The 142,622-nt window shown below is 48.1% G+C and overlaps 4 protein-coding genes and 1 long non-coding RNA gene across 6 annotated transcripts in view; 2 read left to right on the plus strand and 3 right to left on the minus strand.

The window, feature by feature from the left end:
- Nucleotides 1–622: 622 nt before the first annotated feature.
- Nucleotides 623–9,289, minus strand: LOC311619812. The gene is made up of 3 exons (XR_014794582.1): nt 7,895–9,289; nt 2,636–6,623; nt 623–946 (listed from the first exon to the last, which is right to left on the minus strand). It is a non-coding gene; the product is annotated as an uncharacterized lncRNA (long non-coding RNA).
- A 1,198-nt stretch (nt 9,290–10,487) lies between these two features.
- Nucleotides 10,488–82,890, plus strand: WDR17 (WD repeat domain 17). 2 transcript variants are annotated; one of them, XM_084878328.1, is made up of 30 exons: nt 10,529–10,569; nt 20,507–20,627; nt 26,972–27,100; nt 28,975–29,158; nt 34,396–34,626; nt 39,060–39,311; nt 40,053–40,175; nt 43,611–43,780; nt 47,308–47,476; nt 48,110–48,201; nt 50,446–50,528; nt 52,816–52,902; nt 55,240–55,404; nt 56,486–56,688; nt 57,622–57,771; nt 58,105–58,235; nt 58,514–58,639; nt 59,919–60,074; nt 65,420–65,484; nt 66,939–67,071; nt 67,929–68,020; nt 69,022–69,121; nt 70,337–70,476; nt 75,126–75,237; nt 75,587–75,728; nt 76,012–76,114; nt 77,479–77,580; nt 78,152–78,250; nt 78,578–78,761; nt 80,234–82,890. In XM_084878328.1, the coding sequence occupies exons 2-30, from the start codon at nt 20,562–20,564 to the stop codon at nt 80,351–80,353; spliced, it is 3,909 nt and encodes a 1,302-aa protein (XP_084734454.1). In that variant the 5' UTR covers nt 10,529–10,569; nt 20,507–20,561; the 3' UTR covers nt 80,354–82,890. The 2 variants fall into 2 exon arrangements, with proteins under 2 accessions (XP_084734455.1, XP_084734454.1); XM_084878329.1 differs by lacking the exon at nt 20,507–20,627 and having other exon boundaries at nt 10,488–10,569.
- A 1,879-nt stretch (nt 82,891–84,769) lies between these two features.
- Nucleotides 84,770–89,499, minus strand: SPATA4 (spermatogenesis associated 4). The gene is made up of 6 exons (XM_084879714.1): nt 88,959–89,499; nt 88,428–88,557; nt 87,578–87,696; nt 87,235–87,455; nt 85,713–85,829; nt 84,770–84,983 (listed from the first exon to the last, which is right to left on the minus strand). Exons 1-6 carry the CDS (start codon nt 89,138–89,140, stop codon nt 84,958–84,960), a joined length of 795 nt encoding a protein of 264 aa, XP_084735840.1. The 5' UTR covers nt 89,141–89,499; the 3' UTR covers nt 84,770–84,957.
- A 1,798-nt stretch (nt 89,500–91,297) lies between these two features.
- ASB5 (ankyrin repeat and SOCS box containing 5) lies at nt 91,298–130,375 on the minus strand. Its single transcript, XM_084878361.1, has 7 exons — nt 129,865–130,375; nt 99,401–99,480; nt 98,415–98,522; nt 97,319–97,469; nt 97,038–97,172; nt 93,082–93,273; nt 91,298–92,091 (listed from the first exon to the last, which is right to left on the minus strand). Exons 1-7 carry the CDS (start codon nt 130,058–130,060, stop codon nt 91,964–91,966), a joined length of 990 nt encoding a protein of 329 aa, XP_084734487.1. The 5' UTR covers nt 130,061–130,375; the 3' UTR covers nt 91,298–91,963.
- A 10,908-nt stretch (nt 130,376–141,283) lies between these two features.
- Nucleotides 141,284–142,622, plus strand: part of SPCS3 (signal peptidase complex subunit 3) — a 7,805-nt gene continuing 6,466 nt past the window's right edge. The window contains exon 1 of the mRNA XM_084877006.1: nt 141,284–141,602. Coding sequence (XP_084733132.1) covers nt 141,460–141,602 — 143 coding nt within the window. The 5' untranslated portion in view covers nt 141,284–141,459. The remainder of the gene's footprint in view (nt 141,603–142,622) is intronic.

The raw sequence follows: 142,622 nt of genomic DNA on the forward strand, positions 1-142,622 counted from the left end.
CTTTCACCCAAGTTGGTTGCTGGGCATGCACTTTGCTGTCCCAGTTCGCTGAGGAGAACTGCACAACAGGAGGCCACCTTCCTTCCATTTTGATTCTTTCAAAATGGTTTACATTCAACTGTGAGAAATATGAGTCGGCATTTAACATCTAGAGCCGAATGGAGTACCATACTAGTAGAAGATGAAGAGTCTGAGCAGCCAGTTGGACCCGTGGTTGACCAGCGGCCAGCACAGTGATGAAAAACCTAAACAAGAGGGGTCACCCACTGAGAGTCAGGATGTTACACCTGAGGAAGAGAAAGCAGATGCAGGAGCACCTGAGGTTCAAGGAACTGACCTGGAAACTGATAACCAAGAACTGGTGAAACCAGTGACTAGGGGCGGATGTGGGAATAATCCCGAAGGCATCGGGTAAGCTGTGCAGATCCAGAGCCCACTGGAATGCCAGAAGCAGGAGAAGAGAAACCACCCGTTTAAAGGAAGATGATCTGAAGACACACAAATTATCCTTATGTTGGATACTACACTGTTAAAGTTCTCACAATAAAGTTTTGCAGCATTATCTAAGAAAAAAAAAAAAAAAAAAAAGCACACACACACACACACACACACACAACACACACACAAAAAAAAAACACAAACAAAAAACAAAAAACAAACAAACAAAATAAAAACAACACCCATGTTCCCCCAAATACCAGCAGGTCCACATTAGGGGTGGGTAACATGGCTTTGGGAAATTGGATTGTAAAGTGGCTAGCCTCACTCGATATTTGGATAAGCACGTTTGAGAGCTGGATCCAATGAGTTGGGACTGAACACATAGCTGCTGCGTTTCAGGCTGAAACGGCGGGAGCAGAGGAGAGTGGCTCCAGCGGAAACTGTCCCTGTGCCCTGGGAGCCTGGACAGGGCCAGGTCCACCTCTTGGAAGCTAGTTGCTTGTTGCTACTGTATCAGACAATGTAGGTCTACAGTTAACAAAACCATGGATCCTGCCCCCATCTGTAGCATCTGCTGATCTCTAGGGTGCAAATATACTCTCTGTGGGCAATTTCAAGCCACCAACGTGATACCACTCAATGACACGTTGGGAAGAAATACACGCTATTACGTAGTATTTCCACCACACAGACACAGATGTAAGTAGACATAAGAAACATCAATAACTCCAACAGCAAAGACAACATTTGAATCCTAAGGAACAATTAGTTTTGAGTTTTGAGCATTTATTACGCTGTTTTTAATTAAATCGATTTACTTTTAAGCTCATATCATTTCACAGTAGCTGTATTCTCAGGCTACAAAAAATCCTGAAAAATACATCATCTCTTTCAAGCCAGCACGTTGGCCTCAGTGGTTTTCCGAGTGATCACACCATGTTGTTACCACGTGGGAAATAAACTGAACGGAAAAGGGATGTTGAGGGGCTAGGGGAGGGAGAGAACATAGAAGGTGCATCAGTCTGAGGTTCCATTTGTGAAAGGGGACATGCTGCCAGAGGCCAGGCATTCCTCCTGGAGCAGAGAGAACTGTCACAGACACACGGGACACAGGTGGGCTTGTCACAACCAAACCGTCGGAGGGCCCTTGATGTGGTTTGAGAAGAAGAGCCCTCCAAATTCATATGTCAATTTCATGTGAACACACCAAAAGCATGTGCCCACACATAGTTCAGTCTGCTCATTTCCAGACAAGGCCACTTCTGCGCCTGTGCCTTTCACCCAAGTTGGTTGCTGGGCATGCACTTTGCTGTCCCAGTTCGCTGAGGAGAACTGCACAACAGGAGGCCACCTTCCTTCCATTTTGATTCTTTCAAAATGGTTTACATTCAACTGTGAGAAATATGAGTCGGCATTTAACATCTAGAGCCGAATGGAGTACCATACTAGTAGAAGATGAAGAGTCTGAGCAGCCAGTTGGACCCGTGGTTGACCAGCGGCCAGCACAGTGATGAAAAACCTAAACAAGAGGGGTCACCCACTGAGAGTCAGGATGTTACACCTGAGGAAGAGAAAGCAGATGCAGGAGCACCTGAGGTTCAAGGAACTGACCTGGAAACTGATAACCAAGAACTGGTGAAACCAGTGACTAGGGGCGGATGTGGGGATCATCCCAAAGGCATCGGGTAAGCTGTGCAGATCCAGAGCCAACTGGAATGCTGGAAGCAAGAGAAGAGAAACCACCCGTTTAAAGGAAGATGATCTGAAGACACACAGATTATCCTTATGTTGGATACTACACTGTTAAAGTTCTCTCAATAAAGTTTTGCAGCATTATCCAAGAAAAAAAAACCAGAACAAAAAAAAGCACGCGCGCGCGCGCGCGCACACACACACACACACACACACACACACACACACCACTCATGTTCCCCCAAATACCAGTAGGTCTAAATTATGGGGTGGATAACATGGCTTTGGGAAATTGGATTGTAAAGTGGCTAGCATCACTCGATATTTGGATAAGCACGTTTGAGAGCTGGATCCAATGAGTTGGGACTGAACACATAGCTGCTGCGTTTCAGGCTGAAACGGCCAGAGCAGAGGAGAGTGGCTCCAGCAGAAATCCTCCCTGAGCCCTGAGAGCCTGGACAGGGCCAGGTCCACCTCTTGGACGCTAGTTGTTAGTTGCTACTGTATCAGACAATGTAGGTCTACAGTTAACAAAACCATGGATCATGCCCCGATCTGTAGCATCTGCTGATTTTGAGGGTGCAAATATACCCTCTGTGGGCAATTTCAAGCCACCAACGTGATACCACTCAATGACACGTTGGGAAGAAATACACGCTATTACGTAGTATTTCCACCACACAGACATAGATGTAAGTAGACATAAGAAGCATCAATAACCCCAACAGCATAGACAACATTTAAATCCTAAGAAACAATTAGTTTTGAGTTTTGAGCATTTATTACTCTGTTTTTATTGAAATCGATTTAATTTTAAGCTCATATCATTTCACAGTAGCTGTATTTTCAGGCTGAATTCATATGTCAATTCAATGTGAACACGCCAAAAGCATGTTCCCACACACAGTTCAGTCTGCTCATTTCCAGACAAGGCCACTTCCGCGCCTGTGCCTTTCACCCAAGTTGGTTGCTGGGCATGCACTTTGCTGTCCCAGTTCGCTGAGGAGAACTGCACAACAGGAGGCCAAGTTCCTTCCATTTTGATTCTTTCAAAAATGGTTTACATTCAACTGTGTGAAATATGAGTCGGCATTTAACATCTAGAGCCGAATGGAGTACCATATTAGTAGAAGATGAAGAGTCTGAGCAGCCAGTTGGACCCGTGGTTGACCAGCAGCCAGCACAGTGATGAAAAACCTAAACAAGAGGGGTCACCCACTGAGAGTCAGGATGTTACACCTGAGGAAGAGAAAGCAGATGCAGGAGCACCTGTGGTTCAAGGAACTGACCTGGAAACTGATAACCAAGAACTGGTGAAACCAGTGACTAGGTGGTGATGTGGGGATAATCCCGAAGGCATGAGGTAAGCTGTGCAGATCCAGAGCCCACTGGAATGCAGGAAGCAGAAGAGAAACCACCCGTTTAAAGGAAGATGATCTGAAGACACACAGATTATTCTTATGTTGGATACTACACTGTTAAAGTTCTCTCAATAAAGTTTTGCAGCATTATCCATGGGGGAAAAAAAAAAAACAACAAAAAAAGCACACACACAAACACACACACACACAGAAAAAAAAGACATGTTCCCCCAAATACCAGCAGGTCCACTGTATGGGGTGGGTAACAAGGCTTTGGGAAGTTGGACTGTAAAGTGGCTAGCCTCACTCGATATTTGGATAAGCACGTTTGAGAGCTGGATCCAATGAGTTGGGACTGAACACATAGCTGCTGCGTTTCAGGCTGAAACGGCGGGAGCAGAGGAGAGTGGCTCCAGCGGAAACTGTCCCTGTGCCCTGGGAGCCTGGACAGGGTCAGGTCCACCTCTTGGAAGCTAGTTGCTTGTTGCTACTGTATCAGACAATGTAGGTCTACAGTTAACAAAACCATAGATCATGCCCCGATCTGTAGCATCTGCTGATTTCGAGGGTGTAAATATACCCTCTGTGGGCAATTTCAAGCCACCAACGTGATACCACTCAATGACACGTTGGGAAGAAATACACGCTATTACGTAGTATTTCCACCACACAGACACAGATGTAAGTAGACATAAGAAAACTCAATAACGCCAATGGCATAGACAACATTTAAATCCTAAGAAATAATTAGTTTTGAGTTTTGAGCATTTATTACTCTGTTTTTAATTAAATTGATTTAACTTTAAGCTCATATCATTTCACAGTAGCTGTATTTTCAGGCTGCAAAAAATCCTGAAAAATACATCATCTCTTTCAAGCCAGCACAAGTTGGCCTCAGTGGTTTTCCGAGTGATCACACCATGTTGTTACCACGTGGGAAATAAACTGAACGGAAAAGAGATGTTGAGGGGCTAGGGGAGGGAGAGAACATAGAAGGTGCATCAGTCTGAGGTTCCATTTGTGAAAGGGGACGTGCTGCCAGAGGCCAGGCATTCCTCCTGGAGCAGAGAGAACTGTCACAGACACACGGGATGCAGGTGGGCTTGTCACCAAACCGTCGGAGGGCCCTTGATGTGGTTTGAGAAGAAGAGCCCTCCGAATTCATATGTCAATTTCATGTGAACACACCAAAAGCATGTTCCCACACATAGTTCAGTCTGCTCATTTCCAGACAAGGCCACTTCCGCGCCTGTGCCTTTCACCCAAGTTGGTTGCTGGGCATGCACTTTGCTGTCCCAGTTTGTTGAGGAGAACTGCACAACAGGAGGCCACCTTCCTTCCATTTGGATTCTTTCAAAAATGGTTTACATTCAACTGTGAGAAATATGAGTCGGCATTTAACATCTAGAGCCGAATGGAGTACCATACTAGTAGAAGATGAAGAGTCTGAGCAGCCAGTTGGACCCGTGGTTGACCAGCAGCCAGCACAGTGATGAAAAACCTAAACAAGAGGGGTCACCCACTGAGAGTCAGGATGTTACACCTGAGGAAGAGAAAGCAGATGCAGGAGCACCTGAGGTTCAAGGAACCGACCTGGAAACTGATAACCAAGAACTGGTGAAACCAGTGACTAGGTGGTGATGTGGAGATAATCTGGAAGCCATCGGGTAAGCTCGTGCAAATCCAGAGCCAACTGGAATGCCAGAAGCAGGAGAAGAGAAACCACCCGTTTAAAGGAAGATGATCTGAAGACACACAGATTATTCTTATGTTGGATACTACACTGTTAAAGTTCTCTCAATAAAGTTTTGCAGCATTGTCCAAGAAAAACACACACACACACTCACAAACAAACAAACAAACAAAAAAACTCATGTTCCCCCTAATACCAGTAGGTCCACATTAGGGGGTGGATAACATGGCTTTGGGAAATTGGATTGTAAAGTGGTTAGCCTCACTCGATATTTGGATAAGCACGTTTGAGAGCTGGACCAATGAGTTGGGACTGAACGCATAGCTGCTGCGTTTCATGCCAAAACGGGCTGGAGCAGAAAAGAGTGGCTCCAGCGGAAACCCTCCCTGAGTCCTGGGAGCCTGGACAGGGTCAGGTCCACCTCTTAGAAGCGACTTGAAGGAAATCATTCCTAAACTGAAATCCAGGACTGAGTGTTACATCCCGAGTTCAGACAGAGGGACAAGGCAGTTAAAACACTGACAGGAAAGTGATGAAAACGCAAGAGGTGGATTTCCCAGCTCAAATGCAGGTTCCCTTGAAGCTGTGGAAGTTAAAAACCGAACAGACACTCAAAGGAATAATGATTGAGAATCTTTCAGAACTGGAGCTTCAGAGAAGTGCTAGCAATGGGTATGGCCAACAAAGATGAACACGCTGAGTATTTAGGAGCAATAAATCTATAAGGAAAAGTGAAACACAGAAAAATACGCAAAGGAATTGAACTGTCTGTTCATTTAGAAACACAAAGAATGTTCCATTTCAACATATGCAGGAAATATATCTTTAAGTGATAAGAAGATGTTGTTTCACTCGTCTGTTGGAAAAAGTGAGAAAATATGATGTCAGTGAGGATATGGGGCAGCGAGACACTTATAGGCTGCTGGCTAGAGGGCAAATAGAGAGGAACTGGGCAATATGTGTTATATCTGAACATGCACCTACAGGTTATACCTGAACATACACATACATTTATACCTGAACACGCACGTGCATGATATACATAAATGTGTGTACATGTTATACAGGAACACGTGTGTACACATTATACTGAAACATACACACATGCCACACATGAACATGCACATGTGTGTTATACCCAGATGTGCACATGCATGTTGTATCTGAATGTGCACGGTATACAGGAACATGTGTACACTATATACATGAACACACGTGTACATTTACACGTGAAGATATATGTATACATTATACATGAACATACACATGCATGCTATGCATGAACCTGCATGTATATTTTATACGTGAACATGCACACACGTGATCATGACCCAGCGACCTCACCTTGTGGTCTGAGAAACCCACAGACAAGTGCACAGACAAGGAGATTGAGTGCATTTCACAGGAGGCAAAGGTTTGCACAACTTAAGCATCACCTACAGGTAAATGAACAAACTGTGGTCATCTGTTTGCTTCTACAGCGAGACCCATATCAATCAAAGTAAAATGCCTGCACACACCAATATGTATGAAATGTTTAAATAGTGACAGAGAATAAGCACATTTAAAATATATAGGTTTATCTATTAGATCAGTTACATTTCAGTGAAATGAGGTCATGACAAGAGAAAAAAAGGACTATTTTACTTTATCTACAAAGTGTTATTTTTTTTAAAAGATACAAATATGGCAGAAGGTAAATGTATTAAACATATATATTTATTGTGCTAGTCTCTGTATTTTCCTGTTTAAATACTTTATAACTCAAAATGTTTTAAAGAATTCAATCAATATTATCCTGGCAATAAAAATCTCAAATTTTATGCAATTATTAACTGATTTTAAGCCCCTTTGGTACACCAAGAAGTCCAAAGAGTAATGTTAGATAAGTAATCTATTTCATAACAACCAAAATGTTAACATTATTTTTTCAATGCATGCAGATATATATATATATATATATATATATATATATATATATATATATATACACACACTAGTAAAAGAGAAAAATGCTAATTGACTGTACCTTCGCTATACCCACAGCCAATCAGAGTGAGTATGCAAATCAAACCAACAACATGAAGGTTAATTTGCATATGCAGGCAGAGTAGTGTGAAGCCTGCTGTGAGGGGAAAGGGGTGGCGGAGGGAACTACTGTAGTGGTGCTCCAGATGGAAGTGAGGGCTTGCTAGAGCAGAATGTGCTGACTCTCTGGCGGCTGGTAGTGAAGCCAGGGGCCTATTTTTGCACGAATATCATGCAACGGGCCTCTAGTATATATATATAGTGTGTATATATATATATATATATATATATATATATTATTGTAAAGGTAGATTATATTTTTAAAACTATTCCAAGTTTTAAAAGTTCTTTCACATACAGAAAGTCTTAAAATATTTAGTTCTCTATGTATTTACTGCGCCTCAGTGTGTCCAGGTTTTTGGGGAGTTTTTTTGACATGCTTGTTTTGTTCTCTTTCCATTTTTACATTAAAATAGTGTGAGGGGGCCCTAGCTGGTCTGGTGCATGGACAGAGCCTCCACCAATCAATGGAAAAATATCCTCGGGTGAGGATTAACAAGAACAAAAAGAGAGTGTGAGAGGGCTTTTCATTTAGGTGAATCGAAAACCCCTTTAGCTAAATTTTTCTAAAATGTAGGGAGTTCTTCTTTTATAGAATAGTCACTGAAAAGGAACTCACCACATGAATAGCAACGAACACCTTTTCCAAGCCACTGCTCTCAGAGATCTCGCCTGGCCTGGAAGGACTAGAGTCACTTCATCCCCCTCCCCTCTCTGCTTTTCAGTCTCATCATAAAGAACTCGCTGTACTGTGTGAGGACGAATGATTGCCCGAAACTCTTAGCCTGAGTGACGGACCATTTTTTTCGTTGTAAGATGAGAGTACACACTCCATGTTCCTTGAATGTAAGAATAAGAATTAGAGATCTTTTTCTCTGAAATTAGGTTAGAGCGTTTCTCTCTGGGGTTCAAATCTAACTACTTCTGCTATTGTTTGACTCTCCCTTTCAAAACCAATGAGGGCAATCGGAGTCAAGGGGGAGGGTGCTGATTGGGCGTCTGGGATGACTGTGTCAGCTCTGCGTGACCTGACAAATGTATAACACTCCAGGCTCAGACCTCCATCTTCAGCTGCTGAATGCATACACAGGTAATTCTAATGTTCCCCTTGATGTATGATTCCTAACTGAAGAGCTAGAGCCATTATGAACCAAGTGGACATACAAGACTTTTCTATCCAATCGATGGGCCGAGCTAGGCTGGTCTTTGCCCAGTGTTTTCTTTTCACGTCCTAGTATCTTATCAACTGTCAGCATGGTGCCCAACAGAATCAGTCAGAGAAGGAAAGGAGAGTCTATTTTCCCAGAAACACTTGTTGTGATCTTCCCTCTTCATCATGCCCCCTTTCACTGTCTGCATCAGCATCTTTTCCACAAACGACTGCACTTTTCTCCTCATCAACCGTGCTTCTTTCCTGCTCTGCAGCCTGATGTCCTCTAACATCTCCAAGGCCTCTCTCCTCAAGAAAAAGCCCTGGGTTCAGAGGTCAGAGTATAATCTGAATAGAGAGTCAGTGTCCTTCGCAGTCTGGTTTTCGTTGGCTATTGCAATATATATTTTTTTAAATTCTTCTCTCCTCCTCACATCTTTAGGTCCCCATCCTCACCTCCTCAGAGAAAGCAAACGAGTCAAAATCAGGCAGATCTAGCAAGCACTTCCCCGCGCGGTGCTCTTGGCCACGCTGGTCCTGCTGCAGAGGAAGTCCTGTTTCCTTTTCCAGCAGGTAAAATCTGTTTTTTTTTGTGTGTGTGTGTGTGTGTATGTGTGTGTGTGTTTTAGTTCCTGTTCAAATAGCACTCATATTGAACGTTTCTCTGAATACACTGGAAGAAAAAAACTCTCCCTCCTTCACATGAAATCATCTCACAGAAGGTTTATATAACCTGCTGTAGAACTGAGCACATTGAATTATACTAAGTTGTTGCCTTTTGTATCTTTTCTAGAGTCTGGCGTCTAGGGGATGGGCTACTTTATTGCTTTATCCACCCATCCATTCGTCCATCCATACGTCCACCTTCTTGGAAGACTGCCCCTCACCGGGCACCTGGTCAGACGTAGGCGGCGGCTGTAGGAGCTGGCGGGCTGTGCGGAGAGGCAAAGCTCCCGTCAGGTTTGGTTCGCAGAATGAAGTAAGCGCCGGGGAGGAAACAGCCCGCGGGGAACGCGTTAGGCAGGACCCCACGGCTGAGGCGGGCAGGAGCTCGGTCCAGGGGGTTTCCCTGGTCAGGACAGGCCAGTCAGGGTCTGGAACCTAAGGCGACCGGCCAGGTGTCCCGCTTTTGAACCATTTGTCCCGCGCCCCGCGGCGTTTTGGGAAACCGGGACTGTGTTCAGCTTTACGCCGGATAAACGGAATGAAATACACTCTGCGCCAGTCCACGAAGGCTTGGTCTCTCCCGTGCGTGTGCCACGGGCCCCGGGAAGCGAAGGCGTTTCGGAGGCCGGAAGACGAAGACAGAAATGTCAGCGCCGAGTGTTTCCCTTCAGCCAGGGCCCCGGGCACAGGGCAGCGCCGCAGGCCCGGGGGCCGAGGACTAACGAACTCCCACGGCTCCCGCGACAGACAAAGCAGTCACCCGGCGGCGTCTCCCTGGGCGCGGCCTGAGCCCTGAGGCCACAGGGAGTGCAGGCCGGGCCTGAGGCCGGGCGGCGGCTTCTGAGGGAGGCGGCCTCCCTCCGCGGCCCCCCGGAGGGCCCGCCGACCGCGGCCCGCGGACTCCACCCGCTCACACGGCCCGCGGGACGCGCTCGGGCGGCTCCCTGATTCCCGCGGTCACCTCACCACCAACGGCCGACGCCTCGCGGAGCCCGGTCCCTCGTCTTCCCGCGCGCGCGGACTGCCCGTTGCTAGGTAACCACCTCCAGAGCCTTTGGTATCACAGAGCCACTTCCGCCTATCCACCAATCAGAGGCCAGGAAAGCCGTCACGTGGTCCTCGGGCGGGACCAGGAGCGCTTCAGGGCCGCGGTTGGCTGGTGGAGCCCGCCCTCCTGCCCCTGGAACCCTCCGAGCGCTGGCGGAGAGGGCGGGGCGCAGGAGGGTGGGCGGGGCCTGGCAATGTGGGGCGGGGCCTAGTCCGGTTGGGCGCGGGCGGGGAGGGGCGGGGCGCAGGAGGCATGGGCGGGGCCTGGCGAGGTGGGGCGGGGCCTAGTCAGGCGGGGCGCGGGCGGGAGGGCGGGGCCTGGCGGGCGGGGCGGGGCCCGGCGGGCGGGGCGGGGCCGGGCTCCGGGAGCTGGCCGGCTGCGCCCACTCTGGCCGGGGCTGAGTGTGCGGCGGCGGCGCTTCCTCCCGCAGGTAAGGAGCCGCGGGCCGGGCGCCGGGCGGGGATGGCCATCCCGGACCCTGTGGCGTCGCGCAGGCGATGGGTCCTGCGGGCCCTCCAGGGCGCAGACCGGGCTCCGCGCGCTCCCGGGCTGCGCACACCGCGGCGTCCGCATCCCAGCCTCGCACCCACCTGGTCAGCGCCCGCGCCGCCGGAGCCCCGCATTCCGGATCTCAGCCCTCAGAGGCGGGGATGCCGTGCTTTCTGGGTGTGGGTGGGGTCCGGGGGGAGGCCCCGATGACCTCCCCTCCGATGAGGCTGGATCTTCAGGTGGTACCCAGACAGCGTCAGGGAAAGAGGAGACATCCGGGAAGACTGAGAAATGTGAGGGCATCGGATACCTTGAATTTCATGACAGTACAACAGGTCCTGCCCCTGAAAAGAATCAGACTTTTGCATGCAAATACTGAGCAAAATTGAAGCCGACTTTCCCCCCCCCCCCCCATAGCAATTAAAAGCAATAGATTGGAATGACCTTTAATGATTACTTTGGTCATGTGTCAAAAATAAAGCACCCTTGTTTTTATAACTCCCATATAGATAGATTTACTCATGGGAGTCTTGAACAAGGGTTTAAGAGAAACACTACATTTCTGAATCTCATTTCTCTGCCCATCTCCGTCGCCCAGGTTACGGGTCCTTGTTGAATATTTTAAAGTAAAAGGTTTCCCTGAGGCTTTGTCTCTCCACAGAGTAAATTCTTTGGGGGTTTCTGCAGCTCTCTGCAGGCCTCCCTGGCTCATTATTCCTGCTTGTAAATCTCCAGGGGAAAGTCTGCCCACGGGGAGTGATGATGATGGCCCTGGGCCTGTCCCAGACCCCAGCCGGGCCTCGAGGTTGGCTGGAGGGGCTGCACTGAGGGTGGGGCTGGAGGTTGGCTGGAGGGGCGGGCACTGGTGCTGGGGCTGGAGGGGAGGGCACTGGTGCTGGGGCTGGGGCTCACAGCCCTGGGAAAGCTTCCTCTCCTGCTTAGTTCCCGCCCCTGGGTCTGGGGGCAGGAGAGTGGCTTGGCTGTCTCTGCCCTGAGGGAGTCCAGTGGTCTGCCAGTCTTGCTGGCTCTGTGATCTGAAGTTAAATGCGGTCATTGGGTGACTGTGGACTCCACAGCATTCTGGGGACCATGCTTTGGTGAATTGCTTGGAGACTGCTGTTACGATGCTACTTTACTGTCCTTGCGTTACTAGTTCCTGGGAGATTTTTCTAAACTGGAATAAACCAATACCGATTTCCAAAAGCACACATGGAGGGAAAAGAAAATAATGTATTTAATTACTCTGTATAAAACAGGCAGCTGAGTATGGTTATTTAAAGAGATCTCATGTCCCCCTGTACGGATACCAATAGAAATACTTAAAGAACTGTGAATATCTCTGGGGGGGGGGGGGGGAGTATTTATTTAAAAAATTTAAAATTCTTTATTCTTTTTGTTTTTAATAATTAAAGTCTGCTATACCAATTTGGTGACACATTAGTAACATAATAACTCCACTGATTAGAAAGCCACAGGTTTAATTTATCAATAGCTTAGAGAAGAGTGTTTTTGAGTTCCTCTGCTCCGAATAGAGAGATTACCACAGGGAGAAGGTTTTGGTGGTGGTTTTCCATAGTCTCCATCTGGTGGCCCTTGGCCTGGGCATAGGGAGGTCAGCGGCAGTTCTTTAGTGACTTAGAGAAGAGTAGGAATCGTTTTGCTTTTGCTTGCCTCACCTTCATAGATCCCAGATGTCAAACATGGGTGATTAGGTTGTCACTCGATAAAGTGTGCACCAACTCTCCAAAGTACATAGTTGTATTTGCTTCAGCTCTGTAAAGAAGGCTAATGTGAAATTCAGACAGTTTGAAGGCTTTTTCTTCCTTCATCCCAGTATTTATTTGAAATCGGATGGATGCGAGGAAGGTAACAGTCGACCAGATTACCCAATAACCAGTTTACCCAGCCAGTCATGATAATGATGTATAGGCAAGCGTTACTACTACTTTCTGCAATTGCCAAGCTCTCATTCTATATTTTGTTTATCTATTCCATTGCGCAGGCTGAGATATTAAAGTGGAGTTCTGTAGCTTCCAGTGTGTCTTTGAGACAGGGACTTGAGAGTATTGTAATCCACAGGAATTGTATTAGGAGATTGGGAGGGATTTCTTATTTACCCGACTCCTTCTTTTCTTTTGTATCAGAAACATGGGTTCAACCAAGAGTTGGTTGGCTCTTTCAGGCTCCGAGGCCAGCCGTGGTCCATGATGACCACATGGGCATTGCTCTCTTCCCGCTGATGAGACTGCTCACCTTGCTGTGAGCAAGAAGTTAGACAGGGATGGCTGCCGAGAACGAGAAACCCCACACCGAATTACTCTGCAGAGAAACAAAGCCTGAAGGAGAACGTTTCTCTTTCCTGAGGTTATTTAAACTGTTTAAGAAGGACTTGTAACCTTGGTTTTAAAATATGGTGGGGAAATGCTATAAAAAGATCAGCTTTGGCCTACACCTTTCTATATATTGAAGGTGAAAATCCAATCATTCATGAAGATTGCAACAATTTTCATGGTAAAGCATAGGCTGTCCCATTAGGAGACTGTTGAGGTTGTTTTCTCTTGATTTCAGAGACTAGACAAATAGAACTGGAGAGAAAAAACTAGAAAGGCCAGACTTTCTAGAAAAGACAACCTAAAACGGTAGGCCCAGGCTCCCTTGTCAAAGGGATGTCACATTAGCAGCTACTTGAGTGATACTTTTTTTTTAAACCATAAGGATAACAGTCATAACTTGTTATTATTTTACATTCACTTACAAAGTATAATTTAGTGGCCTAATTACCTCCCCAAACTCTGCAATTCTATTATATTCTAATGTAAGAAATCCATAAACTAGTATAATGGAAACAGATAGTAATATAAATCTTATGCAACAAGATTATACAAGAGAGAATTTGTCAGTGTTATTTGCCATTATTGGGATAGTTGATCATTGTAATGTTTGAGAAAAGTATCAAAAGATGTAAGAAATACTTTTCCATGGAGCATCATTGAATTCTTGGTTCATAGATTTGAATGCTCAGTCATGGACAACTAGAGGCAATTAAATTATTTTTCTTACGTGTAGGTTTGTTGTTTTCTTCCAGATTGTCAGCATTTTAAGCTGTAAGCATGTACCAGCATCCCTGTAGGCTCACTTTCAATTACGTATAATAAATTCCATTTCATACTAAACACACAAAAATCTTCCTTTCCAATTGGACAGTAGAAAATAAGTCTCATTACAAGGAGCACTCATGTTTTAGATGCTGTAGGAAAACCTTCATTCCCAATAAAAGCAGCTTCACCAGGAGGGTTGAAGTCTTGGTTAATAAGAAATAGGTAATATTTTATTTAGTTTGGTCCTTTAAGACAGAACATTATGAATAAGTCATAATGAAAAGTTATGCCACATTTTATTTATTTAATCCAGGATATTTTTCCATTGATTTTTAGAGGGAGTGGAAAGGAGGGAGGGAGGGAGCATCTATTATTTCAATAATAGCTATCATTAATTATATCAGTTCATCTTTAGGGGGGATTTTATGTTGGCGAAGGTCATTCTTTCCGACAGGCGGTCTATCAGAGTAGAGTAGCATCTGATCCGATCTAGGCATTGGCCCTGCCTTTGCTGATACAGCCTTTTACTTCCCAAAGCTGAGGATTCATTCCAGGCCATTCATCATGGTAGGGGTGCACATATTAAAGACATGTTTGGATAGACTGACTTTATGTGGGCTGCTTCTTTTCATTTTAAAGCTTCCAAGATTTGTATTCCTTTGATTTCCTTTGCTGTTTTTTTTTTTCCCAACTGACTTGCCAACATAATTTTTAACATCCTTTGCCCAGAATATGAAAATGCCAGTTTTAGTGACTGTCAAATGGAAACCCGGATTGTCACAGATAGATAAGCATAAAGGTACACAGCCCACTTAAAAATCTCACCAATACAATCCAACTTCCGAAGCAGAGAGTTAGAAGGTGCGGATGCTCAGGTCTTCCTTCCTGAGGACCGGTCCCATGGACAGAGACTGCTTCTTCCTGCCACACTTTATTACAGAAATAATCCGATATCTTATGGCAAGTATTTCCATGTTTGCATGATGATGTCTCTCCTAATGGAATATTTACGTCTAACTTCTTAGTTAGATGAGTGAACATACGTGATTTTACCCCTTTCTGGTATTTTTGGCTGACGTTCAGAATGTCACACTGAAGGTATGTGAGTAACCCTGCTGTTCAAGAAAAGTGGATTCGTTCTTCTGCCAAATTAAAACGCATTTCCACATTCCAACCAAGGAGATCCTGTAAGCCTCCGAGCACCCAGAGAAATCCAGTTCTTTCGTTCAATTCCATAGAATTTTCAGTCCGGTGGTTACCATGTGGGGAGGTATGACAGTGACTGTGCAGCTGGACGGCGGCATGCATTCGCTTTGCCACCTCTTTAAGCCAGTTTCGTGGTCCCGCATATGATGCCCGCATTTGTAGATCAGATTGGGATTCACACTGGGAGACGTGGTTTATTGTATGGCCCAGACTCCAACTAGTGCAACTACTGACCTTCTCCTCTTCTACTTGCTCCCTAATCCAGGGTTTTAATGTAGCTTAATACTGTGCTTTCCGTGACCTATTTTATAATCCAAGCTCTAAAGACATGGGGACCTGACATATGTTGGGAATGCCTCGATAGAGTGCCCTGCCAGACGCATGGGAGGGACGCTTCAGACTTCAGAGTGATGGAAATTGAAGCGCTGACTCTCAGCTGGGAGAAATTACCCTTTGCAGAAATCCTCGATTACTTTCCTGTTTCTGGATGAAGTACGTGGCTCTCCGCTTCCCTGTGCACATGAATCCTCTGGGAATGATGCTGCAAAGCAGGTTGACAGGCCCTGCAATGCTGACCCGCTGGCTTAGTGTTTGATCCAGGAATCTGCGCCCTGGGCCCGTTCCTCTGTGAATTCTGACACGAGACAGAGCGCCCCACCTGGAGATGCGCCGATGTAAAGCCTCAGGCATCCCTGATTACGGTGGTTTTACTTTCTCTGGGAGAAAGTGGTCCTTTAGGGTCGTGGACACCAGACAGAGGAAAAAGACCCCAAGCCAGTTAACTAAAGACGAATGAAAATAAAGTCTTCTCGTTTTCTGCAGTTTCCAGAGTTTTCTAATGAGCACATATTGGTTATGCAATTACAAAAATATATTGGCAGAGCCGTGAGCCTATAGTGCGTTCACATTTTAAACACTGATTTTCAACAAGATGTGGTTAGGGTTTTGATTTTTATTAATACAGGCAACAAATTTCTACTAAGAAAATGTACACTGCCTGAAGAGGATAAAGGTTCAACAGATCTATGTGGCATCTCTGTATCATGATGCCTGTGAGCTTTGAGGACACATTCTGTATGTGCTGACTGATTTTTCTTTCTATTTCTCAGACCTGCCAGCGAGCTTCAGGCCAGGCCTCTGCTTCTGCTGCTCCCTCTGCTCAGCTCTCTGGCGAGATAGCTTTGTGTTTTGCCTCCCCATCTCCAAATATTTGCTCAGAATCAACAATTTAAAAATTATAGTGTTGGCCCTAGCCAGTGTGGCTCAGTGGATAGAGCATCAGCCTGCAGACTGAAGGGTCCCCGGTTTGATTCCGGCCAAGGGCACATACCCGAGTTGTGGGCTCGATCCCCAGTAGAGAGCATGCAGGAGGCAGCCAATCAATGATTCTCTCTCATCATTGATCTCTCTCTCTCTCTCTCTCTCTCTCTCTCTCTCTCTCTCTCTCTCCTTTCCTCTCTGAAATCAATAACAATATATACTTGGTATTAAAAAAAAATTATGATAGTGTCGGCTCTATTTCTATGATTGCTTACCCTTTTCCCTGGAAAACTATGGAAGGGCAGGCTTTTATCTGCTTGCACAGTGCTTTATCTTCAGTGCCTGACTGGCACATAATTGGTGCTCAATAAGTATTTGTTGAATAAATGAACTGAGGAGTGATTATTATAATTTTAGAAAATATAAATACCTAACAAATTCTCAACTATTAATTAGCTAGCTATTCACCTTGTAGTCTGTATTCTTTTAAGTTTCTTTTTTTTTGTTTTTTAATTGTTTCCTTATTGATTAACTTATTACATCTGTGTCCTTATAACCCTGTTGGCCCCCCTGCCACCTCCCCACTCATGCCCTCCCCCCTCCCCTGGTGTCCGAGTCCATGCAGGCTCATATGCATGCATACAAGTTCTTTGGTTGATCTCTCCCTCTTACCCCCTCCCCTCCCCTGCCTTCCCTCTGAGGTTTGAGCATCTGATCGATGCTTCTCTGTCTCTGGATCTGTTTTGTTCATCAGTATATGTTGTTCCTTATATTCCACACATGAGTGGGATCATGTGATACTTATATTTCTCTGACGGGCTTATTTTGCTTAGCATAATGCTCTCCAGTTTCATCCATGCCGTTGCCAATGGTAAGAATTCCTTCTTTTTTTTTTTTTTTTTTTTTTTACTACAGCATAGTATTCCATTGTGTAGATGCACCACAGCTTTTTAATCCATTCACCTGCTGATGGGCACATAGGCTGTTTCCAAACCTTAGCTATGGTGAATCGTGCTGCTGGTTTTCAATGTTGATGTGTGTGTCTGTGTGTATAAGATTATGTGTGGTGCCTCTTTGCATTATGTAAGAGTGGGATTAAGATGTTTTACTTATTTTTCCAGAAGGGTATTCCGTTGACCCACAAGCAGTTATTGAAAAGTCTCTTCTTTCCCCAGCTGACGTAATATATCAGTGAACACTATGCAGGGATCTCCTCTGGAATCAAATTCTGTGCTGGTGATCAGCTGTGCAGCCTTGTATCCCCGCCACAGTCTGAGCTGCTACAGCTCTGTGGTCAGTATGGTGAGCGAGAACACACATTTTCAGCTTTGCTCCTCTTCTGCAAGACTGCCTCGCCTATTCCTGGCCACTTCATCTCCTTATGAAGCTTAGAATCCGCTTATCTGCTCACCCACGCCACAATGACCATTCTGGGATTTGATGTGACAGCACTGACTCTGTAGACTAACGTCTCAGAGGATCTGTTTGGTGTGTGGCATTAACAGGCACCCACTGTGGCTGACCATGGCCATCCTTAAATTGCACAGTGTTGTATTTTGGATCCCAGGTGCATATTCTTTTTTATTTTTTTGTTAATCCTCACTGAAGGATATTTTTTTATTGATCTTTAGAGAGAGTGGAAGAGAAAGGGAAGAGAGAGAAACATCGATATGAGAGAAGCACATCGATTGGTTGCTTCTTGCATGCACCCTGACCAGGGCCCAGGCTGGGGAGGAGCTTGCATCTATAGACACTTATGGCGTGCAGATGGTTAAGACGTAGGCTCAGATGGTTCTTGCTGAAAGGACACCATTATTAGGTCATTTTCCCCTCCAGCCCCATGACATTACCAGAAGCTCTCCATAGCTTACTCGGTATTTTATTTAGGCAAATGCTGTTGGAGAAAATGTAGCATCCACCGCACCCCCACCCCTAACCCATCATCAATGAAAAGGTGCTTGGTTAGGCTCTTTGGACTTCTTTTGAGAATTTTCATAATTTTATCCATCTTTTCTAGTTGCTCTCAGTGGATGAACTAGAATATATATGCTTGTCCACCATAGCTGGGGACAAATATATTTATAACTAAAAATATATATATTTATTTAATTTGTCTTTATTGTTGAAAATATTACAGATGTCCATGTTTCCCCCCATTGTCTTCCCTCTCCCTCTCCCACCCCCTTCCCAGGCCTTCACCCCACTGTTGTCTGTCCATGGCTTGTGCATATAAGTTCTTTGGTTGGTCTCTTCCCTCCCTGCCCCCACCTTCTCCCTGAGAATCCTCATTCTGTTGCATGCTTCCATGTCTCCGCATCACTTTTGTTCACAAGATCTCACTGCTATGTGGAATCTAAGGAATAAAAGAAACTGACAAACGAAATGACAATCTTTCAAAAATGAGAAATCATTCTGACTACTATTCCAAGCATGCTTTTTAAACCATGTCCCTGCTCTCTAGCTCTTCCTTCTGACACTTTAATGGAGGTTTTGATGTAGGTGGGGTAGGTGAATTGCCTGAATTGCAATGACATACATAGTGCTTTTGACAGCTGCCTTCCACGAATTGTAGTTCCTCCAGAGGAGAGTTATTTCTGATGAGAGGAGGCAGGCAGGCGATCCCGGGTCTGCGGCACCCTGTGCACCACCTTCAGGAGGGAGGGGTACGCTCCCTGTGCCTCTCTTCCAGTCCCATCGTCCCCTCTGACTGTCCCACCAGGGCTCTAGGCCAGTCAGAGGCGATCAGAGGCAGGGATGGGGAAGAGTGATTCTGGGCCAAGGGGGAAACCTTAAGCAGGCGGTGGTACCCATCCTGGAATGTCCTCTGTGAGGCTTCAAGCAGGTGGGATTGACAACATTTCTAGAGAGCAAGGAGAGGACTTCTGCAGAGAGGGCCGTGGCCCAGTGATAAACTTGCAGCCATAGGCTGTTCTCACTTACCTCCAGTGACATTCACATGCCACACACGTCTGTCTGTCTGTCTGTCTGTCTGTCTGTCTCTCTCTCTCTCTCTCTCTCTCTCTCTCTCTCCTCTCTCTCCTCTCTCTGTCAGAACAGCTAGTTTGCTTTGGGGTATGAGAAATGGAACACTCACATTATTCAGATGGTTTTCTTTTTCCTTTCCACCACCACCCCTCTCCCTTCTCCGTTCCTCTCCCCTTTCCTCTCCCCAGGTGTGAGGTTAGCAGTCAGCTGAGCTGGAAGCAAATAGATCTAAAGGACTGACCTTGTTCTCGTACAGCTGTTAACCTGGAAACTTTCTTCCAGCTGTCTTTTTAACTAGCTGTCTTGTTCCTTCCCTGAGGTGCGAGGGTTTGATGAGTTCGGCCAGGACAAGATTACACAAAACCTGCTCCACAGCAGTGGGTGATGCCTCTAAGCTTTAGGGGGGCTATTTTCTTTTTAAATATATTTTATTAATTTTTTTACAGAGAGGAAGAGAGAGGGTTAGAGAGCTAGAAACATCGAAGAGAGAGAATCATCGATCAGCTGCCTCTTGCACACCCTCTACTGGGGATGTGCCCGCAACCAAGATATATGCCCTTGACCGGAATCAAACCCGGGACCTTTCGGTCCGCAAGCTGCCGCTCCATCCACTGAGCCAAACCGGTTTCGGCTAGGGGGGCTATTTTCAAGTTCAGCTATCCTCCCAGGACTCCCAAGAAATCTCTTCTTTAGCATGGCTAGTAGATAACTTCTTCTGGAAGTGAATAAAACTAAAATGAAGTCAAGTGGGTGTGGTTTTGATTCTCTGCTGAACATCTTAGCACTCCATTCAGTCCTGTGCTGTCTGTAAACCATTTCAGGTGTGAGGTTAGCAGTCAGCTGAGCTGGAAGCAAATATATCTATAGGACTGACCTTGTTCTCGTACAGCTGTTAACCTAGAAACTTTCTTCCAGCTGTCTTTCCAACTAGCTGACTGTCCAACTCCTAAGGGTGACAATGAAACTAATTTTTTGCTTCCTAGTTTGTGTGTTTTTGTGCTAACTCAGTAACTTCTAGTAGAAACTCCCCTGTTTCTTGCAAAAGTTAAAACTAAGATTTTTAGGATAAAAACTGTAAGCCAAATAAACTATTTGATACAGCATTTTCTCAGCTACTGTGCAATAACATTATTGATTTATGTATTTTTTCCTGGTTGCATGTTGGCGTCCATTTTCTGGTTTAGCATGATTTGTACAGACACTGTTCCTTGGAAATAGTTAACTCTGCTGTGACTGAACTGTGTGTGCACGCTCTCCTCTTGTCCTGAGCAGCCTTCCTCGAGGCAGAGCTGTGAGCTGCATGGCTGAACCTCATTGTTGTCGCTTTAGGTGCTGCCTTGTGATGCCGAGGGTCCGTTTGCCTTGATTGAGGTAGAAACAGCCTATGGCTTGGATGACTTACATTTCCAGTTGGTTTGAGCAAGATGATTGGTATGAAGGACTGCAAAGAGTAAGCCATATTTATGTTGTAGTTATGATTTTATGCTTTTTTTTCTTCTTTTTTTTAAATTAAAATTTCTTTGTTGATTAAGGTACCACATATTTGTCCTCAACCCCCCATTCCAATCCCCCATCCCCACCCCCACTCATGACCCCACCCCTCTATTGTCCTTGACCACTGGTTAGGCTCATATGTATGCACATAAGTCCTTTGGTTGATCTCTCCCTTTTATCCCCACCCTCCCTCTGAGGTCCAACAGTCTGACCCATGGCTCCTTATCTCTGGGTCTGTTCTTGTCCATCAGTCTATCTTGTTCACCATTTCCCCTAGATGAGTGAGATCATGTCCTACTGGAAATATACTTGTAAGAATTGAAAATGAGACAAGCAATAATCGTTATGCTGAAAGGCATATGAATCAGTCTGTAGTGAGCTTCTTTCTGGACCACCAGTTCTTTTAAGACCAAATTTCAATGTCAAACAGTTCCTTATGTGTACATGCCAGCAATGATATTTCAGTTCTGGATGGTGGGCAAATGGTGGTAATGCAGGTCCAACCCTCTCTGGTTTGGTCCTGGGCAACCGGCAGTGATACACAGCTGCTGACTGCTATTATGGTAAGGTGTCATCAGCGACTTATTTCTCATGTAATTGTTTCGTGTTACCACATCATTTATATTATGGACAATTTTGCATTGCCAAATTTTGAGTGCAAGTAAGGTGTTTATTTGATAGGTTTAAAAGCAGAGGTAAGAAGAAGATATGTGCCAATAGTCCTAATTGCACATTGAGGAAAAGGCATTTTTCTATCCTGGTTTAAGATGAATTCCTAGCGTTTTCAGATTGTCTTTAGGCTTAAATATAAAGTGGGGCAAAATAGCTTTACAGTTGTTTGTATGGAAAATAAAACAATAGTAAATAATAATACAAGAATTCTGTGTTTCGCACACTCACAACTGTAACCCTACTTTTGACCTACCCTGGAAAAACTAGAATTCTTTTTAATGAGGTTAATATATAAAAATAGCAATAATTTCAATGAAATAATTTTTCATAGAGAAATGCATTCAATGAATAGATGCATATAATAATATCTATAATAATAATAATACTATCTATATATATAAAAGCTTAAGCGACCAATCGTTTGACCGATAACCATGACATGCACTGACCACCAAGGGGCAGACACACAGGCATGGGAACATGGAACTGACTGATGAAGGGAGGAGCAGAGAGGGAAAAAAGAGCTTAACCAAAGATCTTATATGCATACTAGAGGTCTGGTGCATGGATTCATGCATCCGTGGAGTCCCTTGGTGTAGCCTGTGGGGATCAGGCCAAAGCCATCAATCCAACGCCTCCTGCCATTCTGCCTGCTCTTCCTGTCACCCCGGGCCCCATTGTGCCTGCTGCCACCACCGTTCAGTAGGCTTGCTGCTGCCCTGCTGTGGTCTCCAGGCTGCAGCGGCCATCCGGGCGCCCTGAGTCTGGCGCCGTTGGTCAGCTGAGTGGCGCTCCCACTGTGAGAGTGCACTGACCATCAGGGGGCAGCTTCTGCGTTGAGTGTATGCCCCTTAGTGGTCAGGGCACATCATAGTGACCAGTCGACCAATCCTTTCGTCACTTAGGCTTTTATATATATAGACTCGAGGCCCAGGGTCCCTCGGCCTGGCCTGCAGGGATTGGGTCAAAACTGGCTCTGTGCACAGATTCATGCACTAGTGGGGTCTTTCGGCCTGGCCTGTGGGGGTCAGGCTGAAACCGGCAGTCTGACATCCCCCAAGGGTTTGTGAGAGGCTGCAGGCCAGGCCGAGGGGATTTATGCACCAGGCCTCTAGTAATATTATAAAAGGAAATGTCAAAAATTCTCTGAGGAAGAGGGCTATGTTACATTTGATAAATTTTTAGGCAATTAGTTAAGTTTCAAAAGGATTTGCATTGTTACTATGGCAACTTTGGCATAGTATGTTGAAAATAACTATCCAGATGTATTATTGCAATAGTACAGAACTGCTCTTTAAAAATGCACCTTATTAAAATGGATTTGTTTAGAATAACATGATTTCTCTTAGACTTTTTACCCTTTTAATGAATGAATTATAAATTATTCAAATTAAGGCAATTAATGGATACATTTTTTCATTAATGAGTGGAACATTTTCCTGTAGTTTCCCCAGGGAGTGTTTAGGGGGTGATCAGGCTGGCAGGCAGAAGCGGTTAGGGGCAATCAGGAAGGCAGGCAGGCAAGCAGTTGGGAGCCAGCAGTCCTGGATTGTGAGAGGGATGTCCGACTGCCCATTTAGATCCAATCCTGGGCAGTTGAACATCCCTCGAAGGGTCCCAGATTGGAGATCCCCCACCCTTTCACAAATTTTGTGCACTGGGCCTCTAGTAAGGATATAAGTTCTTTGGTTTATTTCTTCTCGTTTTGCTTAATTATCTCTTTCACTGTAAATCTTCAGCCATTTAAAAGCCTCTTGCCTACTTTTTAGAATTATTTTTCTTCAGCTGTGAACCAAATTGGTAAACAGCTCTGGAGCCAGTTAATATGTAACTCTGGAGAAAACCCCCCAGACTGTGAAAGCTGAGCATTCTGCAGGTTTGAGATTGAGAATTCCAGTCCTACTGCAAATCATAAAATGTTTCCGTTTATGAGTTTAACACATACTCCAATCCCCCTGGACACACACACACACACACTCTGCAATGCCAGCATCCTTTGTATTATGTCCATGCATTTTAAATGTCATAGTGCATTTCTGATGTTGGAACAGGAGGTTTAGTTTCCAGCACCGTCCATATTTCCTCATTGGGAAGGGACATGAATGGTCATCTAATTTGGGGAAAAGAGTGTCAGAGACCAAGAAAAAAAAATGCTTTTTATGAAAACATGTTTCCCCTTATGGTGTCTCTGGGGCAGCTCATGGAGAGTGTGAGGATTCAAGCCCCTCCTCCCACCCCCAGCTCAGGGCTGCCCTTTGCTGACACCCCGGCCTTTACAGATGAGTTTCTGGTTCTGAGCTGTTCCAGGGTAGTAGCTGTTGCAGGCACGGTGTGACCCTAAAATTACCACATTGTCTTCATGAGCGTGAGCTTCTCCCGGCTCAGGTCTCCATCAGCTCTTATCCAGACCTACACGAGAAAGAAAGATTCTACCCTAAATAATGAAAACGTGCACTTGAATAGTGACTTTTATTTTCTCCCAAAACCCAGCTGTTACTTTTCAGGTGAGGTGTATGTGGATTTACACCCTGTATAATCAGCGTGCAGCGTGGCAAACCTGTCAGTAGGTTGTGTTTTAAATATTCACAAGATGTATTTTTGAGTTAAAAATTGTAATGGAGATTTGTGGTGTTTGAAAACTCGCATACAGGCGTGAGTTTGATCTTTAGAGCACCACATTGGCCTTTCCCTGATACACATTGATGGGATTCTTGCTTATGGCATATGTACATCTACAGTCTCACAGACACATACGCAAACTTGATTTTAACTTAGTTGTAACGTTTTATTTTTTTGTCAGGGTTATAACTAAATAGCTGTGTTTTAAATGTTATTGTGATCATTTTATTTCATAATACTCTTGCATTTTCTAAAGTGAGCTCTCATAGCGTGAAATTAATGAAAGTACACTCGTCACTTTGCGTTTCATATACTTACTGTGCAAAGCATCTTCACTGCAATTACAGTGTGAGTGTGAGTGAGAGACTGTGTGTGACTTCGTGAAAGTGTCTGTGAGTGTTGTTTGTGAGTATGGGTATGTGTGTAAATATGTGTCTGAGTGTCTTGAGTGTGTATGTGAATGTATGTGTGTGTGAAGGTGTCTGTGAGTAGTTGTGAGTGTGTATGTGTGTGTGAGTGTGTGCAAAGGTGAGTGGATGTGTGTGTGAAGTTGTGAGTGTGTGTGAGTGTGTGCAAAGGTGTGTGTGAATGTATGTGAGTATGTGTGTGAGTGTATGTGAGTGTATGTGTATGGGTGTGATAGTGTATGTGAGTGTCTGTGTGTGTGAGTGTGTGTGTATGAGTGTGTGAGTGTATGTGAGTGTGTGAGAATGTATGTGAGTGTGTGTGTGAGTATATGTGAGTGTGTGTGTGTGTGTGAGTGTATGTGTATGGGTGTGATAGTGTATGTGAGTGTGTGTGTGAGTGTGTGTGTATGAGTGTGTGAGTGTATGTGAGTGTGTGTGTGAGTGTGTGTGTATGAGTGTGTGAGTGTATGTGAGTGTGTGTGTATGAGTGTGTGAGTGTATGTGAGTGTGTGAGCATGTATGTGAGTGTGTGTGTGTTTGATTTAACATTGTCCTCAGGCTGGAGAAATACACGCCATCCCTCCGCAGGGCTGTGGTTGCTGGCTCCTGACACCAGCATTTGGCAGCTCGGGCGTTCCTCCTCCCAAAGCCTTTCTCCCTCTGCTTCGCCATGAGCTGCCCACCCGGCGCCCCAGCTCCCAGGGCATGCGTTGTATCGGCCACAAAGACATAGTTCTGAGCAACACGTCCCTAGAGCAGACGTGCAGTTCCGTAAGTGGTTCAAATAGAAATGAAAGGTATTGTAGCATAGAGAGAGACAAGGCTACACTGTTTTTCTGAAGCACATGATTACCTGGCACCTAATGTGAAGTCTATCTTCGGGCCGTGGGACATTCTACGGGATTCCTATTTAATAGGCAGGTGCATGTTTCAGATGGACCACGGCTGAGCAGATCTGCTTCCAGGAGTGCTGGTCCATTCCCCTGGCCGATTCATGCCAACCACAGAGATGACAGAAACTGTATCTCCTCAGAGACTCTAGGCATCACTTCATAAAGGCTACACAGTGCTATGTGCCAAATATATCTTATAATAATACTGTCGGGAAATAACCTGGAAATTTCAAATACTTCCAGGTTAAATATATAACTCAGATTTAAAAGTCATAGTATTCATATTTAATAATTCATTTTAAATATTTCACTGAAAAGGTTAGATTTTTTAAATAAAATACTTTTTTCATTTTTTTGTCCTATGCAGTATTTCCATGGCTGCTGTGGATGATCATTCAGCTGTGAGTTTAGGAAGGACCTAAGTTGGTGAACCCTGAGATTGAAAGGGCATACACATTACATGACAAAACAAAATGTTTCCATTCTCTATGAAAATTAAGAAGTAGTAAATTAGGATACACTGATAGTTAAAGTAAAAATATATGAGCATGGATTTCAGAGTAATTTATTTGATTTTAACCCATAAAAATGGAGCTGAGGGGCTTCTAGTTTCTAGTCAGGCATGTAAGCAGTCAGAAGTCCTCACTTGGGCCTAAAGCAGTAAAACCCGAAGGAACAGAAAGTGGACAACTCTTCTCATTCACAAGAGAAGCGAGGTCACAGGACACTGTGGCCCCACACCTGCAGCCACGGACAGACCGACAGACAGACAGACGCAGAGATCCCCACACTCACACACGGTATGTGATCTGCGTCTCGGCTCCCTCCGGCCCCTGTTCCCAGCTCCAGCTCTCCCTGTGCAGTGCAGGCGTTTGTGTAGGAACATAGTGTCCGGGTGAAGATGCTGGAGTTCTGTGACAAACACCACCTTCCTCCCGATGCTGGCTCAGAGTTTTACATTTGAATTTGATGCCTTGAATGAATTGCCCCTTTTTAAAAATTGGTACATTTTACATAAAAATGTATGTTTGTTTTACTTAAAAATCTGTATATTTCTGCCCAGCCGATGTGGCTCAGTAGTTGAGGGCCAACCTAGGAACCAGGGGGTCAGGGTTGGATTCCTGGTCAGGGCACAGGCCCGGGTTGCAGGCTCCATCCCCAGTGTGGGCCGTGCAGGAGGCAGGCGATCCGTGATTCTCTCTCACCATGGATGTTTCTCTCTTTCTCTCTCTCTCTCTCTCTCTCTCTCTCTCTCTCTCTCTCTCTCTCTCTCTCCCTCCCTCCCTCCCTCCCTCCCTTCCTCTCTGACATCAATAAAAATGTATAAAAGTATCTGTATGTTTCTGCTTGGGAAGCTCCCTGCGCCTGGCACCACCAGGGCCTCCCCAGAGGTATCGGAGGGGGGATGTGCACCCTCCGTTCCACAGAAGGCCCCTCACTCCCCGTGCTCCCCAGCCCCTGGCCCATGTCCCTGTCCCGTAGCCTGTGACAGCCTCCTGCTGCCCTGACGGAAGCGGCCTGCCTTGGTGTGCGTAGACACGTGCGGATTTAAACTCTGTTCTCTGCACGTGCCCATCGAGATGGGTGGCAATAGCAGAACACTGCTTCAGGGCCGAGAGGTGAGGATGGAGGGAGACGGCGACATACGATGGAGAGGAAGGTCATTTCGGGATGACAGTAACGGACCCTCCCCCCCGTTCTGTCCCCAGGCCAGCATGTCCCGGGTGCGGCAGGTGGGGCTGCTGGCCGCCGGGTGCCAGCCCTGGAACAAGGACGTGTGCGCGGCCAGTGGGGACAGGTTTGCCTACTGCGCCACCCTGGCCATCTACGTGTACCAGGTAGGTGCCCGCCTCCACCCGGCGTCTCTCTCATCGGGGCGGGGACCAGGTAAGTCAGGAGCATCTTCCCCATCGTCCGGTTCTCACGTTACCACGCACTCCTGCATCCGGCAGAGTCTCACTCAGTGTTTCCTAAGTGATTTCTTTAAATCCCGAAACACCAACTCATTTCAGTTAAAAGTGGGGGGGAAATGTTGCTTTATTTTCAAGTAAATTTCCTTGCAATTGCTAATAATGTCATCTATTGAAATTTTGGAAATAACGGTGTTAATTAATCTAGACACTGATGAGTTTCCCGCAGTGCAGATAGGGGTTTGTGGGGCGCATTTCTCGAACGTATGGCAATGTCAGCCCGGGTCCATCAGCTCGGCTGGTTGCAGCTTCGTCTCAAGTGCCAAGGTTGAGGGCTCAGTCCCTAGTCAGGGCACATACGTGAACCAACCAGTGAGCGCATGACTGAGGGGAACAACAGATCAGTGGAAAGTGCAGCTCCCATAGAACTCACAGTTTCCCACCCACCATCCCCCACATGGAAGACGGCAGCAAGCTCAATATATACAGATATCAGATCATAATGAAGCAAATATAACATTCAATGTGCGTTATAGATCCATTTTAAAGGTTATAGAAAGACATGGGCCCATTTCTGGGAAGGGGCATGAGGGTTTTTTTTTTTGTGTGTGTGTGTGTGTGTGTGTGTGTTTTTAATATATTTTACTGATTTTCTACAGAGAGAAAGGGAGAGAAATAGAGAGTTAGAAACACCGATGAGAGAGAAGCACCCATCAGCTGCCTCCTGCACACTCCCTGCTGGGGATGTGCCTGCAACCAAAGTACATGCCGTTGGCCGGAATCGAACCTGGGACCCTTCAGTCCACAGGCTGACACTCTATCCACTGAGCCACGCCTTGGTCAGAAAACAGGTCTCTGAAGAGGTGTTTTTGAACTGGGACTTGGGCAGGGGAAGGGACACCTGTGGGCAAGTAGGGGAGGAGGGCATCATGGCCCAGGGGCTGCATGCAGAGGCCCTCCAGCAGAAATGGTTTGGCCATGGTGGAGAGACAAGGGCAGAGTGGACCAGGAAGAAAATGCAGCCAAATGATACTGGCCAATCTGGGTCCCGAGGTAGGGTGTTCAATATCACATTAGCAGTCAGGATTTTCCTGTGACTGCATCGTTAAACAAAGATTGGGATAATAAGTAACTAACGTAATAATGACCAGTAAAACCCCCAATAACAATGTGAAAAGTTCATTGTATGTTAAAGGAGAAATAATAAAATGACACAATATAATCCCAAATATGTCAACAATGATAAAAGATCGATTGGCTCACTAATGAATGGCACATTTATTAAGGGAATAGGAAAATTAGGCAATTCCTTTTGTCCATATAAGAACACAGTATATGCCCCATCCAAAAACAATGATCTAAAATAGGTTCATTGCTTCAAAGACTTTGCACATCTTACTAATGTAATAATGAGAGTCGGTTTATTTACCTGTTTTTATTTAAATATAAGTGAAACATTGCATTAAAAATACTTTGAGATGAAGAGTGTGTTCCTCATAAATAGATATAGCTATAAAATATGATAAAAATTCAGTTATGCATATTTCAATGTACATCATTTATTTTTACTTGCTTTTAAAATTGATACATTTCATTTCAATTCTCTCATATTTTTTTTCAAAGTAGTTTCTGTCAGCTGATCGAATATACCCGAAAGTAGACCAAGGTTTGAAAAATGTGTTCATATTTTGTTATGAGAGATCTGCTCATTTTCATCGAGGTAGCTTGTGAAAATGTGGTTGATGGAAAGTGTACGATCTGAAAAGAAGCACTGAAATGTTTTATTTATGTATTTCTTTTAGTTGGATCACCGTTATAATGAATTTAAACTCCACGCAATTATGTCCGAACACAAAAAAACTATCACAGCTCTCTCTTGGTGTCCACATAACCCCGATCTCTTTGCGAGTGGCAGTTCCGATAACTTAGTGATCATTTGGAATGTGGCAGAACAAAAAGTCATTGCTAAGCTCAACCACACAAAAGGTATCTTTGGAGCGGGGATGTGTCATGGAATGGGACGTGTGTATTTCAGCGGGCAGAGGGTTTTATTTTGGGGAGCTCAGGCTCTGAAGGAGCCCAGCTCTCTCCTGGGCAGCTGCACAAGGGCTACCGCTCACGCCCTGGCTCCTTGCTGTGTGTGTGCGTGTGCACTCAACGGACACGGAATCCCATGAGAAATGACACTCAGTCCACCGGACCATTAGCACCAGTACATACCACGTCACTTTGTTTAAATAAAACACGAACGTCTCCAAAACACAGGGTGTGGGAAAGGTAGTTTACAGATGCTGGTACCTAAACTACCGTGTTTCCCCGAAAATAAGACATCCTCCGAAATTAAGACCTAGCGCATGGAAAGATAAGACATCCCCTGAAAATAAGACCTAGCGTAACTTTGGGAGAAAAAATTAATATAAGACACTGTCTTATTTTCGGGGAAACAGGACATTACACTAGGTAATGACTAATAATATAAGAGTAACTCTGTTTTGCATACTCACAATGTTAGCCTGCTTTTGCCGGACCCGGTAAATATAAAAATAATTAGATAAGATTTTCTTAAAGGGACAATTGGCCTTGCCTAAGCATTGCTCCGTTCCAATCCGAATGCCCTGCTGGACGGGTTTCTGTCCTCCAGGTCAAGGTGGCAGGCCCTGGTTCACACCGGGGGGGCTCAGTGAAGCGAACAGTATCACTACACCGCTCCTCCCACTACAATCAGACCCTGCCATCATGGTGAGGTTAGGGCACCCTGCCTCCCCATTAAATGTCACAATAAGGCAGCCTCTTGCTGAGCACCATGTGTGGCTCAGTTAGTGATTATGAATCTGGAAGCTACTGCTGGATACATTTTCCACATTTGACTTCTCCCCTGAAACATTCTGATGACGACTGTGGGGGAGATCACGGAGAAGTGACAGTGTCACTAACTTTGTCTTGCTTAAGGGTTCTTTATGGCATTCTTTCCCGTGTGCAGTGACAATGCTGAGACCCCATAGGCCATGATAGGTCAGTCTTGCTTCCAAAATAATAGTTATGCCCGTTGGAGTCTTCGGATACGTTCAACATATTTCGCTTATTGCTTTTTCCTTGTCTTTCAAATGTAGGCCATTAGGAATGTTGAAAATACTGGTAAAATATACCAGTTTCATTATGTAAATTTTATTTTTAAAATATTTGCTGAGCCCCAACTGGTTTGGCTCAGTGGATAGTGTCAACCTGTGGACTGAAAGGTCCCAAGTTCAATTCCAGTCAAGGGCATGTACCTTGGTTGTGGGCACCTCTCCAATAGGAGGTGTGCAGCAGGCAGCTGATCGATGTTTCTCTCCCATTGATGTTTCTAACTCTCTATCCCTCTCCCTTCCTTTCTGTAAAAAAATCAATAAAATATATTCAAATTTTTTAAAATATTTGCCAAACAAGGTTGATTTTTCAACTAGAAAAGTGCAAATTTTATTTCCAGTTTCATACTCCCTACTTACTATTTTTACTTACCACAGCCAGTGAACTTCAGTATTAGTAATTTGCTGTAATCTGTGAATATTTAAAGGTATCTGAATTTTCAGTGAGCTTCCATTGATGCAAGTAAAACTTGCCCTTAAGGCTTTCCATACATGAATCCGGAAAGCCAACTTCCTTTTGGTGCAAGCTTTGTGATGTATAAAAGCATGGAGCCCACCGGTGGCTCAGCTGGTGGCATGGCCCCCCATGCACCAAGAGGAAGCAGCCTGGATTCCCGGTTTGGGCACATCCTTCAGTTGCAGGTTCAACCCCATGGAGCAACCAGTTGATGTTTCTCTCTTTCTCTCTCTCTCTCTCTCTCTCTCTCTCTCTCTCTCTCTCTCTCTCTCTCTCTTTCTCTCTCTCCCCTTTCCTCTCTAAAAATCAATAAAAACATATGCTCAGGTGGGAAATTTAAAAAATTATAAAAGCCATCGATTGCCTCAATCAAGATTTTTCATGTTTTTCGAGTCCTGTGTGTTTCTCCAACAACCACAGACCCGCCCAGATTTCCCAGTATTGTTTATTTTTAAAAAATATATTTTATTGATTTTTACAGAGAGGAAGGGAGAGGGATAGAGAGTTAGAAACATCGATGAGAGAGAAACATCGGCCAGCTGCCTCCTGTACCCGCCCCCCCCCCCCCCCCCCACTGAGGATGTGCCCGCAACCAAGGTACATGCCCTTGACCGGAATCGAACCTGGGACCTTTCAATCCATAGGCCGATGTATATCCACTGAGCCAAAACAGTATTGTTTATAATAATAAACCATGTGTTTCCCTGGTACTTTAAATCTAGCTTTGTGTGAAGTTAATTTTAAATATCACAATAAGTACACCTAAAATTCTGTCCGTGTTTTATGTGACATAAACCAAACATATCACACAGTGTCATTGTTCTCATGAAGTAGTCACACACAGTCTACAGGAGACCATGCTATCGAAATGTTCCGCTCACGTACAGATGAGACCGTGTGTTGTATGAACAGCCAGTTTACCCCCTGCTCTGCCATCCGCCACCGGCTGCATCGCCCCCACTCCTGGAGGGAGAGTTTTTCACTCACCAGCTGCGTGTGCCATAGCTTCCTTTGCCACTGAGTACCGTATTTTCCGGCATATAAGACTATCCCCTAATTTTACAGTTAAAACATAGGTTTAGGCCTATATTCGCTGTATAAGACTACCCCCCACTTCCGAGGCAACACCAGTTCTTTTTTAAATTAAATTTTTAATGAATGACCCCCGATTTTCGGTTGACTTTTTTTCGTTTCAAAAGTCGTCTTATATGCCGGAAAATACGGTATACAAATAAAACTCTTCACTCACATTGGCAGAATGATTAACTAATTTTGGTAACAATTTAAATCAAGTGTGCATACCTTTTCCTCTGAAATTTTCAAAGACATAGCAATAAGTTCCTCATGCTATTTCTAAGTATCTTCTTAATTTGAAGATCAAAAACTTTGATATTTTATTTTCAAAGTGTTATTGTGAATATTTTTGGTGACTTTCATTTTAAATAGTTCCCTTGAAAGGGCTTAGACTTTGTTTTTCTCTTTCTTTCCAGAATCCAGGGTAAGCAAAGTAGAAGTTTGTGTGTCAGTTTTTTAATCAATATTAGAACTTCCCCATCCAGCAGTTGAACTCAAACCTGCAGCTGTAGTTTATACTTCATCATTACTTTTTCCCAATAATAAAAAAAATTAATTTGAAGGAAAAATGTATTAATTGGTTTAATTTTAAAATGTTAAAATTGTCACCAACTTGAGAAATGTCACAAATATGCTGTCAGAAAACAGAACCTTTAATGGTGGATAATTATGTGTCCTACTCATCTCCGAGTCTTGTTGGGAGAACCCAGTGAGTGAGCACGGATAGAGCTCCGAAAAGCACTTTTATACAGCAGGCCCCTGCGGTAGAGTTTTCTGTTGTAAGGAGAGGGCCTTGGTTCCTGCCCCTTCTCTCCCTCGCTGCTCTTCTGGAAATGTCCATCCAGGAAGCCAGCATTCTCATGGTTTCTCATGTTCTGTGGTGGTTTGGTCATACAGAGTGTCTCATCCCTTACTGGGGAAATTCTGTATCTGTTAATGTACCCTACAACCACATCGTCTTTTTAATTGGCCTCATTTATATATTCACGTGTTCATTCATTTAATATACCTGGTGGAGTTCCCCTTACATGTCCAGCCCTGAACGAGGCATAAGATTTCCAGTTTCTGCCCTTTGGCTCATTATAGACACAGATTGATTTTACGGTCAGCAAACAATGACATAAAATTGTTCATGTCATTTTCTCTTCCTGGGAAATAATGTTCATCTCATATATTTAAACTCCATGGCGCCTTTAAGATATAGTCTAAATCCCGTTTACTTTCCAGAACAGTAGCCCAGTGGTTCACAAACCCTGTGAAAGTCAGTCCCCAGACCCTAATTCCACTTCGTCCGATGCCCAGCTTCAGTCTGGTGATTCTGATGCGATTGGTCAGTGTCCCTGCTGGAGGAGTTACCATCCCTGTCTTGAGTCATAAATCCACCGTAACCCTTATTTCACTTGGGATCCATTTGGTTGCAGTAACAGTGAGGAGATTTACAATGAGATGTTCCATTCTGTCTTACAGTGTAAAGGGGGCGTTTACGTACATTATTATATTTTCTTTTTCTCTTCGGTGCAGTAAGTGGTCAGATGATAGTAGTTGTATCCAGCGTATGGATGAGGAGACGAGTTCAGACAGAAAGTGACTTGTTCTATTCACCTGAGGGAGAGCTGAGGTTTGATTCTAAACTCCCGATAAGACAGATTGTAGCATGAACTCCATTGTTATGAAATCCTTATAGTAACGTCTAACTTCCTGCATGTCATCCTTGTCTTCCCAGTTTTCACTGAAGATCCTTTAAAGCAGGAATTGTTACTACGCTAATTTGAATAGGGAATGCCTAGAGCAGGTCTCACACCCAACAAATTAGTCACAATTAATTGCTCTGTTAAGCACATAGTTTTCTAAAAGAAAGAACTCTATATCCTTCTTGTAATCATACCGTGTTTCCCCGAAAATAAGACATCCTCCGAAAATAAGACCTACTTACAGGTTTCCTTCTGAGTGAAATATAAGGCATCCCCCCGAAAATAAGGCCCCCCTAGGCTAAACATGAGAGATTTGGTCCACTGATTCTGAAAGAAATGGAGTCATAAGAAATTCACCAGGAAATTCAGGAATTGGATTGTGATGATGATGTTCCAGAAGATGATGACATGATTGTCATTGAATAAATGAGTAAATTCTTGATACTGTAGGATTCTTGATGTGTTGACAACTACCGTACTACCGTACCGTATACAGGTAATAAATTTCCTTTATTTTCATTTAACAATAAAATGTGTACCGTATTCTTCTTCATGGAAAAATAAGACATCCCCTGAAAATAAGACCTAGCGCATCTTTGGGAGCAAAAATTAATATAAGACACTGTCTTATTTTCGGGGAAACAGGGTAGTAGTTGTTTAAACCTAACTAGATGCTGTCCTTTCACCGACCAAGTATCCTCCATACGTCCCCAGCGGCCTCAGGGATCAGTTTAAAAACCCCGTTCCCAAGCCAGGAGGCCAGATGCTTATAAACCACGAGCATGCCCTCCCACGTTGCTGCGGAACTCGCACAGCAGATGCGGCAGTGGCAGTGCTGGCCGGAGCCTCCGCTGTGACGCGTTTCCTCTGTTGCAGGGACGCCCGCCTCCCTGAGCTGGTGCTGCCACGCGGGCGAGGCCGTGGCCTTCGCCCCCCGCAGGGGCCCGCTGCTCGTCTGGACCATCGCGGGGCCGGACAGCGGGGTGACCGTGCACCGGGACGCCCACAGCTTCCTGTCCGACATCTGCACCTTCCGGTGGCACCCGCAGCGGAAGGGCAAGGTCGTGTTCGGCCACATGGATGGGAGCCTGTCGCTCTTCCAGCCAGGTGAGGAGGCTCCGCTCCCAGTGCTCTTCCCAGGCGCAGGTCCCCTCTCAGGGACACGGCGGAGAGACAGCCGGAGCAGGATTCTGATTTTAAAGTAACAGCTGTGCAAACAGTACCCAGCATCTCACTGACTCTACGGGATCCTGGGAAGCTAATTTACGTCTCAGGCCTGGCCAGGCATTGAGCTCAGCTGGGCAGATTCTACTCTGATGCATCCCGAGTCAGGCATGCGCCCCGTAGTTTTGCTTTTTAAGTCAATTCCTTGCTTCTGCACACTCACTCAGAAAACGGCCTAGTGGAAGAGGACATGGAGCTGGAATCCTTGATGGGCTCACCAGTCAGAACTATTCTCCCACTGCGTGCAGAGTACCATGCGGACGCCCCAGATTCCCCGCCAGGCCTGTGGTCCTGGGTGAAAAAGAAAGACAACTTTCTAGACCCCGTTAGTCCATAACACTGGTTGAAGGAAAGGGTCTGGACGTGTAGTTTATTTTTTAAATTTGAACGATAACAAAATGTACATAGGAAACTCCCCTGAAGGGGTCCCCACTCACCACAGAGGCCTGCTGGCACCCACGTGGCCGGGGCTCCTGCTCGCACACCAGGTCACATTCTCAGCAACGCCACGGAGACCCCACGCCCTCTGAAGGGACACGGTCCCATCGCTAAGAACCCAGCTAGACTTCCTGCTCGCACGCACACCCAGGGCTTTAAGAATCCATGCACGTGTGGTGGAGCGAACGCGAGTAAAGACCCCTGGTTTCCAGACCAAACTAAAATTCCGGGAGCCATTATTGCCGGCCGGTGGCTGTGCTGCCTTCCAGACGGGGGTCAGAGAGCAGCCCGGCCCTTTCTTTGTGCAAGACCCCTTTTAAGCACAGTAACCACTTCCTGTTTGTGTAGAGTAAGCAAACCAAGACAAAACACTTTTTCCCAAATAATGGCAGGGCCATGCTATTGGCCACCATGTTGTTCACAGGGTCATCCTGTTCTTCAGAAAGCTCACAGGGTTCTATCTTGCAAGTCTATTTTGTGAGGTGCAAGGGGAAGGGGCCATGAGACCGTATCTCAAGGCCTGGCCTGCTGTCAGCACTGACAACCCTATCTGGGGCACTGTCCACGGCCTCTCCGGAAGCACGCTCAGAAATCCCCGCTCTCCAACACACACACGGTTAGGGAGGGTGGCATCTGGCCATGCCTCTCCCTTTGGCGTAGACAGGAGCGAATGGGTCCTGGAAGAAAATGCTGCTTTTGGATTCGGACAAGACACTGGGCTGTGAGTTTGAAGCGTCGGGGCTGCAGCCTGACTACTTAGCACTCAGCTTCCTGTCCCCGAGGAGCCCTCCCCCGCCCCTTGTGAGTGACCTCGTGGCCCCCAGGGGTTCGGTCTCTGCCTAACCCACATGTGTCAAACACAAGGCCCACGGGCCAAATCCAGCCCGCCAGGCCTTGCAATGTGGCCCGCACCGCGCTGTCATCACTGCACTCCGCTGTCAGTTTATGACATTGTCAGTTTATGACTGTTCAGTAAACCATTCGGCCCGCGATTTAGGCTGGATTTTAGATTTTGGCCCCTTCTCTGATTGAGTTCGACACCCCTAGCCTAACCAGACCGAAAGTCTGTCCTCCGGCTCCCGCAGGTGCCACTGCCCAGCTTTCTCTGTTTTGGAAGAAGCAGGAAAGGGCACTCTTCATGGAGGACTGCCCACAATAAGGCAGTTCACCCATTATTTTAAACCCGTGGTGTTAAAATGGTGATTAGTAGTGTGTTTCATGTTTGTGTGTGTGTGTTGGGTGGAGGGGAGAAGGGGGTGGGTAGGTGATCCAGGTGGCTCAACCAGTCTAAGAGCACCAGCACCTAGTTCCGTATTACCTGTATTTTCATGTAAAAATCCTCACCTGAATAGAGGGTTCCAGGACCCAAAATGTGGGGAAACCACTGCTGTACCCATTTCCAGGTATATTCTTGGACAGAGCCAGCTCATCCGAGAACGGTCTCACCTTCGTAACAGAGCTGTTTTAATTGGCTTGACTCTGCTATGGCCCCGAGGAGGGCAGTGATCAAGTGGGCGTTGTTTTATCTGAGAAATGTTGTTGGTGACATTGTCCTCACACAGCACTGTGTCCCCGCTGGAAACGTACGGGGGAGAGGCGCCTATTTCCGGTGTCAGTTCCAGGAAACCTCGTGCTTCTCGGAACATTGTCCTGTTTGTCATTTTGTTTTATTTTTATCCTGTTGTGCCACCTTTCATGGTTTTTGTCCTCTTGGCTTCAGCCACCAGATCTCGGAGTTAAAATTTCAGCAGCTCGTTGGTTTATGCATCATCCTCATTATGTTATTTTTCAACCGTAATTCTCCCTTGCCCCAGTTTTTGTCTCTCATACAGAAGTTGTCAACCTCATCTTATCAATTTATCGCATGCATTTGTCCTTATCTGACAACTCAAGGGGCCGGATATTTGTGTAAAAAATTAGGACACAAGTAATAGTAAAATAAATAATAATGTAAACTCAAATATTATCAGCGGTTATTCTAACTACTGGCTTTACATTTATAGATTAATTTTTCTATCTTTTATAATAAAAATGTTGATATCTGATAGAACGGAAAACAGTGACTATAACCCTTTATCATTTTGACTGTAAGATCAAAGGGCTTTGAAGCAACATGATCTAGATGTTATAACATTTGCATTGTAAATTTTACCATGTTCTTTGTTGCTTTTTTTTTCATATCCTCCTGAAATATCTTTATTAAGTCATAGATGCTTTACTAATTTTTATTAGTAAAGTTGTACTTTACTAGTAAAATTAGTAAAGTACAACTTAGCTTCATAAATCACTTTTCTGCCTCTTTTGGCCTTGTAATGACCCACTATGTTAATATTCATTATTGTTACATAAAATAGCAGTTTGGATGATGTTTATTTGGGGGAAGAAGAAGCAAACAAACTTTCCTTGATGGTTATTGTGAAAATTTGACAAATCCAGATAAAAGAAATCTCTCCCTTTCTATGACTATATGTGCACTAGATTCTGACTAAAACAATACCTATTTAAGACCCACCTTGCATTTACATAATATATTATTCTGATGAAGTTAATGTCAAGGCAGAAGCTGTAAGGTTTTCAATTCATTTCATAACATCCGACAGAACCAAAGGACTCGCTTTTCTCTGCTTTTATAGCCTGAAAGGTTGGAGAACTGTGTGCGCTGATGACAGAGCTATGGAATCTCTCGGTTGTGTTATTTTTTAAGTAAAATAGGATTTTAAGGTGGAGGGCACGCAGGGATAACTGGGCTCTCCTTGAGGGTGTGGTCTCTCCGTGAGAGTGTGGTTTCACGGCCGTGCTTTGGAGCATGAGGGCGTCCGCAGAGTGGATCCCGGGGGGTGCACTGCAGAGGCGGATTCCCCCCATGGCCAGTTGTGTAAGTGATTGGAATGAAAGGAGGATTGTTTGATGGGCCTTGGCTTCATTTACTTTGTTTTTGTGGGGTTGTGTTGTTTGGTTAATCCTCACCCAAGGATATATTTCCATTGACGTTTAGAGAGTGGAAGGAAGGGGAGAGTCCGAGAGAGAAACATCGACATGAGAGAGACACATCGATTGGTTGCCTCCCACATGACCCACAGCCTGGGCCAGGAATGGAGCCTGCAACCAAGGTACATGCCCTTTGACCAGAATCAAACCTGGGACCCTTCAGGCCGAGGGCCAATGCTCTAGCCACTGAGCCAGACCAGTGAGGACGGTCCCTGGCTTCATTGAATTCCCCTTGGTCTGCCCCCTGTGTGTCCAGCTGCCCGGGTTGTAGTGGAGTCAGGAGGGAGTGATGGGTATGACAGAGGTGGGACAAAGAGTGACAATAAATAGAGATGTGCTGCTCATGCTATCCCCGCTGTTCAAAGCACTTTCAGCAACTCATCCACGTAATCTTAAAAAAGACAAAACTCTACAAGGCAGGTGTCGTTATGTTCCCTAAAAACAAACCCTAAGCACACGGAGATGACATGTCTTGTCCAAAAACACGGAGCCCCTAAGTGGTGGGACTAGGTCGGGCTGGACCCAGAGTCTGTGCTTTTCATCACAGCAGGACGTGCTTCCTTCGGGTGAACCCTGTCCTGTCTGTGCTGTGTCACTTGGTGGAATGGTACTTGATGACAATATCTTGTGTATTCTTGTCTTTTCCTTACAGTGTTTCAGTAACACATAGGGCCAACCTCCCAGGTACTAGAGATCGCCAACGCAGAGCAGCCCCGTCTGACCTGCGTCACTGGGACAAACCCTAGCTCCGTGCCGTCACATGTCATCAGCAGCTTCTTATTCCCGTGCTGCGGGGGTCCGTGGTGTGAGCGGAGAAAATCAGCACCCTCTCAGTTACTGGTCTTTCTCTGAGGATGCCGTTTAAAGTCACTTTCTTCGTGTCTTAACAGGTAATAAAAGCCAGAGACACGTTCTGAGGCCCGACGCTCTGGAAGGGACGGACGAAGAGGACCTGGTCACGGCCCTGGAGTGGGACCCGCTGTCCGCGGACTACCTCCTGGTGGCCAGCCTGCACCACGGGATCCGGCTGGTGGACACCGAGTCGCTCTGCTGCATCACCGCCTTCAGCCTGCCCAGCGCCGCGGCCTGTGTGCAGTGCCTGGCCTGGGTGCCCAGCGCCCCGGGGATGTTTGTCACCGGAGGTGAGAGCACCCACCCACCCCCGTGTTAAATGGGCGTGTGTTCTTTAATTCGGTCAGGCAGATAATACTCCTTCATTGGTTACTTCTGTGCAAGACTTGTTAATATTGCATATGTTATTATTTATTATAGTAAACTAGAGGTCCGGTGCATGAAATTTGTGCATGGGGGTGTGGGGTGGTCCCCTCAGCCCAGCCTGCGCCCTCTTGCAGTCCCGGACCCCTCGGGGGATGTCCACCTGCCGGTTTAGGCTTCTCCCCGAGGGATCAGGCCTAAGCTGGCAGTCAGATATCCCTCTGGCAGCCCAGGAGCCCTTGGGGGATGTCCAGCTGATGGCTTAGCTGCAGTTGGACATCCTTAGTGCTGCCGAGGAGGCAGGAGAGGCTCCTGCCACGGCCACTGCACTCACAGCCGTCAGCCCAGCTTGTGGCTGGACGGAGTTCCCCCTGTGGGAATGCAGTGACCACCAGGGGGCAGTTCCTGCATTGAGCGTCTGCCCCCTGGGGATCAGTGTGCGTCATAGCAACTGGTCATTCCAGGAGTCAATTTGCATATTACCCTTTTGTTATATAGGAATGTACAGTCTTATTATTTGAAGAAGGCCCATTAGTAGTGCTAAAAATCTTGCAAGTTGAAGATTCTCTTATTACTCTTATGTCTCTTATTCTCTTATTCTCTTATTACTCTTATTACTCTTATGTCTCAAGTAAAACTTGTTCACATGATGCTTTTTTCCTGCCTAGATTCTCAAGTAGGCGTTCTACGCATTTGGAATGTTTCGAGAACAACGCCGATTGATAATTTCAAACTGAAGAAAACAGGATTTCACTGCCTACATGTACTGAATTCTCCACCAAGGAGGAAATGTGAGTAAGAGTATCATCAGAGTCTAATATCTTAAAATATTGTACCTGCTGCTTCCAAATGAAATGGCTGCTGTGGTGATAGAGGCATAGCAGATATGTGCTAACTGAAAAGCCAATTTAAAAATCAGCCTTTGACAACGTCTGTGCTGATGGAATCATGAAAGACACACAAGTTAAGCTTTTCTGTCAGGCCTTACTACCTCTAAATCCTGAGAACCGGGGTCTGGGGATGCTGAGACCAGAGAAGTAACATTCTGGAGGCTGAGACGGTGTATATCCTGCAATTCTGTGTGTGTGTGGTTATTTGTTTCTTGGTTTAGATCAGGGCTGAGGAACCTTTTTTCCACCAAGGACCATTGGATATTTATAACATCAGTCATGGGCTATACACAATTATCCACTTAAAAGTTAGCCAGCCTGCGGTATTTGGTCAAATGTTTCGTTAACTCACCCCTAATGCCTAGGCAGGGCCAGATCACATGACTTTTCAGGCCTTATGTGACCCGCGGGCCCTAAGTTCCCCACCACTGGTTTAGCTGCTGTGACGTGCATAACACAGGATGACTGAACTGTCACCGATTCGCTTCTCTCACGTTTGTTTTTGTATTACTAAAGCGGTGCATGTGTATTAGAGGAAAATCACCAAACATGAAGAAGCGCATACCAATCTTGTCATTTGTGAGTAATTCCTTTTAGGGAATCTATTGCTAGACGTCTAGTCTTTTACCCCGTTTTTAAGAATCCAACCAAGTATGGAATAAGAAAAATTATGTGAAAATGAAGAGTTTAAAATACAGGCATACCAAATTCTAAAAAAAAAAAAAAAAGAAAAAAAAATGACTTACAGATAGATAAGTACATAAAGGGTATCAAAACCACCCATAATGTCAGTAAATTAAAATGTTATAGCAGTGAGTCATGGACTATATTAGTTTTTACCAAATGGTCAATAAAGCTTCATGGAATCAAATGCCTCTTTTATCAGTAGAAGTTCATTCTAGCCTGGACTTCCTGCCATTTGAATTGATTCTGAGAAATAGCATTATCCAAATGAATGCAATACGGAAGGCGATTATATTTGAATGAAAAAGGGAGCATACTAAAAAGGAGAGAATATCTGGGAAATATTTATCTATATTCCAGTATGTAATTAACATAGGTTGGTCTGATAATTTACAGTGGTAGTGTTATTTTGAATTATGTTTGCAAATTCTTGTTCTAAGGAAAAACTTCTTGAAAAGAAGACACAGTAGGAGATACAGACTAGGCAGAAAATAACTAAACGTGGGGACACATGCAATTGAAAGTTGGAGAAACGGAAGCATATGAACAATAAAAGTAAACCTGAGGAGGAAGAGAGAAAATCTAAGATGAAAAATGTACCGCCTGCATGGTTCAGTGGTTGAACAATGACCTAGGAACCAAGAAGTCACAGTTCAATTCCAGGTCAGGGAACATGCCTGGGTTGCAGGCTGGATCCCCAGTTGGGGGTGTTTAGGAGGCAGCCGATCTATGATATTTCTCTTTCATCAATGTTTCTGTCTCTCTGTCCTTCTCCCTTCTCTCTAAAAGTTTATAAGAGCATATTAAAAAAGTAAGTTGTAAAAAAATGTATGTCAGATCATTATGGTTCTTAATTTGGGTGCTAAATTAAAGTGAATTATATAATCTCAAAGATAATTACTTTCATTAGCATAGCAATTACTAGAGAGTTGTGAGCTTTAAAAGAAAAAGCTCACATGCATGTGTGTCTGTGTGTGTATGGAAGGGGGAGTAAGCTAATATATCAAGATTTTGAAAGAAAATTCTAATTAAAAAATAAGCTTCTGCCCTAAACAGTTTGGCTCAGTGGATAGATCCTTGGCCTGCAGACTGAAAGGTCCCAGATTCTATTCCAGTCAAGGACATGTACCTTGGTTGTGGGCACATCCCCAGTAGGAGGTGTGCAGGAAGCAGCTGATCAATGTTTCTCTCCCATCGAAGTTTCTAACTCTCTATCCTCTCTCTTCCTCTCTATAAAAAATCAATAATATATATATATATATGTAAAATAAGTATTCTATGCTTTATTCTATGGGGAGATAATAAACCAGATATTCACAGCATATTGTGATTCTTCACACACAAATTTTTATCCAGGTTGCTCACCCTTCATTTTATACACCTCTTTTTAAAATAATATCCAATTTTCTATATTAGAGGGTGGGATAATATCTGTGCTAAAGGAGTCAGTAGGTTTATAGTTGTGAGTTCTCAAAGCCCAGAGTTTATTCTTATACTAGAGGCCCGGTGCACAAAATTCGTGCATGGTGGTGGGGGGTGTCCCTCAGTCCAGCCTTCACCATCTCCAATCTGGAACCCCTTGAGGGATGTCCAACTGCCCGACTGCTCTCTCACAATCCAGGAATGCTGGCTCCCAACTGCTTGCCTGCTTGCCATCATGATTGCCCCTAACTGCTTCTTCCTGCCAGCCTGATCACCACCTAACCACCCCCCTGCCAGCCTGATTGATGCCTAACTGTTCTCCTGCCAGCCTGCTTTCCCCTAACTGCCCTTTCCTGCAGGCCCAGTCACCCCGTTTTAAACTTCTCTCCTCTGCTGGCCTGGTCACCCCAAATTGCCCTCCCCTACAGGCTTGATTGCCTCCAACTGCTCTCCCTTGCAGGTCTGGTGCCTCCCAACTACCCTCCCCTGCTGGCCATCTTGTGGTGGCCATCTTTGTCCAAATGGAGGCAGCCATCTTGTGTGTTGGAGTGATGGTCAATTTGCATACTACTCTTTTATTAGATAGGATAGAGGCCTGGTGCATGGGTTGGGGCCAGCTGGTTTGCCCTGAAGGGTGTTCCGGATCAGGGTGGGGGTATCCTTGGGGTGTGGAGTGGCCTGGGCGAGGGCCCTGTGGTGGTTTTCAGGCTGGCCATGCCCCCTGGCGACCCAAGTGGAGTCCCTGGTATCTGGAATTTATTTATCTTCTATAATTGAAACTTTGTAGCCTTGAATGGAGGCCCAGCAGATGGGAAGCTTGGCTTTCTCCATCACCGGGGGCAACCTAAGCTTCCTGCTTGGTCCAGCTCTGTGGCTGCTGCCATATTTGTTGGGTGAATTTGCATACCTGCTCCTGATTAGCTGGTGGGCATGGCTTGTGGGTGCAGTGGAGGTACAGTCAATTTGCATATGTCTCTTTTATTATATAGGATTATGACTGATTAATTACTGTAGTAGTTATAAACCTCCTTTGCCTCCCTCCCCTCCCCCAGCCCTTCTCACCCCTGAATTTTGGAAAAACTGTAAAAGTACTCCTGAGGCAGAAATGTGATTGTTGCCTACAGTTCACAGATCCCAGTTCTGGCCAGAGGAAATCAATCCCTGAGGTGTCATCCACACACAGGAAGCTGCTTCCATAAATGTTTACCTGCTGATCTTTCTCTTTTTCAGTTTCAGTCCAGCCTTCCACCCCAAATCACTACACGTCCTCCACGAGCGAGGCCCTGCCCCCCGGCCAGGCGTCCTCCCTGCCCCCCGGGCACGCCCTGTGCTGCTTCCTGGACGGCGGCGTGGGCCTGTATGACCTGGGAGCCAGGAAGTGGGACTTCCTGAGGGACATGGTATGTCTGCGGCTGTCCCTTCGCTCACAAGGGCACTTACTGTGTGACGCTCATGGTGTTTACTTTTACTTGTATATTAATACTGTTAACATTTATTTTTGTAAAGAATCATCCTAGCTGGTGTGACTCCGTGGTTGAACAGCGTTGACCCATGTATCAAGAGGTCACAGGTTCGATTCCCTGTCAGGGCACATGCCCAGGTTGCTGGCTCAATCCCCAGTAGCCTGCCTGCAGGAGGCAGCCGATCAGTGATTCTCTCTCATTATGGATGTTTCTATCTCTATCCCTCTACCTTCCTCTCTCTTTAGAAATGTATATATTTTTTAAATAAATCATATCATTAGGACTTTGCCCCCCGGGGTGGCTGAAACATTTTTGGAATGATGTACAAAATGAGGACAAAACTATGAAGAATCTTTAAGCTTTAAACATGAGAGTCCAGGGAACATCCCTGCCTGCGTATCCTGGTTGCCCGCATGGCTGGCAGTGTTCCTTTGCTGTGTGGACCACGCCAGCCCCCGTCCAGCGCTGGGAATTGCATTGCTGCGCCACGTTTTGGAAGCAGAGAGGGAAAGAGAACAACCCTTTCCTAGTCTGTCTCTGCCAGCTACTCCAGCTTTGGTGTTCCCGTCTGGGAGTGAGCAGGCGGATGGATGAAGCATTTCTAAGATTTATTTTCTATTATTCAATCATTATGATTCTGTCATATTCTTTTCTTTTTTAAAAATGTTTTTATTGATTTTGCAGGGAGAGGAAGGAAGAAGGAGAGAGAGAAACACTGACGATCGGCTGCCTCCTGAGCACCTCCCAGGCCTCTGCCCTGATTGGAATTGAACCGGTGACCTTTGGCTGCAGGGACAATGCTCAAGACCAACTGAGCAGACTGGCCAGGGCTCTTCTGTGCTCTGTCCACTCAGCCTCCACACACGATAAAATACCGTCTCAAGGAGGACTCGCGTTTTTGCTTGGTTTTAATCTATGCTTTATCTCCACCACCTAACACAGGGCCTGGCACATAGCAAGTCTTTATTAAGTTTTGTCGCATGAATGACTCCATGCATAATGAATGAGCGAGCGAGTGACTGTAATCATGCATATTGTGTTGTAATTATTATTTGTCAAGAATCATCCTTCTTAATTTTCTCTTGTTTATTAAATGCCCATTTCCCCCCTACAGGTTTGAATTATACCAATCTAGACATTTAAGACTTTTAAATGTTAATTGTTTTTCCCTGGAAAAACTTAGAAAGGACTCTACAGCTATACTTGCCCTTTTTTTTTTTTTTTTTTTTTTTTTTTTTTTTTTTTTAAAAAAAAAGAGGGAAATAATCAATAATACTGTTATTTGAAGGCCACTTTAATTTTATTCTCAAATAAAAATATGGAACATTAGCAAAAATATTGTTTAACAATGTGTAGCTTAGTTATATAGAAACATTCCTTTTATAGATATTATTTTGATTGGTATTATTTGATTGATATTTTGTAGATATTATTTTGATTGAATTTTCGTTCCCTGTAAGCCTTTCCTTCCATGCAAATGCTTCCCCAGTGTGGGAAATTTCTTCCATATTTCCAATTACCGCCTACTTTTAAAAGAATTATGAAAAGGAAGAGAGAAAAATATAACAAGTGTTTTAAAATTCACATTAATAAGGAAGTTACACAATCTAAGTTCAAAAGACTTTCTATTGAGTGCAAATCCTCGTATTAAAACATGTTTTATTTTAAAACACTATGCTAAATTTATAATTCCATCAAAACTAAAACATTTATTTTTTATTTATACTTAACCTTTTTTTAAATTTCTTTATTGATTAAGGAATCACATAATTATCCTCATCCCCCCATTCCCATCCCAAACCCCTCCCCACACATGCCCCCACCGCCATGTTGTCCATGACCACTGGTTAGGATTATATGCATGCACACAAGTCCTTTGGTTGATCTCTCCCCCTTATCCCCACCCTCCCCTGCCTTCCCTCTGAGTTTGACTGTCAAAACTAAAACATTCCTTGATCATAAATTATTTCACTGGCTCTTCCCACCTTCAAAGTGCCTGCCAGTCAGCGAAGACTTAGTTTTATCCTCATAAAGTCGCATTGCTAACGCAGACTCAGATGGGGCTGCAGGACAGTCACCAGCACAGACATCCCATGTGATGCTCTGTGCACCAGGCACCTCCAAGCTTTCACGTTACGTGGCATCAAAGCCCCCTTCAGAGGCTTGTGAACAGGCATCTTTCCACGTGGATATTGGCTTGACTGAAATGAAGGGAAATGCTTCCATTTCTTCCTTTCACCCCTGCAGTCCTGCTGCTAAGAAGACAAGAAACAGTCACCGCTCAGTCTTGCTATATGATGTTTCCAATGAGATCTGAAAGCTTAGCCCTGAATTAACATTGAAGAAGGCACCTGCAGGCAGTCCCTGTGACATGAGGACATGAGGACAGGAGTAGCCCCGCCCCTGCCCCTGCCCAGCCCCTGGGGCTGCACCAGGGGCAGGGCTGCACCCACCTACCCTCCCTCTCCCCTCCCCTCCTCTCCCTCTCCCAAGGAGAGGCACTTTGGCCTTGAGGCCCTGTGTGGTTTCCTGAGGCCGGGCTCTCTGGTCTCGCTGCTGGATGCACAGGAGTGTAAAGGATCCCCTGTACCTTTAGGGCAGGTGTGGGGGGCAGGGAGAGCCCGCCTGTCCTTGTGTTAATTCTCCCCAGATCCCGGCCTGCTGCAGCGGCTGCTGCTCTGAGTAGGAGGGAAGGTCAGTTCCCATCCCCGGCGCTGGGGAGACAGGCATGGCAGCTGGCTGCTTACCTGACTCTCCCCAGGTTCCCACAGGCACCTGGCAACTGACCTCCACTTGCAAGTGTGTTTGCACACATCCTCACCTCCCGCCACACAGCCTGCGGGGTGTGTGTGTGTGTGTGTCTGGGACGCGTGTCACCCTGTCAGGGAAACAGGATTGGAGTTCCAAAGAATAAACTTGCTAGGAATCTTTGGGACTGTTTGAAAACTTGGTTAAAAACCAAGCCCAAGCCAGATGCGTCCTCTGTCAGTTGAAGCTGTGAAGTCTTTTTGGAGTGTGCCATTGGCATGAAGAAAGCAATAATTCCACTGAAGGATGTTTTCAGTTTTATCTTGTCTTTTATCATGTTCCCAGCATTACATAATAACTGTTAAGAGTTCATTGCTTTGTAAATTCCTATAATAGCATAGTCCTCTGTGCATGACACGTATTCAGAAAAGATGTGCATTGAATGGCAGCTGAAATTGGGCTTTTGGGCATTTTGGCTTAGTTGCTGACTTAGGGAACTGGGGCTGGATAAATCTGGGTCTGGGCGGTGTGTACAGCCCCAGCCTGGGGACCCCCCTCAGGAGCAGCACGCAGGCTCTGTGTCTCCGCTCGCCCTCACACGTTTGCACTCGTATTTAGAATCTCTGGTCCAGGGTTGAACTTGACTGCACACTGTGGGTTGCTTACCCGTCACCTGGGTTTGCTCAGGGGCTGTGCCTGGTGTGCTGCCTTCCTAGGGACACGTGGAGACCATCTTCGACTGCAAGTTCAAGCCCAACGACCCCAACCTCTTGGCGACCGCGTCCTTCGATGGCACGGTGAAGGTGTGGGACGTGGACACGCTGACCGCGGTGTACACGTCCCCGGGGAACGAGGGGGTGATCTACTCTCTCTCCTGGGCGCCAGGTAAGGAGCATGTCCTTCCAGTGGGGAGGACGGTTCAGTGGCCTCTGGACTTTTATTTTCCTTTGAGTTACCTTCTTCCCCTCAATGTCGTCGTCTCCCAAGCGCCAGGTAGAGGCCCCGTAGGAAGGACATATTTGTTGGGTGAGTTTTGGGGAGATTTTCTGAGTGGACTTCCCGCATGGACACCTGGATTTCTGGGCCCTTTGGTATCACGTGACCAAAGGGAAAAGCCACGGTCAATCAGGCTAATGGGGACCCATCTCATTTGAGTTGCATTTGTATAGGCATGTCTTTAACGATAGGACACCTCTGAGGTGACCATTTCCTTCGCAGTGCTATGCGAATCAAATACATGAAAGTGTTAAACATTTGCCTTCTAAAGTTACAAAATGTGTTTTCTAAGTTACGATGCAGAGTTTTCCCCGATGCAGCTGTTTTGTAAATATGAATGGTTATATGTCAGCACAGTTCACTTGTGACCTTGTGATGAATTCTGTGGATTTTCACATAAAAAAAAAAATTTTTTTTTTAAAGACTACTTAGCAAATCTTAAGTCTTTTTCAAAAATGACATGTTTGGGAAGCACATTTCTGGCAAGCATTTCAGATAACGTCTGTCACACTGTTTGCCAAGGTGATCTGGATTGTATTGCCGGAGCCACATCCCAGAATGGTGCCTTCATTTGGGACCTCAAGAAGGGCAGAATGGTGCAGCGCTTTACTGAGGTAAGGTGTTATTTCCTGGTGGCTGAAGAGCCTGTCTTAGGCTGCTCCCATGCTTTGTATCTTAACACAATAAAGAATCACCAGGTGGCAGTGTGTTCTCTGGATTAGAACAGAACCCGAGAGGATGTTTATGTGTTAAAATGAATTCTGAAAAGTCAATCCACCTCCAGTGGCACCAGGTCTTCGCAGGAACCTGAGTCCTCCCGGGTTCTCTGGGCACATAGTCCGTGGCCGGAAGAGGTTGAACCCAGAGCAGGCCCAGGCCACCGCGCCAGGCCTCCCGCTGGTTAGCTGCTGACGGAGGGAGAATCCTTTGTTGCCTGAACCCGACTCTTCAGCTCTAGGACGGGAAGTCAGTTATACAGTTCCTTAGGTTTCCTTTTGGTCCTCAAGTCCTTCTCGTCCATGACAAGCCCGCAGACCTCTCCGCCTCCTGTTTGTGGTGTCGCAGATGGTGGTTGGGGTCAGTTGTCACCCAGAGTTGACGGAGTCCCACTCATATTTGGGAAACACACATGATCTCGTGACTGCGAGTTAAGATAGGAATCAAGGGAAATGCCACAGAATCTGGGATTGCCTCTTGCTACTTTGAAATGTCATTCGTTTCAAATGATTGCTGTTAATGTCTATTAAGTATAAAACCTCTATAAAATCGTGTATATGTTTGAGGCTTTAAAAACCATTTATACTGAAGACTTACCCCCTTTGAGGATCAAGCAGCCTTAATCTCCAGGGGTTGGAGAGTGGGGATTTCCAACACCAGGGGGCAGTGTTGCCCTCAGCAGAGGAGACTCCCACAGAGGCCTGGGCTCAGCTCCTGCCCTTTCTCCATGTAACAGCCACACTCCCCTTGAGCACTGACACCCCCCCCCCCCCCACTTCTTCCCCCCAAGCACCCAGTGACAAAGGGAGCAGGGAAAGAAAGGAATCAGAAGAGGAACCCTCAATACCAGGCATTTATTTGCCCAGGGGTCAGATCTGGTGGACTGTTTTTAGGCATCTTGTGACCCACAGTAGCTGTCCATTAGTGCCAGAGCTGCCCCAGCCCCAGCCAAGAGCCCAGCATCGTAGCACCGTGTTCCTGTCGCCTGGATCCACCGTGTCTTTCTAGTGAAGACCGGGATCAAATGGCTCGGATCTAGGAGGATAAATGTGGGGAAAATGAGCAGCGCCCGCTTGCCTTAGTGGTCTCCGGGCCTCACCCAGGAACAGCAGGATGTTGGAGGGCCGGGGTACCTGCATCGGGGAGGGGAGGGGGAGGAGAGGGAGGGGATTAGGGGGCCTGTGCTCCAGGTGACGGGGGTGGACACGACCCCATTTTGTATCCATTTTTGTAAGCCTCCCCCTTGACCTCCAAAGAGGTAAAAACAGCGGCTGGAGGTTGCCTTAGTCAAACGGCCATGAAATAGGAAAAAAGGCATGTTCTCTCCCCTAAAGCAGCCAACAGCTCAGTGCTTGGAAGATTGAAATGATGACATCCTCTGGAGCCTTACAGGTTCTCATCACAGCACTGGGCCTGAGTTCCTTTCCCTGCCTTCAGCCTGAGAGTGCGAACACATAGAAAAATGACGTCCTTTGTTCTAGGAATGACCTTAAGTCGGCTCTGCTTGGCTTCCATAATGGTAAACCTTTGAAGTTGAGAAGAACAGTCATGGCCACAATGCCTGATTGCCCTGGGGTAGGAGGCAGGCCGTCACCCTCCCTGCAGCCCTGTGTTTGCAGGAGAAGACGGGGAGCAGAGCTTCATCTGCTAGCCCAGTGGTCGGCAAACTCATTGGTCAACAGAGCCAAACATCAACAGTACAATGACTGACAATTCTTTGGAGAGCCACATTTTTTAAACTTAAACCTCTTCTAATACTACTTCTTCAAAATAGACTCACCCAGGCCGTGGCATTTTGTGGAAGAGCCACACTCCAGGCGGCAAAGAGCCGCCTGTGGCTCGCGAGCCGCAGTTTGCCGACCACTGCGCTAGGAGCTTAGCAAGCACTTCTGGCTCTTGGCCCGGGTCCACAGAGGAGAGGCAGAAGCCACCCGATCCATGCTCTGAAACAGTGATCCTGGGTGAAGTGTGAGAACGGGCACACTCAGAGTGTGTATTCTCTCCCTGTCGGGGTGTGGCCCCAATGCTGGCATCACCCACAGCCAGCTCCTCGTAGCAAAATCACTCTTAGACGGAGTAAGCAAATAAGAGAACAAGAGGTGCGTTATTTCTTATTGATAGGTGTTTTGCATTTTTTGAAGCACGGAAACAACAGGATATTCTGCGTCGCCTGGAGTCACAAAGATTCCAAACGGATAGCGACCTGCAGTGAGGACGGTCTCTGGTGAGTGCTGCCGCCGCTGTCCCATCCACAGAGCGGCCTCAGGCCCTGCCAGCGTGTCCTGGCAGCTGGACACGCACATCCTGATGAGGTTCACGTGTGCACACCTGTCATCAGTACCATGTACAATAGAAGGCCACACAGGCCTCTGCTGTGTTGCTATGATGCGTCAGTAATAAATAACCATGAAACGATGTTCAAAATAAGAAAAAGAGCCCAGCCAGCATGGCTCAGTGGTTGAGCATCGAACCTATGAACCAGGAAGTCACAGTTCGATTCCTGGTCAGGGCCCATGCCTGGGTGGCAGGCTCCATCCCCAGTGTGGGGTGTGCAGGAGGCAGCCGGTCCATGATTCCCTGTCATCATGGATGTTGCTTTTTTTCTCTCTCTCTCCCTCTCCCTTCCTCTCTGAAGTCAATTTTTAAAAAATGAACAATAAATAAGGAAGAAAAAGGAACCAGCCTTGGCTGCACAGTGACAGCACAGCCCCAGGAACAACGAAAAGAGAGCGAATGGCCTCAATGAGGCATGAAGGGCTTTCCATGAAGAGCCTGCACTTTTCTCCTCAGATGGTGGCGGGTCAGGGTTACAGCAGCTCGGGAGCTACTCAGTGCTCTGGAAACTTCTTCCCAGTTTGGGAGGTGCTGTCATTTAGGAAAGCCTAGGGATAAAGGAACACATGTGGGAAAACCCGTTTTATAGAAGCTCGGTTCTCTGACCCCAAGTCTCAGAACAAGTGCTTTCTCAATTCCGTTAAGCCTTTGGGGAAGGCAGGTTTCCAAAACATACTATGCAAGGCGGAAGTTGCCTTTGGGCTGAAATAGTGTTTTAACCTGAAGGTGCCGCTCAGCTGCGGGGGCTGCTGTCTCTGCGGTGAGACAGACGCGCCTGGTTGCTGGACGGCAGTGATTGGTCCCGTCTTCGGTTTTGCTGTGCAGGCACCAGCTTTATTATTCTCACTTTTTCATTTCAGTGGGAAAGGTAGTGCTTATGGAAACTTAAAAGTTCTTCACCGGGATATTAAGATTTTCGGAAGTAACAATATTAGTGATATTTCCCTTGAAAGAACTATTTGCAGATTGATACAAACCAAAATAGGAAAGCTGTGCCTGCGTGTTTGTTTGTTTTTAAGTTTTACTCTTTATTTCATTATTACTATTTTTTAATATATTTTATTGATTTTTTACAGAGAGGAAGGGAGAGGGATAGAGAGCTAGAAACATTGATGAGAGGTTGGGGATGTGCCTGCAACCAAGGTACATGCCCCTGTCCGGAATCGAACCTGGGACTTTTCTGTCCACAGACCGACGCCCTATCCACTGAGCCAAACCGGTTTCAGCTGCCCACGTGTTTTTGATGGGGTGACCTGTGTCCGTTCAGGGCTGTGTTTATTTGATGACGGAGCACTGTCAGTGACTAGGCACTTATACACAGGGGTCACCACTGCACCCCGTAACCTCAGAAGGCTGGTGGACCTTACGGTGTCTTAGGGGGGCTGTTCTAGAAACGTTTCAAAGCCTGTAATACATTGGTTTGTACACAGCTTACTTTTTTCTTTCTGAAGGAATCAGTGGGCCACATTGTGGTGTCATGTATATGGTATTGCAGGTAAAGCACACAGGGTCCTTTTAGGGAAAGGGGGCCTTTCACATTTCTACTTACATCACTTAGAACATGCAGAGGAATATGACAACATGTACGTCTTGGACTTGGTATGATGGGACATGTCACCAGCATTAGAGAGTTATTTTAAATATAAATCCTGAATCTGAATACCTAATGCACATGTTAGCTATATCGTTATGGTTTACAATAGTTGTATACGTTATGCTTTTCCTCAATAAAAAATTCTATAAGAAATCATTTCTCAGTGAAAATGTATCTCCTTTAATGGGTATACCTAGATTACCGTAACGTAGATAACATTTACATAGATTACCATAACCAGTAATATGTGACATAGATAACATTTATATTGATTACCATAACCAGTAATATGTAACATAGATAACATTTACATAGATTACCATAACCAGTAATATGTGACATAGCTTACATTTACATAGATTACCATAACCAGTAATATGTGACGTAGATAACATTTACATAGATTACCATAACCAGTAATATGTGACGTAGCTTACATTTACCCAGCATGTTCGAATGTGCCCAGTGCTGTGCAAGCAAGTCCCCTCTCCTAACGCTCAGGCTGGACTGAGCCGTCCTTTGTTCCCCTGAACGAAGCACTCACAGTGTCCATTTCCAGTTACCACGCTGCTCTCGGTTTCAGCATCATCCGGACCCTGGATGGGAGAGTGCTGCACAAGTACAAGCACCCTGCGGCCGTGTTTGGCTGTGACTGGAGCCAGAACAACAAGTGAGTCTCTTCCCCCTGAAACCAGGAATCGTTGCCGCCCTGAGATTTCAATCGCCACCGAGTTCAATGTCACCCCCGGGGGCCTCTCCTCACTCTTCAGGCAGCATCCCCCTTGCCCGGCCCCGGCATTGCTTACTGGGTCCAAGTTCTTTTTATCTCATGGTTTGTCCTTGTAAGACTTAGAAACATCAATTCCCTGCTTTCAGAACAGAACTCTGATGCCTTGGGACAGTGGTCGGCAAACCGCGGCTCTCGAGCCACGTGCGGCTGCGAGCCGTGGTTTGCTGCTCTGTGGACTAATGAGTTTGCCGACCACTGCCTTAGGATAAAGTGTGTGGCTAACTGATGAAAAACATAAATCAGTCCAATCTAGAGGGCGCCCCCCAAAGTGTATATACACGCTTGGAATAACTATATAGGCAGTGTTGTTTAAAATGCATGTCATTTCCAAAATTGAGCAGTCAGCTCTCAAAGTGATACCTTTTTGTAGCCCTGTGTTCTTAGCCAAACACTTTTCAATACACAGATTCCCTGTGTCTGACCAACATAACCGTTCCACACTCTCATCTCTCAGTTTCGTAGGTTTAATAGGCATTTGACAGTTGAAATTAAAACTAGTGATTAATGCAATATGCTTTGATGGCTAAGAAAGGTTTTTCTTTTCAAAAAGTCCTTCATACCTAACTATTATACTTTCTACCAACCCTACCTAATAAATTTCATTTTTATTTTTAAGATTTTAAAAAAATACTCTAATTGCTATATTCATATTTTACTTAGCATGTTAGGAGAATAGTGAGTAACACCTTGAACTTATAAAAGTTTATTCATAAGGTATCTCTGAATATTAATTTTGATGTTTATACGTACTCTCTTTGAATGTTTATTATTTCATCTCTAAGATTTTATACTTAGGTATCTGCATATACATATATATATATTTATTTATACATGTAAATATTGTATTATGCAAACGATATTGAAACCAGCCCCTGTATCAGTGGGCTTGGGCAGATGTAACCAGCACATCTACAGCTCAGCATGCCCGTTGGAAAACTGCTGTGTTTCTTCACATAAGACTGTATAAGTACAGTTCTTACAGCCCCTGTGACAAGGGGCAGCCCGCAGTACAGGCCTGTGCCCTGTGATGTGGCCTCTTGGCCTCTAGGGTGTGGGAGCTGCTCATGGTGGGTAATGGCCCTTGGGGAGCTGTTCTGTTTGGCCCAGGACCTCACCGTCTGCCTAGGAATCAGACTCCCTTTGGAAACAGTATCCCAAGCATGATCACTAGGGCATAAGCCGTTGCTTAGCTTATTCTCACGTTCTTGAGAATGTGAGACAAGGCCATTTAAAGATCAGATCCACTTGTTATATTCTAGTAGGTCCTTAGTTGCCTCTAGCAGTTGGAACAGTGGTTCTCAACCTTTCTAATGCCATGGCCCTTTAATACAGTTCTTCATGTGGTGGTGACCCCCAACCATAAAATTATTTTTGTTGCTACTTCATAACTCTCATTTTGCTCCTGTTATGAATCGTAATGTGAATGTCTGTGTTTTCCCATGATCTTAGGCGACCCTGCTAGCGGTTCTCAACCTGTGGGTCACTGCTGTAGAACCTAACATCATTGAAAAACACAGATCTTTACATTACAATTCATAACAGTAGCAAAATGACAATTATGAAGTAGCAATGAAAATAATGTTATGGTTGGGGGATCACCACCACATGAGGAGCTGTGTTAAAGGGTCGTGGCATTAGAAAGGTTGAGAACCGCTGAGTTAGAGCATCTCAAGCCAAGAGAGAATCAGCCAACAGGGCAGTGACCCACCCTATATGGACAGCCCTCGTTTGGGGGTGATCCCAGCGGGCCTTCCCAGGGGAGCGGTTTGACCCCAGACGCCGCAGGATTGACCAGAGGGCCCGGCGGGTGTAATTGACAACCTGCTTACCAGCAAGCAAGCACATCCCATCACTCCCCACTGGGACCCGCCCTAAGTACCAGTAGTTCTGAGAAATAGTCAGCAAGTTCTCAATCTGGACATTTTGAAAAAAGAACATACAGAAATAGAAATACTGTTATCTCGGGTCTAAGATGCGTAAAATAAAAATGTAACTGGTTAGAGGGGAGCAGTCAGAGAGACACATTGTTGGTATTAGGGCAGTTTCTGTAAATTATGTTTTCACTTGTGTAAGATTTAAGTCTCACGTCACAAAGGAAGCTAAAACTTCTACCGTCCGACGTTAGAACTGTGCGCGTTTTAAAATCATCAGCCACAAGTAACACCACACTTTTCGCGTTTTCCTATCTCCACGGGCCACCAACGAACGGCCTTCCAGAGACATGATCGCCACGGGCTGTGAGGAGAGAGGCGTGCGCGTCTACTACGTGGCCACCAGCTCGGACCAGCCGCTGAAGGTGTTCAGCGGGCACACGGCCCCGGTCTTCCACGTGCGCTGGTCGCCCCTGCGGGAGGGCATCCTGTGCAGCGGCTCCGACGACGGGTGCGTGGCTTCGGTCCGAATGTCCCAGTCCACCTCTGTGACCCAGCTGGGGTGGGAATGTTTTAACCATGTACTTCACATGTGGGCATTAACAAATACCTAATTGCATTCAATTTAATTGCATTAATTTTTTAAAAAATCAATATAGTCTTATCTAGGAAGGTGATATCAAACAAAATACTTTAAATATATATAAGAAATGAGCACCCAAAAGTAGATTTTGATTCACCTGGGTACATCGTGCTGTCCTAGAAAAGGGGGGAAAGAAGAGTTCTTTTTCTAGAAAGCAGAAGAGAGATGCCTTAGAGAAATACAAATATATATAATGTGTCTCCTTTATAGTGTCATGTAATCTTAGAAGTGTCAATAGTTTGGTATCATCAGATTGTTATAAATCTGTGACTAAAACATTAGTATGAATTGTCTAAGCAAAGTTGGCATTTGGGGCAGTCTTAAGTGGATTTTTAATTCAAATTTTATTTTAGTAATATTTGCACTTTGTTTAATCAATAAATTCAAGTCATATCATGAATCCAGTTATATTTAAGTTTTGTAATGATCTGAGAGTAATTCCACACTGAATAAGCAACTTATTATACTGACAGAAACATGGAGGGATGACTTACTGTACTGATATAATCACAAATATGAATTGATTTTTCAGGTATCAATAATATCCATTGCAATATAGACAGTATTTTCATGACTTACAAAAAATTTAAATGCTCTTAAATTTTTGTATCGATGTTATTACTCGAATTTTTCTTTGGTTTTATCTGTTTTGGGTATTTCATTTAAAGAAATAAATTCTTTAAACATATAAACTGTGAAATAGTACATGTAGTATCATTAGCAAATGACCAGTAAAAGTCAGGAGAAAAAATACTCTATTGCAGTACGCTAGTGCTGGCCTAATTATTCATTTCCATCTTCTATGAAGAAGAGAGTCTTAGCATATCTTGAAACATAAAATGCTTTTGTAATACACTGAGAAGTAACCATTGTGCTCCAATAAGAATAGGTTAATATTTCAGGTAGATTATAACTCCAATGGTATTATACCCAGAATGCTCTGTTCCAGGTCTGTTCGAATCTGGGATTATACTCAGGACGCCTGCATCAGTGTTCTCAGCGGGCACTCGGGGCCCGTGCGGGGGCTGGTGTGGAACCCCGAGATCCCGTACCTCCTGGTCTCCGGCAGCTGGGACTACACAGTGCGGGTGTGGGACACTCGCGAGGGGACGTGCCTGGACACCGTGTCCGATCACGGCGCAGACGTGTATGGTAAAGTGTTTCTCCTCTTTTACACTGTGCCCCTTCATGATGCCTGTCATTTCTGAGCAGGATAGTGTTCTTAAGAAGTCTTACACTGTTTCATTTTTAAATAACATTCTCATTAGGAACCATACAGACAAAGAAAAACGTCATCAGAAACTTGCAGAATATAACTTTGGTTTACATTGTGGTGTCTTTACCTGCAGGTGTACTTGTGTTTATACACACACACACACACACACACACACACACACATATTTGCATGTATGGCTTGGATTTTTCTTCCTCTCTTACCCTCAGTCCAGAGATTCGTTATAAAACAGGAAATTAGTAACGAAGTAGATGTAATTGATTTAGCCATTCCTCTACCTCCATTCTGGGATATGTAGAGTGGTGTTTTGTTTTTTAATATTACTGAGTTAAGAATGGAAAATCACATTTCTTATCCTTTGCTCATCACTTCACTCTCACTTGCTGGGCCCAAGTAGGCCAATTCCGATGGCACCAATGGTTCCTCCTAGGAAGTGCCCCTAACCCAGCCATGCGTGTCCATGTGCTTCAGCCGAGTGGCCTTTTCCCTGAGCAGCGTGGGACTGAGCGTGAGAGGGAACCGCACTTCCGGTCATTTTAAATCGACAGGGCCCCACCCTTGTGGCTAGACCTTCCATGGAGTCACAGAGGGCTGCGTGCTGCGTCGGTATTAATAAACCGAAATGTGATCCCAGCATTGTCATCCAGGGCCGTTTGCTTTCCCACAACGGTTCCATTTATATCCATCATTCATGGGATATGCTAAATCGTTTATTCCATTCTTACGGTGTTTTCAGTCAAGGTAGAAACACTTCTTCAAAAGTGCAATGCTGTGTGTGTTCGCTGAGGCCCAAGTAAATAAAATGTATTTCCAATGTCGACTGCAGTTAAGGCCGTTTCTCCTTCCTTCAGGCTTAACGTGCCATCCCAGCCGCCCCTTCACCATGGCCTCCTGCTCCCGGGACTCCACCGTGAGGCTGTGGTCGCTGGCGCCCCTGATCGCCCCGGTACAGATCAGCATCCTGGCGGACAGGCCTTGGAAGGAGATTGTCGGGAACACTGGTACTGACAGCATGCATGAGTCTGCTTTTTATTTGTACTTATTTATTTACTTACTTTTAAACGTGTTTTTATTGATTTCAGAGAAGGGAGGGGGAGAGAGAGAGAGAAACTTCAATGCTGAGAATCATTGATTGGCTGCCTCCTGCACGCCCTCCACTAGGGATGGAGCCCACAACCTGCGCATGAGCCCAGTCTGGGAATGGAACCTTGACCTCCGACCTCCTGGTTCATAGGTCAACACTCAACCGCTGAGCCACACCAGCTGGGCCAGCTTTTTATTTTTAAACCAAATCTCCTGACAGCCTTTCCTCACTGCGCGATGTCTGTCCTCAGATGACGCCGTCCTGCCAGGCGCGCCGCCCGTGCTGTGCGGCAAGGTGTCGCGGGCCATCAAACAGGACACAGAGAAGCCGGGCGGGCACCCGCGTGGGGAGAAGCTCCGCTGGTTTTCGGAGTGTCTGTCCGTGAGTATGAGCGTTTCCCTCTGCCTGACACGGGTGGTCACAGCCGTGGTCATGAAGTCATCACACATTTACATGTGTCACGGGTTCGATCCGTCCCTCTGAACACGCCTGCACGGCGTAAGCAAGCAGGTGAACCCGGAGACGGGCGGGGGGAGGCGGCCTGGCCGTTCCTTCTCATGCTCAGTTCCCTGTGCCTGCTCCGCGCGGTGCAGAGGCAGCGGCTGCCGGTCTCTCCCTCCAAGCACGTCCTTGGCTGTTGACTCCGCGTCCACTGTTAGCCTCCAGGCGGCAGTGACAACCTGTGGGCCTTGGTGGCCGTGATCAAAGGGCAGGATGACAGCTTGCTGCCTCACAACTACTGCAAAGGCATCATGCACCGGAAGCACCTGCTCAAGTTCCGCACGGTGAGTGCAGGGGCAGGCGGGAGGGGCTCTGGCAAAAGGAGTTGTGCGTTCTCCCGATCCTATCTAATAAGAGGATAATACGCAGATTGACTGTCACTCCAACACACAAGATGGCTGCCCCCATGTGGTCAAAGATAGCTGCCCCCATGTGGACACAAGATGGCTGCCACAAGATGGCCAGCATGGGAGAGCAGTTGGGAGGGACCAGGCCTGCAAGGGAAGGCAGTTAGTTGGGGGTGATCAAGCCTGAAAGGAAGGGCAGTTAGCGGTGACCAGGCTGGCAGAGAAGGGAAGCTGGGGGTGATCAGGCCTGCAGGGAAGGGCAGTTGGAGGCGGGGACCAGACCAGCAGGGGAGAGCAGTTAGGGGCAATGAGGCTGGCACGGGAGGGCAGTTAGAGGTGACCAGATAGGCAGGGGATGGCAGTTGGGGGGGGGGAAGGCTGGCAGGAGGGCAATAAGGGGTGACCAGGCCAGTGGGGGGCGGGGGGAATTGGGGGTGACCAGGCATGAGAGTCTGACTATGAGAGCAGGAATGTCCTGAGAACCGAGAAGGCAGCAGCAGTTCTCCTAAGGCAAACTTCGAGAAACCCCACAGGTCACCTGGACCTGCTTGCGATGCTTCCCATGCACCTGCAACTGGGTGACAGGGATGCGGGGGCCACTCTGGGTCTGGCCTCAGGGGCCGGCAGGCTGTCTTCTGAGCTGTTTTATTAACCTGATGGTACTGCGGAGATCTCGGTGGATTGTCATGCACAAGTATTCTTTACCTCACACCTGGGTGACCCGCAGCACCCACCACACACCAGGCCTGGGCCTGGGAAGAAGAACTAGCTTAGGATTGCAGTGCAGTGTCCGCAGTGAGCTTCCCTGTCAGCATGGAGGGAACTGTGACAGCTGGACGTGTCTGATGGTCGCCGTTCCCTGTTGGCTGTACAGGAGCCGGTCAAGGAAGTCAGTCACTTACCATCTGACAGCGGCCTTCATGACATGAGCCGCCCCATCACTGCTGCATCTTCCCCTCACTGCCTCCGGCCTCGGGCCGGTGTCACCACAAGTAACCCAGGAGCTTTAGGGACAGTGGGAGTTCGCCTCAGGCCACCCAGGTCCACCCACCCACACTGTGAGAGGCAGCCTCCTTCAGAGAGAAGTGCTGGCTTCAGGTCTGCTTCCCCGGCCGAACGCTTGTCAACTGCGTGTCCATGGGGTGCTCTCACGGCGGGTGCCTGGCCTGCGCTGGTGGCACACAGTTCAGGACAAGGGCCTTTTCTTTGCCCCCAGTCTGAAGCCCAGGAGCTGACCACAGTCAAGATGTCCAAGTTCAGAGGGGGCATCGGCGCACCGACCACGGAGGAGAGGCTGAAGGAGGCCGCGGAGATCCACCTGCGGCTTGGGCAGCTCCAGCGCTACTGCGAACTCATGGTGGAGCTTGGCGAGGTGAGGCCATCGGGGGGAGGTGGGGGCCATCGGGGGGAGGTGAGGCCATCGGGGCGAGGTGAGGCCATCGGGGGGAGGTGGGGGCCATCGGGGGAGGTGAGGCCATCGGGGGAGGTGGGGGCCATCGGGGGAGGTGAGGCCATCGGGGGAGGTGAGGCCATCGGGGGAGGTGGGGGCCATCGGGGGGAGGTGAGGCCATCGGGGGGAGGTGGGGGCCATCAGGGGGAGGTGAGGGCCATCGGGGGGAGGTGAGGGCCATCGGGGGAGGTGAGGGCCATCGGGGGGAGGTGGGGGCCATCGGGGGGAGGTGAGGCCATCGGGGGAGGTGAGGGCCATCGGGGGGAGGTGGGGGCCATCGGGGGAGGTGAGGGCCATCGGGGGAGGTGAGGCCATCGGGGGAGGTGGGGGCCATCGGGGGAGGTGAGGCCATCGGGGGAGGTGAGGCCATCGGGGGAGGTGGGGGCCATCAGGGGGAGGTGAGGGCCATCGGGGGAGGTGAGGGCCATCGGGGGGAGGTGAGGGCCATCGGGGCGAGGTGAGGGCCATCGGGGGAGGTGAGGGCCATCGGGGGAGGTGAGGCCATCGGGGGAGGTGGGGGCCATCGGGGGAGGTGAGGCCATCGGGGGAGGTGAGGCCATCGGGGGAGGTGGGGGCCATCGGGGGGAGGTGAGGCCATCGGGGGGAGGTGGGGGCCATCAGGGGGAGGTGAGGGCCATCGGGGGAGGTGAGGGCCATCGGGGGGAGGTGAGGGCCATCGGGGGAGGTGAGGGCCATCGGGGGAGGTGAGGCCATCGGGGGAGGTGGGGGCCATCGGGGGAGGTGAGGCCATCGGGGGAGGTGAGGCCATCGGGGGGAGGTGGGGGCCATCGGGGGGAGGTGGGGGCCATTGGGGGGAGGTGGGGGCCATCGGGGGAGGTGAGGCCATCGGGGGAGGTGAGGGCCATCGGGGGGAGGTGAGGGCCATCGGGGGAGGTGAGGGCCATCGGGGGAGGTGAGGCCATCGGGGGAGGTGGGGGCCATCGGGGGAGGTGAGGCCATCGGGGGAGGTGGGGGCCATCGGGGGGAGGTGAGGCCATCGGGGGGAGGTGGGGGCCATCAGGGGGAGGTGAGGGCCATCGGGGGAGGTGAGGGCCATCGGGGGGAGGTGAGGGCCATCGGGGGAGGTGAGGGCCATCGGGGGAGGTGAGGCCATCGGGGGAGGTGGGGGCCATCGGGGGAGGTGAGGCCATCGGGGGAGGTGAGGCCATCGGGGGGAGGTGGGGGCCATCGGGGGGAGGTGAGGCCATCGGGGGGAGGTGGGGGCCATCAGGGGGAGGTGAGGGCCATCGGGGGAGGTGAGGGCCATCGGGGGGAGGTGAGGGCCATCGGGGGGAGGTGAGGGCCATCGGGGGAGGTGAGGCCATCGGGGGAGGTGAGGCCATCGGGGGGAGGTGAGGCCATCGGGGCGAGGTGAGGGCCATCGGGGGAGGTGAGGCCATCGGGGGAGGTGAGGGCCATCGGGGGAGGTGAGGGCCATCGGGGGAGGTGGGGGCCATCGGGGGGAGGTGAGGCCATCGGGGCGAGGTGAGGGCCATCGGGGGAGGTGAGGGCCATCGGGGTGAGGTGAGGCCATCGGGGGAGGTGGGGGCCATCGGGGGAGGTGAGGCCATCGGGGTGAGGTGAGGGCCATCAGGGGGAGGTGAGGCCATTGGGGGAGGTGAGGGCCATCGGGGGGAGGTGAGGGCCATCGGGGGAGGTGGGGGCCATCGGGGGAGGTGAGGCCATCGGGGGAGGTGAGGCCATCGGGGAGGTGAGGGCCATCGGGGGGAGGTGAGGCCATCTGGGTGAGGTGCACAAGTTTAGCCATGCAATGTGTCCTGGTTAGTTGGGGGCTGTGTAGCGGAACTCTCTCTGGATCTTGCTGGTCCCTGGTCTGTCAGGTGTGGGCCATCACAGTGGGTCTTGGGCTCAGGAACCTGCTAGACAAGAACTTCCCACTCCAGGCCTTCACTCAGAAACTCCGGGGGGAGCCAGTCACCTGAGCTTTTGTTTTTGTTTGTTTTTTTAAATATATTTTTATTGAGGGAGAGAGAGAAACATCAGTGAGGAGAGAGACATGGATCGGCTGCCTCTTGCACACCCCACACTGGGGATCAAGCCCACCACCCAGGCCTGTGCCCCCTGGGGATAGAATCTTGACCTCCTGGTTCATGGATGGCACTCAACCACTGAGCCATGCTCGCCGGGCTAATCTGAGCGTTTATAAGCCTCCCGGTGCCTCTGAGCAGGAGGAGGGCTGAGAACCACTGCCCGAGGCTGGACTCTGGTTCCTGGAAAGGCATCTCTGGGGCTCACCTGCCCGTGGGTCCCCTCGTGAATACTGTTTGTGTTCCCCGAGTCCCACACTGGCCAGAGTTCCCACTGAGGGTCATCTGGTGGCACAGCCTGATTCCTGATTCTGATTCTTTTTATTTATTTTTGCTTTGTTTTTAGTTTTTAAAGATATTTTATTGATTTCTCACAGAGAGTAAGGGAGAGGGATAGAGAGTTAGAAACATCTATGAGAGAGGAACATCAATCAGCTGTCTCCTACAAAACCCCCACCAGTGATGTGCCCGCAACCAAGGTAAATGCCCTTGATTGGTATCGAACTTGGGACCCTTCAGTCCACAGGCTGGCGCTCTATCCACTGAGCCAAACCATCCAGGGCCACAGCCTGATTCTTAAAGAGGACGGAGCTAAACAGAGTTTCCATGAGAGGTTCGGATGAAGCTGCCCTGTTAAAATCCTACACAAGTCAGGACCAGTTTGGCTCAGTGGATAGAGCGTCTGCCTGCGGACTGAAAAGTCCCGGGTTCGATTCCGGGCAAGGGCATGGACCTTGGTTGCGGGCACATCCCCAGTAGGGGGTGTGCAAGAGGCAGCTGATCAATGATTCTCTCTCATTGATGTTTCTAACTCTCGATCTCTCTCTTCCTCTCTGTGAAAAATCAATAAAATATATATATATATTTTTTAAAAATCCTACACAAGTGCTTACGCTGGAAGGTGGGCGGTGACTGACAGAGCAAAAGGGGGCGGGCTCTGTTCCTTGATCCCGGTGCTGATTACATGAGTGTAGCCAGGGTGGAAACTTACTGAGCTTTTCCTTTTTCTACATGTCTGTTTACTTCAACAAAACTCTCCCACCCCACCAAAAAGCAAAAACAGCAAAACTACAATGATGTGGACTCATTTCATACTTGATCATTTTTTTAAATGTCCACGTTGGTTAATTTCATAATTACCATAATTATGACATACAAATAAGGATACTTTTAAATAATATAAAGTAAAGCTAAGCAATAGTTATAATAAAATATATCAAAATGGAGTTTAATGCACTTTTTAATTGCTTCATACTTTAGAGACAATTACTTCCTGACCTTAAATAATAAAATGCGTCATTTAAAAGCATTGTTGAAAGACACTGCAAATTAAAAAGTGTTTAATCTAGGAGCAGCATAAAGGTTTTACTTGTGAAGAAGTAAAGAAATAGTGCCCTGTTAAAAAAAGTTCTTTTGTTAACAAGGCACTACTAGAAAGAATAGCATCTATTAAAAGCCAAAGAGAAAATAAATAAATTTTGATAGAACAGTATAATTCTTTATCTTTATGAATTTTTTTATTTTGGTATATGTAATTTTTAATTATATTTAATTTAAATTTAATTAAAGATCCTTTACTCAGGGCAGTTTTATCAATGGACTAATGATCTAGAAATGTGCTTAAAATCCTTTAGTAAAATGGGTGTCCTTATCATTGTTCATTATCACCTCCTTACAGATCACTTATTTCTGCAAGGTGAGTACTATGAGGTTAGAAAAACATGTAATCTTTTCCCTTACAAGAGCTGTTCTTACTGAAAAACCTTGGTGGCATTAATTTAATACATTTCAACTTCTTTTTCCCATTTCCTCCTACCACAGTATAGTTAATTCTCCCTTTAAAATGTACTTAAATTCCCTTTCTTAGGTAACATGATTATAAATTATATAACATTTAAAATTACCTGATTAAATGTTAACATTATTTTTAGGCTAATCACCAGTTTTATAGCCTTACTTGCAGTAGAGCGCTGTTCTGAAAAGCCTTAATTAAAATGAAGCTTTGCACCCTATCTGATGGCTCAGTTGTTTGGAGTGTCACCCCATACCCCGGAAAGGTTGTGAGTTAGATTCGCAGTCAGGGCACATACCTAGGTTGTTGGGGTACATAACTCATGGCCGACTGATCGATGTTTCTCTCTCACATTGATGTTTCTCTTTCTCTCCTCCCTCTCCTTCTAAAAATGAATTTAAAAAACATATCTTTGGGTGAGGATTAAAACATTTGTTAAATAAAATGAAGTTTTGATTTAAGTAGTGATCTTTCAGAATATTTTTCCCTCACTTCCCTTCCAGACTTGAATGTAGTGAACGCCATCCTTTGAAGTCACAGTCACAATCAGCCTTGGTTGAGCAATGAGCTTCTTTATTAGGAGTCTGATATTTTAAATATGAAGACCTGTGATACCAATTGTAAAGGAAGGATTTACAATAAATATAACTTATAAAAATGAGTAAGGAAAGAATAGGAACATATATATTCATTAAACATAACAGTGGAGTAAAATCTCGGTGCAAATTACTTTGAACGTAGGACATAGAATACCATGGAACAAATTACTCTGGTGTCGTGTTGGATGATGAGTTAATATATTTTTCAAACTAAAAACTCCCTCCCCCGCCATCACCTTCTTTCTCTCTCCCTCCCCCTTTTTCTAGCTCTGTCTCTCTGTCTGGGACTAGTTCAGGATTTTCCCTGCTAAATGATACAATTTACATATCATTTCATTTTAAAACTAGAGACCTGATGCATGAAATTTGTGCAAGGGGCTCAGCCCTCACAGCTTCGGTGGCTTCCTTCGGCCCTTGCAGCCCCAGCTTAGTCCAGAAGGTCATGCAAGAGGTCATTTGGCTGTCCGGTCTAATTAGCATATTAAGCTTTTATTATTACAGACTAGAGGCCTGATGCATGAAATTCGTGCGAGAGTAGGCCTTCCTCTCCCCGTTGCCAGCACTGGCTTCCCTCGCAGCCCGGGCTTCACTGGGAAGCTCGACCAGGACGTCTGGTCTTATTAGCATATTATGCTTTTATTATATAGGATATGGTAATATTTATACTATGTGGGATGAATGAGCTAGAAAAGTAACTCTGGAAATGCTGACACTCTAAATACCCTCTAAAATCTTGTTTCACCAATGGGAGTTCATTAAAGAACATGCCTGCTGGGCATGAGACTGTGTGTGGGAATGGCTGTGTTTCTGCTCTTCTCCCTGCTGCAGTGGGACAAGGCCTTGTCCGTGGCCCCGGGTGTCTCGGTGACGTACTGGAGGAAGCTAACGCAGAGGTAAGGCCGTCCGTGCCCCAGAGCCCTTCCAAGCATGTTCGCGTAGGAACAGCAGGGGCAGAGGATGGCAGCTTTTGAGATTCATACTTTATGTTCTTTTAAATAATAACTGATTTCGTGTCCTCTGATACAATAAACTGATCGGTTGCAAGTCATTTTGCTGCCCTTTTGTTTGAACTGCCATCCAATAAAGTCAGTGGAAGGCCAGTTCCCCATGTCAGTGGATGGAATGGCAGGTCCACGGACATGCTCACTGGTCACTGTGCTGCCATTGAAAGGTAAGTGGTGAGATTTTCTGAAGGTGCCCAGATGCTTGTGGGATACTTCCTCAAAACAATTTTGCCTTCACCTCAGAAAAAGCTCCTTTTCATTTATCCTTGAAAACTGACGCCAGAGTTCCCCTGTTCCGCGGTTCACATGGCGGCCAGGAAATGATCTCTCTCCCCAAGACTCCCAAGTCTGCATTCTACAGACCCGGCCATTGCGTTTGATTGGCGGTCTCTCTTCCTAGTTCCAAAGGCCAATGAGAATACTGTTTCTAATCAGCTGTAACTAAGGAGTCGGGGTCACAGGGTAACAAGAGAGCTGTTGGGAGGAACCCCATTGACCCTGGCCATTGGGGATGGTGAAAGGTGAGCTGGGAAAACAGCATGAAATGCAGCTACTGCTCCTGCCCAAAGGCTGGCCGTTGGAATGCAATTCAGTGCAAATGCCAACACCAATTAGATAAACCAGGTTCCTGCTCAACACAGCAGGTAAAGCATTACTAGTGGGAGGAACCAGGCTGGTCTTGGGGAAAGTACCTGGGACGACGGTAGGGAAAGAGAAGCAGAGACAGACAGACAGGCCTGGGTACAATAGAGACAGAGGGACCCCCGGGAACCCTTCTGAATCTTCAGCGTCAGGATCCCTGTACCTGTCTGGAACGTTCCTGGGTCACTTACAGTACCCCGTTTCCTGATCAATGTTTATGTGCTGGCATCGTTCTTGTTAATGATTCGTAAGCAAGTTGCCTTTAGAAGCTCTCTTTTCCTTCGTTGTGTGTTCACGGTACCATTTAAAAGTCTCTTTAACAAAGCAGACGCCCTCACATTTATTAATCCAGCTGAGAGCAGATCTGCCATGGCACCGGATCTAGTCTACGGCTCACCTTCAGAAAAATGTATCGCGCGTGTACATAGACACGCTGTACTGATTTTAAGGCCTGGCCGGGTCAGTACCTTTAAAATCTGAATATACGTAGTGGTCTAAGGGAAAATAAGTACCTGTAGTATCTATTATTTCAGAAAATCTGTCTCCTGTCTATGATTTGATCATAAAATCTGTCTAAAAACTGATGCACAGGAAAGCTTTAATGACATCTGCCTCCAGGTTTAGATCTTTCAGAAAACCCAGTCCTCCCGAGAGCCTGGAAACGCCTGGGTTGTAACGAGAGAAACGTTCTCCTTTCGCAGGAGAGCCGACCAGCTGATGCAGGAGGACAAGGACGCCGCCATCCCGTACTGCATGGCCGTGGGCGACGTGAGGAAGCTGGTCCGCTTCTTCATGGCGCGGGGCCAGCTGCCCGAGGCGCTGCTGGTGGCCCAGGTACAGGGCAGCCACACGCGGGCGTCGGAGGGCGGGCATCGGAGGGAGAGGGTCCTGCTGATGGAGCGCCGTCTGGGCGGATAGAGCCAGGGCCGCCCGGGTGTGTGAGTGGCCACGCTGACCTGGCTTTGGGTCCCCACCTGCCCACACTTCTCGGAACCCGGAGCCTTTGCTCGCCGCTGAGCATTGCATGAGCTTCACCGGCTTTCCCTGGTGACCGAGTGCTGAGGCTTCAAGTTCACACAACAGCGTCACCTGCTTTTTTGTGTGTGTGGTGTTTTTGGTTCTTTCAAATTCTAAGGTGGCTCCACATTCTGGCATAAATTTCAAACACGATTTAGGAATCCTTTGTTCAGAATGCGAGTCTGAAATGTGTCCCTCATCCGCAGTCTGCCAAGGATCACTTAAAGTGGCAGTGTGTGCCCAGCCCGGTGCGAGCATTGGCCCGGGACCGGGCTCATGGGTTCCGTTCTGGTCAAGGGCATGGACCTAGGTGCAATCTGGACCTCTGGCCTCAGTCGGGGTGGGTGTGGGAGACAGCCAATCTGTGTGTCTCTCTCACATCTCTCTCTCTCTCTCTCTCTCTCTCTCTCTCTCCCTCTCTCTCTCTCTGTCTCTCTCTCTCTGTCTCTCTCTCTCCATCTCCCTCCTACCCCTCTCTCTAAAAATCAATGGGGAAAAAATCCTTGGATGAGGATTAACAAAAAAAGGGGGGGGGGGGATAACGCAGTGAAGGCCCGGGGAGGAGTAGGGAGGAGAGGAGGGCTCAGTGGGGAGGGGAGAAGGGAGTATCTGTAATACTGTCCACAGTACAGATTACTCTTTAAGAAGAGTGATGCGTTTTCCTTCCTCTCCAGGCTGCGTGTGAGGGGAACATGCAAACCTGCCGAGCGCCCACCCTGCCCGGGGCCTCGGGGCCGGATGACGCCCGCGGGGAGGACTTCACCGAGTGAGCCCGCGGTGCCTGGGCCCGAGTTTCTACGGGGTCCCCTTAGGCGCAGTGCAGGGCCCGCCGCCCACCCTCCTTTCACTCAGAGGTGGTGGCTGCTCGGCCCCTGCATTTCCCTCCAGAGGGGGGTCTGCGGCTGCCTCGCCCGGTGCACAGGAATGGCAGCCACGTGGGCAGCCTGGGCACAACACCTGAGCTCCCAGAAGGCCAGCGGGTCTCCCCGGGGAGACTGCACGGCCAGCACCCACATCCTAGCAGAGCCACCTGTGGGAGCAGGGGGTGGGCTCACCCTGTTCCCTGTGGCCGGTGCAGACCGCGCCGGTGACCTTGTCATTACCCGGGGCCCGTGTTAGTGACAGAATAATGTGCCAGCCTCTTGTGAAGAAGCCCAAATAAACACATTCGGAAAAGCAAGAGGATTAGAACTCTCTGCTTCTTCCCTCTCATAATCTCATTGCCTGCCTTCCCCCTCCCCTCAGGGCTCCCATTTTAGCCTAGAAAATGGGACGTTGGAGCGTTCAGGACCCTTAACCGGGTAAGGGGGCCTCAGGTGCTGGCAGCGCTGTGTTGGGGACCAGTGTGCCCTCTGGTTCTTGGTGGCTGCCCTCTGCCAGCCGGTCCTGCCTCTGCAGCGCCAACACACCCCTAGCCTGTCCCCCCTGCACCAGGAAAAGTCCCCATCCCCCTGCAGCTCTTCCCGGTCACTGCCCTATGGCCTGGTCCTCACTGCGCCCCCCTGTGGCCCGGTCCTCACTGTGTCCCCTGTGGCCTGGTTCTCACTGCGTCCGGAGGGGGGATAGACTGAAAAGTAGGCTTTTCCCTGACGTGTGGGGGACTGTCAGCTCCTCTGCTAAGGAAGACGCTCCCTGATTCTCCCCGTCCAGCTTCCTCCCTAAGTCAGGGGTCCAGCTGGGTCCCTCCGCTCCGCTCCCCAGCCTGGGACACGGGGCGCGGGGTCCCCCGGGGCTCCTGCTGAGCTAGGCTGTCCCCCTTCCCCCCAGGCTCCTGCACATGGCAAGCGCGCAGCTGGCGGAGTGGCACTTCCAGGGCGGCCGGGCGGTGCGTGCGGCCTGCTGCCACCTGGCCGTGGACGACGTGGAGGTAGAGTGTTGGAGAGAGGTGGGGGAGAGTGGGGGAATGAGGGAAAGGGCGGGTGTCTGAGGGAGTCATAGCCGGGTCTGCATGCGTTCCAAGCCCCAGGGTGACACTCTGCAGACCCGATCTCTGCCCCCACATTTTTAAGTCCCATCACAAGCTCCTATTGTGACTAGACGACTTGAAGTGTCACAGGTGAGGAGCAGGAGGTGGTAAAGAATGGATAATGGCTGCACTTGGGCTCTGTCCCTGATGTGTGAAAGAGCTGGTTTCCCTTCAGTGTGTTCTTCACCGGTTACACTCTTAGGGTGACCCCCACTGACCTACTGATGGAACCAGGGCAGTCCTGAGTGCAGATGCAGACTCAGGGTTCCCGGCTCCTGAGAACACTGGCTTCAGGGACAGTTGATACTCATTGTACACTGTTTATGAAACTTTTAAGAATCGACACTTTTGCCCTGCCAGGCGGCTCAGTGGTTGAGCTTTGACCCATGAACCAGGAGGTCACAGTTTGATTCCTAGTCAACAGCACAGGCCCAGGTTGCAGGCTTGATCCCCAGTGTGGGGCGTGCAGGAGGCAACCGATCCATGATTCTCTCTCATTACTGATGTTTCTATCTCCCTCTCCCTTCCTCTCTGAAATCAATAAAAATTTATTTAAAAAAATAATTTACATTTTTTTAAAATATATTTGTTTTGATTTTTTACAGAGAGGAAGGGAGAGGAATAGAGAGTTAGAAACATTCATCAGAGAGAAACATTAGTCAGCTGCCTCCTGCACACCCCCTACGGGGCATGTGCCTGCAACCAAAGTACATGCCCTTGACCATAATCGAACCTGAGACCTTTTAGTCCACAGGCCAACGCTCTATCCACCGAGCCAAACCAATTAAGGCGATAATTTACATTTTTTTCTTATAGAAACTGAAGGACATATTGAGGACATTGCAGAGAGACTGTTATTAATTATAAAAATATGGGCAAGTGCTCTAAATTCTTAAATTCTAACCTTAGAGAGTATTTCCTGTGTGCCCTTTATCAGCTTTTCCACTTGAAGTTGCAGTCAGGCCTCCATATTGGGTAGAAGTAGTGCAGGGCATTCTGTAAGAGGGACTGAGCGTGGGCCAGTGCACCCCTGTGTTTCCTGAGCGGCGGGAGCAGGGCAGGAGCGGCCTGCCCCGCCTGCGTCTCTGACCCGAGGCCGTTGTTTCTCCCTGCTAGCTGGCCATGGCCGCCCTGCTCCGCGGGAACGAGCTGGAGCTGGCGGTCTGCGTGGGCACGGTCCTGGGCGAGGCGGCAGCCCCTGCCACCCACTACGCCCTGGAGTTGCTGGCCAGGAAATGCATGATGATCCCAATGTGGTAAGAGCTTCTAAACGTAAGAATGTTATGGTGATGGCATGCATCTTTTCAGGCTTGCAAGTCACATTAGATCACATGTTGGGCGTATACAGGGTGTCCTATCTTTTTCTTATTATCAGAAGCTAATATATATTTGATACCTACACTGGACTAGGACAGCACAGAAAGGAAAGCTGCCAGAGAATCTCACTCATGAACATGGATGCAGAAATCTGGAACCAATATTTAGTTAGCTGGTCAGTCCTGCATAGAAAGAATCAAGGGTAACTTGCCTTTATGCCAGAGAAGTGAAGATGGATAACTTTAGAAATGCAATTAATATAATTTACCTCATTAATGGAATAACATATTATTCGATAGAAGAAGCATAATATTGTCCCAAAGATACAGGAAGTCATTAAATAACAGTCAGTATTGATGTATAATCATCGTATTAAAATCTCTTAAATGAGGAATAAAAAGAAATGTACTTAATCTGGTAAGGAATATTTGTAAAAACCTACCACAAACATTCTTTGTATCGGTCAGTAGCAGGAGGTGCCTTTTCTGAGAGCAGGGATAAACAGTGCAGGGTCTCCTTTTTCAGTGAAAGGGGAGATTGTGAGGGGAAGGGGGTGAGAAGGAAGTAGTGGTTGTGGAATGGAACCTCCTGGGCAGCCCATGGTTCTCCAAGCCCACAGGCGTCAGGAGACAGCCGTGTGCATCTTAGGACTATCAGGACCGCACATTCCCGCACGTCGATTCCTGCACCCGCTCCTCCTTGTCAGACCCTGTGTCTGGGTTTGAGGTTTGGAAGAGAAAGTCACTTTTCCACTGGAGAGAAATAACAAAGACGATTTCCCGGGGGCTCAGCCCAGGCCATTGCCCTGAACTCGGGCACTGCTGTGGGAGACAGACCCTGGGAAGTGGGGGCGGAGGGTGACCTGGGCTTCCCGGTCCAATGGGCTCCCGCTCCCCTCTGCAGAGCCCTGTCCTCTGGGCCGACCCCCCCTTGGTGAGGGAGGGACTTTTAGGAAAGATGCGGCTGTTGCTGTCACTCTGAAGGTGTGTGTTGAATAAAGATAGTTTTAGACTTCAATCTTCTCTCTCACCAAAGTACTGAGCGCCTTGAGACGTTTGGATGAGCTTGTTTGCCAGGGCTGTGGCCTCTCCCCGCTGTACGCCCATTGCACATGCGCCACCTTAAGATGAGCTCTCAGATGGGCCTCGGGCCTCAGCGCGGTAACAGCCAGGGTTCAAGGCCACGTGAACGGCCTCCAGAGCGTGCACTGTCCCCGGGGTCTCAGCCAGTTCTGCTGCTGTAACAAACACCCAGTGGCTTTGAACAGCAGAAAGGCGTTTCTCACGGTTCTGGAAGCTGAGACCTTCAAGACCCAGGCGCTGGTGGATGAGGGTCTGATGGAGTCGGCCTCCTGGTTAACAGCTGGCATCTTCCTGTGGCCTCATCTGTGAGGGCACCAGTCCCGTTCCAGCGTCTCTGCCCTCCTGACCTGGGCACCTTCCAAAAGCCTGACCTCCAAGTACCATCTCCTTGGGGGGCTGGTTTCCACGCGTGAATTTGGGGGGGGGCACACATGCAGGCTGCAGCAGCCATCACACTGCCCGCCTCCTCAGGGGGCTAACTCAGGAACACTGTCCTCTGCCTTTCCGCCCGCCCATGGGGCTCTCAGTGAGCCGGGCACCCCGAGCTGTGCTCTGTGACCCACATGGCATGGGGGGTAGGAGAGCCTCTTCCCCACCAGCACGCATGGTCCCCCCACACTCCCATCTATGTCTGTAACGCTGACTCTTTGAGAGACCCGGGCGTCCCTCGGTGGAGAACTGCAGTGGGCAGTCACCTGCTCACCCTGGCTTCCCTCAACCCATCCCAAGCATGAGGTCTGTTTGGAGAGGTGACTGCCCCTATGCTGAAGTCAGCACCCAAGCTAAGGAAACGTGTGTGTGTGTGTGTGTGTGTGTGTGTGTGTGTGTATGTGAAAGCAACAAAAAAACAAACAGGAATAGATAGTGAATTTTTAAAAGTTTTAAAAATCTTTCAACTGACTACAAGGTGCTTTTAATATAAAACAAACGCCTGTTTCCCCGGAATTCCGGGAGTTCTTTCTGTATGTACCTGTCGTTGCATAGATATTTGTGCCAGAAACCAGAGCGACATTCAAATTCCGAAATAGTTGATGCTGATCGGGTTGTACCCGGGGAAGGGGGTCTGTAAGTCCAGTGGCTGTTAGCAGTAGAGCTCCTCGGATTTTAGAGAGTAATTAAGATAGCAGCAGCATCGCAATAGAATGTGTGTAACTTCCTAACCAAGAACCCTTCACATGTCTGTGTTTGCTGGTTAGACTTGGCATTGCCTGTCTATGGTATTCATATCCAGAACTATTTTCCTTCTAGCTTTCCATCTGATGAATACAGGTATCATCTACTTTTATAGAAACTGCTTAATCAAATCTTTATATTCTACATTTTTGGGACACCCACTCTATATTAAGAAGTTATCATTAACTATTTTCAAGTTGTCTTACAGAATGCCAATTTATTTCCACAATTTATAGCATATAAAACCTAACTATAGAGGAGTGACAAATGTTCCTGTAACCTAGGCACAAAAGCACTGTGGTTTTATACCTAAAGGAGTATAATAACTGAACTGTGGCTCTCTACAATATGAAATAATAGCTAATTCAGCTAAGCAAATAAAAGTGCCTGTTCTGATAGTGAAATTTAAGAAATTAGATCACTTGTTTGGTCCATATCATTAGTTGTAATATGGTTTACTAAATTTTCAGTAAATAGTGATTTCATCTAATGAGTGGATAAAATTAGATAGCATCGTTGTACATTTTACTGTATCAGGATATAATTCAATACAGATTTTTGTCTGTAGTTGATAGAAGTTTGAGTGGAATTTTAGGGTGGCAATTTTATACATTATAAAAGTAAGTAATTTCTATATTCTCATGGACATTATTGAAAACTGCTATTAAATGTTAGTGTCAGAAAACAAAGTCATTCGTAATTTTAGCAAGAACAGATGAAGGACTCTTAATTTGGAGATTGTAAACATATTCAAAGATTTACCTCTGCAATGATAATAGAAAATCAGACACACCAAATTATCTCTATTGTTGTTCTGTGCTCACTATATTATTGGTTAAATATCTCCTAATGCTTTAAAAGTAGCTTGTTCACACCAATGACCAATTTAGAGCTCCCTGAAGGCTACACACAGTGGGGAAGGAGGGTTTGTCTCAGCCCGAAGCACACCCCTCCTAATTCACACTTGAAGTATTGCCTCTTCTAAAGTCGTGCTGAATGTTTATCAGTTTCTTGAAAGTTGAATAATATCACCTCAAACTATGAAAATCAGTGTTTTCTCAGTTATGATGCATGAACCAAAAACCCTTCATCTAGTGATTTTAGAAAAGAATTTTATAAAAAATACTTTTTTATTTTTTAAAATATATTTTTATTGGTTTCAGAGAGAGGAAGGGAGAGGGAGAGGGAGATAGACATATCAATGATGAACTAGAATCATGAATCAGCTGCCTCCTGCACTCCGCCTACTGTGGATCAAGCCCACAACCTGGGCCTGTGCCCTGACCAGGAATCAAACCGTAACCTCCTGGTTCATAGGTCGATGCTCAACCACTGAGCCATGCCAGTTGGGCAAAAAAAATTATTTTTAATGTAAAGCTGCTGTACCTGCAGTTTCTTTAGTTTTAAGTGATTTATTCCATTGATCACATCTTGAAAAATGTAAATCAGAAAACTGCATTTGTGTGCGATTTTCCCCGAAGATATGGTCAGCAACTGCGGATTGCGAGCCACTTGCAGCTCTTTGGCCCCTTGAGTATGGCTCTTCCACAAAATACCACAGCTTGGGCGAGTCTATTTTGAAGAAGTGGCATTAGAAGAAGTTTAAGTTTAAAAAGTTTGGCTCTCAAAAGAAGTTTCAATCGTTGTCCTGTTGATATTTGGCTCTGTGGACTTAATTAGTTTGCCGACCACTGCCCTAACGTTTCACAGGTATGCCGAATGCCCAGCTTCTAACGTAACCTAAGTGCTCCAATGAGTGACAGACACCCCTGTCCACAGCTGGCCAGTGTTCACTTCACAGCCTATAATTCATTCCAAAGCACAGACCTAATTCAACTCAGTGTGATCAGGCAATTATTACATAGTGACAGAATGAATTGTGAGTTTGTGAAGACTCTGTTCAGAGCTTTAAAGACCATTTAGAAGAGCCTGGCCAGTGGTGCTAAGTGGTTGAGCATTGACCCTTGAACCAGGAGGTCAGGGTTTGATTCCCAGGTCAAGGCACATGCCTGGGTGGCAGGCTCTGTCCCCAACAGGGGGTGGTGCAGGAGGCAGCCGATCCATGATGCTCTCCCTTTCCCTTCCTCTCTCTGAAATCAATAAGAACATGTTTTTAAAAAGAACTAGTTAGGCATTTCATCCCACGTTGTTCCTCCCCGCCCTTCAGACCGTGGGATCTGTGCCGAGAAGCTGACAGTTGAGCAGGAGGTCAGTGCTGTGTGCAGCTAGGACTGCCTGGGAGGAATCCTGAGTCTCCTTCCTCCCACATGGCTCTCGTGTTGGGTGTGGTTTTTCTGTTCTCATGGGCGTTTCCCCTTTGGTTGTGCGACCAGGAATTTGGCAGCCGATCTGCTCCTGATGATTCCCGATAATGAACTTCAGCTGGTGAAGCTCTGCGCCTTCTACCCCGGCTTCGAGGAGGAGATGAAGGACCTCCGTGAGAAGGTAGCTGGGGACGCAGCGCGTGCCTGAGCTCCTGGCAGGTTTGGGGGCAGATCCAGCACTAGTTCCACTCTCACAGCCCGGGCAGTGCCCTCCCCCTCTTTTATTAGGTAATGTGTGATAAATACTGCTGACTCTTGGGCAACATCCCACTTATTATTATTCATTGTTATTGCTATTATTGTCATACCTTAAAGATCGTTTCATAAATATATCTCAGTACACGCTGTTTTATTCACATCTATTCTGAGCAACTTCCATAAGAAAGAACCATGAAACTGATTTAGTACTCACACTGCTATACCCCCCTACACGTTTTGGTGGTATTGTCCTCACCCCGGTTATTTCCTAGTGCAAGCTGCCCACCGAGGAAGAGTGCATGCAGCTAGCCGAGACAGCGCACGCAGGGGGCCATGTGTTTGAAGCTGTCAAGTACTACTTGTTAAGTCCGGAGCCTGAAAAAGCCCTTCCTGTTGGTCTTGACTTCGTCAAAGGTGAGTGTTTAGTTGGTAGAGACATTTAACATCTCATTTGTTTCACGTTTTCATTCATACTGCTAAAGTTTTCACATCGAGCACCAGCCACCCCACCTGGAGAAAGGAAAGACAGTGCTGACCACATGGCGTGGGGCTTGGGAGAGGGTTCGGTGGGCAAGTAAATGCCTGAGATCTGACCCCAGAGACAGAGAGGATTCGCCAGGAAGGAGCTGATCACGTGTGTTCAGCAGTGGGTGAATACCGTTACCTAGAGACTCTTGACTTCGTTCTGTCTTGCCAGAACACATCTGTAGAGCAGACTGGACTTTGGATGCCATTCATCCTGTTCTTGACCTGCTGAGTTACATTCGTACTGAAAAGCTACTCCTGCACACATGCACCCAGTGAGTACCTTCCCCCAGAACCCATCCCTGCAGCCACCTGGTGTTCCATGGTGGCTCTGCGAGTTTTGGTGTTTAGATCAAGAAATAAGATCAGCCGAAACTGGTTTGGCTCAGTGGATAGAGCGTAGGCCTGTGGACTCAAAGGTCCTAGGTTCAGTTCCGGTCAAGGGCATGTACCTTGGTTGCGGGAACATCCCCAGTGGGGGTTGTGCAAGAGGCAGCTGATCGATGTTTTTCTCTCATCGATGTTTCTAGCTTTCTATCCCTCTCTCTTCCTCTCTGTAAAATCTCAATAAAATATATTTTTTGAAAAGGAAATAAGATCATCTTAGAAGGACCTGTAGAAAAAATTACATTTTTATCTGTTGTCATCTTAAGAAAAAAAATGCAGAGGTCAATTTGTACCAGAAATCATAAATCTTCGTGGCCTCCTTTACTAATAGTGTTTGTATGTTTATGTATGTATGAACACACACATACACACATACACACATACACACCAGTTCAAATAGGGCTAATTTAAAGCTTTTGGGTGGCTTTGGACCTCTATCTAATCCCTGAGAAACTGATGGTCTTATCTGTTAACTCTCCATGTGTGCACAGTGTGCTGGGTTGGGGAAGAACTGAAAGGGCTAGGACTTCAGACGTGACGCCGCCCTGGGAAACAGGCATCATTTAAGGCAGGGGTGGGGAACCTTCTCTGCCAGGGCCAGTTGGATATTCATAACCTCATTCGAGGGCTACATTAAATTATCAGCTTTAAAATTAGCCCGCTCTATTTGGTCAAACATGTAACTAACTCACCCCTCATGCGTCGGCAGGGCCAGACCAAATGATTTCACGGGCCTCACAAGGCCCGTGGGCCAGAGGTCCCCCGGACCCCTGGTTTAAGGTCACTGTTCCATGTGGCTGAGGTCCCGAGACGGTGGATAATCTGTACTAGCGGCCGTGGGCCGGTCCCTTTTGCTTGATGCCCGTGTGGGAAGGCGAGGCTGTGGCTGCACGCACGGCAGACCCGGGCGGGAAGGTGGTGGGTGAGCAGTCCGCGGGCCGGGGATTCCTACCCTGACCGGGAGCTCCCAGGGAGCGAGCACACGAGGAAGCAGCGGGGCAACGGGGAAAAACAAGAAGGCGAGGGTGCGATGGCGTTGAAGATCGTGTTTTGACCCGAATCGTCACAGCACAGCGCCAGGCCGAGTTACCCGATGAAGGCAACATCCTCGAGCTTAGGACATTTTCTAAACGGAGTTTGCGGTCAGCGTCACCCATTAGAACAGGGAGGCACCAGTACGGTCACCGCAGAGGAGAACGATGGTCCAGACCTCCAGGTGCGGACTTCTCAAACCCAGCCGTCTTCCCCGCAGGGCGCGGAACGAGCTGCTCATCCTCAGCGGCTACGCGGGCGCGCTGCTGGCCGCCAGGAGGCAGTACGCGGGCATCGTCCCCGCGCTCTACGAGTACACGAGGTGAGGGCCTGCGGGGGAGACGGGCTCCTTCGCCCGGGTCCCCAACACCGCCGCCCGCGTCCCTCTATCCGCTCAGCCTGGCGCTGTCGCTCCCCAGGATGCTGGGTCCTGCTGGTGCGGGCCCTGCCGCTTGGCTCAGCTCCATCCATGGAGAATGCAGCCGCACCCAGTCCTCCCTGCTGGCTGACTCTGTCCCTGCTCTCCGGCTCGCTTTCTTACTCCCAACACTCACTTTAGTGCAGACACACACTGTGCGTACAGCCGCCGGCGTGGCCATCGGTCAGCAGAGCTTGGCTTCTCCAACCGTCCTCCATACATTATGCAGCTCCCGTGTCCGTCCCTCACTCCTCAGCCTGCCACCAGCCCACAGCTGTGGGCCAGCTAGGACTCGCCAGCACTTACAGGCGAACTACACAGTGAGCGCGCACACACACACACACACACACACACATTTAAGTAGACACATACATTTTTGAACAGTCGTTGTTAACCCTAAAATTGCAGTTGTTCATTCGCGTTTCTGGTGCCTTTGTCTTCGATGTGAGCGGTTGGTTTCTCTCTCTCGTTGCAGCCAGCTCTTGAAACGTCGGGAGGTGTCCGTGCCTTTGACCATCAAGCGCCTCTCGGAGGAGCTGGAGGCGTGGAGAGCCTGCACGCAGCCCGTGCCCCCGTGAGTGATCGGACAAAACTCTGGGGAGGTTGGGTATGTATGGGAGGGGGGGGCAATGGTAAAATATGTACACAGATAATAATTTAAATTTTAAAAAAGTTAAAAAAAAAAAAAGAAAGGACTTTTGGTTTGTTTGGCAGATGTTCAGTAATCGCTTGCAGTACTGCCTTTTTTAAAGTCCTTCGTGTTTACTGTAAATTGAGTCTAAAGTTGATGTGGCATCATCTATGAAGGGCGCTAAAAAGCCATCGGGACTGTGTCTCATCTCAGCCTGAACTGTTCTGTGGTTTTGCAAACATGGGAGTGCCATGTGTGTTGACCATACAGATCCTCAGAGGACTCCCCCTGCACGCCGGCTTCCGAGGCACAGAGAAGGGTGCACGCAGCCCTGCTCCGGAGACTGCGGGCCGAGCCGCTCAGAGGCATGGTGGGGCCGGACTTCGTGACGGGGTCGCACCTGCCCAGCCATTCTGACGCGCACATCTCCTGTCTCACGGGGCTGAAAATCCAGGTACTGTCTGACGGCGGGCAGAAATGACGCATTTCCATCCTCTTATCCGTGTCCTCATTCTTTGAAATGCGATTCTGATTTAACTGTCATCTGGATGCCTGAGGCCCCGCCAGACGACCCCCTCAGCTTCCGTGGTTATGCAGACGGTCTCTCTCCACTTAAAATAAACTCAGAGAGTCCGCTGCTGCTGTTGTCATAGTAGGAACCCACATAACAGGCAAACGATGTGTCTGCTCAGCGACAAATGTTTTAAAGTGCATGCAGATCCTGTCCTCGGGGACATCCCCTAAGGGAGACAGTCTGCAGTCTCCATGACAAACTAGAGGCCCGATGCACAGAGATTCCTGCAAGAATGGGCCTTCCTTCCTCTGGCTGCCGGCACCGCCTTTACTGCGGCTGGAGCTGCCTTCCCGCCTTCCACGCTGCCCAGAGGCCTGGAGCAGCTGGGCGGTGCAAATGCCTGCATCCCGCCCCTGCCACTCCATCCCTGTGTATGCAAATTAACCTGACATCATTGTTGGATTAATTTGCATACTCTGATTATATATATTTTATTGATTTTTTACAGAGAGGAAGGGAGATGAATAGCGAGTTAAAAACATTGATGAGAGAGAAACATTGATCAGCTGCCTCCTGCACACCTCCTACTGGGAATTTGCCCACAATCAAGATCCATGCCCTTGACCGGAATTGAACCTGGGACTCTTCGGTCTGCAGGCCAATGGTCTATCCACTGAGCTAAACTGGTTAGGCCATTTTTTGTTGTTGTTGTTGTTTTTGTTTGTTTGTTTGTTTGTTTTGCATTTACTTCTTTAGAACTGCCCTTGACATAGGGACTAACTGATATAACTAAATTACAGATCTGCTGGCAAATCACATGTTTGGCGTGATTTTAATTATACACACACACACACACACACACACACACACACACACGGCTGGTTCAGAGGTTCTGGCTTGAATAACTTCCCAGCCGTTATGATTAAACATAAAATATGCTTAAGGCTATGATGAGACATATGCCTTTATAAAATGGTAATTTTGCAGTATTTAACAGATTAACACTACCTGTTATCTCTGTTAACACTGCTGAATTGAAAGATCTCAAATTATCAAACTAAATCCCATTTTGAAAGACATCAGGATGTATTTAACAGTAAGATGTTTTAAAATGTTTCTACAATGGTTAGCAGTTCAGAAAACTAATTTTCTCATACTTTTAACATTTGCATTGGATTTATTGGGGTGACAGCGGTTAATGCAATGATATCAGTTCCAGGTTGTACAGTGTTCAGTACATCACTGCACATCGTATTGTGGGTTTGCCACCCAGAGTAAGTCTGTAGCTTTTCATTTCCTGTCAGCACCGTGCAAACATCTCCCATGGGTTTTCTGTGGGAGGGATTGTCTCTGTTTAAAAACGTGCTGCAGATTTATGCTCCTCCTCTTCCTTCACCTCTCCCCGTGCGCAGGGCCCCGTGTACTTCCTTGAAGACGGGAAATCCGTCATCTCCCTGAACGATGCTCTGATGTGGGCCAAGGTGAACCCCTTCTCGCCTCTAGGGACTGGCATTCGACTCAACCCGTTCTGACGGCAGGCGTTACCCCGGCGTCGCTGTGTCTAGAACACCTTTTATTGGTTCGTATTAACCTTGGTTGCCCACGCGCTGAAGGTTGGGAAGGGGAGAGGGGGAGATATGGAGTAACAGTTGATTTTATTCATTAACTTCAAGAAGTAAAATATTTATATGTTTTTGAGAAAAACATAGGTGTCTCCTTTATAAAATAAAACAGCCATATTTGGGAGGAAGGGATTATTTGAGTCGTAAAGGACTGAATGAATAATCTAAAAGAGCCCATAAAATGCTCACAACGAGCAGGAGGAACCCAGGTGTTTGCTGTAGAGACATGAAAGGGTGGGACCCTCGGAACAGCGCTTGGATGCAGTACAATCCGACTGACCGTTCGAAGGACCGGGTTTCTCAGGCGTCGATGAGGAAGGTGTGCGGGCCGAGCGTCCGCCCACAGACGCCTACCTTGTCTTCTATTGAATGAAGAGTGAACCACTCGTTTTAGCTCATCTTTAGTCAAAGTTTACAGTTATAAGTTTAATGTATACCAATAAATAGATACACACTCAACATACTTTATTAATCCTCATCCAAGGGTATTTTTTATTGATTTTTAAAGAGAGAGGAAGGGAGAGAGAAAGAAAAACATCAATGTAAGAGAAGCATACACCCATGGCTACTTTTACATCCCCCGACTAGGGATCAAACCCACAACCTAGGTATGTCCCCAGACCGGGAATCGAACCTGCAGTCTTTTGGTGTTCAGAAGAGACGATGCTCCAACCAGCTGAACCACACGGAGAGACCATTACCAAGGATTCCATCTAAAATTCAAATGTCCAATTGTAAAGGAATCGGTTATATAAGCATGAAAAACATTGGGGGTTGGGGAGTAAAAAACAAAATGCGGTGGTATCTGTATGAAAATTTGCATTTTATGATAATTGACTGTTTTAAGAGACTCGGTCTGTATAGATAATAATTTTCATTAATGCATGTAATATCGACATAATCTCTAATGGATTTATATCAATATAACTGAATTTATTTGATGAAATTTAGTTTGAAGTAAATTTCCTGTAAGTAGGATATTAAAATTTTGTATATATTATGTAAATTCGTGATTTTAAAATATTAATTAAAAGAGTAAAGCTATAAGAAAGAAAAGCCTGAGGCATGACCATAAGCAGCTCAGTTGTTGTAGAATTCTGACTTTGAAATTTAGGAAATGAATGCATATCAGGAAGAACAGTCCTTTTATACTCAAGTCGCTGTGTGGAATTTGTAATATAGATCTTTTTGTCTAATAATCCTGGTTATTATCTCTAAACTTGTTGCATTTAAAATACTTTAACAATTTTCTTAAACAGCTTCTTAAAACAGAAAACAATATATAATATAATACCTATCTACCACATTGACCACTTCTAATTCATCATTAAATTTCATTTTATTAAAAAATTTAATATTATAAACAAGAATGTTTCCAACTCAGAGATGCAGTAGATAATATAAAGTGTATCTGAGTATTTATTTTAACCTTTGGTGATAAATATAACTCAGAATTGTTTATTAATTGGCTTATGTGTACTAAAATTTCCTTACTTCAAAATGAGTCTAAATCCCACTATATTTTTCTTTATTTTGTTTTAAATAAAGAAGCCTATCTTTTTTGCTTTAATTCCTTCAAAAGATATCATTGAGTTTAAATTATACACATATAAACAATCACAGTTTGTATTTTAATGAATGCAAAAAATATTTTGTGTATAAAATGAGAAAAAATAAACATGTAGCACATGAAGAGAATGGAGAGTAACCCAGGTTCTGTCTGAAATCTAAACTGGGCAGATCAAGTGCAATTCCGCTATGCTTTGACATCTACCATGTTCTGTACCTTAATATTAATTTTAACTATTAATTCTTTGCAGAATTATAAATGTCATTTGACTATGTCAATCTGTATATATTATTGTACCTTAATATGAAAAAAAGTAATTTTTAAAATTTGTAAAAGCATTTTCCATTGTTAGATTTTATATGCATGAAAATCCAATAAATAAGATGAGCTTATTTTACTGATTGAAGATGTCCATAGCATAAACAAATCATTTTGCATTTTTAAACCCGCCTTTATGAAGGAAGTCTCATGAGACAGTGAATGTTGAAAGCATTGGGAAACATTGTTCTCTCTGACATGACCAGGTGTTTCATGAAATTGCAATATCAGGAATGTGTCCATCGTGTGAAAACCTCTGACTTTCATGTCAATCAGTGAAACATACACGTATTTCCACAAGACCATCCAGATGTGCTCAGGAACGCGGTTGCATTAGCAATGACTGCGTGTTGTAGTACCGTGACAGGAAAATTACTTTTTTTTTTTGTCTTCAAAGGTATTCTGAATAGATAAATACGTCACCCGTTGTTTGTAAGATCGGGATTTCCTGTTGAGTGCACTCAGACTGCGGGAGTTGTGTTTGTGGCGCACTCCTAGGAAGTGCTCATTGTACCATGTCTGTGAAACGTGTATACTTAAATAAATGAAAAAACGCTTTCATGCCGACTTGAGACAGCAGGTGGCTGTGCATGCAGTTGTCTAGATTGTTATGTGTGTACATGTTCTGGGTCCCTGGTTGTAGTCAGTACCTATGAGAGCCAGTGTGGCCTGGTCCCCGGCAGGCTGAGCATCCGTCTGTCCCGAATGCCCCGCTGAGCATCCGTCTGTCCCGAACGCCCCGCTGTCTCCCAGGTCGCTGCAGGGGCAAAGGGCTGAGTGTCCGTCAGCGATGGCCCTCCGGGGGCGGGGGGACCTGCAAAAGCCACTCCGTGGACATCGGGGGAGACCCTCTGCCCGCAGGAAACCCTGCCCCCGGGGACCGCTGAAGAGGAGGGGAGAGGAGGGGGTCTTCCATGTCCCGGGGCCGGGGGAGCATCCTGCCCGCTGATGGGCAGGACCCGCTCCTGAGCTGCCTGGCCACGGGAGAGTTCCTTCCTTCCGTCAGAGAGCCTCTGCGCCGGCGGCCTTCCTCAGTGTGCCCAGCGGTGGCGTCCGGGCACACGCATCCCGGGGGTCCTCACAGCTCCCCGCTATGACGTTCCCGCTGCCCGCACTCACTCACCCACCCAGGTGAGGCCCCTGGACCATTCTCTGACCCCCCAGCCTCCGTGGGGCCCGCAGGGGCCGGGCACCTGCCCCAGGCCACGAGGGATTGGCTTTCTCAGGAGGCTGGACGCAGTGTCCAGAGGACAGAGCAGCGTGATTGACTGATTATCCCAATCCGGTCCTTTCTCTGGCTCTTCATCTGACTTCTCTCTAAGCCCTCCCCTGGGGAGCGGCCAGGGGTGGCTTAGGAGTGATCCCACTGGCTTCGACCTGAGATGTGTCCCTTGAGGGTGCAGGCAGCAGGCGGAGAGCCTATGGCTGGTTAAGGCGTGCATTTGGGTTAAGTCTTTTACCACAGGTCAAACCAGATTCCAAACTCCTTCCTGAGAAGGCACCTCTTCCATGGGGGCTCCCTTTACTTTCTTTTCCTATGTATGCTCTCCCCCAAATGTAAGATCAGCCAAGGGCGTCTCAGAGGCGGAAACGCTAATGGAACTGTGCCTCCCACTGCGGGACCGTGGTCGAGTGTAGCTGGGAACGGACCGCACGGTGGCACTCACTGTCCTCTGGGGGCCAGAGGGGCTGGGAACGAGCTGGCCGCCAACGGGGTGCCAGGTGGAGAAAACGGCCCAGATACAGACATAACATCACCGGAAGGTGAAAGAACCCTCCTTTCAGGAGATCCGCCTGCTCTTGTCTCCCTTCAGGAAGGCACGGGGATGCAGCCACCAGGGGGGGTGTAGCAGGGGGATGGCAGGCACCAGGGGGGATGTAGCAGGGGGATGGCAGTCTCCAGGGGGTTTGTAGCAGGGGGATGGCAGTCCTTAGGGGGGTGTAGCAGGGGGACTAGCACTGCCAGGGGGATTAGCAGGGGGAATGGCACCGCCAGGGGGATGTTTGGGTGGAAGAAATGGGTCCCTCAACCCCAGAGCCAGCTTCTGAGCGGAGCGCTTTGCCTCCCTACAGGGAGGACACTGTTTGTGAGAAATGGTCACAGCCTTTTGTGGGCCTGGGCTACATGGTCCATGGGCCAATGTGCAGCCATCACCGTTCAGAACAAATGTTCTTGTTCGTAGATGTGCTGTGTGAGTGAACACTGTCAGGCTGCCTGGTAACTCTTCGTGTCTAATGAGGAAAATGAGACAGAGGACAGTCACCGTCCTGCCACCCTCTCCGAGGAGGCCTGCTGCTCGTGGTGGTGAGCATGCCGGCTGCCCTCACAGCGCCCTGTGCTCACTCTACACCGGTTAACTGGACTCCGTGCTTTCCACAGGCTGTGGCCCAGTGACAAATGGGTGTTGAATGGAAGTGATAAGAAAAAGCAGTCCGCGTATGGATAAAGGACCACTTTAATTTACTTCTCACTGAAATATAAGCCAGAGGAGGCAGTTCTGTCCCTTTAACGTGGCAAAGGCAGCGGCAGCCCATCTGCAAAAGCAGGAGGTGTTTCCACGGTGACGTGTCCAGGGCCACACGGCTCCCTCTCGGGGCTCTGGGCTGCTTCCTGGGGATTGCTCCCCTAATTGCCAGCGTTGCCAATGTTTGCTGGAATATTTAAAGACAAAACAAACCAAAGTGAAAATCAATGTGTGGTTATTAGCTATGTGCGCACCCACCACCGTTTCTGATGTCACACGTCCGCACAGCGAAGGCCGCAGGCAGAGCCGGGCTCACCCTGATCGTAGCCTTAAACAAACACACGGCATGTCACCCACCCCCAGGAGTCACCAGCGGTGCCTAAAAATACCCGCGGCTCATGTTGATCCTGAGTATGACTCAGCTGCTTTTGAATGTTGCTGCAGAAACAGCTGAGGCCGCTGCACACAACGCCAGCGCCTAGCTCTGGCACGCACAGAGCACACCCGGAGCTCTGAGCGTCCAGCCCCCCCGGTCCCTGCAGGCCACTCACTCCTCTAGGGAGGGTCCTGTCACAACTGAGAAATCTACATTCTTTGGCCCCTTGTGTGTTTATGCTAGATATACACTGAGTGGCCAGATGATGATGATCTCTGAACGCATAATAATCTGGCCACTCAGTGTGTATCCTATAGAATAAAAGGCTAATGTGCAAATGGTACCCTGGACCAGGAGTTCGACCAGCAGGCAGGCCTGCCAACCACCCATGTCCTCTCTCCCTGGCCAGGTTGGCCAGACCCACCCATGCACGAATTCATGCACTGGGCCTCTAATATACAATGAACAAAGCAAAACAAACAAAGAAATTCCTCGTCACAGATAAAAAGCTAAAAATGAAACCACAGCAAAAGCACATACGTAGAACAGGAGCAGCCTGTTGCTTTGAAGCCGATGCTTTGGCCCTGTGGCGAGCGACCAGGGCAGAGAAGTGGTCCAGAGTGAGTTCTCCCACGTTCGGCTTGACTTCAAACCGGCCTGTAAAATGGACACACATCGTTTCTTAGGGATTCACTGGGCCATTGGCAAAATAAAGCCCCATGATTTAGAAATCCAGCCAATTGTGTAGCTATCCATTTTCCCATAATCCTAAGAGTTCTGTGACAAAGAACTTAACCCCCATCTCCTGTATCGTTCACCTCCTTCACGCCCGAAAGAGTTGCTTTAAAAAGTTACTTTAAGCCCAGCCCGTGTGGCTCAGGGGTTGAACATGGACCCATGAACCAGGAGGTTTCAGTTCGATGGATTCCCGGTCAGAGCACATGCCTGGGTTGGGGGCTCCATCCCCAGTGTGGGGCGTACAGGAGGCAGCCGATCCATGATTTTCTCTCATCGTTGATGTTTCTCTCTCTCTCCCTTCCTCTCTGAAATCAATAAAAATATATTTTTTAAAAACCAAGGACATCATAAGGCAGGAGGGCCATGGCTCCTCAGCAGGAAGGGTGGAGAATGCTGTCATAGAGCATGCTCAGGGGAATGGAAGGCATTGGTGATATTCTGTTTACAAGGGGGCACACAAGTGTATATGCATTATACACATGCACGTACGATAAGCTTTAGTGTTTGAAAACATACCAAACATCTGAACGCAAAGCTCACAGCTCTGTCTCTGCTCCAATGCACAAGTGGAACGAAGAAGACACACAAAGAATGACAGAAGATGGGAGAGCGGACAGGCTAGAGGAAGGACAAATATCTGCCCCACAATGGATTAGGAAGGGAGGCCAGGTTACCGCTCTCTGCTCCTTCCGAGACTAGAGTAAGATGGCTCTTCGGAACACGGGGTTCACAAAAGGGAGAGAGAAATCCTGATGATCTGCGCCCCCTCGCTCCCGAATGGCGTGGGTGCCCAGGTAAGGACGAGGTCTCCCAGCGTCTGCCATCAGGAGGTCAGGCTCCCAGGCACGAGGGGCGTCCTGAATAAGGGTGAGAAAAGCCACCACCACCACAAGACGCATGGGTTGACCCCATAGGCCTGGCCATCTACACACCAACAGCTACTGCCCACAGGCCGGAGAGCAGCTAGGGGTCCAGCACTTACACCCTGACGGGCTCTCACACACTCCTGTCCTCCTTGATCTCCTGAGTGATATGGACACTCTGAACCCCCACAATATTTTACACAAACAGATTCACGTAAAAGGTTTTCTAAAGAGAAACGTGTCTATACACTGGTCACCAATGCTTTCATCAAAACGAATGAGTTAAAACATAAAGCAGCCCGAGAAAAACAGTTCCTCCCACAGCTTGCATAACAGGGACATGTTCCCGTTACACCGGTGACCAGAGACGGCAGACAAGAGTGTCTTTCCTTCATTCGGGCCCACAAGGAGCATTGTTAGGCGCGGAGGAATTCCGCCGAGGATTTCCAAGGAAAACTTACTTGGGTGCAACTTTCTGCTCAGTTTCCTTTGCAGCATCTGCAGAAGGAAGAGGAAGTCGATCTTCAGCTCGTTGCTGAGCGTGCTGGGGTTGCTCATGAGCTCTGACAAGCGGATATTGTCCTTAATGAACTTGGAGGCCGTGGACCGGGGGAGCAGAGGCAGTTGCATCTGGTAGCTGTAGTCGGTGAAGTTCACGAGGTCATCCTGGATGCTTTGCATTCTGGAAATTAAAAAAAAAAAAACACACAAAATACTGTTCACGAGCCCCATTCTGGGAATGAGATGGGCAGTACCCCAAGTTTCAGCTGAAGCAGCATTTCCCAGAACCCCCAGCTCACTCACTCCTGGTGCGTCAGCAAGGTGTACACCTCCTGGATCAGGATCTCCGGCACCCCGGCTTTGCAGTGGATCGTCCCGTAGATCAGTTCTCTGGGCAATCTGATTTTCTTTTTGGCCAGGAACTGTAATAGAGGAAAGAGAACATTAGCATCGTGAGAATTCCTATACCAACGTTCAGTCGCTATGGATTCACGTCAATCCCCCTTTTCTCTCTCCACTGATTGTCTGCTTCACGTGCTCATTATTAAAGGATGTGACTGGGCAAGAGAGCCATGGCATCCCACTCGTCTGTGAAGTGAGCGCGTCAATGACCTTTCCTACCTCAGGAAGCAAGCTGCCAACTCGGCAGTATCACCTCCTAGGCCAGTGATACTCATTCGTCAACAGAGCCAAATATCAGCAGTACAATGATTGAAATCTCTTGTGAGAGCCAACTTTTTAAAACGTAAACTTCTTCTAGACTCGCCCAGGCCGTGGTATTTTGTGGAAGAGCCACACTCGAAAGACCAAAGAGCCTCATGTGGCTTGAGAGCCGCAGTTTGCTGACCACAGTCCTAGCCCATCACATCTAAAAACCCAGACCTTTTATTTTTTTAACATATTTTATTGATTTCTTTTTTTTTTACAGAGGAAGAGAAAGGGATAGAGACCTAGAAACATTGACCAGCCACCTCCAGCACACCCCCCACTGGGGATGTGCCCACAACCAAGGTACATGCCCTTGACAGGAATTGAACCTAGGACCCTTCAGTCCACAGGCCGATGCTCTATCCACTGAGCAAAACCGGTTTCGGTGAAACCCAGACCGTTGAAAGCGCCCACAGAACAAAGCTGTCCCTGGTTGCGAATTTACCTTTTCCAACTGCGCCCAGTTATCCAACTTGACCCTTAAGGAAGTGCCGTTTTCAAAGGATGCCAAGCTGAGGTCCCAGGGGTAATGTATGGCGAATATCTCCGCTATCAGGTAGCCATTGGAGAAATCCCTGCTCCTCGGCAGAAAGGACAGGAGATGACTGGAGTCACTATACCCTCTGTGCTCCAGTTAACACCGAGCTAACGTCCGTCCTGACAGCCAGGACCTGGTCTAGTGACTCCGAGGAGCCTCGGCTGTTTTAATACTCTCCGCTCAGAAGTCACCAAAGCACCCTACCTCTGTCAGCATAGGTCTAAAATGTAATGGATTGAATGAATGATTGAATGATTGAATGAATAATTGAATGATTGAATGAATGATTGAATGATTGAATGAATGATTGAATGAATGATTGAATGAATGAATGAACGAGAAGCTCCATCACACTGTCCTCAGGCTGCTCCCTAAGGGCGGGGGGTGTGTGGGCCAGGGCGGCCTGGAGGAGGCAGGCGCGGGTCCACCTGCGCCCACCTGCTGATGTTCCTGGGGAAGAAGGTGAGGTCCAGGCTCTGCAGCCAGCGCAGGACGGAGCGGGACAGGCGGGACCGCCGGGGCGGGTGCGGGTAGACCAGGCCCTTCCTAGGCCGCCCCGAGCCCGCCTCGGAGGGCTGCGAGGAGAGGCGAGGCAGCTTGGCCTCGGCTGCCTGAGGCATCTGCAACAGCGCCCTCTTCCCTTTCTTCCCGCGGATGGCTGCCCTGTGGCTTTCTGGGTTTCCATGGCAGCGCCAGAAAGGGGGCGGGGCCTCTGGGGCGGGGCCTCAATGGGGAGGGCGGGGCCGGCCTGGTGGGAGCTGGGCCTCCTTGCAGGCTTCCTGGGCCTGTTTTGGGGATCTGAAGCTCTGCCTTGGGGGGCGTGATCCCTGTGGGAACTGGACGTGGACACGGTCCGGGGAGCTTCAGCCTGGGGCTGGGAGCGAGGGGCTTCAGGCTGTGTTCCTGTCTGCCCCCTTGAGGTTTACTTTTCATTTCATTTTAAAAATATATATGTGTATATACGTATATATACATATATAAAATAAAAAATTTTTAAATAAAATTTAAAAAATTAAAAACATATATATATATATATATATTATTTTTTGTCTTTTTTAAGTGTTTTTAATTTCTTTATTAAGGTATTACATATGTGTCCTATCCCCCCATTCCCCCCACATCCGCCCACTCATGCCCTCAGCCCGCTGTTGTCTGAGTCCATCGGTTAGGCTTATATTTTTATTGATTTCGGAGAGAGGAAGGGAGAGGGAAAGAGGGATAGAAACATCAGTGATGAGGGAATCCCTGAGAGGCTGCCTCCTGCAGGCCACACTGGGTGGAGCCTGCACCCCCCGCCCCTGGGCGGCAGGGCGCAGTGGACTTTCACTGTGGGCCTGTGGGTGCCAGCCCAGCGCAGCCCCTGCTCCAGCCCAGCGGGGTAAGGAGCGGGTGGGAGGCTGAGGGGACCAAGGCAGTGTTGTTTGGAAACTGGAAACGATACGGCTTTCCCTCCCAAACACCGATGGGAAAAAAGGCCTTGGAAATTAAATGTTCAATGTCTGAATGTTTAATAAAATGCTTAACGTCTGAATGAAAGTTTAATGTCTAAATGCACCCGTTTCCTTGGTTATGACAGGAAGTGTTATTGTGCAGTATTTGGAAACCATTTGTACGTTGGATTTTCCCACCTCCTGTGCGTGCCCCAGTGCGTGCAGTTCATTCACTCAGTTTCACCCCGTCCCTCCTGGGTGCCCAGCACCGGTCTTGTCCCCTGGGGTTTATCATGAACCATGTTTCCAGAGCCATTTCAGGAGAACAGAAGTTTTAAAGGTCTCTCTCCAGCCACAGGAACATATTTGAACACACTTGCTGCCGCCTTCTTTCTATTTGTGAAACTCTGAACAAATGATTTTTGATGCAAAACGTCATGATTTGGGAATTTTAAGCAATAAATCCCCCAGGGGTCTCTGGAAGTCAGCAGGAGAAATAAGGAGACAGGAAGATGGGCCTCTGAGTTATTGAAATAGGAGTTACATTGTTTTTACCAAAATGAGATAAGTTTTAAAACCTCATCAAAATATGTTCTTCTACTTAACAGAGTTGTAAGCATCTTGATGATCTTATTTTTAAATCCGTAATCTACTCAACTCCGGCCTCGAGGACGAAGGGGACAGACACGGTTTTGCCATGGCACCAGCACAGTTAAAGCAAGAGAATAAAGACGGTATTCACCCTGCAGAGGGCGCTGTCTCAGGAGTAGACTCTTTGACCCAACGCTCCCTCACTCCCGTGTGTGCTGACAGCATGGCCTGGTTAAGGAGAGTTAGAAACACCCTCCTGGTGTCTATCCCAGGGGGGCATTTTTAAGGCCTCTAAGTTGGCTAAGTGGACCCCGCAGTTAAGGAGCTCTTGCTCTCTCATTTTCGAAGGCCTTGGGCTGCCCTGCTCCCCGAGGTGTGACCAGGGCAGGGCCTCTTTGCCAGGCAGACACGACGTCCAGTCCCTTCCCCTCCTCCCGGGAGCACCAGCTGCTGGTGATGCCTGACCCTGGAGGAGGCAGGAGTGATGTGTCAGAAAGCACTGGAGAGAGACCTCTCCAGGCTGCCCTTGAGGAGGGGCGGCCTTAAAATAGCCCAGCAGGTGGCGAGGTCCTCACCCTCAGGGTGTGTGTGTGTGGGGGGGGGGGGGGGTGGTGGCAGCATAACTCCCAGTCCCAGCTGGACCAGATCTCTGCAAGGAGAGGGACTCTCTTTCCCTGTGAACTGATCTCTGTAAGGACAGTGCGGGTGCCACTGCCCCGATGAGTCCTCTTTATTTCAAACGAGTATTAGCGGCTCTTTTTTGAAAATATATTTTTATTGATTTTTATTAGAGAGAGGAAGGGAGGGGGAGAGAGAGATGGAAACATCAAAGATGAGAGAGGAAGTCATTGATCGGCCGCCTCCTGCACCCCCCATGGGGGATCAAGACCGAAACCCGGGCCTGTGCCCTGATTGGGAACCGAACCATCAGCCTCTTGGTTCCTGGGCCGATGCTCAACCACCGAGTGACCCCAGCCAGGCTCCCTGCTGTTTGCTAAGCTGTACTCATGGTTCGTCTTAATATAAAAATACAGAGGATCATGGCACACCAAACGAGAAAGGTGAACACATTATTTGAAGACTATAGACCTTTTTAAATACACCATATAAAGAAGAATATTTCCTTTTCACTCAAAAAACAAAACCATAAAATGGAGACCTCTGTTTTCCCCTAAGCCAACAGAAGGGTCTATGGAAATAATAATACATAGGTGTGTTAGACATACTATGTCCACAAACAATGACAACGCCTACCTAAACAGCAGTGCCCTCTAGGACACTTAAAGGTGAAACCGATATTTCCCCGCTCCCCTGGGGGGGCCCCACCCACGTCTCCCCCCTCGTGAGCACATTTTAATGTGAAATATGCAGCGTGCGGAGGAAGCGGAGCTGGGACTGTCGGGCTCAGAGGCTGTTTACTCTCTATCGGTACTGCAGGAAGTTATGCAGCAGCGTGGGCAGCTGGAGCTGCGGGATGAGGTGCAGGCGCGGCCTTCCGATGCGGCGTCGGATGCAGAGGCGGCACAGCTGGCAGAGGGAGCTGGGCGTGGCTGCAAGAGAGAAGCAGGTGTGTGTCCGTTACATCAAAACACGGATCTCCAGACGTTACAAGGTGCATGAAGGCACACCAGAGAAATCTACAGAGCTTTGTAGCAAACTGGCAGCAGGACCCCTGTACCAGAAAATTCATGCAAGCATTTACACTGCCTTCGTAAGGCTGTGTTAGAATGGAGGTCTATTCCATCCACCTGCTTTAAGGCATGGAAGCCTTCGGGCTAGAAATTGCTCAGCCGGTGTGGCTCGGTGGTTGAGCGTCAACCTATGAACCAGGAGGTCATTGTTTGATTTCAGGTCAGGGTACAAACCAAGGTTGGGGCCTCGATCCCCAGTGCAGGAGGCAGCCAATCAATGATTCTCTTTCACCATTGATGTTTCTAGTATGTCTCTCTCTCCCTCTCCCTTCCTCTCTGCAATCAATAAAAATATATTTTTAAAAAAAATAAAACCTCAGAAACAAATTCTGCTTTTTGTAGGAGCTACAGATCAAAGGAGGGCCTGCACTAATTGTTTTTCTCAAATTCGATTTATCGTTTAAGCCAAAGCCAATTGAATTACTGTGTCCGGGCCGGACTTGGGAGATTCCGTCTTGGATCTAAGTGGTAAGTGTGGAAGTATTTCCTGGTCATGTATCTACCCACATCGTAGACGGTGCCGCCCCTAAAAGTGAGGAGAGCTTCTAAGGGTCTATTTGTAGATATGATACAGAATTACATGATATGTAGGGTCAAAACCGAGTCTATTTAACTTAGCCAAAGGAACAGAGAGTTTAGGTCGAATGAAGAAAAAATAAAAGAAAATTAAGATCATTGTGATTGTCTTTTTCATCGATAGAGCCTGAGTTAAAAAGTATTTACTTTCACAAAAAATATTCCAGCTCGCACAGCATCACTGTCTCGCATGCCCTGGGCGGTCTCTGGTGCCCCTGCTCCCTCTCCCCGCAGACGCGCCGCGCTGGTCCGGATGCCCGCCCCTGCCCGGACCTTCGTGCTGCAGCAGTGTCCTCTCCACCAGGCTGCTCGACGAGGCCACGTCCACCGGCCGCAGCAGCTCCGTGTTCTTGGCGTTGATGTCCGCCCCGAACTCCAGCAGCAGGTGGACAATCTCCGTGTTGGACTGCTGGGCGGCAGCGTGGAGCGGCGTGTCCCAGTATTTGCCTTTCTGTATGTCAGCGCCTACGGGGAAATAGGACGGCGATGGGGACAAACAGAGATGTTCTAAGGGTCACCTCAGGGCAGGGAGGAAGGGGTGGCAGAAAGGACCTCAGCTCCATTGGCACTGAGTGCCTCACTCATACATACATATGGACATGTACATACATATATGAACATACACATACATGCATACACATACTATATACGAAAGGGGCCACATGCTAACCCTGACAGCTCAGGGGATGCCTGCATGGAGGGCTTGCAAACTTAGAGACCTAACGTCACCACACAGGGTGGCCTGAAATTACACTTTGACTAAAGGCAGTGATGGTGGGCAGTCCTGTCCTAGGCCGGTATCTTCCCTTACAAGGTCAGCCCTCACCTTCTCTGAGCCTATTGTCCTTTTGCATCTGTGATAACATGCCTATGAAAGGTCTGGGCAGCGTGTAACTTCCCTTTTCCCAGACCCCTTGGGGCACAACCTCATGTGCTGGGCACCAGGACGGAGACCACAGAGTCCTTCATTGTCATTGTCATCGTGTTAATTGTTGACTGTTAACTATCCAGTACTCACCTAAGTATGTGTCCATCGTTTAACTTTTTATCCAATCCCAGAGACTTCCCCGCTTTGCTTTCTCCAGCCTCCCTAATCCATCACCAGTGGATTTCATGTAACCCACCTATGTCCCTCCTTTGATTGCGATGTATAAAAATAGATGAAAAACCGCCATTCTCCGGAGCACTATCCCAATCCGCTGAGATTCTGCTTCCCAGCAATTGTGGATCGTTCAGCTCAAATAAACTCACAAATTTTCTTTACAGGTTTGAATGTTTTTAACATTACACAAATACAAACATACACACATGTACATATACATATACATATACACATACATACATATACATATACATACATATACATATACATACATATACACATACACACATATACATACACACTTACATAATCTTAAAACTTGGTAGATCTGGATGAAAAATGCACATATTCTTATACTGTCTACTATTCTTTTTGTTAGGTGATATGGTTAAAATATCACCTAACAAAAATAACTTTTAAATTTAAACAGTTCCAATGTTCCTCATATCAGCTATCATCTGTATTGTAAACAGTGCACAATTAGGTTGACACATGTCTACTTGCATCCTGACTGATAGCTCTCAGGAGAATTCAAGAGCTTATTGCTTTTCTTCTTCTCATTTATTTTAAGGCAACAGAGTTCTTTTGTTTCTTGGGAAACTTGTGATTCCAGAGACATAGGCTCTTTGGATAAAATGTAGTCAGATGTTCCTGTCACTTCTCACTCGTGTAGTTGAAGGCAATAACTGCACACAGGCTCCGAGTCTGTCCAGTGGAAAGGCACATTCTGTTTCTGCATGCAAATTGTCTTAAGTGCTTCCATTTAAAAATAACTCCCGTGCTAAATCACCTAATGCATTGCCCTTTATCTCCGTGGCGGCCCCTGAATGCATGGCTGACTGAGAAACGCTGTTTAATGCGGTACGGGAGAAGAAGAATCCCATTTTCCAGCACCTGAGTGGTTACAACACCGAGAAATGTATCGATGAAAATGCATTAGTCCCTTCAGCCCAGCTCCCTGGTCCTGTCTGTCAAACTCCTGTTGGTAAGAAGCAGGGCACTCTAAGCTGGGAGCGGCCCTCCTGCCACTCTCAAGGTGCAATCAATGTAATTGTTTCCGACATTTTAACCTAATGGAAATGTTTAATGGGAACATTGCCTTGCATAACAAAATCTCCATCCGGGGAGCATACACGCTGCTGGGTGCGTCGGTGTTAGGAGAGAACAGAGCCTGAGAATGGAGGTCCGTCCAGCACTTTTCAGTATTCTTCTACCCATAAAATATTCAATGAAAAGAAAATATTCCCAGCAAAGTAAAGAAAGGTAATGAAGAACACACTCTCCTGGTTATGTAAGCTTATGGGAGACACGGCCCGGAAATAACAATCTGCCAACGATTATTAGCAGAACTTGTGTTATGAGTCTTATTAGTAAAGGGAGTGGAACAGATGGAGACTGCTTGCCAGAAATGAGTAATTTAGAAAAGATACTGTGAGGAACAGTAAGGGGTTACCAAAGACCTGTCAGGATGTATCAGAGGTCAGACGATTGCCATCCTATATAATAAAAGGCTTATATGCAAATAGACTGAATGGCAGAATGATTGGTCACTATGACATGCACTGATCACCAGGGGGCAGATGCTCAATGCAGGAGCTGCTCCCTGGTAGTCAGTGCATTCCCAAGGGGGAGTGCTGCTCAGCCAGAAGCCTTGAGGTGGACTCACAGCTGGCGGGAGCCTCTCTGCCTCTGTGGCAGTGCTAAGGATGTCCGGCTCCTTGCTTAGGCCTACTTCTCCCTCCCCGACTGTGAGAGGGCACAGGCCAGGCTGAGGGGTCCCCCACCTCTGGTCCTGAGTGCATGAATCTCTTGCACTGGGCCTCTAGTGAACAATAAAAAGCATAGAAACTTATTTGCTCATTTTAAGACTATTTAAACACCGCCATGAGAAGCACTGTGCTGGAGGGAAGAGAGGATGAGAAAAGAGAGAAACCATACTTAACCAAGCTCCCAGCCGTGGTCCCAAGGTCAGGAGAAGGTTCTCAGGACTGGAGTTGAACCTTGAGGACTTGGTTTGTTTCAAGTAAGTGGGCAGTGTGTCTCTTCAGGTAAGTGAGACGGAGGACAGTCTAGGACCGTGTGGGAGTTAGGGTCGGTGGGGTGTAAGGAGACAAGGCAGTTAACTATCCCTAGAGTTTCTTTTGACCATTTTCTTCCCAGATATATTCACATTTAGCAACATTGCATTCAAACGTGAAAATCTGAATGTTATGACCTTTGACCTTTGTAAGTAGAGGAGTTGGAGCTTTGGGGTGAAGTGGAGTTATCAAGAATGAAGCCTTGCCGAAACCGGTTTGGCTCAGTGGTAGAGCGTCCGTTTGCAGACTGAAAAGGTCCCGGGTTCGATTCTGGTCAAGGGCATGTACCTTGGTTGCGGGCACATCCCCTGTGGGGATTGTGTAAGAGGCAGCTGGTCGATGTTTCTCTCTCATCGACGTTTCTAGCTCTCTATCTCTCTCCCTTCCTCTCTGTAAAAAATCAATAAAATAATTTTAAAAAGAAGAAGAAGAAGAAGAAGAAGAAGAAGAAGAAGAAGAAGAAGAATGAAGTCTTGCAGGGAACAGAGTGAGAAATCTTGGAGGGAAGATGGGGGAGGGTGGGTAGGTGGGAGGTAATCAACCAAAGACCTTGTATGCAGATATGCATCACCCATGGACACAGACAGTAGGTGGTGAGGGCCTGGGGCAGGGGATGGGCTGGAGGGTGTCAATGAGGGGAAAAAGGGGACCTATGTAATACTTTCAACAATAAAGATTTTTAAAAAATGAGGTTCTTATTCATAGGCTATAGGCCGATATGTGAGAAGCTTAGAAGAAGAACATTTTTTAAATGAGATATAATTTTAAAGCAGCTTATGTAGAGAAACAAGTGGAGCCCTGGCTGAGTAGTTCATCAGCTGCTAGAGCATCACCCCGAAATGCCAAGGCTGAGGGCTCCATCCCTGCTGGGGCACACACAAGATTCCACCAATGAACGCATAAATTGGTGGAACAGCAAATCTCTCCCTCTCTCTCAAATCAATCAACACTTTTTTTTTTTTTTTTTTTTTTTTTTAGGACAAAGAAATAAGAGCTGTAATACTGCTTGTGGGTATGGATGGGATGGGAGATGTTTGAAAGGACCTTACCAGCGTAAAGAAGCTTCCGGATGCAGTGGAATTGCTGTGACATGCAAGCTACATACAGCGGCGTTCCCAGATGAGGAATGTCTTGGTCAACATCTATGCCCCAGGAGATGAGGATCTGCAGACATTCGTGGTGGCCTGAGGACACACAGCACAGACCCATTTTCCTCCAGGCCCACCCCCCACGCACCTGCGCCCACAGCCCCAGCCTGTCAGTCACCGCAAGGTCCTTGCAGCCCTGCAAGTGGCCCGCTGGCTGCCCTTGCCACTTGCCCGGAGCTGACCTTTGCTGGCGGCCTCGTGGGTCGGGGAGGGCAGGCAGGACTCCAGCTGCGGCTTGGCTCCGTACTCCAGCAGCAGCTCCGCGCAGCTCGGGCTGCCCTGCGAGCAGGCGTTGAACAATGGCGTCACGCCATCTATGGTGATCGCGTTGACCTGAACCGAACCAAAATCTGAGAGTGAGATTCGGAGGATCGCACGTGATCGACTCGCGGGCTCGTCTAAAGGTGTGGGGATCTGCCCATGGAAATAACTGGGGACACGTGTGTGGTAAATATGACAAAGGGTGCTTAGCTCAGACACATGGGTAAGGAAAGCTTTACAGCTTCAACAGATACATATTGATAGAAAGAGGATATGGTGGATAACTCATAGGAATGAACCTACAATAAAAATGATGAAAAAACTACATACTCAAGGATCAAATACACAAAAAATGAATTTAATGGTTAGGTACTTTTCAATAGGTAATAAAGTCAACAAGCGTGACAGTGATTGATGAAAATAACGACAAAGCCACTTTTCCAGGAGCAGTTTCAATTGAAAATGAAATTTCCGAGGACTTATCTAAAGAAAATCATCCAATTCAGCAGGCGTGGCTCAGTGGTTGAGCGTCAACCTATGAACCAGGAGGTGAGTGTTCGATTCCCAGTCAGGGCATAAGGCCGGGTTGCAGGCTCAATCCTCAGTTTGGGGTGTGCAGGAGACGCCAGCCAATCAATGATTCTCTGTCATCATTGATGTTTCTATTCCTCTCTCCCTCTTCCCTCGTCTCTGACATCAATAAAAAATATTTTTTAAAGAAAATCATCCAAAAGATGGGCAAACATTACAGGCACAAACAAGTTCATCTATTCCTATGGAGAACCGCGAAAGCAGGGCACAGCCCACGGAGTACCCCATAGGATGCAGCGTGCTACCCCGCTTTTGCAATGATTGGGGTTCCTTCTTGGAGTGCGAATGAGAGAAGGCTGGGCAGTTGGAGAGCTTTGTTTTTATCCCACTGTATCTGAGAACCACCAAGAAGGAAAGGGAGGCAGGATGAGAACTTCTCTTGATCTGAGCCCTCTCAGTTGATGCAAACATGGAACAGGGACTTACATTAGCTCCAGCTTCCAGAAGAGTCCGGGCACAGGCCACGTGGTCGCCGAGGCAGGCTTCGTGCAGTGGGGTGACATGGTCTATGGTGACGGCGTTTACGTTGTAACCCTGGAGGTGACAGGAATCGTTTTGAAAGGTGAGAACAAGTCCTGTCAAGTCATCTCTACCGTGGCCCCTAAAGAGTGATGCCAAAAGCCAAGGAATGCCCGGCAAGGCAGGCTTGTTCAGCAGGAAAGGCCAGTCCGAATGCCATGGAGGGGCACCTGGGCCCGTAATTGTGACACCGCCTACCCAGGCCAAGTGCCACTTTAAGCCTTGCGCTCAACAGATTCTGCAAGTATCACTGACATTTGCTTAGGTAACTTTTTCTTCCTCTTTAGGAACGGCTGGGGTCGCTGTCGGTTTTTTGGTCTGTTTTGTGGGACTGCAGCCTGTGTAGAGGCCAGCTCAATTGCTTGGGTTGGGCTACAAAATCCCACGTCAGCTCCCCCTCGGGGAATGCCCTGGACTGTAAGAATCCACTTAGGCACGATCTGGCAGGAAGGGGGGCTGAGGAGGTTCTGTGCTGGATACTTGGCTCTGTGGACTAATGAGTTTGCCAACCACTGGTTTAGGCGGCTGGTCTGACAAGCCTTTTTTGGATATTTTAGGCTGAACTGGATCAGCTGCACACATTGTAGGATGAAGGATACTTAACACACTTACTAAATAACACGCGATTCCAATGATTTCCTGCATACGTGTGTCTGTCAATAAGCATACACTGCACAGGAAATCGGAAATGCTAAGACTTAAGAGCAGACACCAACATATTCATAAAGAGCTTTCAGAGACAGACAAGAAACCTCAGACTTGACCGCTTGGTGAGTTCAACTGAAAAGGCTTAACAGAGTTACGGAGCGGTGTTAGCATTTCCGAGCTGATGACTCTGGGGCTCATGGTCTCTGCTCAGGGCCGGGCTGTTTTGAGCACAGGGGACACCTCACCTGGGAGAGGAGGGTCTGCAGAGCCAGGAGGCGGCCTTGGCTCGCTGCTTCGTGGAGAGGTGAGCGGTCTGCCCAGGAACCTGCGGAGAGAAGGCACCCAGTCTGAGTCCGGGCGAGCCCCCGAGCCAGGACCGATCCCGGGGGAGCAGGGACCCCCGACCCAGGGTTCCCACAGGGACCAGGACATGTATCCCTGCCACCAGGAAACTGGATTCTCTCCAGGATCCTGACTGGCTGATCCCAAACCCCTCACCCTTGGGATTCTCTCTTTCCAAGACTAGGAGAATTAGGGTCACAAGATTTGCCACCAAAACCAACAGACAAAAAACCACCCCTGTCTCATGGTTGTCCAGACAGAACCCCCCAAATTCTGGCTTTGACACTTTTAGCAGAGAACCAGCTGGCCAGACCACCTCCCCATGCCCTTCCCAACCTTCACCCCCACTCTGCTGTTTCCCCGCCTTGAGGTGTGAGGGGCTGCAACAAATCAAAATAATGTTATTTATGCAACAAATAATTGTAAAATAAACTCTAGTGCAATTTAAACAGTCGCTTAGCTGCTAGTCAGACACACATTGTGGGCAAAGCACGCCGAAAGCCTGGCAATGGGTCGGGACAACTATGGGGAAGTCGGCAGGGCACTCATTGTCCTTTAGGCGACTCCGTGTCGTCTCTGCACGTTGTGCCTTCGGCAGAGTCCACGTCCGCCTGTGCTTCTGCATTGTGGTTTCACAGTGAGCCTTCCCACCCGTCAGTGAGGTCCAGACCACGCCACTGAATGCGACGTGGGGCACACACCACAAGGCGATGGAACGGCCCAGTGAACCTGCTCTGAGACAGAAGTCAACGGCCAGTCACCAGCCTTGGTGGTTTTTTTTGTTTGTTTGTTTGTTTTTTAATATATTTTATGGATTTTTTACAGAGAGAAAGAGAGAGAGATCGAGAGTTAGAAACATCGATGAGAGAGAATCATTGATCAGCTGCCTCTTGCACACCCCCTACTGGGGAGGTGCCTGCAACCAAGGTACATGCCCTTAACTGGAATCGAACCCGGGACCTTTCAGTCCACAGGCCGACACTCTATCCATTGAGCCAAACCTTTTTTTTTATGACCAGTGATACTTGGGATTTTATTGAGAACACTGCTCCTAATGGGGAGGGGAAGAGTCTTCTATGCACTGGCATTGAGTCATGACTAATGGTAATTACAGCTAATATTGAACAGTGTTCCCCCCCGAGAATGAGCTAGTCTAAGCACCGTGTTCGACCGCTCAGCTAGTTCTCACCGCTGGGTCAGGTATAGGCAATGATTATGCCTATCTTACAGGTGAGGTGCTGAGCACTGGAAGGAAGGAAGTCACCTGTAGGGCGTCACATGGCTTCCTCTGGAGCTGAGTGAGTCAGACACTGCATTCCCTGGCTTGGGTTTGCTTTCCCTCTAGCAATGTTTCTTGCTCATCCAGAGGATTACTAAGCCAGACAGCCAACTCCTTGAGTTTTCAACGGAAAGAAGAGTTACTGTTGTTAGCTTTTGTGTGTTATTTCTTTCCATAGGCAACGCTCCTGCTATATATTAGAAGCAGGGTTGAAATAAATATTGCACACCAGTAACTATCCATTGATAGGACAGAAGTTGGTGGCCAGATAATAATTTATAAGAACCTGGAGCATTATGTTCTCACCTCCTGCAATGCAAAAGTCTCCATTGGAAATAATATTATTTTGGGGAACATGTTTTGAGTTGTAGCTTTTAAAATGAAATCTGATGCGTTGCAAATCATACATAGCCTTGAACAACTTGATTGAGGAGTGAAATTCTGGAGCACTGGAACATATATCCATTCTCACTGTGAATGTTTAAATAAGAAAATTATAGCCTGGCTGGTGTGGCTCACTGATGGAGCATCAACCCATGAACCAAGAGGTCACAGTTCAATTCCCCATCAGGGTACACACCCATGTTGCAAGCTGGATCCCCAGTAGGGGGCGTGCAGGAGAAAGCCAATCAATGATTCTCTCATTGATGTTTCTATCTCTATCTCTCTCCCTTCCTCTCTGAAATCAATAAAAACATATTTTTAAAAGAAAATGATAATATTCACTTCCCAGAGAGATTGCATATGTATGAAACCACTATGTTCTGTTTATTCAGCAGAGCAGTTGATAAGGTGTTGAGTATTCAATGCTTAAGTATGTTTGAATTTAAATGACAAGCTATAATATGTATAAGGATCGTGTGTGCCCTCCTGCATAGGGTCTTCTCGGAGTCCGTTACCCTTAGCTTATCTCTAAAAGCTGTGCTGCATTAAATGGGCCCATGGGCCAGCTCTAAGCGTTCTTCCCTCATCATTAGCTTCAGCGGCAATTCACCAGCTGCCGGGGCGGGAGGGCGGAGAAAGGGCCTTCTGGGACTCATCCTGGGCTCACTTGGTTCAGAGAGATCATGAAGACCTTTCGGGGCAGCGAAGTGAGCAATGTGTGCAGCTACGAGCAACCCGGTCTCCTCTTCTGCACACTCGTGTGTTTGTCCATCAAGCGGACTGGGTGGCCCTCTGGCCCCCGTGAGCACCACTTGCTGGTGGGCACAAGATAAAAAAGAAAAAGAGGGAAAAGGGTCACTTAGAAAGTAGGCTACGCTTGCCGAAACCGGTCTGGCTCAGCGGTAGAGCGTCGGTCTGTGGACTGAAAGGTCCCAGGTTCGACTCCGGTCAGGGGCATGTACGTTGGTTGCAGGCACATCCCCGGTATGGGGTGTGCAAGAGGCAGCTGGTCGATGTTTCTCTCTCATCGACGTTTCTAGCTCTCTATCTCTCTCCCTTCCTCTCTGTAAAAAATCAATAATGATATATTAAAAAAGAAGAAGAAGAAGAAGAAAGAAAAGAAAGAAAGAAAATAGGCTACACAAGGACCAACATAGAGAGCAAAGTATATGTATTTCCCACCTACATCCCACTTCCCGGGGTTCCTTCCCAGGACTGCCACATACCTTTCTGTCCCAGTCTATTTTGTTTGTTTGTTTGTTTGTTTGTTTTTTAAGGCCATTACGGTGGAGGGGAAAAAATGCTGATGCCAGATCTTTCTTATGTGTATTTGCTATTATCCCTATTAATATGACCTCCATTGACATGGCATGGAAGTTAAATGTCACAGCAATCTGCTGGACAGTGTAGGCAGGTGGTCAGGGACAAAACCACTGAAAACACAGCATGTGGGGGACGAGGGACTCCTCGGCCCACTGGGCGTGGACCATGCTTAGAAGAAGTAACTGCCAGGTGAGTATTTTCCAGCTGAGCTCAGCCCTGCGCACTGCCTGGGGCCCCCGCTGTGTGTTATTATTGCTTCCAGCAGGGGCAAGCAAGAGCAGGAGGGGGACAGAGGGAAATGGAGCCCAGGAGGAAGTGAGAAACCAGGTGAGGTGGGGCCCAGAAGCTTGGGGAGGAAAAGGATGGCCAGGCAGGGCGGGTGGCCTCCACACAGCCATCTAATGGGAGGGCCAGTGTCCTCATCCAATGGGCAGCACTGCCTGTGGGGCAGGCTGCCGGGATCAGGAATGAGCTCCCAGGGCCTGCTCTACAAGTAAGTAATGCTGAGCCTCCTGCGACACAAACCCAGCCAACAGGGGAGATTTCAATGGGAACTTCAGGGAGCAATCCTTCTCCAAAATGTAAGGAATCCCACGCCATAAATATAACATCTATTTTTAAAATATATTTCTATTGATTTCAGAGAGGAATGGAAAGGGAGAGAGAGAGAAATGTCAATGAGAGAGAATCATTGATTGGCTGCCCTCTGCACGCTGCCCCCCATGTGCCCTCCTGGGGACCGAGCATGCAACCTGGGCATGTGCCCTTGACCGAATTGAACCCTGGGACCCTTCAGTCCACAAGCCAACGCTCAATCCACTGAGCCAAACCAGCTAGAACAATAGCAGCATCTCTCAAGTGAAATGATTTTCAGAGTTATCAACTTAATTAAATACAGTGTAATAAGCAATAGCAGGACTTATAAAGGCATTTAAGCTAGCAACAATGGCTACTACATTTTCTTTCCTATTAGCTGTAAGAAATAAAGATATACCAATCTATTAAAGGAGTAGTTTACAGAACACAATGCTGTTCAATGAAAAACAAAACACAATGTTTATTGGGTTTTTGTTTGTTTGTTTGTTTGTTGTTTAACTTCTGCTGACTTAACTCCCCAGCAACCCCACCTCATGTGCCTCCTTGTAAGTCCTTAGAAGAATTTCTGCAACTAATGTGGACAGAGGTGAGAATCAAAGGGACTATCTCATGTTCCAGTTTCTGTTTTAAACTCAGTTTTCAACCTTCCCCCGCTCCCCCCGAGCCTGAAATTTAGCACTTTTCTAGTCAAATGATCTCAATACTGTCTCACCTTTCCATACGAATATGCTTCCTGCTGGAAAGGTTTGCCAGCTTTCTTAAGATCCAGCAAAATAAGATAGCTTCACACACAACCCTTCAATCACTTCACAGCCTTGATGGACGTCAATCCGGTATCTGAGACTTTTTTCAATGTCCGATTGAACTCTTTGGGGTAATTCAGGGTGAGATTATTCAGTGTGAAAATCACTTTTACAGACTAGCTGTAAGTTCCGGCCCTCTAATCAAATGCCTGCTGTCACGGCCTCCCGGTCACCACGCAGGAGGTGACTCAGAATAAATTTAGAAACGACACGGGTTCCCAGACATCTGGCATTTAATTTTCAGGGAGCGAGCCTGCCCTGATGGGGAAACACCACACCCAGGACAGCAACATTCCCGTCCTGAGACACATGCAGCTTGGGGGGGGGGGGGGGGGGGGGGGCGGGGGGAAAGAGGGGGGGCCTGCACCCACCTAAGTCGCCGTCTCCCCAGGGCACCTCCAGCCAGCCACTCTCCAGGTAAATCCGACTCATAGCTCCTTTCTCATCAGCATAAAGAAACAAGTGACTGGTCAGGTGCTGGCTCTATCCGGCCATTTTAAGGAACGCTCAGCTCCTTGTAACATGACCTTCCTCCTCCAAAAAGCAAAGCAGCTTTGGGAAGTCTGACTTATTTCCAAAATGGCCTCCAATGACCACTGCTCTCTGAGAAACCGCCGGCCTAGCCTTCCTGGTGTCCTCAGAGGGTGTGCCCTGCAGGAAATAAAGGGCCGGCGTTTAGATCTCTGCCCCCAGCTGTGATGAAACCGGGTCATTTTTCCGGGACTCTGACCTTTCCCCATCTGAGTCCCCCCCCCTAGAGGGGGGAGGGTGTAGACATGCCGGAGAGGTAAGGGGCAGGGACATCTTCATAAAGGAAGCAGAGCGCAAACTCCGAATGCATGTTACAGCTCCCTCTGCCACAGAACACATCCACCATCTTCTCCATAACAGACGTGGGAGCCCAATTACACAGACTCTTGCTAAGACTCTGAATAATCTCATGTTACCTTTCTTTAAAAATATATATATATTTTTATTAACTTCAAAGAGAAAGAGAGAGGGAGAGAGAGAAACATCAGTGATGAGAGAGAATCAGTGATCGGCTGCCTCCTGCACACCCCACACTGGGGATCAAGCCTGCAACCTGGGCGTGTGCCCTGACCAGGAATCAAACCCTGACCCTCTGGCTCATAGGTCGACGCCCAACCACTGAGCCAGGCTGGCAGGGCTCATGCTAGCTTTCTTAATGGAGATCCCCATATATGGATCAGCTGCAGGCTCAACAACTTCCAGCCCATCCCCACTCACACGTTTACAGAAAAACTAAAACCACCAGGCGTTTGCAGACCTCTGTTGCTTACTCTTCTGGTGACCAGGTGAAGCAGAAGAGTGGAGCCACAGAAACCCTGGAGGACATGGCTGATTGGGAGGGAAGAAATGTGTTGCCAAAACCTCTCCCCTCAAAGACTGAGACTGACCCTGTCTCTACATTCTCATCACCTCTCTGAAAATTCCCCGAATAAAGCTAGTCAGTATCTGAAACCACCAGATTTTTCTGGGCCCTGGGCCCTTCAGGAGTATGTACTGAATTACATGAGCACGCAAGTTACCCTAACTGATTTCTTGTTCATGGTCTAGACTAGAGCAATGGTTGGCAAACTGTGGCTCATAAGCCACATGTAGCTCTTTGGCCCCTTGACTGTGGCTCTTCCACAAAATACCATGGCCTGGGCGAGTCTATTTTGAAGAAGTGGCATTAGAAGAAGTTTAAGTTTAAAAACTTTAGCTCTCAAAAGAAATTTCAATCATTGTACTGTTGATATTTGGCTCTACTGGCTAATGAGTTTGCCAACCACCTCTCTAGTCCCATTGATATAAATATCCACTTGTTGATCACCCCAAGTTACATCTCCAGACCAGCTCTCTTCGTTCCATACCTGTGTTTCCAGCTCTACACTTGTATTTCCACACAGAAACAGGAAAGTCAACATCACATGTCCGATGCTGAACCCTTGCTAAAGCTCCCTCTTTTCGGCACAGGGCACCACCACTCCTCAGGGGCTTCGAGGCCCAAACCTTGTGTGATCAATCGCTAACTTCCCTGCTTCTCATACCCCAGTGAATCCTTCTGCCTCTGCCATTCACACATGACCCTGACTTTGATTATCATCTCATGACGTCCACTGCTGCTACCCTCACTCAAGCCACCATTACCACCACCCCCACCCCCACCCCCAACCTACTGCAAAGGCCTCCTGACTGTCTGTGTGTCTGCACCCATGTCCTTCCATCAGTCAGTCCTGAGCACAGGAGCCAGAAAGAATCAGTGGCCTGTCTACTCACCCAGAGTGAAATCCACAGTCCCTGACATGCCCAGTAGGGGTCTACCTCTCCTTCCCTCCATCTCCCAGGCTCAGCCGCACCTGCATCCCTGCTTTTCCTCAAACACACCACATACCCTTCTGCTCACTCTGACACACACACACACACACACACACACACACACACACACACACATGCTTCCTCCCTGACTTCCGGTCTCCACTGAAATACCATCTTCTGAGAAGTCCTCCCTGGCCCTCCTGTCATCTTCAGCGAGATGCAGCGACCGTCCAGATCGCTTTTCACTATTTGTTTCCAGTGGTGGATATCAAGGGTTATTGTTTCATGTCACAAAATACAACTCTACAACATTTTAAGAGCTACTATATAAGATTATGAAGCCTTAGCTCTTCATTCCTCTTGACTATGTATATGTAGGAGATATAAATAGATAGGAAATGCCCAAAAGTCAGGGACAATTATCACATTCACATGGAGAGCTCTCTAATCCAGTGGTCGTCAACCTTTTGGACCTCACGGACCACCAGTGGTCTGAGGACCACCGGTTGGCGACCACTGCTCTAATCCCCAGCTCTCACCTGGCCTCTTTCACTGGTTTTAGTGGCTGGTGCATGAATTCGTATACCAGTGGGATACCTCAGCTTGTGAGATTGGGCCAAAACTGGCTCTCTAACATTCCCTGAGGGGTCCCAGATTGGGAGAAGGCACAGGCCAGGTCAAAGGACCCCACTGGTGCATGATTGGGACCAGGGAGGGATGTGGGAGGTTGGCCAGCCAGGGAGGAACCATGGGAGGGCTCCAATGCATGTCCAGCCCATATCGCTCAGTCCTGATCAGCCAGACCCCAGCAGCAAGCTAACCTACCAGTAGAAGTGTCTGCCCCCTGGTGATCAGTGCATGTCATAGCAAGTAGTTGAGCAGCCTTACATTATCATATTATGCTTTGATTGGTTGAATAGATGACCAGATGACCTGACACTTAGCATATTAGGCTTTTATTATATGGGATATTTCATTCTATAGGTTTACCATTACCATTTACATTCTCACTAAAAGTGCTTGGAAAAATTTGAAATAAAAGCTAAAGAAAGTTTTCCTTTTTTAAATTTTAATCAAAGCATGAGACATTTTTACAATAATTTCACTATATTTAAACCATATCAAACTGTGTATATTTTCTTTACACAAAATTAGATTTTTCACATAATGTTATAATTTATTTTCAACTTCCTCTGGAATCTATCCTCCTTGAAGATATGTGAGCCTCCCCTAGGTGAATTAATGTACTGCTATTTTAATCACCTCACCCAACTCTGTGATGTTGCTCAGACCTGTGGTCACGAGCATATTTGGTGATTGACTCTTCATTTCAGGAAGGACAGGAAGCTCTTTATTCTACTCTGATTGTCCATCTTCCTTGTGGACTCAAGACTATTCATTATTGTTTTCTAGAACCCAGCACAGGGCCCAGGACACAGTGTCAATAAACTCCTGCTGAATTGTTAAATTGTCTTCTCTGTGGTTCACCACCTTTTATCTAAGCTAATTTGTTCTTAATCTTTACTGATAAATACATCACTAAAAAGTAACTAAAAGGTCCTGGCTGGTGTGGCTCAGCGTCTCCTAGTGCACCAAAAGGTCACTGGTTCAATTCCCAGACAGAGCACATGTGCTAGTTGTGGGCCTGGTCCCCAGTCAGGGTGCATATGGGAGGCCATTGATTGACGTTTCTCTCGCAGATTGGTTTCTCTTTCTCCCTCCCTTCCTCTCCTAAAATCAATGAAAACATTTTTTTTTAAGTAATTAAAAGGACATGTAATTTGGGGAGAGGAAAAAGAATCAAGCTGCTTCCTTGGTCTTTTAAATAAATGATAGTATTTATTCTATTTAAAAATATGCTTGTATATTTTAAAATCCTATATAATAAAACCCTAACATGCAAATTGACTGAATGGTGGAATGACCGGAAGAATGACCTGTTGCTCTGATGCACACTGACCACCAGGGGGCAGATGCTCAATGCAGGAGCTGCTTCCTGATGGTCAATGCGTTCCCACAGGGGTATGCCACTCAGCCAGAAGCTGGGCTCAGGGCTGGCAAGCACAGCAGTGGTGGCAGGAGCCTCTCCCGCCTTCACTGCAGGTAGGTGGTAAGGAGCGAGGGGTTCCAGACTGCCAGAGCTCTGGACTGCGAGAGGGATGTCTGACTGCCAGCAGGCGGACATCCCCTGAGGGGTCCTGGACTGTGAGAGAGCGAAAGGCAGGCTGAGGGACCCTACCCCACACAGTGCAGGAATTTTGTGCACTGGGCCTCTAGTTTTATAATAATTTATGTATAGTTTTCAGACTCCAACCATTACAGAGTTTGGGGGGAAGTAGAGTGTCATTTTCATTTCCAACCTTTACGTTGCCATTGACCACACTGGCATTCTACTGAAATGAATCCTTAGGTTGGCCTTTCTAATATCAGCTTCCGCACCGAGCTCCTCTTTGGTGCTGTGCCCATTCTCCTCCATACCGTCCACGCTTTTCTACTGTGGAAACCGGCGAGCTTATGTCAGAGCACTCTGAAAAGTTCTACTCGTGTTCTTGCCCACATCACCCTAGTATGTTCTGGTCCAATTTATTATTTATTTAAAAAAATATTTTTATTGATTTCAGAGAGGAAGGGAGAGAGATAGAAACATCAATGATGAGAGAGAATCAATGCTCGGCTGCCTCCTGCATGCCCTACACTGGGGATCAAGCCTCAACCTCAGCATGTGCCCTGACCTCCTGATTCAGATGCTCAACCACTGAGCCAGGCCAGCAGGTCTCCGATCCAATTCAAATGATTCAAAATTTCCGTATTTAATTGCTTGTAAACAGTCTTTTCCTGCTTAGCTCGCCTTTTCTGTCTCCACGCCGCCTGGAAACACCTGCCGAAACGGAAAGGCGCGCACCAGGGGCCACAGGTCTGACACGCAAATGCAAGTGCAGGTGCGTCTCCAACACTAGCCGGGGCCCCAGGTGCCTGCTGCGTATTGCGCTGGCATCTCACCATCTGCCCCTGGAATGCAGCCCGGGGAGGGGCGGGGGCAGTTAGTTTTGCAAATACAGCTAGCTCCACAGAGTTTATTTCAGGAGCCAGAGACCCGCCGTGGCTGCCACTAACCTTGGCTGGTCAGGAGGCCCCAGCTAGTGTGTCGTTTGGAGGCCCCTTCTTCTCTCCTCTCCAGCCTTCTTTTCGGGGGGGCCTGCTGAGGGCGGCCCCTGTCCCCAGCAGCGTCCCCAGGCATCGTGGGCTGGGCGCGTGTCCGCCACCACCGGGCGGGTGGCATAGGAGCAGGTGCCCCAGCCAAGAGCAACCCCCGCGGCGGGTGCTGGCTCCCTTCCCCCTCCCCGGCCGGCACAGGCCTGCGTGTCACCAGAGAAGGGCCTGACATTGAACTCCGTGCAGAGCGACTGGGAGGTGCAGGGTGGGGGAAGGGCCAGGCCTGCAGGACCGTTTTCTATTTTTAACGCTGTAGCCGGAAGTATTTAACTATTTCTGCGATACAGCAAGCAAAAACGTGTCCACGTGCCTTTCCTGGCCGGAAACTGGGCAGAAACGAGAGCTCTGTCCTTCAAGCATGAACGATGCCCACATCAGTCGGGCGTAAAGTGGTAGTGGCTACGGCTGCAGCCAGCACTTCGCAGCCAGAAAGCTCAGAGGCCCTCAGCCACAGTTCCTCCCTCCTCCCTCCTTCCTCCTCCCTCTTTCCTCCTCCCTCCTTCCTCCTCCTCCCTCCTCCCCCCTTCCTCCGGGGGAAGAAAGTGTCCGTGATCCGGTCAGCTGGCCGCTGGCTCCTGCTTCACCTGGTGAGGGTCTAAGTTTAGAACTGGCTGCCCTACAAGATCACAGTCTTTTTTTTTTTTTTTTTTTTTTTGGCACAGCTCAAGATTGTGTGTTTTCTGGAGGTCACTCCTAGACCCAAAGACGTCAGCAGGCAGTGTAAGAGCAGCTGAGGGTTCCCATCCTCAGAGGCAGAGGGGAGCGCAGCGGGGAGAGGGCAGGGAAAACCACACACGCACCCGGCGTGCTCGGCTGGCACGGGAACGGGACCCTGTCCGCGGCCGAGGGGAGCGGGACGGGGCTGGGAGGATTAGCTGAGCAGGTGATCCCGTTACACGGCGCTCACAGCCCAGGCCCACCCTGAGGGAGACGGCCACGGCCCGGTGACCCACCCGTCTTTATCTTTTTGATCACTGTTTTTTAGACTCTGCCTTCTGTGGGCATCTATGGGAAAGAACATCACAGGGGATTGTCTTCAGAGAACACGCAGGAGAAACAAACCTTGTGTGAGTGAAATTATTTCCCATGCACTTCCTGCCATAGTGGATTGCCAATATTTACCTCCAGGTTATCCCCAATGATACCAAGGAAAAGAGATTGAGCATGCTCCCTCCGCTGTGTGATTCCCTAAAAGAACGCACAGGGAAGCAGATGCGCTGGGACGGGGTCATTCGGATGCTGTGATGGGTAAGGAAGGACGCCCGGGGACCTCTGAGTGCGCAGAGAGCCTGGCCGCTCCCTCGGGGTGAGCACAAGCGTGGACAGGACAAGCCGCGGGAGAGCGATGGGTCTGATGAGTAGGAAGAGGTTTCAAAGCCGACCAGGATCAGAAGAGACGCCAGGGACATCGATGAACATTGTGTGCCACAGGTGACAAAGGACTGGGAACTGTATGTCAGCGAGGAAGCAGGGGACATTCCATAGACGGGAGGCTGCACGCTGTTACTACCCAGGAGGGTTGGCGTGGCAGTGCAAAGCTTGAGGGAGCGTGCAGCGATGGGTGATTCCCTTCCCCAGGGCTGTTCTCTTCCCATTTGAACCAACCCCCCCGGGAGCTTCTGAGAACTCGGGGCGTGAGCCTGTCTGGCTGCCACTCCACAGAGAGAAAGTGAAGCAGTGGAGATCCTCAGAGAAATGAAGGCTCCTCAGCGGGAAGGAAACCCTGATGTTTTTAGATGCTTCACAGCGGAAAGCTGGGATCAAAGCGGGATTGTGATGCAAATCTACAGAACCATGCAATGGCGCTGAGTGAATGGACGTTTTCAAGAAATTCTGTAAAACCAGAACGTTGGGCCGATCGCCAGCCACAGTTTTAACAGGTGAATTTGGGACACAGGTGTAAAATGTAAGCTTTTTTTAGTTTACACAACCAATCACACATGTCAGGAGCTCACTGCTTCCAAAAGCTGGCGTTTAGCTAAACTCGGAATGAGTAGTCCACAGACACAGACTCCGGAGGGCGTACTTCTGAATCTGGGGACTTCGATCATGAAGTCCCTCCACTGTCAGCAAAAGATCAAGCGGAGCAGACCCCTGCTAGGATCTGGGGTGGCAATCTCCCCCACTTATAAACTCTGGAATATTCCAAACATAGAAGCTACCTGCCACCCAGCTCAACAGTTACCAACTTCCAGGGAGTCTGGCTTCATCGGCAACCCACTCCCCTCCATCTCATCCCTACTCCTCGGATTATTTTGAGCAAATCTCATGATATAGTTTCACCCATAAATAGTTCAGTGTGTATTCTAAAAGTCGAGGACTCTTTCTAATCATAAGTGCAATAGGATAATCACACAAAAACCATAATTTTAATATATCTGCTACTACAGGGTGGACATTTTTATTCCCAAAGAGCAGCCCCGTCCTTACACTGCTTCCTGTAATTAGACCTAAATGGATAGAACCCTCAAATCCTTTATCTTGGAGCAAAAGTCTGTGTCTATCCGTTTTGTAGAATGTCCTTTAAAAAATATAAGCCGAAACCGGTTTGGCTCAGTGGATAGAGCATTGGCCTATGGACTGAAAGGTCCCAGGTTCAATTCTGGTCAAGAACATGTACCTTGGTTGCGGGCACATCCCCAGTAAGGGGTGTGCAGGAGGCAGCTGATAGATGTTTCTCTCTCATCGATGTTTCTAACTATCTCTCTCCCTTCCTCTCTGTACAAAATCAATAAAAAATATATATTTTTAAAAAGATCCCCAGCCCTAAAATAAATGAATGTTTAGTGATTCTCCATTACCAAGAGCTCACAAAGAACAAGACAAAACCTTCGCCTGGCATCATCACAAAGGTCTTTGCTACCTGTGGGCGCTAAACTCCCGCCGTTGCCGAATCCCATCTGGAACTGGCCATCACTCAGAGCGTGGGTCCTCGTTGCCGCGAGATTCCTTAGGAAGCCATGCATCTGTGCGACTCTCAGGAATCATTTCTGAGCCCCATTTTTGTTCCATGTTATCCCTGATTCTATGTTATTCAAACATGAGTGCCTACATCTGTTGGCCTAGTAATGGGGACTGAGGAGATGAGGTCTGGGGCAAGCCTGACCTCTGACCTCGGTGTCCTGGGGAAATGGAGCAATTGTTCTCTCACAGTTACCCCCTGTTTCAAGGGTCACTCACAGCTTACACAGAGGTTGCTGGGAAACTGACAGAGACAGCGTGTGGTCCCTGGGAGGTCCCCTCTGAGTGGGAGCTGAGTGGTTGGGAAAGGCAGGGGGTCTGAGAAATCACTAGAGAAGACAAAACTGGGATCATTGGAAAACCACACAGCTAACATCAGGGCCTCAACACCTCGGTGAAGCAAACATTATTAGCTTGTGCTTTCATTGCCGACACGGAACCAAAGGGGAGGGGCTCCTATTGAGGGACATGTGCCTGACCCCATAGCCCAGGAAACTTCGCACTGAGGACTAATTCTCCTTCGCTGGTGCTCACAGCTGACTTCTGCCCTACTCAAATTGTGTAACACCGAGGGCTGACATCTTCTCAGCATGTTTAACATATCTTCCATGATGTTACAAAAGAAACGATGTCCATGAATTTAGAGTATTTTCAACTATACAAAAAATAATAATAATCATTTTTTTAGGACACAAACACTAATCCCTATATGTAGAAAGAAAATAATAAAATAAGATTTTAATTCAAAGTGCCCAAATGCTTAAATCATGAGACACTAGCATAAATTCTAACTCCTAAGGTATATTCATCTCTCATTGTGTAATGGAAGAATAAGGTGGTGGATGTCATTCATTCATTCACTCACTCATTCATTCCTTCTCAGGTGCCAAGTCACACAAAAATGAAAAGAGAGTTGCTGCCCTCTGGAAGCTGAGGCTCCAGGGAGGCATTTTAGAATCGCATGGACCTTGTTAACTATCTAAGTAAACTTTGTACATCTGGGGATCAAAGGTTCTCCCGGTCATGACAAACTCAGAAATTGCCATCGCGGGATTATAGCCATGGCCCCATAACCTACTAGAACGATCCACAAAGTGTCTGACGTACGCGTACTTTGATTGCGCAGATGGGAAGCAGGGACCGTGGTCCTCAGGAAGGGAGGACACAACCTTGTGGGAAGCAGTGCATTTCCATCACTAAGACTGTGTGAAGCCCAAAGCATTCTGAGGAAAAGGAGGCAAAAACGGTCCTGGCTGTCGCCATTCTTCTTACCACAGTGTCTTCAAAATCGTTGAGCTGGCGTGTGAAGTGTGAAATGAATGGAAGGCACCAAAATGAAGGCACCCTTGTGTAAGAAAAATAACAAGGAAGATCTACCCAAAGACATCGATTCTGTCTTTGGAAACAGGATGAGACATCTCTCAGACTCCTGATAATCGTGTATATAGAAGAGCTTATATAGTGCATTTAAAAAAAAAAATCCTAGTTTTATATTTGGACACAATCGATAGACATAAAATATGTTAAACTCTCATGGATGTGACATTTAAAAAATCAATTTTACTCCCATTAGCAATTTAACTGCCTCCGACTTAACAAATCCCAGGAAAGCCACTCCGTGCAAAATAAGGGTGCAATTAGGAGCCTCAACTGGGCCACAAACCACCAGAGCTGGGTCTCTATTCTAGGTCAGCCAATTGCTAACTTGTTACTTTGGGGAAGTCACTTAATTTCTTGGTGCCTCGATTTCCTTATCAGAAAAATGGAATAACAACCCCACCTCCTAGGATGTCTGTGAGAATCAAATGAATTACTAAACAAATAAGAACAACGCCTGGTGCCCAGCGCTCAATTAACGTTAGTGTTTACGGCATTATTCTTACTCATGTATAATGTAAATACAAATGTGCTATTCATGCTAACTTTAGCAAATCCTTTCTCTCTGTATAGTAAAGTTCAGAAGCAAACTAAAAACTAGCAACTCTCAAGTACTTCAGTTACCCGTAAACACCACACCTTCAAGTGGTTCATCCACGGCTCAGTGATGACAGTGTATGTAAAACAGCTCCTGTAGCCTGTAACTTCACTGCTTTGTAACCAAAACACAACAGATGAGCCAACAAACACAGCCCACAAGATGAAGCAACAACAACAAAAAGAAGACAGACCAGAAGAGTTACAGACTTAGATGATACATCAAGCCTAGCTCATGGTGAGTCTACAGGTTGAAATGCTAGCTGATATATAATATACTAAAAGCCCAGCATGCAGAATCGTGTGGTCCCACCCACCCATGCGTGTCTCGTTATGCACGTAGCCTCCTTGTGACTGGTCTTTGGTCGTTACAGCGTTATGACCGCTGGGTTTTTATTATATAGATAATGGACCAGCCATTTTCAGGTAAAAGTTGTATTTTAGAAAATACTTAAAACATTAGAAATAAAAAATAAAAAGGGAAGAAACCACAGATTTCAAATTAATTGAAAGCACAATGTATCTCGAATATGCTTTACTATTTTTATAAACAAACCTGTTCTGGAAGATTGTGTCAGGGGGGATGAAGGAAGAAGATTTGGACAGTTCCCTAGTGAGCTTTGCTGAGTTGAATCAAATTCAACCCAAGTTGAACTTTGGCTGTTTGTTGCTGGGTAAATTCCGGTTTAACAGACACAGACCTAACGGCAGTCATTAGATGAGCAATAATGCCCATGTCTTGCACTGAAAATGCCTTGATAAATTTAATGGTCACTATCCCGGGGCTTTCCAGTGTTGATGTGAAAGCAGACATAGTCCAAGTTGTGACTTCATCCTGCCCATGTTTCCTCCCAAATTTCTCATGTCCATGTTCATTAACGTTCAATACCAGCAACAATGTTGGGTCAAGGGTCTGGACCACGCTCCCGTCTATTACTGTTATTCACTGTTTTCCCAACAGCCATTCTGGCCATCATCCAACCCCTTTTCTCTGTATTGATTAGGTGGTATGTCAGGGACTTGCTTCACAGTAATCCCCACAGTAACTTTCGCAAGTTTGGTCATGAGCTACTGCCAAAGCAAGGTCGTGTCTCCCAATAGGACATTATCTTTCTGCTCAATCTATGGGCCAGTGTGTTATTTAAGAAGACTTGATGAGAATAGATTTCTTAGAAAGCTACTTCCTCTTGTTAGATTTGGCTTGCTGATATTTTATTTAAGATGTTTGTATCTATATTCATGAGTGAGATTTGATTAATTTTTAAATTCCATTTCCCTTCCTCGTCTCTGAAAGTTATACATCATATTTAGTTTTTAAACATTGTCTGTGCCTAAAATTTTATGCAGATTCGTCCTTAAGGGGAGTTAAAATAAGATCGGAGCTATAATCTTGTCTCTGTGAGAGGAATCTCTCCAGTATAAATGGGGACTGACACGGGCCTCCTGTGCCGAGCACAAACCCATTGCTGTGTGGAACGTCAGAACCTACTTTTGTCCACGGCACAAAATACAAAAACTGCTGCTTCCTTTTTGCCAGGGATTGCTCCAAGGCACCATATAGGATTGAGGTCTGGAACCTTCTTCGGAGAGAAGACCTCACCCCAGTGCAGTGTCTTCCTCTAACTGTGGCCACCTCCTTTTTTTTCTCCTACAACCAGGTGCACATCCCCACCTGCGACCTGTCACCTCAGCTAAGGTGGCCCAAGCCTCGCTCCAGCCACTGTCCTCCCGACACTTGGTCCTCCAACCCTGAGCTCTCAGGCGTGTCCAGATGGCCCGGCCAGTCCCCGCTCACCACCAGGAAGCAATGAGACACCTTCTGTGAGCCATAGACACTTAATCATACACACACAAAGTCCCCAAATGGGTCTTGGCATAAAATGAGTAAAGGGTAAGCCTTCTGCAGACCCTATGATGACAAGTGATGGACCAGGATATAATAGGGAGGGAGGAAGAATGACGCTGTTCAATCGGATTTTTCTGGGATAAGCTTTAAAAATGTTGAGGGGAAAAAAAGCTCATCTTAAAAAAGACCTCTGCAAACCATCTGTCAGAAATGTGCAGGCCAGCATCCCATGGCCAAGAGCTGTGGATGGGACGCTGAAAGATCGAAAAGCTTAAATCAGTGTCACAGAAGCAGACGTGAGCAGAGAATGCGGCGTGGGTACCTAAGGGCAGCTGCTAGGGAGCCTGGGAGGACACCGCGGACCGTCTGGCAGACAGGAGGCTCACCCTGAACCACATCGCAAACCTCACTTTACCCACCAGGGATGTCGTCACAGGAGGGAAAACCATCAAGAAAGGCAAGACGTGATGGCCATCCCAGCCAGGCGCCCTGTCTGGGCACCGGGAGGGCACCAGGGCTGGGCAGGTGACCTGGGAAGCTTCCGGAGTTCCAAGAACGTTGGCTATGTCTGAACTAGGATGGTGGTTAGGCAGCTTCCGGCTTCACAGCCTCTTAGGAAAGCCTGTCAATGGGCTCTCCTTCTCCTGCTGCAGTGCAGCTCGCGGTGAAGAAAATGCTCATTAACAGAGGCCAGCCCAAAGACTGCACTGGAGGAGGGCGCTAACAGGGAGCAAAGCTCCCGCTCTTCTTACCCTGCTCCCCTTTACCCTAAGGTGGTGTTTGTGAGCCCCTCCCCCAACGCCCTGACCTCCCAAACCCTGGCACGCAACTCAGACAGGGGCCCAGCGCAGAGCAACCTGCACACCGTCCTCCTCTTCCCCCACTCGCCGAGCCACAGACCCTTCTTCACCACAACCCTGAGCTCCTGGGAGGTGTGGGCGATGGCAGCAGTGAGGGTGTTTTGGGCAGAGATTTCTCAAGACGGGGCAGGAGAGGGTGTTTGCTCCGCTAGTGAACACCTTGCAGAAGTAGGTCCTGGAGCCGTACTATTGTTTAATGTGTGTTTTTGTTTGTTTCTTTGTTCTCTGTGTGGTTTTTTGTTGTTGTTGTTGTGTTTTTTGTTTTTTTTTTTGTTTTGTTTTGTTTTTGTTTTGTTTTGTTTTTTTACTGATTTCAGAGAGGAAGGGAGAGGGAGAGAGAGAGAAAGAAACATCAGTGATGAGAAAGAATCATGGAGCGGCTGCCTCCTGCATGCCCCCCATGGGGGATGGAGCCTGCAGCCTGGGCCTGGGCCCTGACTGGGAATCGAACCGTGACCTCCTGGTTCACAGGTCCATGATCAACCCCTGAGCCACGCCGGCTGGCCCGGCCTTCCCCTCGGAGAAAGGTCTCTGTCCCTCAGCCTGTGCTGCCCAGCGTTCAGGGGGACGCTCCTTTATGATTGAGGGGGAGATGGACGCCTCGTCGTGGATGTGGAGGAGGAAGGCCTCTCTCAGGCTCACAGGAAACCGTCCTGACGCTCCCGCCACCGAAGGCAGCACTCTGCTCCCCGGTAACACCTGCGGCTCAACAGCCTGTGCGGCTTAATGGTCTGGACTGAAGAGAGAAGGCAAGGACATTCCATGTGTCTCACTCTCTCTGAAAGGGGCCTGGCCACCTTCAGCTCCTCCTGGAGTCGGGGGTGGGGGAGCAGGGGGGAGACCCTGCAGACCCCAGCCAGGGGCCCAGATGGTGTAAACCAGTGATGGGTCCCAGGTTGTCCGAAGATTCTACGAAATAATTCTGCCTCCTTATTTCCGGATATGAACCTGCTAATTCCAGAAGGCTTGTGTTTCTCCCTCCACAGGAGGAAAGCTTTCTGAGTTGCGTCCTGGGAAGAGCTGTGTTTTGCTTCCTGGAGCGGCCAGCTGGCAGAAAGGAGAGGAGGAAATCAGGGAAAATGCCAAATCCCTACACTCAGCTCTGAACTGGAGTGCCGCTCTAGAGGCTTTTGTTTGTTTGTTTTTCCTGTCTTCCTTCAGCTCCACTGGTTAAGGGAGATGAGAGGGGAGGGGAACAGAGGGAAGGGGAGGGGAGGGAAAGGGAGGGGGATAAATAGGTTTGGCAGGAGGCAGTGTGGGGCGCAGCCTGCTGGAGGTGAAGCATCAGGCACCCCCCTCAGGGAGCCGGAAGTCACTAACAGGCCCTCCCAGGGCTCTCCGGACGCCCCTTCAGAAATCCCGGGTGTCCCACAGGAGAGCCACCACCAGCTATCAGACCAGGTTTGCCCAGAAATAGGTTTCTGTCCGAAGAAGTTCTGGCCAGAAGAGTCTCTTAGAAAGAGTAAAATTGTGGAAGAAATTTCTGCAAGTAATGTTAAAGCTCCCGGAAGGGGCCTGGCAGCTGGCCGGGCAGGGCTGGCATGCCTGGCTGCTGCTCAGAACATCTGCATGGCAAGCACAGTTTGTGTCTTAAAGACACAGAACCCATGGGTTATTTTCGCTTGAGTTTTTGGAAGATGCTGTCTTTTAAATCCTTTTTAAACAGTTAAAGTTCTGCGGGATAAGGGCCAGTGGACGGCGGATGGACGGCACAGGGACCTCAGGGGCTCGGGGTCCAGTGTGCCGTCCCCCAGCTCAGCTGGTGTGGCAGACGCAGGGTGGGAACATCTGGCCCACGGTTCCTATGAGGCCTGTGGATCATCGGGTCTGGCCCTGCCAAGGCAACTGCAGGTGGGACTCAAAATTCAAAAAATCTAGGAGATGTTTTCATAGCAGCATCTATACTAATAAAAGGGTAATATGCAAATTGGCCATGACGCCCTCACAGTAACAACTGAACAGCAGGCTGTGTGGGAGGATCAGGCCGGCAGGGGGGTTTGGCGAGGGACGACCAAACGACTGACCAGCAGGCTGCATGGGGTGACCAGGCCAGCAGAGGGGGGCAGTGAAGAGTGACCAGGCTGACAGGGGGTGGGCAATGAGGAGTGACCAGGCTGGCGATGGTGGTGGTGGGGGAGAGGCAGTGAGGGGCAACCCACCGAGGTGTCCTGGATTGGAGAGGGTCCAGGCTGGGCTGAGGGGACCCCTCCCCTGCACGAATTTCATGCACCAGGCCTCTAGTACCTTTATATTAAGTGAATTAGTGAAGCGGATGATGATATCAATATCCAATGGCCCTTGGCAGACAACAGGTCCCCACCTGGAAGAGGGACTGGGGGGCAGGGCTGCTGGTTAAAGCTCTGCTTCTTCCCGTCACTGACTGAACACGCTGACAGCTTCCTCGCCTCCCTGAGCTTCAGTTCCTTCTTCAATCGACATAAACGTAAAAGCAGCCACTCGAGCCCCGAAAACATCTCCCTGAAGAGCTCCCTGAGCCGGCAGAGTGCCGCCTGCTAACAGCCGGTCCCACTGCCGGCCTGCGCTCAGGTACTGGTTCTACTTCCACCGTCCTCCCTCACTGTGCTGCTCTGTGACTGCACCGGGCGTTCTCGCCCTGGTTTTGAACATGTTTAAAGGGCAATATCACATGTGTGGCGTGTTAGTTACCTGCCAGACACAGGGGCACATGGTTTAGGCCATAAATTGTATCTCATTTAAACTTGGCAAGGACCCTTTGCAATAACATCACTATCCCCATTTTACAGGTGAGGACACTGAGGGCGACAGACCTTGAACAGCTCTCCTACAATCCCAGGCACGGCTAGAAAGTCTAGAGCCATCGCAGAAAAACATCAGGTGGCTAACCCACCATGTTGTCTGCAAGGTGATTTTAACACGCTGTTTCCCACTAATTTGAGGTCTCTTATGATTGCTGAGGTTCTTCAATGCCCAAGGCAAGGTGTGCGAGTGTTGCTTTGGCACGCAGTGTATAGCACATGGCTCTCCACCCCAGCCACGCTTGTTCTGTGGATCTGAGTCATGACCGACAAGGAGCCACAGCCTCGCTCCTGCCCTGGTTTTGCCAGGTGGGCTATTGCATCGTGGCTGCAGGGAGAGATGCTCACCAACATTTTCGTTGATCCCCTTGGCTTCTCAGTTCTGGGGGGCTGGGGCGGGGGTGGGGGGTCACTATGGGGAAGTGGTCCTTCTTTCTCAGACTCAGTGGGTCTGCGATGCTGGGCACTGGAACTCAAAGGGAACTGGCCTTCTTCCTTTTCCTAAGTCTCCATTCTGGACTGTGGCTCAGGCAGGAAATAGATCACAAAGCTCCCGCATTCTGAAATTTGTATGTGGGTCGTTTCATTCTAAAAGCCACCTGCTACTCTCCCGGATGGGTGACAGGACCGATCATCTCTCCAGCGACAGAGGGGAAGTCCGGAAACGGAACTCGAGTATCTCTAATCACAATGTGCTTGCTGTGGCCAGGCGGACAGTGCTGAGGCATCGCCCACCGTCCCCATCGCACTGCTCTCCCAGGGAGGCCTCTGCAGAAGTGGAGGAGGAGGAGGAGGAGGGGAAGGGGGAGGGGGAGGAGGAGGAGGAAGAGGAGGAGGGGGAGGAGGAGGGAGAGGAGGAGGATGAGGGGGAGGAGGAGGAGGGGAGGGGGAGGGGGAGGAGGAGGAGCAGGAAGAGGAGGAGGGGGAGGGGGAGGAGGAGGAGGAGGGGGAGGGGGGGGAGGAGCAGGAGGAGGAGGAGGAGGAGGAGGAGGGGGAGGGGGAGGAGGAGGGGGAGGTGGAGGGGGAGGAGGAGGAGCAGGAGGAGGAGGAGGGGGAGGAGGAGGAGGAGGAGGAGGGGGAGGGGGAGGAGGAAGAGCAGGAAGAGGAGGAGCGAGAGGAGGAGGAGGAGGAGGAGGAGGAGAAGGGGGAGGGGGAAGGGGAGGGGAAGGGGGAGGAGGAGGGAGAGGAGGAGGAGGAGGAGGAGGAGGAGGAGGAGGAGGGGGAGGGGGAAGGCTTCCATTAGCCAGTGCAGCTGCCTCCCTGACTCAGCCGGCCAGCGGGAAGGGCCAGGTCCTGATGGCCGAGGGCAGGTGTCCCACCCACCGGCCTCCACTGAGTGGTCTGGGCCTCCGTCCTCATCTAAACCAAGCTGCGCACTTGGCGACGGAGGAGCCAGCGCTTCTATTTAAGACGTGGATGGCGTTGGGTTTCACCTTTCAGCTAGTTTGTAGCCTGCCCGCAGGGGGACCGCCGCCTCCGGAGAGGGCCTGCGTTCCCCGTTCTGTCCACTCAGGGGGCAGCGGTGACAGGGACCGAGCTGCCGGGGAGAAAGGGGGAGAAGGAAGCGTCCGGGCCTCTCACGTGTACCCCTGACCCTCCGGAAGGAGCGCTGAAAGGATACTGAGTTGTGACTCATTTCATAGGGGTCAAATTCTGGAAAGATGCGTGTAACTTACGCTACCTCTGACATAAACTGGACAGTTTTGTTTAAAACCTCATTTTATAGAAAAATTCCTCCTAGCCGAAACTGGTTTGGCTCAGTGGTAGAGCGTTAGTCTGCGGACTGAAGGTTTCCGGGTTCGATTCCGGTCAGGGGCATGTACATTGGTTGCAGGCACATCCCTGGTAGGGGGTGTGCAAGAGGCAGCTTAGGGGTGTCGAACTCAGAGAAGGGGCCAAAATCTAAAATCCAGCCTAAATCGCGGGCCGAATGGTTTACTGAACAGTCATAAACTGACAATGTCATAAACTGACAGCGGAGTGCAGTGATGACAGCGCGGTGCGGGCCACATTGCAAGGCCTGGCGGGCTGGATTTGGCCCGCAGGCCTTGTGTTTGACACATGTGAGCAGCTGGTCGATGTTTCTCTCTCATCGACGTTTCTAGCTCTCTATCTCTCTCCCTTCCTCTCTGTAAAAATCAATAAAATATATTTTTAAAAATTCCTCTAAAGCCCAGCTTCAGGAGACCCATCCAAGCCGAGCTGTTCTGTTAGAGGGGGAGGGGCGCCCAGGAAACCTGTCCCCTCCCGGCACCCAGCCTCTTGGTCCCCAGGCCCTTCTAGAAAACTCCTAAATCTACTCAGAGGGCCAGTTTTTAAAGCCTGCCCCACAGTAACCAATGGAGAATGATGAGAGTTTCTACTATGTTTATCCTCAACTCCTCAGAGTGCACCTGTTCAGTCACAGTCCCTGGGAGTCCATGTCTGAGTTCCGTCAGCCTCCTCCTGGGATCGGCATTTTTGGGGCATTTTCAGTCTGAGAGCCCATGGCCTGCTGGGTAGCCCTGCTGAGAGCAGGCTGGAGAGAATGGATGATTTGTTTTTGTGCAGCTGGTAAAGAAGAAAGCCAAAGGTCGTCCACATAGCCCTTAGCAAGTCTTCTTTCCTCCCTCTTCCCTCCCTCCCTCTCTCTCTTTCCTCCTCCCTTTCTTCCTTCCCAAACTTTCTGAGGTGTTTCCGGAAGAAGAGGCATTCCAAATACTCCACCAGCTTTCAAGGACACGGTTTGTCTGTCACGGAGCTAAGCTTTCCTCCCTCCTCGGGCCAGGAAATGAGTGGAATGTTCTAAGACTGAGAGCATGGAACGGCCACAGAGCCCCTCTGAGTGTGCACTGTGGGGTCCTTGTCACGTAGGCATTCTGTCTCCCCCAAGCCGTGGTCCAGGGGGTTACACCTAGGCTTCGGTAAGGTGCTTACGGTGGTCATCATTAGCTAATGACCCTTCTTTGTAGGTTAAATCCTGGAGAGGCATGAGAAAGCTCTTACTAGGACTATTCCTTTTGGGTGTGTACTGTGAGAGGATGTGCGCTTATTTTTCATGTTAACACCAACCACCAGACTATGCTTCCTTATCCAAGGTTTATCTTCCATCTTCATCACAGATAAGTCCGGCTAGTTTAGTTCCATGTCCCTCACTTCCTCTTTTTCTTTACATTCAGCTTGGTTTCATCTTCACTTGTGCGGAACCAGATAGGATCTGTCTTAGAAGTTTAACTGTAAGTTCCGCCTTCTCCATGAAGTTCCTGATGCTCTCGATGGATTTCTTTAGGGAACATTCATTGCAGAACTAAACTGCTTACCTAGCACCTTACAAATCTCTACTTGCTTGCTGTTGGGGTGTTTGACATATACAGGGTTTAGCTTCACTCACCTAAGTCTTCTTTTTCTCAAACAGCAAGTCATATGTTGTAAAAAAGTAAAAAAAAAAAAAAAAAAAAATATATATATATATATATATATATATATATATATATATATATGCACAGCCACATACATACAGATCCACAGGCACCTAACTATGAACATGTGTCACATGATATTGTGCCAGGAATAGAGTAAGCAAGTATTTATTGAATTGAATTAAATATAAAACTCTCAGTTAGGTCCATTAATAAGAAAAAATTGCTTACTTTAATAATTAACCATTTCTTAAAGAGATAGTACATTGAAAAGCAGAAAACTGAGACTTAGTTTTCATTCTTTAACTGTCATTATATAAAAATTTCAGAGTTGAGTATAACAAGGGCATCTATCAATATATACAAAATTCATTCTGAAAAATATCACTGAAATGCTTTTAAGTTTCAAAAAGCTTAGTGGAAAAGCAATGGCCATACCTGTTCTTTTCCCAAAATAAATTCTTTTAACAATAATTCTCTGAGGCTTTCAGTAAAGATTTAGGCAGGAGATGTGAGTTAGAAATAATAGTGCCAGTAGGCTGGGAGGTGAAGGTACACAGGAGTGAGAATGGGGAGTTGGGGAGCACTGGGACTAAGGACAGTGCGTGCTTATGGGAGAGAGCATGCTTGTTGTTGGCACAGCCTTTATGTAAGAGCCACATCCCAGGCAGAAGCATTCTTATCTATCCTTTCTCCTCTGTGCTCCCACAGCCCCCTCCTTACCCATGCACAATAGCTCTTAGGATGCTTTTAAATGACTTGGTTATCTGTCTGTCTCTCCCACTAAACTATACGCGCCTGTAGAAGAGAGTCAGGGGTATGTTTGTATATTTTATCCCTAATGCCCAACACACAGTGCCTTTGACATAAAAGATACACAAGAAAACGCTGTACTAAATGAACAAATAATTGAATGACCAAAGGAAGAAAGAGAAGAACAGCCGGGACCAGTTTGGCTCAATGGATAGAGCGTCGGCTTGGGGACTGAAGGGTCCCGGGTTCGATTCCGGTCAAGGGCATGTACCTTGGTTGCGGGCATATCCCTAGTAGGGGGTGTGCAAGAGGCAGCTGATCGATGACTCTCTCTCATCGATGTTTCTAGCTCTCTATCTCTCTCCCTTCCTCTCTGTACAAAATCAATAAAATATATTAAAAAGAAAAAAAAGAAAGAGAAGAACAAAAGGCATGAGAAGGTTATTCCCAGGAATATGGATCCCTTCTCAACTATCATCAACTATGCCAAGTCCCTTAATTCCACAAAATAATGCAATTCTCCAAATACGGAGGAAGAAGAAAGATATTAATGCATGGAAATGACAGCCTTTGCCCCCAGATTCCACGTTACACTCATGCGATAATAACAGTTTCCTCCCCAAAAGTGGCCTGGCATACCTGAACATTAGTCGAGCTTGGGTAAAATGAAAATCTCTTTAAAACATTTTTTTAGCACTTTTGATTATAATGTTAGGCTTTTGTCATAGAAGAGCCGTTCTATTGATCCAAGCTATTTTAGGCAGTGTTCCACCTAAGTGTAGAACATGTGCCCCAAGCTCTCACTTTTTCATACCTTTCTATAATGAACACCAGGAAAAGAGCCATCCTACAGATTTGCCTCTTGAAATAGCTCGCTGCTAAGGTTCTGAGAAATGTTTCTAACATAACTAACCTCATAGCTAATCCACACAGCACCACCGAACACCACCTGAATGGAGTTCCTGGGAAGCAGGTGTGAGAAATACCCATGTGCGTCTCTGGCATCTGCTGTCAAGTTAAATCCCTGGCGTAGCTTTAAGACCTGGGATGGACTTTACTGATAGAGGAAAAATGACATGACATTATATAAAACTAGAGACCCGTTGCACGATATTTGTGCAAGAATAGGCCTTCCTTCCCCTGGCTTCACTCTCAGCCACCCGGGGAGCCAGCATGTCTTCACTTCTGTCTGAAGTACCGCTCCTATAGCTCCCTCTGCCATCCCTCCTCCCCCTCATAGCAGGCATACCCTTCTGACCCTCCATGCCTACATATGCAAATTAACCCGCCATCTTTGTTGGGTTAATTTGCATGGTCAATCTGATTGGCTGTGGGTGTAGCAGAGGTACGGTCAATTTACATGTGTGTCTATGATTAGGTAAGATTCCAGTTGCTTTTCCCATCCAGTTCACACTGTTCTCCAAATGACATGCCCTTTGACTTTGGTGACACGCTTACACAGTAGCTAGTTTCCAGTTATCAGCAATAGACAGGTCGAGAAAAGCACTGCATGCTTCCTGGAAACCCTAGGTCCAAAGTTATCAGATCACAAACAGGGATATCCCGTGCGATGATGCCCCGTCTCTCCTGTATTCCACAGAAAGTCTCAGGGATGGGAAGAGGGCTGGAGAGCTTGGGAGTCATGAGATTGTCTTTCAAGCAGCCTCGCAGAGACAGTGCCTTGATGAGTTTTCCACAGTCTCGGATGTGTCCATGGCCTCACAGGCTTAGAAACCTGATCTGGCAGCGAAGCTGGAGCAAATTCACATCTCAGAGGTGCGCTTACAACTCACAGAGCACAAACACTACGGACCAATACCAAGACGCAAGTACATGAATTTACAACAAGGACCGCTAGTGTCGGCTGGGCTGATGAAGTGCTGGGTCAAACCAGCACATTCTCCTTCTGCGGACAGGTCTGGAGGGAGAGTCAAGTAATAATCAGAGGTGGCTTGGTGATGAAAAGGTGGGACAGAGGGAAAATACATTAAAAAAATCAAATGCAAGAACAGAGTTCAGATTCTAGTTGATTTACCCTGATCTTTCTCACCAGAGAGGAGGTGGCTAAGCAGCCAAGGACCCACCTCCCTGGGGTGGCTGGGAACTGCAGATCTGCCTGTGTATCAGTGAATCCTGTGACTGACATATTTTTCTTTAGATAGGTTAAGGAATCGTCAGGTTCATCCATTCTTCCTTTCTCCTTTCTTTAATTTGTATTTCTTGTCATTCTTTTCTATCACTGCCAACACCAACAAACAAGCCTCATCTCTTAATGGCAGGGAGCTCCTCAGCTACCTATCTCAAGCCTGTCCCATTGCCCAACTCCAAAGATCACGGATATATAAATCTATCTTAAATTAGGATTTTATGCATGTGTTTTTCCATTCACCAACTCTCCCCACCTCCTGCGCGCGTGTACACACACACACACACACACACACACACACACGCCAGAAACTCTCAATGACTCCTATGGCTTTCAAAGTTAAGTTCAAATTGCTTAGCCTGCCATTCAAATTCTTTCCATATCTGTGCCCAAGTTATTAACATCGTTTTATGCTTCATAAACCTTCTACTGCAGTCAAATCCAATGCCTCTTCATAGTCTAGGCTTAAATGCACGCTTCAGCTCCTCCCTCTGTCAACTCAAGGTCTGCCTCACCATGAATATCTCCGAAAGTCCTGACTTGAGACTTGTCTTCCCATTCGCCAGATTCCTTGGTAAGAGTGTACCTGGAAAGTCATTATTATATGCTGATATACTATTTCCTCAATTAGGTGGGAATGGTACCTTTTGTCTTTGTTGTATTCTGTTTCTTTAGTTCCTTGTTATCAGGGGAGCTCAACAAACAAGTGCTTAGAACGGGGCCTTGTGGGTAAATCTACTGAATTTCCTTCAGAGCCTAAGACAGAACTTGAAAATATTGCCCTTAACTGAGCAGAGGAGCCAGCTAACTCCCGCGGTGTTCTTGGAATATCAGCAGCTCGTGGCTTCTCTGGAGACCTTGGAGTGACTTCGGAAAATCGGTGTACTCCCCGCAGCCTCATTTGCTCTGTTTCTACTACTGTTAGTCTCACAGTCAGTCTCAAAGTCCAGGGCTAGCTATAAAAATGGACTAGACTTCTGGTACATAGCAATTGCCACCAAGACCTTAAACAGCAAGAGCAATTCAGGCGGTAGTTACATAACAAAGTGTATGGCAAGGAGGTCCCTTCTACTTGATGTGGTGTGGAGAAAAGTCATTGGGACAGAAGATGAAAAGGCAGATTTTAGTTTTATCAGAATAACAACGGGGGCTAGAAGGCCTTAAGCCACATTAGCTACCATTGAGCTGTGCTGCATTTTCACTCTCGCTGGGTAATCACCCCTGGGTCTCAGGCCTGTTGGGAAAGCGTGTTAGGACCACCTGACATCTGAGGAGCACAGAGGGCTGATTCGGGTGAGTCTGAGACACAGGCTATTTCATTTCCTACTGAGCACACTGCTCATGGGGAGGACATCCAGAGGGCTGTCAGCAGGGTCTTCTCTGATTATGAAGGATGTGGAAACACACACACGAGCTCCTATTTCACGGAATTTGGCACCCCCACATCAGAAATGTTGGGGAGCCATCTGGCTGAGTCTTGAAAGGAGGAAGAGGAAACCTAATTCAACGTGGAGTAAAGGTGACAATCTCTCCAAGGAAGGAGCCAATTGCCAGATTAAACAAAGATAATTGAGCCTGATTAGTTAATCATAAAAATATAATCGATATAAAAATAGCTTATTTGTAGTAAATAAAAGAACAAGCTACCTTATGATGAAGAAAATAATAATTTCCTGGGCAAGAAAGAATGAATGCTTAGATGTAGGAGATCAATAAAGTGCTTGCTAGGTATCTGATTATCCTTCTAATACAAAAAGTTTTTTGTTTTTTTTTAAAAAAGGAGACTAATTATGCTTAAACCGAATAAAATTAACAATATATTCCATTACTTAATATATAGATTAATGCAAGATATTAGAAGGCAGAATGTTGTTAAAAAGATCTACCACTAAAAAACAACACAAAATAAAAATTGTTAACAACTTACTTATTCCTAGGAAAAGGGTTTTCTATTAGTGAGTGTTAATTTCCTTCCTCCCCTTTTTGGGAAATAATCCTAGAGTTCTCATACATCTTAACACAGACTCGTAAAAAGCAGGGGGCCATTTTGATTATGCCTGTCACACCAGCTTAATCACACTGGGACCAGGCTGAAGAGAAGCTGATGGTTGCTTTTTATTTGCACAAAAATATGTGCAAAAATGAGCTTCCATAGCTTCTTCTAAAACCCTTGTCAATTCACACAATTCACACACACACATACACGCACACACACACACAATTATAGCATTTTAGCCTATATTTTAAGCTTTTACATATGGCAATTCTCATAATTTGTAGACAAGATTTGATTAGGAATCATGGTAATGAGCTGTAGGCTGCTATGCTGGGACCTGTGATCACATCATCTATTTAGTCCTGTATCTAGAAATGCAGTTTTGTTTAAAAATCTAGTCTTCGTGTTTGATGTTTTTAAACAAGATGTTCAGTCTACCAGTGAGTTTTTAAACAAGATGTTCGGTCTGCCACATTTCCACAGCTCCACCTGCTCTGAAGCCGGCTGTGGGCGCAGGTCAAATGCTGCCTCCTGGCTCCGGGGCCCACCTTCCTCTCCTCCTGGGAGTTGCACCCTGGCAATTAGGTCCCGCCCACTTCTAATGAGCTCATAAAGCCCTTGCTTTGCGTAAGAAAACATTTCCTTAGGAAAGATATACTCGTGATCTACCTCACACACCAAAAACAGATTTCCGACCTTTACTCAACTTTCCATGTACACACAGGGTAACCTGAGTTAAAATGAACCATTTTCACAAAATGAGAAACTGAAGCAATCAGATTTTTAAGAGGTCAAGGTCTCCACTCTAAGTGTTCTAGGGAAAAAGTTGCCTTCTATAGTTGTGTGGTAGGACATTTCAATTCTGAACATGTCAGTTATGGTAGAGATATCTGGCGATCTAAAATCTGTGTGTGCTTGCCTGACGATTTTCACAACCAGAAATTAACCAAAAGACTTACCATCAGAACTTAAAATGTCACCATGAAACCTGCCCCAAGAACGGATTTGATTGCACAGAGTATCAGACTGGTAGAACATAAGTGGTTTTACAGCCTTTAAAGTCTATGATCCAAACCATTGTGTCTCATGTGGTCTCACACTTCCATTTCTTCTGGGCGGCGTGGGGGCTGTACTTGGCTACACACACACACACACACACACACACACACACACACACTTGTTAACTCATGTTCCTATCCTCTCATCATCCCTTTCTTACGAATGGAGCAAAACAACAACAAGCCACCAGGAACACCATACCACCCTTCCTGCTGATACGCCTTATCCTATAACCGCGTGCTTCATCTCGGGAAAATGGAAGTGGTGGCAAACACATCAGCTCTCAAAATCTCCTCTTCTGAACACAGACTTCCCCTAGGCCTAAAGCTTTGAACAAAAATCATAAAACTTTGGCTCTCCGTTAACGGACCATTCGGGGGAACCAGAGCCTGTAAAACTCTGATTTTAAAGATTTAAAATAGGTATGCACAGGTCAGTGTATGGTTAGTTGATGTATGCGGTACCGCTCCACCCAACAGAGCCGCCTCTGCCAGAACAACGTGTGTTGAAAAGTAGGTTCCCCTCCATCTGGTTTGCAAAGATGCCTTCCTTTTACTAACTCAGTTCCATAGCAAACATTTTCCACAACAAGAAGTGTATGACATCCCTCCAGAGGGACCAGGAGAGGAAGATGCTGCTGGGGTGGGACTCCGCGGACCGGAGAGAGGGCACCTACCTGGGCCTGGGGCGGCGCCATAGAACTCGGCTGCGATGCGGGCCGCCTCCTTGCGGTTGCCTTTGACGATGTAGAAGTGACTGAGAATGGCCAGGCTGATCTTCACGAAAAGCTTGAAGCAGAAGAGGGACAGGATCGTGAAGTAGACGTTGGACAGCTGCTGGGCAAAGGGCCGGCCCTCCTCCAGCACCGACATGGCCGCTGGGAATGTGGGCAGCGGGCCGCTCAAGTGCCGGTGCCCGGCCACTGGCCGTTGGGTGCTGGGTGCTGGCTGCCCGGCTGCTGGCTGCTGGGTGCTGGCTACTGGGTGCTGGCTGCTGGGTGCAGGCTGCTGGGTGCTGGCTGCTGGGTGCTAGCCGCTGGCTACTGGCCGCTGGCTGCCCGGCTGCTGGGTGCTGGGTGCTGGCCGCTGGCTTTCTGGCTGCTAGGTGCTGGCTGCTGGCCGCAGTCCTGTCCGGAGAGACAGCTGGGCCGGCAGCAGTCCCGGGGCCAGGGCTCCGGGCTATTTATACCGTCCACGCCTATTTATACCGTCCACCAGCCCATTGGCCGGACCGGTTCCAGGGGGCCCTGCAAGGCGGGCCCGGCTCAGACTCCTGACTTTCCATCCTGGAAATAAGCACACGTCATGTCTCTCCGATCCGGATTCCCAAATCCGGGCTTTGAGATCCACATACACATTGTTGCCTTTTTAAATTTTTATTGTTTAGTATGAGCACTCTGAAGGCTTTGTGCACTGGGGTTCCCGCGCGTGACATTCGGAATAGCTGGTGAAACTGAGTCCGTCAGTCAAGCCTTGAGCATGGTCCTATTTGCAGATCCTGAGCTCAGTCCTCGGGCAGCCCGCAGCTCCATGATCTCAACGAGGACTCATCCTATTAGCCCGTGATGCAGCTTGGACTGATGTCAGAAAAAAAAAAAAAAAATTATACATGGATTGACTGGAAAGCTATAGAAAAGTAACTTTAGTTTTCATTCAGTGAAAGCTTTTTAAAGCACCTACTATGTGTCAAACATTTCCCTGAATGCTGGGGAGACAAAGAAAAATATATCCTTGCCACAGGATCTCAGGGTCTAGAGATGGAGACAGATGAGACATCAGACCCATCCAGGTGAGGACAGGGTGTGGGGTGCGCCTGGAGGAGCAGCTCCCCCCGCCCCCCCGCCTCCTCCAGTAGGTGAAGGCTCCAAAGAATTACCACGAAACAGGTGTTTGATCTGAACTGTCCAACACCAAGCAAAACACTATCCTCTTTAAGCCTGTGATTTTTGTAATCCCTAATTTGATGTATTTTTAGGAATGAAATGCAACTACCAGGGAATCCGTAGACAAGCTATATTTTAAAAAGAGAAATAGAGTAAGTTATTAAGGACAGTAAGGTAGCATGGCAATCTTTTTGTACATAAGCCAAAAATAATATGACAAAGTATAAAGATGGCTATCGTACAGGGCGTTAATGCGCGTGCATTTATATGACCAAGTTCGGGGCCTGTTAATTGAACTATTTTCCCAATTCTTCCGAGAAGCTCCAGAATAACAAATAAGCCACCCTGGCTGGGTAGCTCAGTGGGCTACAGCACCATCCCTATACACCAAGGTTGTGGGTTTGATATCTAGTCAGGGCACATGCAAGAAGCAACCAATGAATGCATCAGTCAGTGGAACAACATATATTAATAGATGTTTCTCTCTCTCTCTCTCTCTCTCTCTCTCTCTCTCTCTCTCTCTCTTTCTCTTTCTCCCTTCCTCTCTCTAAAAAAACAAACAAACACAATTTAAGAAATCAAAACAGAGTGGCAGATAATAAAACAGTCAAGACCAAAGCAGAGGGCCTTCTTGGGATCAAGGAAGGTAGACGGCAGCGGTGACCAGTCACGGTGGCCAGTGTGGCTGCTTCCCCGCCTTGGTATTTGCCTCTTAGGCTGCGTCTCTCATCTGACTCCCATGGAACATTCCCGAGACGAAGGAGTGGCATCCAGAGCGATAAGGCAGGCCAATGGGTTAGAAAGAAATCGCTGAGCTCTTTCTGCAAAGGTCTTATTTCACAGGCAGAGAGCTAGGCTCAGCGGCCATTCCCTGGGCCCAGTGCCACTGACTTCAAAGCACTGAAGACAAAGGAACGAAATGCTCCCCTGGCAGCGGCGGTGAGGTCCCGCCAGGGAAACAGCTGCGTGGCCGGCACCTCCCATTAGGCCCCCTGGGCGTGGTGAGGGGGACCACAGGCGCCTGGGAGCCCTGGGCGGGACAGCTGGCCATTGAGTCACGGTGCCAACTTCCACTGAGGCACCCCAGGATTACCAACAAATCCTGCCTCAGTCACGTCTAGGGTTTCACGTGGTCCCCTTTATCAGAAGTGCGATTATCACTGTCCCCACATCAGCCCCTGGGGGCTGGGACTCTTAGGGGCTGGGGACACTTTTACTTCAGTAGGCTGCTGGCCTTGGGCGTCTCCTTTAAGTCCCCATAGCTTCACTACTAGGAACAAAAGATGGTGATATTTAGCCGAAACCGTTTTTTGCTCAGTGGATAGAGCGTCGGCTTGCGGACTGAAGGGTCCCAGGTTCGATTCAAGGGCATGTACCTTGGTTGCAGGCACGTGCCCAGTAGGGGGTATGCAGGACGCAGCTGATTGATGACTCTCTCATCGATGTTTCTAACTATCTCTCTCCCTTCCTCTCTGTAAAAAAATCAATAAAATGTACTAAAAAAAGACTGTGATATTTAGGATATTAGGTCAAGATGCCTGCATTTCTGTGTTTTACATGCTCCTTCAGCAACTTTTACCATCTCTAATTCTATTAATCAATACAAACAAAAACTAAATAAAACCACAGGAAGCAAGCTCATCAGGTATAAACTAGATGCTGTGATTGTCACATTATAGACCCTCCCAAATGACTTTATTAATTTCCGGAAGCCGATCTTGTTTTATTTGTGGAGAGGTGTGGATGGGGAATCCCGAAGGCTGGTGAACCTTGATTGCTCTGAAATGTCAGGGCTAATCACTCACTGTTTGGTTGAGACATTGGTAGATGAAGCAGCCTCCACCTGTTAGTCATATGATTGGCTATTATTGGAGTTTCCTGTCTGAGGGATGTGGGTGTATCCCATAATCTTAATAATAGGGATGGCAAAGCCAGAGCGAGGAGAAGTCCTCTCTTGGGCTTCCGCCTGGCCCCCATCTCCCAAATTAATGCTTTCCTAGTTTCTTTTCAGTTGTGTGCGGCCTTCTCCAAAACCCGAACCCTGAACTGGAACCCTGAACCATGAACCAAGGACATGAAAGGGGTCCCCACAATTAATATGTCAGAGTCACCTGAAACATATTGTGCCCCTCTCTTCCCTACATTAGCATTTCTTAAAAAATAAAATCTTGCCGAAACCAGTTTGGCTCAGTGGTAGAGCGTCAGTCTGCAGACTGAAAGGTCCCAGGTTCGATTCTGATCAGGGGCATGTACGTTGGTTGCGGGCACATCCCCGGTAGGGGGTGTGCAAGAGGCAGCTGGCCGATGTTTCTCTCTCATCGACGTTTCTACCTCTCTATCTCTCTCCCTTCCTCTCTGTAAAAAATCAATAAAATATATTTTAAAAAACAAAATAAATAAAATCTTGGTTAGTAATTTATTGAGATAAAAGTGATTTATTGAGATAAAACTTTACATTATTGAGTGGATATGGTGGAGGGATTTGGTTGATTAGCCAGACTATTCCAACTGTTCTAATCTGCCAATTAGTCAATCAGTCAATGGAGCTCGACTATTGTGTCACTGAAATGGGTGATGGGAGGGAGGTTACAAGCACAGGGAGAAATCAGGGTTGAGTCTCCTGTACTTGTATGCTGCTCCTTTCACATAAATCTTAATTGCCAGCTCTGTCTAGAGGGGTGAGTATCATTGTCTAATTTTAAAGATGAAGAAGTTGGCTTTAGGCAGCTTTCGTGACAGAGTTCCTATGAGCAAGTGCATTATTCGAACACAGTTCTGGCTCTGAAATACATGCTCAAATCACTGCTCATCCTTTCTACTTGTAAGCACTTACAATGTGAAGGAGCACATGCATTGAGACAGCTACCCAGATTCCCATCCCCCCTTCTCCCTCTCTCTCCCTCTCCCTCTCTCTCTTTCTCTCCCTCTCTCTCTTTCTCTCTCTCTCTCTCTCTCTCTCTCTCTCTCTCTCTCTCTCTCTCTCTCTCAGGGATCAGCCTGAGACTGTATTAATTGGGTACCTAAATGAGTATCTAAAGTCATAGGGCAGGCTATACGTGATGATTTGGTGAGATGGAATCTTGTGTGTGCTCCAGAAATAGACAAAAAGGAAAGGGGATGGGCAGTGACTCGGCTAATACTTTTGGATTCTTCAAAGCAAAGAGTTGGTGACTGACTCCCACAGAAACAACAGACAGGAAGGAGACAGAGGCGTCAAAATACAGGGTGGTCAAGAGTTAGTACATTAATAACAATGAGTGTTCAAACCAGGATCAAATGATTGAGTAAGAAGAAGAAGAATGTGGGGAGGGTGGGTATGTATGGGAGGGGGGGCAATGGTAAAATATGTACACAGATAATAATTTAATAAAAACAAACAAACAAAAAAAAAATCCAGTTAATCAGGAAAAAAAAAAAAAGAAGAAGAATGAGGATGAAAAATAGAACATTAGATCTGGTTGGAGTAGTTCCCGGGTAACTTTCAACTAAGTATTCTAATAAGATGATGGAGTGGGTGAGACAAGATAGCAAGAAGATAGAAAAATTCCCTGATAAGTGGCATAAGGGGAACAGAAAAAAAATAATTAAACAAGGCCACACAGTTGGAACAACTTACAGCCAGCTAATGAATCACAAGGTTTGGTCTTCCTCAACCAGGACACTGAGAACGGACAGTTAGTGCACATTGCAGACAGGCCAGGGCAGGAAGGCTTTGGTGCTAGTCCCTCTTCCCTGAGGTTCTTGATGATATTCTTTAAAAACGAAACTAATGGGAAAATAACCCCTGGCCCCTCTGTATGCACATTTGGATGAATCAGCATCCTGAAGAACACATCTAGGATGCTAATGACTATTCTGGTACGACTTTGCCCTGAGACCTCCTTTAGATCCCCACCAGTCAAAGGAAGACAAAAAGTCTCCAGACAAAGGTCCCACATGCGCTCTCGCTGGAGTACACCCACACCTTGTATCTCTCTGCTCTCTTTCTCCTAAACTCGAAGGGCCCCTACTAGATTTGCCACCAGGGGAGCAGCCAGCAGCAGAACTTATCCAGGGCTCACCCCTGAACCTGTCTCCAAGGCCCTCCTTTTCTCTGACCTTCTCTCTCCTGTTGCTTCTTCTACCTTCAGCCCTTCCTTCGGTTCACTGTCCCCAGCTGTAATAACCATACTCTCAAAGCGTGTGCTGCGAAATCTTTCCTGCACAGGGTCACGAACCCACACACCGCTGGCCAGCCCAAGACAGACCTGCTCCGGGCCCAGACCCCATCTGGCAACCATAACAGCAGTGTGAAGGGTGACCCTAAAAGTTACTCCCAAATGGAAAGGTTCCTTGGCTGCCTCCTCCTGTCACTCTCCTAAGTGTTGGCTCCGCTCCTCTCCACCACATGGGTGTTAGAGGGGGTTCCTGGGCTGCCCTGGGCTCCCAACCATTCTCTGCCCACAGCACCCACCCACCTTCTGTTAGCATCCCAGGTACTGTACTACATAGGTTGGCATTATTGTGTGTATGCTTCAGAAGCATCATTTCATGTCCTTCAGATGCTGAATGTGATAATGACTTTCCAATGTAGCTGTATTCGTCTTTAAGTCCTCAGAGAAGAGAGCATCTCACTTGCAGAGGTTACAGGGCGCACCTGCATTGCCTCAGCTACAGTGCAGACCCAAGTCATTGGACTGAAAATGTCAACGGGACACAGTGCTTTCCAGCTGATAAATCTTAGCCTATTTTTTAAAATAATTTTATTTGCTTTTAGAGAGAGAGGGAGAGAGAGAAACATCAATGAGAGAGAGAGGAACATTGGTCAGCTGCCTCCTACCTCCTCCCACCCCCAACACTGGAGATCAAACCCACTCCCTGGGCATGTCCCCTGACTGGGAATTGAACCAGCAACCTCTTGGATCACGGGACCAGGGTTAGCATAAGTATTTTTATGTAGAGGAACTACAATCACTCCATTGAAATGACCACTTCCTTTTCATATATTTCTACAATGTGATCCCTTAGTTTCTGGTAGAAATCTAAAGGCTCTAACTGACATTTTTATTCCTATTATTTCAAAACAAAAACACCCTCTGAACTACAGGCCTGCACTGAGAGCAGGGAGCTTGCTGGTGTTCGGTGCAATGGCAGCCGTCTGCCCAGCCCCCGCAGGGGCTTGACGGGAACTTGAATGCAGGGCCTGCACACGAAGGCTGTTGGCTGGTGTGCAGAAGGTAACTGATGGCTGACACAATGAAAAGGGAAACATTATGCTGGTTGTTTTCATAGGAGGGTAGCTCTCTGCGGTGCTGTTATAACCTTCATTCTTTTTATTTTGCAAAATCTCATGAGGAAAATAGGAAGGCAGATGAGCATCTCCGCTGGCTAGACCACCCTGGAGCCTTCCATGCTTGGGCCACCTAGGGATGTGAAATAAAAACAGAAATGTTCACACTGCGCCTTGAAACAAGGGAATTAACGACCGAATTTGCCTTATTCCATTCGGCAGAGGCTGCAGACCCTATTTAATTAGCGTGTCTTCCCTTTCCCAAAGCCGTGCCATGGAAACAGGCAGCAGAGGCCACGCTGAGTGCCTGGTGGTGGCTTCCGGTGTGGAGGAAACGCTGTGATGTCACACCCCCAGACAACGTGCTGGCCCCCAGCTCAGGTGCGGATGCCTCGGGGCCTGTGAGGTGTCTTTCCTGTGGATGAGGAATGCACACCATGGAGACCTACTTCATCGGAGACGTACTTCATCGGAGACGGTCATCATCGCAGTAGTCCCTCTCCACAAGGGCAGCCGGGGAGAGAGCGAGTCCATTCTGCTTGACCGTACCCCCTGGGGACACACTCTTGCTGCTGGCATCCAGCCATGTAATGGAAGGAGAGGATAGTTGCCTCCAGCATTATGAGGATCCACAAGAAAAACAAATCGCACCGAGGTGTTGAGAGGGCAGGGCAGGGTGAGGATAAACTCCGGACTCCACTGTGGAGCAGGGTGGAGTTATCCTCCAATTTGTGTAACTGGACCCCCTCACCCAACCAATCAGGGTCAGCCGAAGCAGTGACATCACCACCGTTAGGGGCTTGGCGAAATTCGTTCTCTTCCGCCATGCTGCCTGTCGGCATGAGTGGGACAGAGCCCATGCTAGCATGGAAGAGGCTCTTTTGTTTATTGCATCAGACTCCGCTCCCTGGTGGTCCCTGGGGGTCACGGAGTCTGGGCGTAACAGTGTCACTTACTGAGGTTGCATGCAGGCCCGTTGGGGGGTGGGAAGTGGGGAGTGAGGGGCTTTCTTCCACACCCAGCCAGGCTCTGTGCTCTGAACTGAGGCAGCTGAAGACCACAGACTATGGCTGCCCTCCCTTCGCGCTGCCTTTGGTTCAGCAGGCTCCATCACCCACATTTGAAAGTTTCAAAACCAGATGCCATTTTATTTTATTATTTTTTATTTTTATATATTTAAAAAAAAATATTTTATTGATTTTCTTACAAAGAGGAAGGGAGAGAGATAGAGAGTTAGAAACATCGACCAGCTGCCTCTTGCACACCCCCTACCGGGGATGTGCCCGCAACCAAGGTACATGCCCTTGATCGGAATCGAACCTGGGACCTTTCAGTCCGCAGACTGATGCTCTACCGCTGAGCCAAACTGGTTTCAGCCCAGATGCCATTTTAGAATGAACACCTTCCTAGTGTTTACCAGGGAATATGTAACATGCCAAGGTTAGGTGGCTAGAAAAGCTGACCTTAGAGAAAAAATTTGCCAAGAATTAGTTCTCTTAGAATTAATGTAAACATCAGAAACATTCTACATCTCCATCACCTACCTATTTTATTCTAGGAATTCTGTAATAAATATATTTAAGTAACTTTTAACAGATGCTACACACAGAAGCAGTAATTCCTTTCTCAAAAACACAGACCCTAGGCTAGTAGGAGAATGTCAAGTTCACTCTTCGAACCCAAGGCAATGCGGATCCCCCCTCTGTATCCTGTCCATGCCCAGAGGCTCAGTGAAGAGGAAAGGGAGAGGTGGGGGCTGCAGGCTGACACATGGTTTGCTCTTCCTTGGTCTTCATTTTCCTTCCCGAGGAGGATCACGTGATCTGCTCCCTGCTTTCTGCTTGGGATCTTTCTGGCAAGAACCACGAAGGATCTTTCCCTGCGAAGTGACCACATTCAGCAGCTGCTAAATGCGGCAGCTTACAGTGAGCCCGCCTTCCATGAATGAGCAGGCAAAGCAGAGAGGCGCCTGCGGCCGGGGTCAGTCCGGTCTCCGGCTGACAGCTGCCTGACTCACCGCGGTCCTGGCCGCAGCCTTTATGGTAAAACCGGGGCCCAGAGCCAGGCCACCTTCTGGCGTCTGTCACGGAGCTTGCGCCAAGTCACAAGCCCCTCAGTTCACCTGCTCCTCGTGTCACGGACTCAGTGATGACTGACTCTGCAGGATGACGCACCATGAGAACAGGAAGCAGGATCCGTGCCTCGAGGGTTTCAGTTTTCCTCACATATTCCAGTCACCTGAGCGGGGCTTCCCACTTCCTCCCCACGCACACTGACAGTGAGGACACCTTGGCCCAAACCCAGCATCCAGAGCCGAGGCCTCTGAGCACCCGGAGCCGAGGCCTCTGAGCACCCGGAGCCAAGGTCTCTGAGCACCCGGAGCCGAGGTCTCTGAGCATCCGGAGCTGAGGTCTCCGATTCTCTTGAATAGTAATTTCCTGTGACATAAAGTCTGGGCTCCTTGGCTGACATTTCTTCAGTAGGACTTTACATTGCCTTTCTAGCCTCATTTCTGCCTAATCCTTTATACTTACACAGAGGCCTGGTGCACAAATTTGTGACAGGTGGGGTCTGGCTGGCCTGCCCCCTGGGGGCAGATCAGGGCCAGGCCAGGGGGAGGAGGGGCCGTGGGTGGTTGGCTAGCCGTCCCTGTCCCCCATCGGGTGTGTGTGGGGGGAGATCAGGGGCCGGGCCAGGAGGGGCCACAGGAGGTTGGGAGGGGGGATGATTGGGGCCCCAATCGGGTGGTTGGCAGTGCACATTACAGCAACCGGTAATTCTGGTTGTTCTGGTCACTTGGCTTTTATATACTATTAGAGGCCTGGTATACGAAATTCGTGCATGGGGTGTGTGTGTGTGTCCCTCAGCCCAGCCTGCACCCTCTCCAATCTGAGACCCCTCAGGGATGTCTGACTGCCCATTTAAGCCAGATCCTACCAGCAGTTGGACATCCTACGGACAGTCAGACATCCCTTTTACAATCCAGGAATGCTGGCTCCCAACTGCTTGCCTGTCTGCCTTCCTGATTGCCCCTAACTGCTTCTGCCTGCCAGCCTGATCTCCCCCTAACCACTCCCATGCCAGCCTGATTGATGTCTAACTGCTCTCCTGCCAGCTTGTTTGCCCCCAACTTCCCTCCTCTGCCAGCCTGGTCACCCATAACTGCCCTCCCTTGCAGGCCTGGTCCCTCCCAATTGCCCTCCCCCGCTGGCCTGATTGCCCACAAGTGCCCTCCCCTGTTGGCCATCTTGTGGTGGCCATCTTTTGTCCACATGGGGGCAGCCATCTTGTGTGCTGGAGTGATGGCCAATTTGCATATTACTTTTTTATTAGATAGGACGTAGATAATTTAGCTGTATCACACTACTGCGTATCTCACATACCCATACTGTCTCTTTTGGAATACTATCCTTGGACATCAACATCTTTAACTCACCCCGTAAGAATACCTAATCCACATAGTTCAGGCTCTGTGCTGAATATTTCACAGACCTTGCTTGGTCCCACATTGCCACAGACGTAAATTCTTCCTCTGAAGTCCACAACATTCTGTAACCTCCTTGGTATTTATGCTTTGTTTCAGGTTTGTGTGTTTTTATCAACTCTAGTAGATTATAAGCTCCATGAGGATAGAAAGTGATTGTTATACATCTCTGTACAGTTAGCAACACGGTAGGCATTCAATAAACAGTTGTTTTATTGAATAAGCTGTGGCTGTCCGGAAGACAAAAAAAAACTTTAAACTCAACCTAGGGTCTCTCCATTTTTCATGGCGGGCTCTATTCCGACTTGACAGGGGTGTTCCCTTATTGGAGCTGTGCTCTCTCAAAGCTGGAGCTGGCACACAGTAGGCACTCAGTGATAATCCCAACAGCAAGGCTGTATGAAATTGCATAATGAATAATGCAAAGAAATAAGGGCTCATTAACTGACGGCAAAAACCAGCACCAGGGCAGACCATTTCCCAGTTTGTTCTAGGCCAGGTGTGCTTAGCCAACCTCTTTTGGTTTATTAGATTTAAAATAATCCGTGCAGATTCCTGGAGCCTCCGGGTTCTTTTACAATGACCCAAACCCACAGCTCTGAAAGGAGTCTGCAGACCTCCGAGGCTAAAGACTGGCACAGTCAGAGCCTGCAGCCCCCCAGGGCCACGAAGCACCGATGCCTCAGCCGGCACGTGTGGCTCAGCAGTTGGGTCTCCACCCAGGAACCAAGAGGTCACAGGTTCAATTCCAGGTCACAGCACATGCGGGTTGCAGGCTCCATCCCCAGGAGGGAGTGTGCAGGCAGCAGCCAAATGATGATGCTCCTCTCTTATGGACTTTTCTCTCTATCCCTTTCTCTAAAAAGCCACAAAAAATATTAAAAAAAAAATACCGATGCCTTGCTGAGTTTAAATTCTTACACAAACTGCACAGCAGTCTCGGGGTCACTGATCGCCTTGGGTTTTCAGAGCCCCGTGAAGTCAGTTACAGGAAACCCCGTGGGACATGCACCTCCCAGAATCTGCAGCGCCAACCGTTAACGCCTAAAACCGCTCCAGCTGCCACAGGAAGTGGACGCGGTCGAAAGTGGAAGGTGCACGGGGCGCCTGGGGGTGGGGGTGGAGGATGAGGCATTTTCGGGCCCCGCTCTCCTAAGAGGCATCAGTTTTTGGGCCCAAGTGACACAGGCAGGAGGACCCCGCGGGCGGTCAAGCGCTGCTTCCAGCCGCGACTCGCCAGGGGACACCCCAAACTCTCCGGCTGCATCTCAGCGCCCAGCAGCGGCGCCCAGGCGGCCGCCCCGCCCGCCCCGACCCCCCGGCGGCGGCCCCGGGGGAGCCAGCACCCGCCGGGGACCAGGTGGGCCCGCCCGGGCGGAGGAGGCTGGTCTGCGTACGCAGCGAAGCCCCGCCCTCCCCTGCGCGCCGCTGATTGGCGGAGGAGCCCTCCCCTGCGCGTCGCTGATTGGCGGAGGCGGTAGACCGGAAGTAGGGGCGGGCCCGCGCACGCGCTCCCGCCGGAGGACCGGAAGGGAGGCGGGGCCGCGGGGCGCGCGGCGCAGGCGGCGCGGATCGCTGGCAGCCGCTCCGCCACCGGAACGGGGTCCGGGAACAGGGCTCCGGGCGCTCGGCCGCGATGAACACGGTGCTGTCGCGGGCGAACTCGCTGTTCGCCTTCTCGCTGAGCGTGATGGCGGCGCTCACCTTCGGCTGCTTCATCACCACCGCCTTCAAGGACCGCAGCGTGCCGGTGCGGCTGCACGTCTCGCGGATCATGCTGTGAGTGCGGCCCGGCCCGCGGCCCCTCCGCCCCTGCTCCGCCGCGGCTCCCCGCTCCCCCTCCGCGGCTCCCCGCTCCCCCTCCGCGGCTCCCGGCTCCCCCTCTCCCTCCCCGGCTCCTCTCCCCGGCTCCCCGGCTCCCGGCTCCCCTCCGCGGCTCCCGGCTCCCCTCTGCGGCTCCCCGGCTCCCGGGCTCCCCTCCCCGGCTCCCGGCTCCCCTCCCCGGCTCCCCGGCTCCCGGCTCCCCTCTGCGGCTCCCGGCTCCCCCTCTCCCTCCCCGGCTCCCCTCCCCGGCTCCCGGCTCCCCTCCTCGGCTCCCGTCCCCCCGGCTCCCGCTCTGAAATCGGCTGGCGCTGCCGCAGCCCGGGCTTCCCTCCTTCCTGCGCCGCCTCCCCCGCCGGCCAATGGGGGAGCTCCACACCAGCCCGGCGCGGCCCGCCCTCCGGCCGCTCCCCGCGGCCCCCGGCCCCCGGCCCCCGGCCCCCGGCCCCCGGCCCCTGGCTCCCGGCTCCCGGCTTCCGGCTGGGCCCCCGGTCCCCTCTGGTTCCCTGGCCCCTGGTCCCCGCTGGGTCCCCCGCGCCCCCGGCCCGCCCTCCGGCCTCCGGTCTCCGCTGGGTCCCCTGGTCCCCTGGTTCCGGGTCCCCGCGCCCCCGGCCCCTGTTCCCTGGTCCCTGGTTCCCGGTCCCCGATCCTCGCTGGGTTCCCCGGTCCCCGGCCCGCCCTCCGGGCCCCTGTTCCCTGGTCCCCGGTTCCCGGCTCGTGGGTCCCGGGTGGTTCCCCGGCGGGTCCCCCGCTTCCCCCGTCGGGGCTGTCGGCTCCCGGCTGCCTTGGTTGGCGGGGCCGGTTCGGTTCTGTTCGGTGCCGGAGGGAATGGGCCGTCGGTTCCTGTTCAGTGAGAACCAGCCCGGGAACAAGCCCCGGGGAGGCCGGACACCGGCTCCGGGAGCGCCGCGGGCATCGGCCTGGCCGGGCCCCGTGTCCCGCACTTCCCGGCTTGTAGGGCTTAGTCTCCTCCGCTTC

Source organism: Pipistrellus hanaki, assembly GCF_964339955.1.
Source record: "Pipistrellus hanaki genome assembly, chromosome: 3".
Classification (NCBI taxonomy): domain Eukaryota; kingdom Metazoa; phylum Chordata; class Mammalia; order Chiroptera; family Vespertilionidae; genus Pipistrellus; species Pipistrellus hanaki.

Bases quoted from the DNA above. Each gene is read 5' to 3' on its own strand.
- WDR17 (XM_084878328.1), top strand. From the start codon at position 20,562: ATGGCTTGGATGACTTACATTTCCAGTTGGTTTGAGCAAGATGATTGG. The intron at 60,075-65,419 runs GTGAGGCCATCG...TCCCTGCTGCAG, and splicing joins TCATGGTGGAGCTTGGCGAG to TGGGACAAGGCCTTGTCCGT. The intron at 75,238-75,586 runs GTAGCTGGGGAC...GTTATTTCCTAG, and splicing joins TGAAGGACCTCCGTGAGAAG to TGCAAGCTGCCCACCGAGGA.
- SPATA4 (XM_084879714.1), bottom strand. From the start codon at position 89,140: ATGCCTCAGGCAGCCGAGGCCAAGCTGCCTCGCCTCTCCTCGCAGCCC. The intron at 88,558-88,958 runs GTGGGCGCAGGT...GCCGAGGAGCAG, and splicing joins TTCCCCAGGAACATCAGCAG to GGATTTCTCCAATGGCTACC. The intron at 87,456-87,577 runs GTGAGTGAGCTG...TTTAATTTCCAG, and splicing joins ACCTTGCTGACGCACCAGGA to AATGCAAAGCATCCAGGATG.
- ASB5 (XM_084878361.1), bottom strand. From the start codon at position 130,060: ATGTCGGTGCTGGAGGAGGGCCGGCCCTTTGCCCAGCAGCTGTCCAAC. The intron at 99,481-129,864 runs GTAGGTGCCCTC...TTCTCTCCGCAG, and splicing joins TGGCGCCGCCCCAGGCCCAG to GTTCCTGGGCAGACCGCTCA. The intron at 98,523-99,400 runs GTGAGGTGTCCC...TGTCACCTCCAG, and splicing joins TGCAGACCCTCCTCTCCCAG to GGTTACAACGTAAACGCCGT.